Genomic DNA, 144,179 nt, shown 5'->3' on the forward strand with positions numbered 1-144,179 from the left:
TGCTTATGTCTAAGGTCTATGGAAAAATGACTACATTCAGCACAAACTTTGATTTTATTTTTTCTAACATCCTAGAAAGTTCTAAAAGTTTCTTGAAATTTCTAGATAATTCTGGAAACTTCTAGAAAATTCTGGACAGTTCTAGCAGTTAAAGAATATTCTAGAAGACTACTCAGTAGTAGTGAAGGCGAATCGAGAATATTCTTGAAAACAGACAAATTTCAAAATATCACTGTCCTGATCACAGAAGCAAAGTTTCTGTGGAATAACAGCTATTTTCTATTTATTTAAGGCATAACAGGTTAGGAAAACACACTGTGTACCCAGGAACAAAACAAAAATAAAAATTTGTTACATAGTGATGGATGAAATGCACAGATATTTGTCAGCAAAAAACAACCAAACCTGAGTGGAATGGAAAAAACTGCAATTCTAAATAAAGGCATCAGAGGGCACACCAAGATATCTGTTTATATTATGAATTATGAATAGTGATTGTCAGCTATGCATGCAGTGAGCTTTGAGGGACCACATGTAGTTTAGTCAGGGTGTTTTTCCTTTCTTTTCTTTTTTTTATGACTTTATATTATGAGTTCTTTGTGACTTCATCATGCAGTCACGAATAGCAATCCATCACAAATATTTTACTGAGCAATATGAGCTTTTTAATCAAATCTCTAGTCACAGTAGTGGCTGAGATATTAAGGCAAGCATGTTTTGGGGCTGTGGTCATATTCCCAAAAATGTGGTGAAAATCCATTCAGAATTTTTTTTTTCTTCTTCTTCTTTACACTCAGAGACCCAGTGAGAGAGTGTTTTGTTTTTTTGTTTCCCTGCACACTGCTAGAGTGGCGGTACAAAAAAGCTTCTGCATTGCATATATGCTTTTTAACATACGTTTTTATTCAAAGCATTGTCACATGATTTGCTGTTTGTCTGAAGTCCTTGTGCAGCAGAGCGCTTTGCTTTAATGGAATGATGCTGTATAAATTTAAAGTGCAACTGAACTCTGGGCATGTATGTGATTTTGTGATTGTGCAAACAGACAAACACCTAAGAAGTATTCCAGCAAAACAATATTTGAAAGGGGTCAGGTTAGGTGTATTAATCTTTACGTTGCAGCCATGAATGTGTTCATTTATCTATATGTGGCCCTGTGATAGACTGGAGTCCTGTCCAGGGTGTACCCCACCTCATGCCCCATGACTGCTAGGATAGGCTCCAGCTTTACCTGTGACCCTTAATTGGAGTAAGAAAGTATAGAAAACGGATGGATGATTCATTAGGGGCGTGGTCACTTTGAGTGACAGCTAGTGTGCCAGTCTGATGCCTCGCTGGCACATGCTGCTTGCCAGGAGCGATACCAGGGATTTTTGGGCTCCATAAAAAATATCACACCCCACCAACATGGGCCAATTCAACCTTGAAAATATAGCACTTTACATACATGGATGCAGCAGCCCTTGAAAAAGAAAAGTGCTCTATGCCATGTTTTGCAGTTTTAATGGTAAAATTAAATGTCCACAGCAGTTTTTTTGTTGTTGTTGGACACAATCACAGGTCATCTGATGTAGCACAATTCACACTATTTAACAGCTATTGATAGCTTGCTGATGTTCAATTCAATTCAATTCAATTTTATTTATATAGCGCCAAATCACAACAAACAGTTGCCCCAAGGTGCTTTATATTGTAAGGCAAGGCCATACAATAATTACGTAAAAACCCCAAAGGTCAAAACGACCCCCTGTGAGCAAGCACTTGGCGACAGTGGGAAGGAAAAACTCCCTTTTAACAGGAAGAAACCTCCAGCAGAACCAGGCTCAGGGAGGGGCAGTCTTCTGCTGGGACTGGTTGGGGCTGAGGGAAAGAACCAGGAAAAAGACATGCTGTGGAGGGGAGCAGAGATCAATCACTAATGATTAAATGCAGAGTGGTGCATACAGAGCAAAAAGAGAAAGAAACACTCAGTGCATCATGGGAACCCTCCAGCAGTCTAAGTCTATAGCAGCATAACTAAGGGATGGTTCAGGGTCACCTGATCCAGCCCTAACTATAAGCTTTAGCAAAAAGGAAAGTTTTAAGCCTAATCTTAAAAGTAGAGAGGGTGTCTGTGGATGTTGTTTCCACTGATAACATAATTTTTAATACCAGGACCCAAGCCACCCGTTAAGAAAACCAATGGCCAATATGAAAAGTATGTGTTAATTAGCTTGTTACCCCAACCTAGTTTGGGAGCTATGAGATAGCGAGTGGGTTTGTCTTGCATTCATCTCACCCAGATCACAGCAGTCCTGTCCACACGCCACCTCTTTACCAATTTATGAGCTGGCCAGGAGTTAGGTGGAGTCTCATAGGACCAAGTTAGCTTCAAACCCACTCTTCAGAAAACTTGTGGTGGTGTCACGTTAGGTTTGTCCAGTGTATATGCAGTGTTTTCTGAAAAGCTGTATCAAGTTGAGTTCATTGAATGTAAATTTGCACCCACAGGTGTGCATGTGAGTGTTAATACCCTCTGCTAAACTCTGGATCCCTTTTTTTTCAGCCTGGTGGTGCTCATTTGGCTTTTGGCTTTTTTCATTGTGTCATTCTGACTTTGTCAAGGTGCTCAAGAAGCCAGCAGACAGACTCAGGCAGCCATCGGAAAAGCTGCGGACAAAGCCACAGACACCATCAAAGAGTTCGAACACAAACTGGACACCAAATAAACCTCATACTGTGAACAACTGTAGCTGAATCCAGAGACAACTGGTCCAGTTGAATATGGTTCTTTTGAACAACTAGTTAATAGTACCTATGGGCATGAAGACAGTAAGAATCTGGCATTTGACCTCAATGAGCAACACCTTCACCCAAATGATTGACCTGTGTCTGGCCTTGCCAGGGCAATTCTGCAGTCCATCTAATTGTGTTCCAGATTTGGTCCAAATCTGGTTGAAAATCAGATTCCTACCTTGAACTGGCCTCCAATTATTTTTTTAAGGGCAATTTATGGGTCATACATTTATGGGACATACCAAATTAGGCTAAAATCAGCAAAAGGCCCTAGGAGGAGGAATCCAGCAAACAGACAGGCAAGCATGACCTTGATCCCAATGATTGACCTTTGGCCAATTTAACCTTGCCTTGGCAATTCCAGAACTCCAAGTTTGTTGCTTAGTGGAGTGAAATTTAAAATTTTGAGCTCTGATCATCACAACCTTGACCTTTGACAAAAGAAACCTTCCTAGGTTGACCTTCATCCATATACCAAGTTTGGTGTAAATCCAACAAACCTTTTACAGCTTGATGTTGGCATTTACATATATATATATATATATATATATATACACACACACACACGCATACAACTAAGATTCCAGAATGAATCTTTAATTTTTTCCTTATTTTTCTTTGGCGTTAATTTCTTTATTATACATCTAATTATATGTGATTATTTTGTGAAATAAAAACACTACCAACTTGTCTGTTGTGTGTGTGAAATGAGAAGTCCTTCTGCACGCAGTACCCTGAGTACTATCGGTACTGTAAAAGCACTTTGGCCGCACTCATCAATGAATCACCTCACTCATTAGCAGCAGCAAGTCGCTGAGTAGATGGCCTTTGGCAGCCTGACGGCTCACAGTTAGAAGGCGCTCAGAGCCGTCTACCTTGGCCCTCGCCAGCACACCTCCCTACATCACACTACAGGTTGCTAGGCAACTGAACTCTGTGGCGGTCTAGGATTGGTAGAGGCTTTTGAATTAATGGTGAGAATACTTCTGTCAGTACACAGTGTTCTAGCCAAGCTGCAGCCCACTGATATATGGTAAAACAAGAAAGGGAAGTATCAAAATCAGAGGAATATAAACATCCTTAAATAATTACTACAGGCCAGCGGAATCACTGAGGCTTTGGAGAAATGTACACCGCCAAACAGAGAGGTTGGAGGGAGGACTGGGTGTTGGAGAGACATGAAGCTTTATAAGTGTGTGGGAGTAGCAGATTTGCTTCAAGGCTTCTTCACCTCACAGAACTGTCATCGTGCGTGTGCTTGCAACCGAGCAGCACACATGATATTTTACAAATTTAGCCAATAAAACATCACAATTTCACCCACTTTTCCTCTTCTTTGATCAACTGTTGCTGATTCTTCCGTGTCCACAAATAGATAATGGGGTGATTTTTTTGTTTTGTTGTAATTCAGCCATAATTATGCTTTACTATGATTATTTATTGCTTTTTGTGGAAGTACAGAGTGTTCAAATGCAGCGTTCACTGACAGCACTGACAGACACAAGCGTTGTCTAAAAAGATAAAAATAACACAATGCTAAAATACACTCAGCCGTATGAGCATTCTCTTCTTTATAATTAGCAGTTAATTGGTATCCCTGTGCAAAGTACACACACACACACACACACACACATATATATATATATATATATATATATATATATATATAGTTATTTACATTATTAAGATCCTATTGTCTTACATACAATTTGAACATGTTCAATAAAGCCCCTCTATTTATCAAACAATCATAAACAATATTTTATTTATGTTTTGACGGTGTTTGTAGGATGCATGCATGTGCCCATACATGAGCTTTTGACAAGAGCAGAAGTTAGCTTTGAGTTAGCGGAAGTTAGCATTCATGCTGATGTCCACGAAATGTCTTGTAAATCACTCCAGAGATGATATCGGGTTCCTAAAACAGCATTTTCAGTTTTAGAAGTGCTTATTTCTCGCTACCATTTACATAATATATGACAAAGAGGTTATATTTACACACAAACAAAATGAAGTTTGCAGCTAGCTAGACCAGCCACTGACGGTAAGGTGTCACTCTACTCTGATTGGCTGTCACTCCTGCCCCTAAAAAAAAAAGAAAGGAAAAAAACGGAACAGAATGAAACAGAATGTGACTTTTTAACCTTGTCAAATACCTCTTAAAATAGGTCAAGGTTAGCCATCTTTGTGTCCCAAGAATGTTCCCTGTGAATTTGAAGACTCTATATTGATGAGGTGCACATTGAGAGGAATTAACATGTTTTGCAAAGCAAAGCAAGCGGAACTGGAAATGTTTGGGCTTACAAGTGTTGAGGCACCTAAAACCTTCAAGCCACAGCTCCCTGTTGCAGCTTCAGCAATGGAAGATTTGAACATTGCCTATTCTGGTTCAATGCCCCCAACCTCCACAGAGATGCTAGGAAAGCTCCGCTGGAACCACTCTCCTTGGTAGGGATTGGTGAAATAATTAGATTCCACAAAATTTAATTCATGGTAAATGGACTGCATTTATATACTGCTTTTCCATCTGTATCAGACGTTCAAAGTGCTTTACAATAATGCCTCACATTCACCCCGATGTGAGGGTGCTGCCATACAAAGCGCGCACTACACACCAGGAGCAATAGGGGATTAAAGCTCTTAGCGATTTTCCAGTCAGGCTGGGATTTGAACAGAGGTTCTTCTGGTCTCAAGCCCAACGCCTTAACCACGAGACCATCACCTGCCCATTCGTGTAACTTTAAGTGAGCTAACATTAATTTGAATAACACTGAGCAATGAAAATATTTGTAGATCCTAAAATTCATGGATTTCTTACTGTGGGAAGGCACCTTAAAGGGCATATCTCACTCCAGTCAACACTATTTAAAAAAAAATTATACACCAGATTATAAATCTTCAGTTCCAACCCTTTACCTTGTGCAGGCACTGGTAAAGATGATAAAAGTAAAATAATCCAGAGTGCATCTGACAGCCGTATTGATCCATAATCATGATTTACAACAGTACACACAATCAATCTGGGTTGGTTTTTGTCTACAAATGCAATATGGCTTTAATTTCGTTTTCAAGTCTAATTGTTGTATTTTGCGATCAACATACATCCGTCTCTGCCTCATTGAAACCTGTGGTGTATTCAGGAAAAAAAACATTGCGTTCAACTCAATAAGACTGAAAAATAAATCTTACATACCGTGAAAGTAGTGTCGCTGAATTCACTCCTGCGGTGTTCACTCACAGAGCCAAATACCGTATTATTATTTTTCTACTATGTGGCACTGTCCTTTATCCACAGAAAAACAGCATTCCTCTAACAGAAACTGGTGTCAAAGACCGAGCGGTTCCCCCCTAAAAATCAGTCTGCCCTGCCTTCCCTGCGTATGCATCATCAGCCGTGGTTCATGGATTATCACCTCATTTCTGCTTAAAACTGCACTCCATTTATCATCTATCTCAGTGACAGATCTCTGAACCTTTTGTACAACAATCATTTCCACATAAATTCAGTATTATTTCATCATAAAAGATGGAGGAAGAGATCAGAGCGCCGCGACTACATGAGCTGCTAGCTGATGCGTTCACTGTGTCACCAAGTTTTGCCTCGTTTCTGCTTAAAAACGGCCTGGTTTCTGCTTAAAATTGACTTTAGAATGATTTAAGAGGTTTTACCTTGTCATCTGATGGTTAATAATCCCATTAAATGATTTGATCAATTTGGGTGAAGAGAGTGAGCTCTGAAATGACGCATGCGCAGTGGCGGCAGGCAGTCCCGTCGCCAGATCTCAGTCTTAAGGGGGGCTTATGAAATCCACCAGGTGGGCACCACTATTAATATCTTATTTTTACTATTCATGCAGCCCTAATCCCTCACAATAATCATCACATTAACCATGACCTGACCAACGCTCTCTCTCTCTCTCACTCACTCACACACACACACACAAACAAACGCGCGCACAAGTTCGCACACACACACACAAGTACAAATAACGTATTAGATCACACGCAGCATAAATTCTACCCCCCGTTCCTTTTCAAGAAACAGTACATTTTATTTGTTACAGCACTTGCAGTCAGCCAGCTCACTTTGTCATACCAGGACAGCTGAAAAGACCTGTTACTTTTCCCCACCTTTTGCACCAAATTAATCTGAGGAGTTGATCTGCCCTGCTGTTTAACTCTAAGTTTTTCTTCGTAAGGAAGACTATCAAATGGCTTCGCCAAAATCTGGTCCACAACATTCAAATTGTCTGCCATTATGTGCAGCTTGCTACCTAGCTAGCTCGCTAGCTGGGACTGGCGCGAGGCTAGTGTGAAGTTTGTCCGCCTGTGAGAGCTTTGTGACGGTGGAGGAGCTCAGCAGCACCCGCTGCTCGGTAGGGACAGAAACTGTGATAGAAGTCAGAAAGGGTGATAGAAGTCAGTCTCCAAACACAAGCAGCTACAAAAAAAAACCCACCAGAAATAGAAGCTCGATGTCGCTAGTCGTTTTTAACAAAGAAAATTCCGCTAAGAGGATTAGGAAAGTCTCCGCTTCAACTCAGAATGAAAATGCTCCCACGGATGTTTACACCAAAAGATCGCTGATTCGCTCATTTCGCTGTCAATCAAAAAGGGATTCAGCCTCAGACAGATCATCCAATCATCATGCAGAAGCTGAGCGTCCGGGCCAGCCGAGGCCAGCCCACTGACCCATAGACCCCCAGGCACGCTGAGCGTCCGATGGGCGGGACAAAGCCCAGCATTTATCCAATGACTCGTCTCGTTTCGCTGCACTCTTTGCTTCGCTATTGAAGTCTGTGATCAGCGTCCACACTGTTTAAAGCACTGTGAATCTGCGGGTTTGAGTGAGAGGAAAGCCGCGTCGTTACCAGTGATAAGAAGCTGATTCTGAACAAAAGTTGAGCACGTTGTAGCGCATATTTAGTCAATGACGTACACACAACAGTATATATTTGATCACTTATTTTTTGACATTTTAGGGGAAGCTGAGCTTCCCTTGCAGTCTTAGCAATCGCCTCTGACACACACACACAATAAAAATTTGGACCTACTTTGAGTAGAGTGCCAGCGCTGTCCTCTCCTCCACCCTGTGTCAGTACAGGATCCACGGAGGTAGAAATGGGTCCAGGGTTTTCTTTGCCAACGACATCATGTGTTGGTTTATCTGAAGTTACTGATGTTGGGGTTTTAAACCAGTTACGTATATCCATATTTAAGAAAGCACAAAAACTAGCTGCTGTCTGCTGGCAAAAACTCACACTTCATTTCCCCCCATAAACGCGGTAACTGATTGTTGCTGGGCAACACTGACGTGATTACATACAACTTTCCAACAAACTCACACGGTTTTAATATATTTAATGTCTTAGTGATTATGCAACACTGGCCGTTTTAACCCAAAGCAAGTACAATAAAATGAAATTAGGATTTCATTTATCTATTTATTTATTTGAGATCTGTGACTGTGATCTGGCTTGGGTGGGCGGGCCCAAGCATATCAGTGGGCGGGCACTGCCCCCTAGGGCCCGCCCATAACGACGGGTGTGGCGGCAGGGCAGACCAGTTCTTAGGGGCGGACCGTTTGGTCTGCCACACCGGCTCTGGGTATCTTAGATTAGCTATTGGTTTAGCTCATCTTAGCCAGTAGCACAAAACGGCCGGAAGCTGGTCCACCTCATGGCTGTCCTGTTAACAGCGGTCACTCGTCACATTCTCTCTGACTCCCTGATCACAGATGTGGCCTCTTCAGTGACACCTGGCAGTGTCCCACATGTAGCAGCTTAGCTTAGCATTGCGTGACATGGCAGCACAAGCCACAAACAGCCAGTTCCACACTTTTGGGAAAGGAAACACGCTTTGTTAGAGTTCTCCTGGCTTCACGAATGGAAAGGATAAAATTTGTGGTTAGATCTGTTTATTCAAGAGGTCACGCTGTGCTCAGCTTAATTTCTGCAGTCTGTACTACAGAAAAAAAACTTAAGAAATAAAAAACTCCCACTTTCCTCCTCAAAATGTTATCTTTGGAGAAACTGTCCACTGAATGAGCATTACTAGTTGTGTTATTGGTAAAACACACATTAACCATTTTGCCGTATTCATCGTCAATGTCCACCAAAAACATAGATTTGAAACGGCAAAAAATTCAATTTTTCCCAATTTATTTAATAGAGGGCCTTGAGAGGTGTAGCCCTACATGATGTCATCAGTTCAATTTATTTAAATTCATTTCATTTATACAGCACCAAATTACAACAAAGTTGCCGCAAGGCGCTTCACACAAGTGAGGTATAACCTTTCCAACCCCTAGAGCAAGCACACAGGCGACAGTGGTAAGGAAAAACTCCCTCTGATTATTTGAGGAAGAAACCTCAAGCAGACCAGACTCAAAGGGGTGAACCTCTGCTTGGGCCATGCTACCAACACAATTGACAATACAAATATACAGGAATTTTGGGAGTCCATGCTGGTGCACAGGACGGGAGACACCCACTCACATCTCTGGATGGAGCTGCACCTCAAACAGTGAGAAAAAACAGAATCAGGCAACAGAAAGACCACAAATACGGTACAGAAGAAATACTAAGGTGATCGCCACTAAAAGACCCAGACTGTAGATAAAGTTGAGGCCGCCATCATCAAAGTCCACATTCCTCACAGGTTGATGTTTCTATGCATTTATCAGCAGCAAGTGAAATCAGGCAAAATTCCCCATGTTTATGACAATTTTTCAGGGCATATGGCACCAAAAACAAAATGCAATGCATCAATATTTTCAAAATTCTTTATTTAGAATAGTCAGCTCATTTGACATTTCATTTACTAGTGTTAAGCATCACCTCAAGGAGATTGAGGAGCAGCAGGTCAAAACCAGGCAGCCATCCACCATCATCACTTTCTTTCTGATGCTTTGTGGTCACACTTCTCCAAAATTGGATAAACGTGTGAGGCTTTTTCCATGAGACTCGCCAGCTCCCAGTGTAATTGTGCACTGCAAAGAACACCCCTTATAGCGAGAATTTTTATTTTTTTTTTTCATTTTTGAGAGTGTCATATTCCTGAAAATCTTATGCTCCTCCATGACAACAGACATGGAAATGACACCGTGAAATTAATGGTAAACAAACACTAAAATAATTGCAAAATAAAGCACATTAACCAGACTCTAAGTGAAACCGGAGGTGTGTTGATCTGCCAAAGAAAAAAATGGATGCTGACAATGCAATGCATTCTGGATCAAATTTTCCTATATTCAATAGGGAGCGCGGTATTCATTTAGAATGCAAACGCTGTCATGAGCTAAACACACACACAGTGTAGTTGTAATCCTTACAGAGAGAAATGTGTAAATCTTTACCTCATTAAATTAAAAGGCAATTAAAAAGAACTGATTTTACACTTAGCAGTTCAACATATATGGTTTTGTCATCTCCACCAAATCATTACAAGATGATTGTAGTCAAGGGCGCAATTTAGAACTAGAAACTGGGGGGGACAAAGTGCGAGGCCCGCAGGGCTGAAGCCCATAGGCTGGGGCTCTGGGGGCTGCTTTAGGCCTCCAGAAGCCAGCAGTTTCTAGATAAGCTCAGATGCATTCTCAGCATCCAGAACAGTAATTTTAATGTTTTGAGAAGACCATAAAGTGGACACCATTTGACTTATGCAATTTGAAACTGTGGATATAAGTACTTTATTCTGAGAATAGCCAGCATTGATTTTATTAACATCCTGGTGTAAATAAGGTATCACCACATGTGTAGAACTCAAAAAGAATGATAGGTTGAGTTTTCATAAAAAAAAACCAACTGCAATGTGGTAAAATGTATTCATAATATGAAAGAACAGGCTCTTAATAATTATTAACTATCGCATACTGTATTTTTCTCAAAATTTGTTTTTGCATAAGTTTGAAAAACAGCAGATTATAAGTTTAGGATAAATTACTTATCATGAATTTAATTTTCGAAGTGGCACTAATGACAACACTCACACTGAACATAATTTCGCTTGCATAGACTGATTTTGGAGATCAAGCAATAATTGCAGATGGGCTTTCTGAGGTCCCAGATAGCTTTTCTGATTTCCTTTTCTAACTTTCAGAATTTAGTAAATTAGCATATGGTCCATTGATACTTATGTGTAGACACTAGTCCCTAGAGGCAACTGTTTTTGGTTTCAAATCTGGGCAAATGCAATCCCAGAAAATTCTGAATGTGACAAACAAGAAACAGGTGTTGAAAACAAGTCAATGCTGCTAAAAATACAAACTTGCAGAAACAAAGATACTATTCTGACATGGTTTTGCACATAAGACTGACATGGTTTGCACATAAGACTGGCATAGCATGTTTTAAGTACACACATATATGTCAGAAGGTGGGGGGGGACATACCATATTCTGTTCCCCCGGTTGAAAAGGTGGGGGAACATGTCCCCCCTATCCCCCACCAAATTGTGCCCATGATTGTAGTTGAGGTCATCATTTTTCTGCTTATGAGTCCCTCATTGACAATCAACATGTATTTACTCAGTGGACACTGGTGCCACCAAAGGGTAGGATGCTAAGGTAAGCGGCTAACTGCAAAATCAATCTTTTTTTTAAAGAAATCCATATTTAATGAAATAAATGTACTGTTTTACCTCCGTTGGGATTCTTTCTACATTACCAAACATTTCTGACATTTTGCCTGTTCAGTGGTGGCAAGATTATGAATGTTTTTAGCTTGCTGTCTATAATATACTATTAGGTGGGTAGTTCGCCAATATTTGTGTTCTACATCAATACTGGAGCAATTAATGAAAAGATAAATGCGAAAAAGAGAGCCCAGGTTGAAAAATGTCAGACTTCCCCTTTAAGGCATTTGGTAACCTGTATTAGCTTGCTGAAAAGTTATATAATATGTCCCCTTTAACATTTATCTCCATGCTTTATGTGCCGTTTAAAATTTACACTCCACCACTTCACAGGTAAATGTCTTCACTTACAATTATCATTGTGTTCCAATGAGAACAAGAGTTAATTACTATGATTTGCTTATGATTACAGAGCTTAACAGAGATTTTGTCATTACATTACCACTCACTGCCTGAGCCTGGCCGTGGTTTCCAGGGAAACTGGAAATCTGAAGCTTTTCAATAGACACAGCCTCAGTTTAGAGAGCGAGGATTGCCTAAGATAGATTCTTCTAGAGACAAACCTGTAGCAACTGCAATCATTATCAATCAGCAAGGGAGATATACGGAGAGATGTGTGCCTCGATCTGCGCCGAGATTTACAATGTTTGACCTGAATGCCAGGATGTGTTATGGAGAGACTTCAGTCTGACTTGAGGTATGTCTTATGGCTTTCTCTTTTATTGTCTTCTTAGTTACATTTTGAAATCTTAATCCGATGCATGCTTATGGCTTCAAGGGCTGTCACACTTTGTGAGAATTACGGATGCAGATCAATTTATTAGGCAAATCTCCCAAAGGAGGCAACAGCAATCTGGAACGGGAGACGTGCTACTGAACAGCAAATGTCCCCGTGGTCTATAATAAGCAGCGTTTTGCATGCGAGCAAAGTTTTCCACTTCGACGCTGGCATGATTTGATAGGATGTATTTGTGATAAAGACATTTTGCTTTGTTCTCATGCCGGGTCTGTTGTACAGATCCTCATTATATATTGAACAATCAGTGTGTGGGTGCTGTGCTGTGCCCTGCAGGTGCTGCTTTTACACACAGACAGAATGGGAAGCCTGAAGGATGACATGAAGGGTCTCAGAGAGGACTGCCAGCCTTGTGAGAAGACTGCTGATGGAGAGCAAATGCACGGCTCAGACAGCAGAGCAACACCTCAGGGGGTTCAGATGAACACCAGTCAAGTGTCAGAGATTCAAGGGGATCGTCATACCAAACTCCACTCGAGCTGTGTAGAAGAGAGCAATGGGGATCCAGTGTCCAAAGAGTCTGTTTTATCAAGACAGGGTCTCGATATCGATGACCATTCAGGTTCTCAGGAGCGCACGCAGACTGAAAGTGAAGAAGACAAATCGCCAACAGCTACACAGAATGACGTGACAGTTGCATCGCAGTCAGCGAGTAATGAGTTCCTGAGTGAGGTTTCTCCTGGAGACAGAAGAGCTCAGATGGATCAGGACCCAGATAAAAAGCTGGAAACCCACGGCATATCGGTTCCCGTGCCATCTACTCCGGATGTATTTGACCCATACTCCCCAGCTCCATTTGGACAGCACCACATGCGCACACAGGTCAACCTAGATGTGGTGCAGTGTCGCTCGGCGGCGACAAGCCCCATGACTCCTCCAGGAGGTGGCAACTCCTTCTTCTTCCCAAGCTCCTTTGGGAAATCTGGTCCTGTGGGTTCAGGCAGTAAAGATGCTGAGCTGCAGGTGGGCCATCAGGTCGAGTTTTGCTCTGTTGCGACCTCACCCATGACCCCGAAGACTCCCATGACCACTGCTTTCCCAGAGCTTGTAGGAAAAGAGACGCAGCAGAAGATGAAGGGGGAAAGCAGAAGTGGTCAAGAGAAGAGATTCTCTTTAACGGAGAGTGCGACAGAGTGTCAGTCGGAGCGTACCGAAGCTGAGCGTTCTGCATCAAAGGAAGTGACTGCCGGCTCAGATGCATCTGCAGAGAGCTTCCCTGCAGGAGCTACAAATTTACAAGTGACTCTGCAGGATGGAAATCAGCAGTGCCAGCAACAGAGGATGAGAAGCATGGATCAAGATATTACAATCCTGGTCACCCACCATGGCAATGATGATGATGATGATGATGAAGATAAGGAGGAAGGAGGAGAGATGGCTGAACCTATTTATCCCATTGAGACAGAGATGGTCAAGATTGATGTATATGAGGAATTTGATGACAACAGCAAGAAAACCAACAATGTACAGAAGAACGAAGGGAACGATGAAGCCATGAAGATCTCAGCAGGAACGAGCAATGTGGAGGATACCTCAAGCACAAATGTGTCACACCAAGAACAGTCAGATGACTCATCTGATGTCAAAGAAAACAAAGATGCATGTGTCGGTGAGGAGTTGAAAGACCTTACAAAGCCCCCTATCCCAGAATCCCCAGCTCCCTTCGGCTTCCACAACATCCGCACGCAGGTGAGCTTGGAAGTGGTACAGTGTCACTCTGCAGCTACCAGCCCCATGACTCCTCCTGAAGGAGACCAGGTTTTCTCCTTCCCAACTTGTCTTGGAAGATCTGTGGCCATGGCTACAGAGACTAAAGACGCTGAGATGCAGGTGGGCCAGCAGGTGGAGTTTCGATCCATTGCTACAGCACCCATGACCCCTAGAACTCCCACTGCCACAGCTTTTCCAGAGATCCAGAAGGAAGCCAGCATAGAGGAGAAGACAGTGGAGGATGAAGAGGAGAAAAGAGATGTAAAAGAGCAGGTTTCTACAAAGACAGATGGAGAGGCCAAAGAAGAAGAGGAAATGTCTAAATCAGCTGAAGAAAAAAAGAACTGCAAAGAGAGAGGGTGAGGAGAAGTGTGAAGAGCCAGTGCAGGAGGTGAGCTGGGACGAGAAGGGGATGACATGGGAGGTGTACGGGGCGGTGGTGGAGGTCGCTGTGCTGGGAACTGCCATCCAGAAACACCTGGAGAAACAGGTGAAGAAGCAAAAGAGGCAGCCCTCCATGCCTCCGCCTCCGCCACTCAACCCCTCGGCCACGCCCGCCACCTCAGACTCAGCATCAGGAAGTTCAGGTAAGGGCCGAGCAGGAAAGAGAGGAGACGGGAAGGTGAGGCGGCACAGGCGGAATCCTTTCCGCTTACTGCTGCAGAATATGCAGCAGCCGCACTGCTGCACCAGAGCTCACAGCTCAGAGTGACTGAGGCCATGATTTAAAAAACAAAAAACAAAAAAACAAATATGACCTGGAAGATCTGATCATATCAACATCTGACACGCACAGTGACTTCACTGATTTATTTCAGTGCAAAAACAGTGAGAAACCAATCATCATCTCCCACAGGACAAAAAGCACAAAAACATCTCACTTTGAACATTGATCAGTGAGGAGGAGCTGTAAATTTTATTTTCTCTCTCCTGGGATTCATCATTCCGCAGTTTCTCTGATTTTGTCGCTGCAGAGACAATGACGTTTTAATAGATCCCCTATCTGGAAAAATAAGGTCACAGCTTCGTTATCATTAGCTCTTCTCATCTAATACCTTTCTTTTTCACACATCATTGTGAGCCGAGTCATTTGAGCTTTTATAAAACACACCTAAGATCATGTGAAACCATGACAACCAATACAGGCTTCAGTCCAGTTTTATTTATATCACTCCAAAGCACAAGGATGTGTGAGTGGGACTTACACATGGAACATTTTGCTTTCTAACAATAGATACGGCTTAGACATTAATAGCTGAATGATGTAAGGGTTTTTTGTTTGTTTTTGTTGTTGTTGTGTGTGTATGTGTGATTTATGACTGCAATCACTGCAAAAACTGATACCTAAGAAAGTTAAGCAAATTCGTGTTAATTTTTGTCTAAAGAGGAAAATAATCTTGTCAAGCATTTTTTTTTAAATAAGAAAAAAAAAGTCTTATTTTGGGAAAATGTATCTCACTTTTTCTTAATAGGTTTTTCCAGCTGACATCAAACCATATTTAACCAGTAACAAGGAAAGTCAATGGATTTCAAATCATCCATGCAAAGGAACAAGATTGTTTTCTTTATTTTAAGACAGAGGCTAATCTTAAAATAAGAATTCTGTTTAGTTTTAAGGCACATTTTGATTATTTAGTGCCTAGACATTTTGCTAGTTTTGAGAATTCTCACAAAATAAAATTTTCTTACCCCATTGGCAGATTTTTTTGCTTAATACAAGCCATTCTGGCTAGATTTTGGTTTATTTGTCTTATTTTGAGAGGCACAGTTTTTCCAGTGATCTTTGTGAAGCTCATCTTGTTACAATGTGAGCATTTTAAAATGAATGATTGAATGAATAAATGCCACCTCGTTCCGCGTATGAGGAGTCGCAGCAATGAGCACGTTTGGAATGCCATTTTATAATTTCAGTTTTGTCACAATGTTTTTGTATTGTGAAACGTTATAAATTGTACTTATAGCAGGAGCACAATCAAAAAAGCAATGATTCCCAGCGAATTTGTTTAGTTGTTATTGCTGCAAACTGTAATTTAATTCCATGATTACACTTGTGAATCAATTGTAGAATTTAGTGATTTTAAAAAAAGACTTGTTTCCATTCTTAGTATCGCTGATGTTAGTGTTTCTGCATTGATCGCCTTCATGAAAATGAGATCAAAACCACCTTTAAGGAAAGTTGTTTTTTTGTTGTTTTTTATTCACACACTGTGCTTGTACTTGTGACACAGAAATTTGCATATCAGTATACAGTCAAACAATTCTTTCAGTTCCAGTGCATGAAATTTAATTTCACCAACAAATATCTCAAATTCAAAACAACAATTCTTCACCAGGATAAAGCATCACAGTTTAGCAGTGATTTTTTATTTTTATTTTCTGAAACAGTGATATTCTAGGATTTTATTTTGAAGAAGTACCAAAAATTGGTTGTGTGAACACAATTCAAGACATACATTTTAAAGCAAACCTAACCATTTTGAACTAATGTTTCCTGTAACAATAAAATAATTCATGTGCATCAACAACAAATCTTTTGTTTTTCTTCTTTATATCTTGTCAATTTTTTATTTTTAGTTGTTTTAGTTTGTGCAAACAAAACAACCGTAGTAATTAAATTGAATGAGACTGCTACGTATGTGCTACCACTAATAAATGATCAAACAATTTCACTTTGATGTTTGTTTTGTTTGTTACCTCGGCGTTGACCGAGGTCATGTTTTTGCCCTGTTTGTTTGTTTGTATATTTGTCTGTTTGGTTGTTTGTTCGTTTGTTTGTGAACAGCCTGGAGTATTGTTATGAAATTTTTACTCCTGTTAGGCAAGAACTGGTTCAGTTGTCAAGGTCAAAGTTCAAAGTCAGGAAAAATCCCTATCTTTAACATTGAACAATTTTTTTTATAACTCTGTCAAAAAAGATCTCATTTTTTTCATATTTGAGACCCTTATGTAGGATGGTATCCTTTATCAACTGACAAAATTTGATTCAGATCCGATCCAGATTTTGTGGCCATTTAAATTTAACATCGAAAACCCCATCTAATGTATATTTTAAATAATATATTAATCAAACGTGTCCCAATCACTCTCATATTTGACAATGAGGAGCAGACTGGCACTCATTATCGCCTGACAAAGTTTGATCCAGATCTGACTCGGATTGTGGATTTTGTGGACATTTGAATTTAATATTGAAAAGCCAGTTTGGTGTACATTTTGCATTATATCTCAGTCAAAAGTGCCTCAGTCACTCTCATTTTTTCGGTTATGGATTTACCTACACCATGATGGAAGGTTCCAGTTTTATGCCTGTTTGTCTATCTTCCAGATATCAGTCAGAAGTGCCAGAAATCAATAAAAAAAATTGTGCATGGCAGAGATAAAAAAAATTCAGAAACTGAAAAAAACCTGACAGCACCACAAAAAAAATTTTGATTCAAGTGCATGAGCTAAAGACATTCTCCTGACATTTGATCACATCTAATTTAGGGCCCTGTCCCACTGGGGAGAGCATTAATTGCGCATGAATTGAGTATACAAATTACGGGCGTTTGTTGTCGTCTGCAACAAAAATGGCCAAAAATGACAAATGTCCCAGTATGAATCATGGATATATTAATAATATATAGCGAATATATGATGAACAATCACGGTTATATAATGCATGTAGTGAGGAAACTGATCCGATACATTGAGTTTATCACGGCAGTATTACGGGTGTATTATGAATGCATCGCGCACGTGTTGCACGTGCACGGCATCTGCATTGTGGTAATAAAATAAGCGCACTCGAGCCGTCAGCATCACTATTCACACCAACAATACAGCCTCTGGAGCATTGGCTGGACTTGGACAAGTTGATCACAGAGTGTTGTCATGCGAGGGTTAACTGTTCATGAGTTTGGGGAGCGAGACGGGGGAAGCCACTCGGGGTGTGAGATAGGTTTTTTTTTTTTTTGGAGTGAGTTGTGGCTAAAACACCAACTCTTCCTTTTGTTGGTGTTAAATAAAAGTCCTGGATTGCAGCAGCTACGTCTTTGTGGATTTACACAGCCGGACTGGCACTAACTGGCAGGTATGTCGCTTTCTGCCACACTTTGGGTTTACGTGACGTGTTTGTTATGCATTCACAGATTGTCCGCAATCAGCTGCAAAGCAGATGTAATAACAACGCTTTATTTATAGGCATGCAATATATCTGTTTTACACACTGTCCCGGTCCGCTGCCAAGCCGCAAATCCCCGTCAGTTGCGGATATCAGCGGTTAACGGCAGATATACAGCGCATAGAGTGAGTATGTATTGTGTATGAATTGAGTATATATGGAGTATGTAAGGCGGATGTCATCCGCATTCAGATTTTTGAACAGCTCAAAAATCCTGGCTGCGGACATGCGTGCCGCTGTGGATGATCATGGGCGTGTTCAGATGACGGACGACTCATACAGGCATGTTACACGGATATTTGCGGATGTTTGATGAATATGAGCCAATTTTGTGCGCAATCCATACGCAAATCCTTCTAAACGCCAGTGGGACAGGGCCCTTAGTTTATGAAAAGCCCCTTCTAACAGAACTTGACCTTGAAAATTTTTCCAAGGTAAAAGTTTGTGGAATTGGAAACTAGTGTTGGCAGAGGTTTGCACTCTATGACCGTGGTGCTGTAGTTTGTTTGCTTGTTTGTTTAAGATGAATTTACGTTTAGCTAATTCAATCACTTTAGTTGCACACGGTTTGGCCTAGAGTCCATAACCACAGTTGCAAGTGCAAATTTCATCTGAAGAAAATGCGAGTTTATGGCACTGCACCTTTAATCACCTTTTATCACTGGATTTGACTGACAACACATTGTACTAATTACAGTGAAGATGACTTTGTCTATCTGATTGTCCTCGTCTCATCCCCATCACAGGTCTGTAGCACTGAACAGAGGGTTATTAAAGGCCAAGTAGTCACTGTCAGATCCTTTTTTCTGGCCATGGTGAGCCAGCGCTTCATCCAGAGGCTCAATGTATGCTAATTTATGCTTCCTCTCTTTCTCCTGGATGTGCAGCAGACAAGAACAAGACAATGACGAATCAGAAGCGTGCAAATAATGACGATTTCAGTAAAAATGTCATTTTACCTTTTCTGGATTTGTATCCTTATCTGACATGTCTTCGCTGTAGTCCAGAGAATTGAGGCTTAGTTGAAAAAGACAAAAGACAAGAAACCATTAAAGTGATGTCCAACCACAGTATCAACAGTGACTTTAGGCACAAACCGCAACTTTTCAACATCTACCTCAAGGTCAAATATGAAGTCATTACCAGTTTAAACCAAACACTGGATTTTTCAACTCAAATAACATCAACACACAAGAATATAACAACTGTGTTGAATCAACAGCAGCCAGATGGTGCCATTAAAGGGGAACTCTGGGCGTTTTCAATCTGGGCCCTATCTGGACGGGGGAGAGGAGGGGAATCATATTTTCATTTAGAACAAAAGTGCAAAAATGATGCTTATTGGTCGAGTATTGAAATACAGTGCTAACACCATCACGGGTTACCAGCTATACCAGGGGTCTCCAACCCTGCTCTTGGAGAGCACCTGTCCTGCATATTTTCCATGTCTACCTGCTCTACTCACACCTGGTCAATTAACATTGAGGTTTCCCAGCTCTTGATTGGCTGAGTTATTTAGCTGTGGGTGGAGTAGAAAGAGTTGAAAAAATGGCAGGTAGGTACTCTCCATGAGCAGGGTTGGAAATGCCTACCAATCAAAACAAATTTTATGGTAAATGGTAAATGGACTGCATTTATATAGCACTTTTCTATCTGCATCAAACGCCCAAGTGCTTTACAATATTCTCACATTCACAAACCGATGTCGGGGGTGCTGCCATACAAGGCGCTCACTACACACCTGGAGCAAATAAAGGATTAAGGACCTTGCCCAAGGGCCCTTAGTGATTTTCCGGTCAGGCTTTTATAGCAATAGATACAACAGCATTGATACACAGACCGCTGAATTGATCTAAATTCACTATGAATCGGTTTATGGTTCATCGATTATGAATCAACTGAATAAGCCAAATGAGCATTATCAACACACATGTGCCATGGCCATGTCAAATCTTCCAAAGATGCTCAGCACAGGAGTGGAAACAATTTGTGCCCCAATTTTTCCAGCGGAAGTGTAAGATCCAGAAGGATGTCCTGAGTGGACTAAATTTGCAAGTTAGAATTATTAGTTTTACTTTTATCTGTTACATATCCAAATAAGCCCAGCCAAATATTTGATCATGTCTATATTACGGTACTACTGCATAAATCCAATGATTCATAATGTGTCATGGTGTGACGTACTGCTTACCATTATTATATAATACTGGCACAGAGAATATAGACTCTATTAAAAAAAAACTAGAAATGGGCAGGTCTCAGGCTGTGTATCCTTCTAAAATGATGACTCTTCAGTGCTCAAAATCTTCAATATTTACATTGCTGTCGGTGCTTATAGTGTGTTTTCGCTAGTTCTGAACTTTGACCCAGCCTAGCATGCACGGCGCATACTAACATGCTGAACTGGCTTATTCAGGTTATGTTGCTACCGTTGTGTCTTCAAACTCTTGTAAAATTTCAAAGGATAGCGCACGACTCTCACAAGACTGAACACTTTGAGAGCTCAAAAACAAAATCAACATATTCCACAGTGTCACTCCATATCAGAACGGAAAAGATAGGGTATGCTATTTATACTATGCTAACAACAGCGGGTTTCTTCTATGTTGTATGTGGTGCTGCCCCCAGTGGTGCGGAAGCTTCTGCACTGAAACTAAGTGCATTAAACACTTGGCCACACACACATATATATGTCTGGCCCCTTGTCATCCACATATATGTGTGTGTGTGTGTGTGTGTGTCAACTTTAAATAAACTATCCATTTGTTCGCTCTTACAACTTTTACGAATAAAGACAGAATAAGATCATTAAGTCAAATCACAGTTTCGATTTTCCATGGAAATGTAGGTCACAATACATAGCGGAGAGGCAAAAGCCAGGCTCTGTTCACAGAGCAGGAATCATGCTGCAGTGGTGACACCATGACAAAATGTTCAGCTGGAAACAATCCAGGTCTATTAACCAGAGAGACTGTTTGTCGTTGTGAGTTGTAGCCATGTCAAACCGAGGTGACAGTGAGAATAACTGTTATCAACAGATGGCAGATGTGGTCACAGGAAGTTATGATTACCTGACTTTGTCTACATCTGAGCTCTCGGCGTCCATGTCCAGCACTAAGGCCGTATCAATGTTGAGGTTGAGAACAGGATTAGCCCTGTTAGAAAGGAATATACACACAGGTAAGTTCTGTTTCATTCAGGAAGGACCGCATGAGGGGAAATGTTTGGGAAATCTTGACTTTTTTTCCTTTTTTTTTTTTTTTTTTTTTTTTGGTGGCTAAATCCTGATTGGTCTCCTCACCCCTCCATGTTGTACTTATTGGTTCCAGGTACCACAGCGCCACTTGTCTGGTTCTCAGAAGCCAACATGGCTGCATTGTTTATGGCATTAGCTGCTTTCAGCTTCCTCTGGTAGCTTTGAAGGGATTAGAACAAAGCATTGCTGAAACTTTTCTTTTTTGTTTTTTAAGATTGATCGCAGACTTATGTTTGCTGTACTGTGAAAAAGACATTTAATTTCATCCACAATTCCACTTACTTTCTCCGAGTGCACATGAGTGAGGTGATGAGAATGACTAAAACAATGATGAGACCCCCAACTATGCCAACCAGGACGTACTGGACGGTGTCTGGCCCCTTGTCATCCAACGGAGAACTTCCCTGAAACACAGCACAACAGCGCTCAAGGAAAAAACCCCTCAAAAGACAGATTATATTGTATATAAAGTGTATTCATGTTAAACTCTTAGTTGTTTTAGAACTGGAGTTGTGACACGTTACAAACATTCTCCAAAGACTTCATTAAAACACACAAAAAAACATGAAACTAACATGTAGGAAGAAGAAGAAGAATCGTTTGAGCTTTATGTGTAAGAACTGATGTCAAACAAAGATGTAATTGAAATATGGCTGTTCTGTGACAAGTATTTCAGTCATAAGAACTCTTATTGCTATTTTCTTCAATTTTAATTTTTAAGTTATGCTTTTATAGGACAAATTTGAACAACAGATTTTTGGCTGTTGTTCGTTTCATGAATAAAGAATTCTGAAATCCAGGTCAACAGAAAAAGACTTGACTTAATCTACATTGTGTCTTGTGATATTGTGTTTTACAGAACCTGAGGGAAATAAACTTTTTGGGGGTGTAGAAGAGGTCTTAGATATTTAACTGCAATTCATAAAAAAGGAAAGAGGGCAAAAAAATGTTGCATTTGTCATTTTGTTTCGTGTAAAACAATAACAATTAATTGTACTTACAACTTGGGCAAGGCCAAGTTCTCCCAGTATAAGTACATATTCTGGATCTGACAGCAGCTTTGTCACAGAGTTATAATTAAGAGCAGTCCCATTGGGGTAGACAAAATATGCCTCTGCTACTGTTTTAACTTGAGCTCTGAAAAGAAGAAGGAAAAAAAAATTTAGAAAAAGACTCATCAGTTATTATTATTATCAGAAATTATTTTAGCTGTGTCAAATATAAGACTGAGCTGTGTTTAACCAATATATATAATCCTTGACAGTGTTATTGTTCAGAACTAGGAATGGATTAAAGTAGCTTTGGGCCATTGGGCTACACTTGTCTGTGAGCCCATACAGTCCCTTTATAATCACAATATCCTACAATTTGGCTGATAGTATTTGTTTGTTTGGTTGCTGTTTGAAATTTGGCAAATATATATATATATATATATATATATATATATATATATATATATATATATATATATATATATATATATATATATATATATATATATATAGATAGATAGATAGATAGATAGATAGATAGATAGATAGATAGATAGATAGATACTCTTTTCCAAAAATTAAAGGAACACGTTTAGTCAATTAAGTAGCAGAGGGGAGTTGTTAATCCGTTTCAGCTGCTTTGATGTTAATGAAATTAACAAAGGGTGCACTATAGGAGCAAAAATGAGATGTCTCCCAAAACAGGAATGGTTTTTACAGGTGGAGGCCACTGACATTTTATCCCTCCTCATCTTTTCTGACTGTTTTTTCACTAGTTTTGCATTTGGCTAGGGTCAGTGTCACTACTGGTAACATGGTGTGATACCCGTACCTGCGGAGGTTGCACAGGTAGTCCACTGGGATGGCGCGGTACCCGTACCCTGCAGAGGTTGCACAGATAGTCCAACTCCTCCAGGATGGCACATCAATTCGTGCCATTGCCAGAAGGTTTGCTGTGTCTCCCAGCCCAGTCTCAAGGGCATGGTGGAGATTCCAGGAGACAGGCAGTTACTCTAAGAGTGCTGGACAGAGCCATAGAAGGTCCTTAACCCATCAACAGTGTTGTGTGTTGGGGGTGTGGCTGGATGTTTTGGTGTTCTTTTCTTTTCTTTGCTCTCCAGGTGGCATGAGAACTGATTTGTCTGTGGAGAAGGTGCTGGCTGAAGAATCCCCACCCTCATCAACATCATGTGTAGCACCTGTGACTGGTGCTCACATGCAACCTTAAAGACTTTCAGCTGAAGCAGATAATTGGATGGCGTTCTGCATTTAAGGCATGTGTGATTCAAGCAGAACTGCCGGGAACTCGACCTTGTGATGTCCGTTTGTGAGACGCTGAGGACCGCGCCTGGGTTTGACACATCGAGCCCGTGAAGCAAGGAAGGGTGAGGACACTTGCTGTCAGCACACATTAAAGGTGATTAAGTGTTTGACTAATTGTTGATAGTAACTTGGTGTTTTGTTACGCAGTATACTGGAATTGTGATGAGAATTGTGCAGTTTGCTTCTCACTGCTGTGGCGTGCAGGATAAGTGATCCTCCACTTGTTGTGAGAAGCTGCTCATTTGCATAAAGTTAAAAAATACAGACCTGAATGTGTTGCTGATAGCGTGTGTCTTTTGAAAGATATTGTTGTAACTGCTGACTTACCTCACCTCTTCTTTGCTTCACAGAGAGTCAGTTTGTCGTGTCCACCTGGGGGGTGTTTGTCTGGTGGTAGTGGGTCCAGGAACGCCGGGCTTCTATCCTTTTGGGCGCTTAAGAGCGTGCCAACAGTCACTTCACCAGAAGGACGTTCTTTTAGTTTTGTACACATTATTATGCACAGGTGAAAAATAAATTGTTTCTGTTGTTGGAACCGCTTTCTGGTTATTTTTAGCACTGGGTTCTGTCTGACGCAGGTCCGCTCCTCAACCCGCGTCGACACATAACAAACAGGACCAGTATCTGCTCCTTTGTGGAAGGAGGAACAGGATGAGCACTGCCAGAGCCCCATAAAATGACCTTCAGTAGGTCACTGGTGTGATTGTCTGTGGCCAAACAATCAGAAACAGAATTTTTGAGGGTGGAGTGAGGGCCCGATGTTCTGTAGTGGGCCCTGTGCTCACTGGCTGGCACGTGGAACTCAATTAGCTTTTGCCATAGAACATCAATGGACATCATCCATTGTCTCATTAGGAGCATGTCCCAATGTTGTCAGGCATGCATACAAGCAGGTGGGGGCAGTACACTCTACTGTGTACCACTTTAGGGCTTGTCCATTTCGCCAATCTAATTTTGGCAAATTTTTTTTGTTCCCATTGAGATCTGATGTGTTTTCAAGTTTTAGACAGACAAACATACAGATAGATGTCCATCACGTCACATCATGCAGTGGGACAGTGTTCTATAAGGGTTTGTGTTATTAATGTTTATTATTTTGTGTTCTGTGTGTTCTTTGTGTTAGTGTGCATGCTGTCATGTGTTCTCCACTGTATTTTTGTGAAGCAAAATGGAGGGCCAAAAATGATTTAAGGCCCATGGCCTTCAGCTGGGGAAGCCCAGGCAATCATGATATCCATGATTTTCCTTTATAAATCATTGGTTGTTTGGATCAGAAATTTCAGTTAAATATTTCATATAACAGACAAACACAGTGATATTTGAAAAGTGAAATGACATTTTTTTTTTTGGATTTACAGAAAGTGTGCAATAATTCTTTAAACAAAATTAGGCAGGGGCATAAATTTGAGCACCCCAACACAAAAAAATACATCAATATTTAGTAGATCCTCCTTTTGCAGAAACAACAGCTTCTAAACGCTTCCTATAGCTTCCAATGAGAGTCTGGATTCTGGTTGAAGGTATTTTGGACCATTCTTCTTTAAAAAAACATCTCAGGTTGTTGGTTTCTGAGCATGGACAGTCTGCTTAAAATCACACCACAGATTTTCAATAATATTCAGGTCTGGGGACTGAGATGGCCATTCCAGAACATTGTACTTGTTCCTTTGCATGAATGCCTTAGTAGATTTTGAGCAGTGTTTAGGGTTGTTTTCTTGTTGAAAGATCCAGCCCCGGCGCAACTTCAACTTTGTCACTGATTCATGAACATTGTTCTCAAGAATCTGCTGATATTGACTGGAATTCATGTGACCCTCAACTTTAACAACATTCCCAGTACCTGCACTGGCCACACAGCCCCACAGCATGATGGAACCACCTCCAAATTTTACTGCAGGTAGCAAGCATTCTTCTTGGAATGCTGTGTTGTTTTTCAGCCATGCATACCGCCCCTTGTTATTTCCAAATAACTCAATTTTAGTTTCATCAGTCCACAGCACCTTATTTCAAAATGAAGCTGGCTTGTCCAAATGTGCTTTAGCATACCTCAAGTGACTCTGTTTGTGGTGTGTACGCAGAAAAGGCTTCCTCTGCATTACAATATTGTACAGCATCTCCTTGTGCAAAGTGTGCTGTATAGTTGAACAATGAACAGAGACACTATCTGCAGCAAGATCTATTCTCACCAACCCAGTCTCACGGCATGCCATGATTCAGCAGCACGAAATATACATTAATCTATTGGTTTGTGATATTGTGACGAAAAGCGCCACACTGTCGTCATGGCAGCATAAATTCATTCTAATACATTCCGTGATGGCTGCACAAAATTAAAAGTGAAGTGGGGGGGGGGGGGGGGTGGTTGGGGTGGTTATGATTAGGGTTGGAGGAAGGAGTAGGGTTATGTTATGGTTAAGGTTAGGGTTGGGGGTAGGAGTAGGGTTAGTAATAGTGAGTTTAAAAAACTCTGTCACAAAAATTTGAATCATTTCATGACAGGAGCATGAAGAAAAAAAACATGAGACTGGGCTGTTCTCACCATCCTTCACTTCAGCTTATGGGAGATTTTTCTTGGCCTGCCACATCGGGCCTTAACTGGTACTGTGCCTGTGGTCTTCCATTTCCTCACTGTGTTCCTCAGTGAAAACTGACAGCTGAAATCTCTGTGATAGCTTTTTGTATCTTTCCCCTAAACTATGATGTTGAACAATCTTTGTTTTCAGGTCATTTGAGGGTTGTTTAGAGGCTCCCATATTGCCACTCATTAGAAGAGATGCAAAGAGGGGAAACATTTGCAAATGGCCACCTTAAATACCCTTTCTCATGATTGGATTCGCCTGTGTAAGGAGGTCAAGGGTCAATGAGCTTACCAAACCAATTTTGTTTTCCAATAATTAGTGTTAAATGTATTCAAATCAATAAAATGACAAGGGTGTCCAAATTTATGCACCTGCCTAATTTTGTTTAAATAATTATTGCACACTTTCTGTAAATACTAGAAACTTCATTTCACTTCTCAAGTATCAGTATGTTTGTCTGCTATATGATATATTTAACTGAAATTTCTGATCCAGACAACCAATGATTTATAAAGGAAAATCATGAAAATTATCAGGGGTGCCCAAACTTTTGCATACAACTGTAAAATAAGATTCACTGAACTCAAGTGACCCCAAGGTACCTCAAGTGGGTTAATTTTATAACTTAGGAGTGTGTGAAGAACTTGCCGGGTTGTCTGGTCTGCTACAGAACTGAACCCAAGAATGTGAACTTTGGTCTTGGTGGCAGCAGTGAGCACTCTGTGAATGCAAACATCAGAGCAGCGATTAACCAACAAACCAGTATAAAATATTGACTAATATTTATTTTATAGCCCAAAAATAAAAGCAGTACATACAACTCCAATTCCAATGAAGTTGGGACGTTGTGAAAATGTAAATAAAAACAGAATACAATGATTTGCAAATCCTCTTCAACCTATATTCAATTGAATACACCACAAAGACAAGATATTTAATGTTCAAACTGATAAACTTTATTGTTTTTGTGCAAATATTTGCTCATTTTGAAATGGATGCCTGCAACACGTTTCAAAACAGCTGGGACAGTGGAAGGTTTACCACTGTGTTACATCACCTTTCCTTCTAACAACACTCAATAAGCATATGAGAACTGAGGACACTAATTGTTGAAACTTTGTAGGTGGAATTCTTTCCCATTCTTGCTTGATGTACAACTTCAGTTGTTCAACCGTCCGGGGTCTCTGTTTCAAATTTTGCACTTCCTAATGCACCACACATTTTCAATGGGTGGCAGGTCTGGACTGCAGTATGGCCAGTCTAGTACCCGCAATCTTTTACTACGAAGCCACGCTGTTGTAACACGTGCAGAATGTGGCTTGGCACTGTCTTGCTGAAATAAGCAGGGACGTCCCTGAAAAAGGCATTGATTGGATGGCAGCATGTGTTGCTCCAAAACCTGGATGTACCTTTCAGCATTGATGGTGCCATCACAGATGTGCAAGTTGCCCATGCCATGGGCACTAATACACCCCCATACCATCACAGATGCTGGCTTTTGAACTTTGCGCTGGTAACAATCTGGATGTTTGTTTTTCCTCTTTTGTCTGGAGGACACAGCGTCCATGATTTCCAAAAACAATTTAAAATGTGGACTCATCAGATGCCGCACACTTTTCCACTTTGCATTTGTCCATTTCAAATAAGCTCGGGCCCAGAGAAAGCGGCGCCGTTTCTGGATGTTGTTGATGTATGGCTTTTGCATTGCATGGTAGAGTTTTAACTTGCACTTGTAGATGTAGCGACGAACTGTGTTAACTGACAATGTTTTTTTTAAGTGTTCCTGAGCCCATGCGGTAAGATCCTTCACACAATGATGTCAGTTTTTAATGCAGTGCCGCCAGAGGAATCAAAGGTCACCGCCATTCAATGCTGGTTTTCGGCCTTGCCGCTTATGTGTAGAAAGTTCTCCAGATTCTCTGAATCTTCTGATTATATTATGGACTGTAGAAGAATTAATCCCTAAATTTCTTGCAATTGAATGTTGAGAAATATTGTTCTTAAATTGTTGGACTATTTTCTTCACAGAGTTGTTCACAAACTGGTGATCCTCGCCCCATCTTTGCTTGTGAACGGCTGAGCCTTTTGGGGATGCTCCTTTTATATTCAATCATGACACTCATAATTAGTGTCCTCAGTTCTCAAATGCTTATTGAGTGTTGTTAGAAGGAAAGGTGATGTAACACAGTGGTAAACATCCCACAGCTTTTTTGAAATGTGTTGCAGGCGTCCATTTCAAGATGAGCAAATATTTGCACAAAAACAATAAAGCTTATCAGTATGAACATTAAATATCTTGTCTTTGTGGTGTATTCAATTGAATATAGGTTGAAGAGGATTTGCAAATCATTCTATTATGTTTTTAATTACATTTCACACAACGTCCCAACTTAATTGGAATTGGGGTTTGTAATTAAGATGCATTATGGAATATAAAGACATACCTTTCGATCTCATCTTTGTTACTTTCAACTTCTTCAATGGAAGACGTAAACTCCAGTTTTACCTTATAAGATTCGTCAACTGTGAAAAGCTAAAAAAAAAAAGTGCAGAGTTTTGAGTTTTTCTGTAAAATAAAAATGCAGCATTGCATTTTATGGATATTGATGTATGCTCTGCCTCGCTCACTTACCTCCAGTACAGTGCTGTTTGACAGGTCGCCAGTGTCAGTTGCAGACACTGTTACTAAATACTTCCCTTTCAATGAAGTATCGAGATTCTCTGTGGGTCTGTGGAAAGTTTCAAAAAACTGCCATCAACATTTTACAGGAAAGAAAAACTCAACCTTCACGATGCCGGCACACAAGGTCGTACTCACTGAATAATTCCGACATAAATGTTGTTTTGCTGTGTGGTGATAGCCTCGAACAGTGTCCTTATAGGAGTTATTTGATTGTTGGTGTCCTTGAATTCCACAGCCGTTACTTTGAAAACAATTACCTTATTTATTCCAGAATCACGATCTGTAGCCTGAAAGTAGAACGTGAGATACAGAAGCATGTTAAGCAAGTATTTATTGCTGTGTTTAAATTGTATTTGTTTTTTGATTTTCATTCATACTCACAGCAACTGCTGCAACCGATGTGCCCTTACTTGCCATTTCTGACACAACAACTAAAGTAAATACAAACAACATGAATACAAAAACCACATGGATAGCACGCAAACCTAACCAGTATTCTGACCTTAGCATCATTTCTATGTATCTTTTTCCAAGTCCAAGCTACAGTATATAAACCTGAATGCTTATTGAACTTAAATATTCCCAGGGGATATGTGTTTGTGTAATGAGGGATGTTGTGGCTTAAAATTATTAACGCCCTATATCAGCCAATACCAGAACCCATTTACTGTCAGTTGTGTTTCAATGCCTGAGAGACGCCACACATGGAGATAAAAAAAAACATAGATATAACAGTTTTGGTCGTACAGTGTGTTGTGTGGGGCCACACGGTAAAGACAACGCACCACACATGAACAGATTTCACAAGTGAACATTCCCAAGTCAGACGGGAAATCTCGCAAAACCTCTCGTGATCAAATGTGACTTTGAAGTAAACAAACATGGCGGACAAGGAAGAAGCAATGGTGACAATTTGTGGACTATTTCTAACTGAGAGAAAAAAAAACATAAAAAGAAAAAGAAAAGTCGCTGTTTAAATGCGTGGAGACAGTGTGAGCACAGGCTTTTTGGTGCGCCATGACAACTGTTTTGATTTTGGATTCTCTTCGTGTTTCCTTCACCTTGTTTTCTGATTGGCTACATGTCACATTCAACAGGCTGCATGCTTGTTTGTGCTCAAGTCTAAGTAATGTTGGCTTCTAGTCTGCTCGTCCTTCTGAACAGAGACTATGTATCAATCCCCAGATAAACAAGTCAGGGGATGGATACATGAACATTTCCAAGTCAGTGAATAAGTCTTGGATTTTATTTACATCAATTATGAAGAAAGACGAACACTATGGCACTGTATGGTAAATCTGTGTGGAGTAGACAGTTCTCGAAAATTGAGTTACTATGGAAGAAGGAGAAGAATGAAGAAAGACACCAAGACACCCAGACAACCTAGAAAAAGTTACCCAGCTAACACATAATGTTTTGGTATGCATTAGTTATATTTAGGTTATGGTTATCATGAACATTTCCAGAATATTTTCATAATGTTATTAAGTCCTTTTATATATTGACAAGTCACGTTTATAGTTGAGGGCAATTTGACAAATATATTAATTCTAGTCTTTCTTACTCCAAATTTCTTCAGTGACATTATTATGACTAGGGATGCACCGATCCCGATACCAGTATCAGGTATCGGCCCGAACCCGTATTCATTTACTCATACTTGTATTCATAAAACGTCTCAGATACTCTGAGACCTGATTGCAGCAGTCCTCATAGACCTAAATAAATTAGTGATGGACAGTTTCAGTTCAGTTCCTGGTGTGCTATATTTTGTAGTGCTGGAGTCCACGGGTTACTTTAAGTGAGATGTCTGGCAGTGTCACATTTATTAAAAAACACAGGATTAATGTTAAAGGACAATTTGTTGTAGTCAAAAAGTGAAGTTACTTGATTTAAGTGAAATAAAACTGTAATGATATCATTAAGTATTTGTATCGGTACTGGGTATCGACAAGTACCAAAATGTATGTACTCGTACTTGTACTCAGTCTGGAAAAAAGTGGTATCGGTGCATCCCTAATTATGACTTTTGTTCTGGGAATGTTTGGATCTTTTGGTGACTTTATGTAACATTACCAGAATGTTCATGTATCCATCCCCTGACTTGTCTGAAGAAAACTAGCAATAAAACTGATTATTTACAGGTATTATACCAAAGAGGCCCATTACTTATGCAACCCATCATCTTGACTTTTGTTTTTGTACAGATTTTGAAGTTGTAGAGATTTGCTTTGAGTTTGAGGAAGGTAATTTTAGACATTTTTATATTGAGAAGCCTGATTTACAAAATGGTATAAACAAATTAAAATGTGTGAAATAGGGGCCTAATACTTTTGGGCCCCTTGGTTATTGTGGCCAGCCTAAGGCACACCTGTGCAATAATCATGGTGTCTAATCACCATCTTGATATGCCACACCTGTGAGGTGGGATGGATTGTCTCGGCAAAGGAGAAGTGCTCACTAACACAGATTTTGACAGATTTGTGAACAGTATTTGACAAAAATTGCTCTTTTGTGTATATAGAAAATATTTGAGATCTTTGAGCTCAGCTCATGAAAAATGGGAGCAAAAAAAAAAAAATACACACACACATACTAACCCTCTCGCTCAACACTCCGGATGAGTTGATGAGCCAAAAAAGTAAGCAACAATTATTCAATAAGCACTCACCAAATACAGAATTTGAGGTTATGAATTCTGGAGCGTTGTCATTAATGTCTTCAATATTAATCACCATCACTCCTGAAATGATGGAAAGGAAACAGTGAAACCAGTTGTGTCATTATGTGGTAGTGGGTCTTAATTATCGTTAAACAAAGCAGTGCTGACCTGGTGTGGCGCTATTGTTCTCTCCTTTCTCTGTGTTCTTGTCCACCACTTGGGCTTCCATCACGGCCTGGTTACATTTTTCATAATCTATCTCGATGCCTGGGGTGACCCTGATTTCTCCTGAGGGGTCTAGGATAAACCAGTTGCAGTTTTCCAGAGTCCCGCCGCATATGCATTTCAGGGACTCTAACTCATAGACCAGTAAATGGTTCCCATCTTTGTCCACTGCTGTGAAATTCCCAATAGGCTCAGAAATGTTGATGCCCTCCTTCACTGTCAGAGGGCCAGAAGGAATGAATTCCGGCCTCTCATCATTCACATCCAACACATCGACGTCCACCATCACAACATCACTGTCCTGTTCCATATCTGTTGCCTGCACTTGCAATTTGAACTTGTTGCGATCACTCTCATAGTCCAGCTCAATGTCCTGGTCCACTGTGATGTTTCCCCCGTAACCTTGCTGCTTTTGATAAGAGCGAATGATGAAGCTGCCAAAGCTTCCCTCAATGATACTGAAGGAAATGCGGTTAAATTCTGCCGTTTGGTCCAAATCCTCAGCAGAAACAGTCCCGACATATGCACCTTTTTGGTTGAAAAAACAAAACTGTAATCCAAATGCACCATTCCATAAAAGAAGTGAACTATTTAGACTGTAATATACTCACCCTTTACCCCTTCTTTAACAAAGAATTTGTAAGAAGACTTATCAAATTGTGGAGCATTGTCATTGATATCCTATGATACATCAGCAGGAAACAAGACAGTTATGGTTTGCACTCAAATGAATGGCATCAATCAAATCAAATCACAATATCAAAAGTTTTGTCAAAAAAGTGATCAAGGCTTACATCAATGTTGATGGTGACTGTTGCATTAGAGGATAAGGCAGGTACACCCTTGTCAGTGGCAGTTACAATGAGCTCAATCTTCCCATTTAGCTTAGGGTCCAAAGACTCGCGGTCCAGCTCACCATTGTTTTTCAACATACCGGTGTTGGGATCGATAGTGAAGTTATTACTGTAGACACTTGGCACAATTGCGTACACTATCTGGCTGTTTTGTGTCTCTGGATCATCTGCATCATCTGCCTGCAACCATGAAGAAATGGTAAAGAAATATGGTAAATAGACTGCATTTATATAGCGCTTTTCCATCTATATCAGAAGTTCAAAGTGCTTTACAGTGATGCCTCACATTCACCCATTCACACTCACACACCAATGTCAGGGTGCTGCCATGCAAGGTGCTTGGTACACACTGGGAGCAACTTGGAGATTAATGACATTGGCCAAGGGTCTGCAGTGATTGTCCGGCCAGACTGGGATTTGAACCAATGATCCTCTGGTCTGAAGCCCACTGCTTAATGGACTAGTCTGCAGACTAGACCATCACCTCCCCTTGGATTAAGTAATATCCTATTACTTAATGACTAATAATTAATCCCTGGTCAAAAGGTTGTAGAGACAGGCTTGTGACCAGAGGATTCATGGTTTGATACCCCGTAAGACATAAAGATCACTTTGGGTCCTTGGATAAGGTCTTTAATCCTCAAATTGCCGTATTGTGTAGTTAAGTGCTTTGCATGGTAATATGCCAACATCAGCGTAAGAGTGACTGAATCACTAGCCAATACTAGACTAGACACGGTCAGCAATATTCCAATATTAACCCAAATAAGACAATAGTATGAATAAAAGAGGATTTTGCCAGTCGATCATATGTGACTGAAGTCACTGTCCTCAGAAAGCTTCCAGTATTACAAATAAAAATTGTCGATTGAAAATGGTTATTAGAGAGTCAATATTTAGCTTCCCAGAATGCCTGAGAATGCAGGGAAAGGCTACCTCCACACCTGATGTTAGCTCTGCCCCTGGAGATTCATGCTCCTTTTTCTTCTTTTGGGATAAGAAATATGTATGACCCATTTCACAAAAATAAGGTTTCTCAAGCCTGTTAGCCTGCAGTAGACAGTAAGTGTAAGAGTAATTACATAACGGCTGAGTGGATCCTTGTCATTTGATTGGTGCTTTGTATGTCACATGACATGAATTGTTCATACCATTCGTGTTGCGTTGCATTTAGTGTGCAATTTGGTTCCATTTACCGTGCAAATTTGGTTCCATACATTTTGTACCATTGCACAGTGTGAACCCCGACCACGCACACACTATGGGGGTGGCATTTAATGAAACATAGCAGAGCTTGTTTTGCTGATGGATGACAATTTGAACAATCTAATTGACGGTGCTAATTCTTCTAACACACACACACAAACAAATCCATTCCGCCATAAGCCGTCTGGAGGCATGAAGAGCTGTTAGCTGGACTGAGGAAGTACACAGTCTTTTTTTTTGGAAGTATCAGAGACTATATAACTGTTTTTCCAAGTTGAATGAGAACAATTTTGGACTCCTATTTAAAGTTTGTGTTGGACTGTTGATGTCAAAGCACCACACCAAAATGTAAGTCCCTTTTCTGTTGTTTAGAAATTAATATAATATCAAATGACAAACATCTATTTTAGTTGTTATATAAAACAAATTATGAATGTTTTTACATTCTTTCAATGGAATATTTAATTCAACCTCGTTGATTGGAACATTCCAGCTTTCACCTCATGAAATACTCGTACCATTGAACTCATAAACATTCATTATTTGATACTATGTCCCTTTGTGGTGGTACATGGTGGCCTCCTGCACATAGATTCATTGTTGCAGGTAATTTATACATTAATGTGAACAGATGGTTGTGAATACTATATTTCATTTCTGTGAATAAACACCCCTAAATCCTACACACTGTAGTGTTATCATTCTGAAAATTACTACAGACTTTGCATAAACTGGATTTTTTAACACTATTTCTTCTCAGTTTTGCTCTTTGAAATACCAACTATTGCCAATTTGTCATTTCTCGCTGACCTACACACACATAATAAGCCAAAGCACATGTTTACTGTTGATCAACCAGCTCATAACTGCTTAAGCCCACCTGATGTGACTAATTATATCTGGTGGAAGCACAAACTATTCAGGACTCGGGGTCCTGCTCGGGGCCTACTCCAGCCCACAGCTAGAGCTTTCTGTATCTTGTTCAAATACTAGTGGCACCGCATGGTGGAAGGTGGGTGTAACTGCAAGTAGAGAATAAGCCCCAACTGTTTGCTGTATACAAAAATGAGTATAGTAGGACACCTCCAGGTTTTGGGTTTAATGCCACAATCAACACTAACACACACACACACACACACACACACACACACACACACACACACACACACACACACACACACACACACACACACACACACACACACACACACACACACACACACACACACACACACAAATAATAGAATTCTGTTCCTTTAACTGCACTGATCTCTTACTTAAAATTCACCTGTGGGTATTTACCTGAATCTGAAGCTGAAAATTCTGACCCTCTTTAACAAACTCCTGGTAGGAGTTTCTGTTCATGACTGGAGGTTTGTCGTTGATGTCATTCAGAGTGATTTCGAGAACGGTACTGCCTGTCTTGTTGCTCGTGTCTTTAGCTTGCAGAGTGGCTGAATACAGAGATCGAACCTCTCGGTCAATCAAAGTGGAATTTGCAACATAAATTGCGCCTGTATGTGGCTCCACATCAAAATACAGTCGTCTGAAATGCAAAAGACAGACTATTTTAGAAAGGGTAAATAATCATAATGAACAGTTGCGTGCACAAAGTGGGCTCAGTCAAATAACTGGATTAACCACAGCTTGGTTTACATGCAGACAGACGTACATGCTCTCTGGAAGAAGACTGTATACAAGTTTGTCTTTGTCCATCGTGTCAGGATCCTCTGCCTGTGCAAAAAAAATAAAAAAATAATATATATATATATATATATATATATATATATATATATATATATATATATATATATAAAACATTTTACATACATTTATATGTATTGTTTACATTTTATATATGTATATATATATATATATACGAGGGCTGTCAATAAAGTAACGGTCCTTTTTATTTTTTTCAAAAACTATATGGACTTCATTCATATGTTTTTACGTCAGACATGCTTGAACCCTCATGCGCATGCGTGAGTTTTTCCACGCCTGTCGGTGACGTCATTCGCCTGTGAGCACTCCTTGTGGGAGGAGTCGTCCAGCCCCTCGTCGGAATTCCTTTGTCTGAGAAGTTGCTGAGAGACTGGCGCGTTGTTTGATCAAAATTTTTTCTAAACCTGTGAGACACATCAAAGTGGACACGGTTCGAAAAATTAAGCTGGTTTTCAGTGAAAATTTTAACGGCTGATGAGAAATTTTGAGATGATTCTGTCGCTTTAAGGACTTCCCACGGTGCGAGACGTCGCTCAGCGCTCTCAGCCGCCATCGTCAGCCTGTTCAAGCTGAAAACCTCCACATTTCAGGCTCTATTGATCCAGGACGTCGTGAGAGAATAGAGAAGTTTCAGAAGAAGTCGGTTTCAGCATTTTATCCGGATATTCCACTGTTAAAGGAGATTTTTTTAATGAAAGACGTGCGGAAGGGTCCGCGCGTCGGCTGTTAAACAATTTCTCATATACTCACCCCACTGAAAGCCATCAAAAGCCGCCTGGATTTTACAAATGGTTATCAACACGGAGGAGTGAGTATCTGAGAAATTGTTTAACAGCTGGACATGTACCAACTTGTCCTTAAGTCTTCCAACGGAGGTGTTTTTGCTGTGGCGGCGCGCTGCGCCGGCTGCCTGCCGACGCACCAATCCGTCCGCACGTCTTTCATTACAAAATCTCCTTTAACAGTGGAATGTCCGGATAAACTGCTGATCTCGACCTCTTCTGAAAGTTCTCTGTTCTCTCACGACGTCCTGGGTCAACAGAGGCTTAAATTTGAAGGTTTTCAACTCGAAACAGGCTGACGACGGCGCCTCAGAACGCGGCGCGACGTCCCACTCCATGGGAAGTCCTTAAAGCAACAGTAAGACTCCATAATCTCTCATCAGCTGTTAAAATTTTCATAGAAAACCAGCTGAATTTCTCGAATGGTGTCCACTTCAATCTGCCTCACAGGTTCTGAAAAAAGTTTGATAAAGCAAAGCGCCAGTCTCTCAGGAAGAAGTCAGACAAAGGAATTCCGACGAGGGGGGTGGACCACTCCTCACTCAAAGCCTGCTCACAGGCGAATGACGCAACCAACAGGTGTGAAAAAACTCACATTCGCACGAAGGTTCAAGCTTGGCTGATGCAATCACACGTGATTCAAATCCATATGGTTTTTGAAAAAAATAAAAAGGTCCGATACTTTTCTAACAGACCTCGTATATATGCTTATATATATGAGGTCTGTTAGAAAAGTATCCGACCTTTTTATTTTTTTCAAAAACCATATGGATTTGAATCACGTGTGATTGCATCAGCCAAGCTTGAACCTTCGTGCGCATATGTGAGTTTTTTCACGCCTGTTGGTTGCGTCATTCGCCTGTGAGCAGGCTTTGTGTGAGCAGTGGTCTACCCCTCTCGTCGGATTTTTATTGCGAATAAATGTCTGAACGATTTGGAGCTTTGCTGCATCAAATTTTTCCAGAAACTGTGAGAGACCTCCAGGTGGACACCATTCGGAAAATTCATATGGCTTTCAGCGACGATTTTATGGGGATTACACAGATTAAGGAGTGCTCCAGCCGGTTTAAAGACCGCCCACAGCTGCTGAGAGCGCGCCACGCTCCGAGCGCCGATCGACAGGCTGACACCCCGCTGAAACAACCAGATCATTTCCAATGTGAAGGCTTTGTTGATCCGGGACGTCGTCTGACTTCCACAAAAAAAGGCAGAAGGCGTGGACATCAGCACTTTTTCGGCACATTCCACTGTTACAGGAGTTTTTTTCATGGAAAGAGGAGCGGAGGGACCTTCGAAACGGAGGTGTTCCTTTGTCTCACTTCATCAGCGAATCGGTCGTGACGCGCAAAGCCTCAGCGCGGCTTTCTATGACAAAATCTCTTGTTAAAAGTGAAATCTGCCGGAAAATGGCTGATGTCCAGCTCTTGTGATAACCAGAGAAATTGCACACGACGTCCCGGCTCCACACAGCCATCCGTTTAGAAATGATCTGCCTCTCGATGGCGGCTCGGAGCGCGGTGCACCGTGCGCCATTGTGGGCCATCCTTAAAGCTGTAGTAACACTTACCGAAAGCCAGATAAATTTTTCGAATGGTTTCCAGCTGCCTGTCTCTAACAGTTTCTGAAAAAATTCTGATGGAAAAAAGCCCAAATCATTCCACCATTTCCTCGCAATGAAACAACGACAAGAGGGGTGGACCAGTGCTCACTCAAAGCCTGCCCACAGGCGAATGATGCAACCGACAGGTGTGGAAAAAATCACGCATGCGCACGAAGGTTTAAGCTTGGCTGACGTAAAAACATATGAATCAAATCCATATAGTTTTTGAAAAAAATAAAAAGGTACCATACTTTTCTAACAGACCTCGTATATGTATATATATATATATGTATGCCACTCAGTAGCAGTAATACCACTGCTACTTTAATAAATTACAAACTGAGAAAGAACTTACAAATTACAAATCAAGAAAGAACTTACAACAATGGTGTCAAGTACAGTTCCATTTGGAGAATGCTCGGGCACCGTGATCTGATATGTGTCCTTTGGAAACTCTGGGATGTTGTCATTAATGTCCTTGATTTTAATAGTAACTGTAGCAGTGGACTGGAAGGTGGTATTTTCTTGATCTGTGGCAATCACCTGCACCACAAAAGTACAAAAAAAAAAATCATGTCAGACCGGTGAAATGTTCAAAACATCACAGACATGGCAGAGAGTTAAAGGGCACTGGAGATATAGTGGATGAACACACCACTGCCATTTACTCCTCTGTAAAAACCATACTGGAACTTACACAGTTCATTCATCATCACAGAGTTCATATTGTGCAAAATTAGCTTTTAATGTGTTTTTAATGTGCATCGCCAAAGACAGAGCAGGCCTGGGTCAGTCTGTCTGTTTTTTCTGTACATGCATCAATCTGTCTGTGTGGATGCAATATCCTGACCAAAACTTCTTAGGTTAACACAGTCCAGAATGCTACTTCATGAAGACCTCGTACATCTTTAACGTTGAGTGCGTTTCATTTTTAATTGTGACTACCAGGTAGCCGAGTCTCAGAAAAAGTGTATATGCAATATAGAGACAAATACTTTGGGTATCAAGGTGAAACTTAGTCCATAAAGTCATCCCAAATTCATCAAATGAGTTGGATTTTAGGTGCATTTTGATTCTAATTGTGGCCATCAGAGGGACAAGAATCCAAAACACTGTGTATGTGATATTTTAACAAAGATTTCAAGTATCAAGGTGAATGTTGGTACACAAATTCACCCCAGTAAGTTTGAAGTTGAGTGCATTTCAAATTTAATTATGCCACCAGGAGACCAAGAGTCTGAAACCCATGGTGCATTAAGCACCAAAAGGTCTTCATGGACTGTGATAAATCTTACTAATGTTGATTATACTTGCAAAGATTAAAGCAAAGATTTGAGCTGCTTTTAATTTCAATCAAGGACTCTGTTTTTGTTGCTCTTCTGTTTATTCTCTTTCTGTTTCTACTGTGTGTTTAGATGTTCTTCTAAAATTTGTAAAAACCTTGTAACTGTTAGAATGACCTAAGCAGCGAGCCACCCCTCTGAGTCTGGTCTACTTGAGGTTTTTTCCTCATTATCACCAGAGGGAGTTTTTCCTTACCACTGGCGCCTGTGTGCTTGCTCTAGGGGTTGGTAATGTTAGACCAAAGCCCCGTTTACACATAGACGGTTTTGTCGGTGGGTAGTACGTAGACTGAAGTTCGTGGTAGTTCCGGCTGTTTTCGCGGTGGAAAGGGGTGGAGCATTTCAACTGCATTTTGACCGCCGTACTACCTGCTAATAGGCGGATAAAACGCCATAAAATCCGCCGAATAAAGCGGCGTTTTGACACCGTAGCATCCGACACACGTCAGGCAACGGGGGTTAATACCCAGTTCTATCCTTTACAATCACAGGTTAAGAGGCGCGTGAGAACGGCGGTGTTCTGCTGCCGCCGATAATGCCCTGTGTACCGCTGGTTAATACGCAGGTTTTTATCCAGGCAAATCCTGCATTGCTCCAGGATCATTTGCATATAGACACCACCCCCAGAGTATAATAGGCTGAAGCAGCAGAAATACATGCCTCTGTCACTGCAGGGGGAGGGAGATCATCCTCAGCCTTTTCTTCTCCTTCCTTTCCCCCTCCTCAACGTGTTGCTCCGTCTCCACCACAGGCCTCCCCTCTGCTTCTGAACCAGACCTCTTGGTTTCCTGCTTCTTTAAGTCCTTGCCACTGCCAACTTTCTTTTAGGAGGCATACTAGAGCTTCTCTGCAAAAATATCTGGAGCTGGCCGCGAGTGAGAGGCCTGCATGCAGCGCGCTAGCGTTTCTATACTGACCGCCGCCTATCGGCCGTTTGGAACGCCGTTTTAACCGGGAGGTGGGGTTTAGAACGGCGTAATGTCCGCTAGCACCGCCGTTTTGTCTGCCTCTGTCGCCGGTTAAAACACCGTTGAGGACGCCGATGTGGGCTCTATCGCCGTTTTACACTCCGTTGGTTAGGGATACAATGCTGGCCGCCAATTACGGCGGTGTAAACTGCGGCACTACAGGAAGAGGCAGGATGAAACGGCAATTAAAAAGTATCAAATGCCGTTGTTCGCGTTGTCTCCGTCGTCACGCGAATTCTCCGGAAGTGCTCCCGGAATTATTCGACATGTTGAATAATTTTTTCGACGATTCCTGGTGAAGCCAGAACTAAGCCACGCCCCCTTGCACCGGCGTTAACAAAGGAGTTTGATCCTTAAGACGGCCAAAAACTCTTCCGGGACGCTTCCGGGAAAAACACCTCTGTTGAAAGCCTTAAGGACAAGTTGGAACATGTCCTGCCTGTTAAACAATTTCTCATATACTCACTCCACTGAAAGCCATCAAAAGCCGCCTGGATTTTACAAATGGTTATCAACACGGAGGTGTTTTTCCTGTGCCGCCGCACCGCGTCGGCTGCGTCCCGACGCGCGGACCCGTCCGCACGTCTTTCATTAAAAAAATCTCCTTTAACAGTGGAATATCCGGATAAAATGCTGAAACCGACTTCTTCTGAAACTTCTCTGTTCTCTCACGACGTCCTGGATCAATAGAGCCTGAAATGTGGAGGTTTTCAGCTTGAACAGGCTGACGACGGTGGCTGAGAGCGCTGAGCGACGTCTCGCACCGTGGGAAGTCCTTAAAGCGACAGAATCACCTCAAAATCTCTCATCAGCCGTTAAAATTTTCACTAAAAACCAGCTTAATTTTTCGAACCGTGTCCACTTCGATGTGTCTCACAGGTTTAGAAAAAATTTTGATCAAACAACGCGCCAGTCTCTCAGCAACTTCTCAGACAAAGGAATTCCGACGAGGGGCTGGACGACTCCTCCCACAAGGAGTGCTCACAGGCGAATGACGTCACCGACAGGCGTAGAAAAACTCACGCATGCGCACGAGGGTTCAAGCATGTCTGACGTAAAAACATATGAATGAAATCCATATAGTTTTTGAAAAAAATAAAAAGGACCCTTACTTTATTGACAGCCCTCGTATTTGTTCTTGTGCAGGGCTGCAGAGCTGCAGGGCTGCAGGTCTACGCTCTGATTTCTGTTATAGTTTATCTTTCTCCTTTGACTACGAGCTGCGTGCGTGCGCGCGAACAAATGTCTGTGTGTAAATGTGGAGATGTTTGGAGTTATACTTGATGTGGACATGTCCTGTCTCTGGCAATCAGTCTGTGAGCAGGACCTATGCCCTTTTTTGTCCTTTATTTAACACAGTAATAAAAGAGTCTGAGGGGAGAGCGAGGAACTGCCTGCAGCCAGACAGTTTTTTTTTCTTTTAATTGTTCACATGTGCGTGCACGAATGAATCATCCGTGAGTGGGCTGGAGATGTCCGGACTTTTTACTGGATGTGGACATGTCCTGTCTCTGGTAATCAGTCTGTGAGCAGGACTTATGTCCTTTTTTGTCCTTTATTTAACACAGTAATGAAAGAGTTTGAGGGGAGAGCGAGGAACTACCTGCAGCCAGACAGTTTTTTTTTTTCTTTTAATTGTTCACATGTGTGCGCACGAACGAATCGTCCGTGAGTGGACTAGAGATGTCTGGACTTTTTACTGGATGTGGACATGTCCTGCCTCTGGCAATCAGTCTGTGAGCAGGACTTTTATGGACTTTATTTAAACACATTTGTGAGAGAATTTAAGAGCAAGTAGCTGCTGCAGCAGTCAGGCTGCAATCAACTTTTTTTTCTGTGCTCTTTTTGAGCATGTAGTTTCACTGCATTGTCTACACGGTATAAAAACAATCCTGCGTGATTTATACTTTGGGAACAATGGAACACAGCAGGAATCATAAATTGGCGTCGGGTAACACTGTATTGTGAGGGTGTGGCTTCCAGTCACATTGAGTACCGTCGCGTTGCCTTGACTTGCGCTATAACCACTTCCTTTCTGCGTCCTGTACTCAATGAAGAAAAAATTAAACATGTTTAATTTTTGGCGTCCGATTCACTTCGTCCTTTGCATCCCCCATGCTGTTGTGGTGTTGAGCTACATCGTCTCAGCACTGGGTTGCTTCCACGTGGCATCGTCATGACGCTGCACGACGCAACTCGAAGTGGGCCCGATGTGAAAGGGGCTTAAGACCTTGCACAGGTTTAAGATTAATGACAAAGTTTAGAGTAAGTATTGCCCTTGTTTACAATTAAATGTGGTAGGGTTTGATGATTAGCCTGGACAAGGTTGGGACTCTGACGAGGGCGGTCGCATCTCCTCCACTCTCCCTTATCTCTGCGTGTTGTCTGTGAGGCTGCCAGCTTTGCTCTTCTGGAAAACGGCAAAAATGGATCTGATAAAGTGGTCTCTGAACACAATTGACACTATTTTTTCTACAAGACACTCGGGAGCGGAGGCCTCGACCTGTCCTGCCGGGACACATGTGATGGGTTACGTGATGGACGGTTGGAGGAAGTGGGAGGTCATGTGCCTATACACGCTGTCTGTGGAGGACGTTGAAGATGTTTATATTTTCAGCGCTGTGGTGACCGGGTTTCTGCTGTGTGGAGCAGGCATGGTGCTGGTTTACTGGAAAATTAAGAAGGTGGAAGCGGCACTAATTGGCCCGTCCAGGCTGCCCCACATGATTGATTCGATTGGAAGGGCAGTGTCAGCTCAGTCGGCGGGTGTTAACCGCATGTTGGAAACCATCTCAGGGAGAATGGCTTCACTGGAAAACCGCTTTGATCGTCAGTAATGACCACATCTCCTCTCCTCTATTCAGATGTATTGAAAGCCACTCTGTTTCAGACTGTGGAATCTTTCAGGTGTCTGCTAATCTGGATATCTATTCGGCTCCCCAAACACAGCTGCACTTCAAGGCCGCTGTGATAAAAACCTCCTGGAAGAAGAGCAACACTTATGCCTCTCCCTAGTTTTTCACCCGCCCTCTGCTTCTTTCAGCTCTGATGCTGACTGTGGACAGTGGACTGTTCAGAGCTGGGCTCCCCCCCCCCCAGGATGGACGGACAAGGCCGTTGATGGTGCCTAAGGCTGCCTCCGGAGTGTTCTGTCTGAAAACTGGACTCATTCAAATCTCGGTCATCGTCTCTCGTCTTGTTGTTGTTGTGTGCCTCTTATCACTCTCTGCCCCTCCCTCCCTGCGGCAGGCCTCGTCCTCTCTCTCAAGCTCGCCTGGCGGCGCGACTTACAGTTGCAGCAGCCTTCACCCACTTTGCCTCTATTTGGATGACAGACTGCTTCAAGTTTAGTGCACATAAACAATGTCAAATGTATATGTGTTGTCTTTAATTTTGATGCGTGCCATTATTATGCTAAACAAGTAATAATTGTGGATTAATTGCTGTATCTTGTCTGAGGTAATTGGAGTGTAAACATAATTGCCCTTTTTTGGGATCAATAAAGTTGTCTGAAGTCTGAAGTTATCAGACTCTAAGTCCCACAATTATGTATGCAAATGGAAGTATCCTGTTATAAGCAACACTTAGTATGAAACAGCTCCTTTTACAACATATGTTGTAGAAGTCCATATCTGGGCGCCTGCTTGTTGTGTGAGATGCACTGGTTGAGCTGATATGCACAATGTGCAACACACCCAAAGGGTTCCACCTCCACATCCTCTCTGTGAGGGGCGTGGCAAACAGCAGCTCCTTTTCATTTAAAGCAACAGGCTCAGAAGCAGGTGAAAATTAGTGGGTTTGTTGTTGTTGTTAAATTTTATAGGATGCATCATCTCAGTATGATATTTTCCTCACTGTATGTCTGACGTGTGCTGGTGTTTACTCGTTTAACAAAGATTTGTCAAAGACATCAAGCATTTCATTCAGTGATATAAAAATCACCTCACAGTCACATTACAGTCACATTATACATTTCAGATTGTTTTATTTGTGTGTGTGTGTGTGTGTGTGTGTGTGTGTGTGTGTGTGTGTGTGTGTGTGTGTGTGTGTGTGTGTGTGTGTGTGTGTGTTTTACCTGTAGCACCATTTCTTGTTTTTTTTTCAAAGTCCAGTTCTTGGGACTGCCTCACCATGAGTTGAACATCACTTTCTGAAATGGCAAGTGAAGGTTCAACAGAAAATATGTTCTTGTCAGTTCCCTCCAGCGTTAGACTTATTTTGCTATTCTGTGGAGAAAAAAAATATATATAGTAGCCAGTGAGTAAAATCACTTGGAGCTTTTTGTTTATCATATAGTTTGGTCCATACAGACATTTCTACAGCTTTTATTACCTCCACCAACAAAGGTGGGGAAGGTTATGTTTTAGCCCCTGCTCGTTTGTCTGTCTGTCTTTCTGTATGTTTGTTTGTCTGTTTGTGAACAGCCTGGAGCCCTCAATTTTTCATAAATTGTTGTGAAATTTTTTACTGAAGATTCATATCCCAGTAGCAAGAGCTGATTCAATTTTCAAGGTCAAAGTCAGAACAAATCTTGGAAAATTAGAAAAATTCCTACCTTTAACTGAACAATTTTTCAAAAATTCATAACTGTCAGAAAATATCAAATTCCTTTCATATTTGAGAGTGTTATGCAGCATGGTATCCTTTATGGACTGACAAAGTTTGATCTGATCTGATGTAATCAGATCTAATATGATCCAGATTACAGATTTTGTGGCCATTTAAATTAACATTGAAAACCAAGTTTCATGTATATTTTACATTATATCTTAATCAAACATGCCCTAATCACACTCGTATTTGAACGTAAGGTGCAAACTGGCACTCACTATCACCTGACAAAGTTTGATCTGAATCTGACCCAGATTGTGGATTTTGTGGACATTTGAATTCAATATTGAAAAGCCCATTTGGTGTCCTCCTGGCATCTGTCCGTCTGCGGGAGACGATGGTGTAGCATCCAGTTTGTTTGTTTTATCATTTTCATTTTATCTGTTTATTTGTAATTTTTTTACACTTTAAATTTAATTTCAATTCATTTTAAATTTATTTCATTTATATAGCGCAAAATCACAGCAAAGCTGCCTCAAGGCACTTCACACAAGTAAGGGTTAACATTACCAACCCCTAGAGCAAACACACAGGCAACAAGGAAAAACTCCCGCTGATGATTTGAGGAAGAAACCTCAAGCAAACCAGACTCAAATGGGTGACCCTCTGCTTTGGCCATGCTACCGACAAATTTGACAGTACAAATATAGAGGAAATTCTGGGAGTCCATGCTGGTGTCCAGGATGGGAGGCTTGCAGACTTTGTCTTGTCTTTCTATGTGCACCTGTGCAAATGACTTAGAAAGAATTCAGAAACCGAAAAAGTTTAAAATAAAAAACCTGACAACACCACAAAAAATCTTCGATTCAAGTGCATGAACTAAATACATAGTCCTGACATTTGATCACATTTAATTTAGCTCATGAAAAGCCACTTCTAACAGGACTTTGACCTTGAAACTTTTTTCCAAGGTACCTTTGAGAGTAACAACATCCAAGGGGGATAAATAGTACATTGGTATTACAGAACATATTTACATCTCATCAATACCTTTCAGGGACTGAACATAATCAGACAGTTGGCTGCTGAACTCTTTCCGTTTCTTTGTGGTTTGTTCAACTGAACTCCAATTGACATGTAACATAAAATGGAGTCTACACCTTATACTCTAGTGAATTCAAGTCAAAGAAATATCTCCCACTCCACGGAAAAAAGTGAAACTTTGAATCAACTTTTTTAAAAATTACTCCAATTCGTTACACCTAAAAATATTCTCAATACATATTTATAATATGTTTGAAACCTTACATTTTAAATTTACTTTGAGAAAGCAAATTTAGGTGTAACAATCAATTTTTGTTTTTTAACTGTGCCCATGGGGTTGAACTGGCTGAGTGCTGGTTTGAACACTTCAGAAGATAAATGAAGCATATTGTTTGTTGTGATACTGTATTTAGAAATAGAAAGAACCTACAAACAAACTATGTTGCTGACCTAACCATGCCTCTACTTTGGGATTTAGATAAATAAATGCTGGCAGTTCCATTCTCAGAACTTAAATTTGAAAGGTTTTAGACCCTTTAACAAAAACAAGTGCCGGAGAATAATAAATTCCATGAACCAATATCCTGTGAACAGTACTTACCATGTCTTGTTGAAACACACTGGAATGTCTTCTTGGCCAACTGCTTTTTCCCCTCTTCATCCTTTCATAGTTGTTCTCACTTCATCCTTACTAATCTCTTGCACTTCCCGATTTACTCTCTCTACATCATCCAGTCTACTCTCTCCTTAATTTTCGTCATTCGTCGGCTCCTCAAAATACTGCCTCCACCTTCTCAAAACAATCAGCACATTACCATCTACAAGTCCTTTTCTCCTTTTTAGTGTTCAACGACATGTGCAGCTCACTATATGCCCTTTCCTTTTAGTTTTTCCATTTCTCTTTTCACCTTAACACCTTATCATTTGATTGACAGACAGTTACAAAAACAACTTTGCATACACACATACATAGATAGATAGACTGACCTTGTCTCTGTCTTGCACTTTCATTTTGAGGGGAATCAAACCTGGCGAGTGTTCCTCGATCTCTCCTGTGAATTGAGTCTCATTCACACAGGACAGTGCTGTGCCTTCACACTTTAAAAATGTGGGTATGTTGTCATTGATATTGATGATGTTGATCTGCACCTCTGCTGTGGTGCTGGCATATACCCCGTTGATGTCCAGACTGGATTCAGTAGCCTTGAACAGAACAGAACTTGCATTAACATGATGACTAGGTCAAGGGTGTTATCTATTGATTTTATTTCACCTGCTCACTTTCGTAGCCAGGCTGGAGGCACCTGTATTAAATTTGCATTAACCTAAATGCACAATCTCTTCACTGTGATCTGAGAGGTCATCACATATCCTCAGCTAAGACTAATATGGAGGAAGCTTTATAGAAGTGTTTTCGTGAGAGGCAAGGAATTTCACAAGGAAGGTGCACCATAAAAGCCTGCACTGTTGGACTTTGGAGTTATGTTGTAACCCCACCTTTTCCAGTACTTATCAGCTCAAACTTTGTATTGACCTTGCAAACTGTCTTCCCACTATCACTGCCATAAACCCTCAGTTTAGTTCCATGATGTACGACACAAAATTTTGTTTTTCCTTCATCAAATCCGTGAGAAAAAAATTCATGTCCATAAAAGTAGTATGAGCCCCTGACCCAAGCAAGTGCGGCAATATCACCATGGATTAATTTGATAGTAATTTAACATGTTAAATAACCACTAATTTATTGTAAGTCGTATGTTTGCTACACCTTTGTATCTGACTCTTGTTTCTGGTCATTGGACCAAATGTATAAGAATAAACTATACTATAACATCAAAGCACATAAATAAAGATGAGGAAGTAATGAGTCACCTTATGTTGGGCTTAGGTAGTTTAGCTTGGATGTGTGCGAACTGGTCTCAAACACTGGACTGGGCGGTGATATACAGTGCCCTCCAGAAGTATTGGGCCACTTGATATTTCACACATTTTAATTTGTTTATGCCATTTCAAATACAAAAAGTAAATCAGACATCTCAATATAAAAATTTCTAAAATTATTTTCCTTACAGTGAAACTCAAAGCAAATCTCTACAACTTGATATAAATTAATTCAAAATATAAAAGCCAAGATGATGGGTTGCATAAGTAATGGGCCACTTTGGTATAATACCTGAAAATAATCAGTTTTATTGCCAGTTTTCTTCAGACGAGTCAGGGGATGGATACATGAACATTTCCAAGTCACTGAATATGTCTCGGACTTTATTTACATCAATTATGAAGAAATACAAACAGTGTGGCACTCTATGGTAAATCTGTAAGGTGTAGACAGTTCTCAAAAAGTGAGTGACTGTGCAAGAAGGAGAAGATTGAGGAGAGACACCCAGACATCCAGACAACCCAGAAGAAGCTACAGGCTTCTGTGACTGTGATTTGAGAAACTGTGCATCGTGCATGTTTTGCATTTTGCATTTCCAGTTATACAGTTTCATGATGAAGTGGTATAGAGGAGGATTTTCTTTAACTAAAACATCAAATTTAGGTTTGCATCTCAGATGTATCTTCTGGCAAATTGTAGCTGAACTTTCAGGTCTTCTTTTTAAGAAAACTGAAATTGTTTCTATTTCTTCCATAATTAATAAATAATAATAATGAATTCCAAAACATATTCAGTGACTTGGAAATGTCCATGTAGCCGTCCCCTGACTTGTCTGAAGAAAACTGGCAATACAACATATTATTTACAGGTATTATACCAAAGGGTCCCATTACTTATGCAACCCATCACTTTGGCTTTTATATTTTTAATGAATTTATATCAAGTTGTTGAGATTTGCTTTGAGTTTGAGTTTAAGGAAGATAATTTTAGAATTTTTTAAACTGAGAAGCCTGATTTACTTTTTGTATTTGACATGGCATAAACAAATTAAAATGTATGAAATATCAAATGGCCCAATACTTTTGGAGGGCACTGCAGTGCTGGGCCACAACTACTGAAGTCACTCATTGTCACTATTATCTCATCCAAAACATGGACAATGCATTTGTTTTTGTCAGGTTCACAAAATTACTGGTAAGGTAATAAAAGGCCTTACCTTTACAGTCAGAGTAACATCATCACCAACTTCTTCTCTGTCAATGCTTGACATTACAGATATGATGCCTTCATTTTCTGAGATTTTAAACAAGCCTTCTTTACTGGAATCTGTCAATAAGATAAAAATGATATTTCAATAGTGCTTTGCTAATTCAATACCCCCGCCCCATTAAATCATTGAATCAATGAAGCGTACGTTCAATGCTGTACTTGATAATGTCATTGATTCCTGTATCTGGGTCAATGGCAAGCACTTCAAGAATGGACATGTCCTGGAAAAGAACAAAAAAAGTTATTTGAAGGTGTTCTGATTTTTTTTGTTTCTTCAATCACTATCTGAAAAACTAGACTAACTTGAATTGCCTAATGTCCTGCCAAGTTTACAGCAACACAGAATGTTGATTTTGAGATGTTTTGAGCCTGACCCAGAAAAAGTAGGGTGTAGTTCTAATACCCCCGTCACACATAGCCGGAATCACGCAGAGTGGTGTCGGACTTATGAATCGATGCACATCCGAAAGATGTCGGATTTCAGTTCCAAAATGCTCTGACAGCCATCTGAGGAAGTCCACACAGTTGGTCAAATTCGGCCGGCGGCCCCGAGTGTGACACACATGTTCATAATTCTCCAAGTGCCATCAAAATGGGAAACCTATCCGACGGTGGTCCATGTGTTATCTCAGGACCATCTAACCGCAATTTACATATTCCGATGGTGGCAAAACGGGATCCAAAACGATTTGAGCACATACGAGGGAACCTCGAGACAGATCTGGCACAGTATGCCTGCCGGTGCGACCTGCAGTACCAAGTATAATAATGTCCTGAAGTGAGAAAACAAGAAAAAAGAAAGCTCCCTGGAAAGGCTCCATCTGAGGGACGGCATGTCCAACTGCCAGCAAACTTTGAAGCAAAGCTGTGCATTGGCAGGCAGGCGCACATCCACCCCGCACACGCGCATAGTGGCCCATGCAGCTTTATGCACACACACACACACACACACACACACACGCACACACACACACACACACGCACACACATGCCTGAGTGATAATTACAACCCCACGCATATGCGCAGAGCGCATGTGCACCACACACATACGCGCATATGTGGGCGTGAGGAAAACAGCGCTCTGGTCTGCCATCCAGACATTTAGAGATTGGGAGGTCTGCATCGCTTTTTATGGCTGTCTAACAGCAAGTGTCATCCACCTGCTGTCTACATATGCTTTAAATGCCATGGTGCATGTGTGGACGAGGTACTCCGGATGTGTTCTGACAGAGCTGGCCACGCCTCTTTTCCTCCTGACTGCGTCTGTTTATGGCAATATTTGCACATATCGGGCATGCTTCTGTCACATTCTTGCTATGTGTGACGGGGGCCAAAATCTTTTGCATTCTGAGAAACTAAAGCCCCCATCACACATAGTAAGAAGGTGTCAGAAGCATGCCCGATATGGCAAATATTGCCATAAACCGACGCAGTCAGGAGGAAAAGAGGCGTGGTCTGCAGTATCAGAGCACAGACAGACTGCCTCGTCTATACCTGTCAATTCGCATCCAGAGCGTATGTAGATGACACAGACTGCTGTCAGAAGGCCATAAAAGGTGCTACAGACTGCCGATCTCCAAATGTCTGGATGGCAGACCGTAGCGTTGTGTTCCTCACGTGCACATGTGCGTGTGTGTGCGCCACACGTGTGCGCGGAGTGCGGAGGACACACGTGTGGCTGTAATTATCACTCAGCCATGTGTGTGTGTGTGTATGTATGTATTAACGCTGCATGGGCGCACACGGGGCGCATGTGCGTGCCTGCCACTGGACAGCTTCGCTCCAATGTTTTCTGGCAGTTGGCCTTGCTGTCCCTCAGATGGAGCCTTTCCAGGGAACTTTCTTTTTTTTTGTTTGCCCACTTCAGGAGCACAATGCAACTCTGGACACCGCGATGGTTGAATTATGACATGGAATTAATTTTTTGTTCTTTTGGGTGAGAGGATTATAACCGCAGGCTGCTGCCCTGGCTTCATGTCCATGTCAGCGCTGTGAAGCACTCCTGGACAGCTGCCCGTGTTATCCTGAAGAAAATAGTTTACATTATTTATGTCTCCCATGGAAAGGAATGGACAAATATCTGTACTATGAGGTCTACTGTGGATATAACAGCCTGTTCAGATCTGCGGCTGCGTGTGCACATTAGCACATAGAGCTTTCGGTTTGATAGCTGCTGTTCACATTCATTGTGCATGATAATAATTCATAATTATTATTGTGATTTTCATTTCAACAGTTCATTGCGCTCCAGGGGGAGGGGGGTGGACATTAATATACGTGGCATGTGTAGTTTATACCGGCAGGCATACCATGCCAAATCTATCTCGAGGTTCCCTCGTATGTGCTCAAATCGTTTCGGATCCCGTTTTGCCATCATCAGAATATGTAAATTTCGGTTAGATGGTCCTCAGACTGCACATGGATCGCCATCGGATAAGTGAACCATCTCGACCACGCCTGGAGAGTTTGAAAATGTGCGTCATACTCGGGGCCGCCGGCCGATTTTGACCAACTGTGTGGACTTCCGCAGATGTCTGTCAGAACGTTTTGGAACTGAAATCCGACACCTTTTGGATGTGCGCCAGTTCATAAGTCTGATTCCACTCTGTGTGATTCCGGCTATGTGTGACGGGAGTATAACATTTCTCAACCTTGCACCCAGTGAGACAAAACATCACACATTTGAGAAACATTGGTTTCTCATAATTCAAAATATGGAGAACCATGCCCTAATTTTTCTGGGTCAGGCTCAAAACTTTTCAATCGCCCATTGTACATGTCAGTTTCTGAATGAACACATCCATAAATATAATCATGTTAACACAATATGTGTATTTTGAATAGAAAATCCCACAAATCTCAAGTCAAGTCTCTCTAGTTATGTAACATTCGTTCATTCATATATTTATACTTTTTTTATTGCTTATCCAGGTCGGGTCCCAGACTGTGTAACATATTAATGCAAATTATCAATATAAATAGCATATTTACCCAAGGCCAAAATATGGCTATTGGGTATTGTGAAGACTTTGCGTCCATCCATCTGTCCGTCCATCTGTCCATCTGTCTGTACTCAGCATAAGTCCATTCCTATTACTGGCAAGGTCTTCAAATTTACAGGGAGCATTCTTGGGACACAGACCCCTTGGACAAGTTCAAAGATGGCTAATATTGACCTATTTTAAGTTGTCAAAAGGTCACATTCTTTGTACACACTCTTTCATTGATTACATGCTCATACGGCCAAAGGCACATTCCATATTTTTTCATTTATATATGTAATCCGATTATACTCAGAATAATATGCACACACATTTGAATATAATGTCTGCATCATGAAAACATTAGCAATTAATTAGAGAAAAATGTCTTCATCCTCATTAATATGCAAGTATATGCACCAAATAACTTAAAAAAAAATACAATCAGTTTATCTATGGCCCAGGTTGTAGCTGCAGCTTATATATTGTTATTCAGCATTTCAATAAAGAAAATTGCATCATCCTCATTAATATGCAATTATATGTTGCAAACAACTCTAAAATCTAATCATCTCTTTTATTTCTCAAAGGATCGCTTTGGTGTAAGTATCAAGCATTGACTATATTTTGTTATTTAGTTATGGAGTTGACATGAATGTGCCCACATCTACCCAAAAACACTCAGAGACAGACCTGAAATGACATAATGCTCTGGACCCTACAGGAGCTTCCTTTAAACAACCGAGTTCTGCCTGATGTGATCGGAAGCTACTCACTTTCGGAGAATGCTCTTCAACGCTGGCAAAATACGGTAGACGTGTGAACCTGGGGTCTAGATCTGGACGGTCCTCAACGGTAACAACAGAAAAAGTCATGCTGGACAGAGGAGGCACATAATCGCCATTCCCACATTGGCCTCCACCATCCTGTTATGGGATACAGGAAGTGATTGAAATTTAACAAAATGCTGTACCTTCTACATAAAACATTTTGTTTTCTACCTTAAAATTCTACACTAGAAACATGTTATATTATGACTGATGAATTATTAGACCAAGTGAAATACAATTTGTGAGAATAAATTTGACATAACTGGTTTTCCAAAGCTTGCCACTCGTGGCCAATTTGAGCAATAAATCTATAGATTATATTAGAGCTAAAACAACTAATCGAGTTAAATGATTAAAAGCGATTATTAAAATAGTTGTCAACTAATTTAGTCATCAATTGGTTGCTAAATAACTTTGTTTTACCGCTAATGTTTCGTTTCTTCCATATAATCAACCGAGCTTTGCTTTGAATCTTGAACCAACGAAGGAGTGCTTCGAGCTGCTGCTTCGTTGGTTTAATTTGTTATATTTCACTTTATCTTCATTTTTCTCCACTAAAACCCTAAAAAGCTTATGTCTGTGAGGAATATTTACCTTTTTTTATGTTAAACTGACCTGTTATGATCTTCTGAAACAGCTGATAGATGTATTTTATGCTAACACCGATGCTAACGTGTTAGCATGCCTATGGCATTTTCAATGTTAAAGTTAGTATTAAGCTGCTGGCATTTCAGCATGTTTGTGCATTTGTTTTCTGTATAATAATTAATGGCTCAGCGTTTGTTGTCGTAAAAGAGTCAAATGTATTACAAATTATAATATTTTTTTATTTATTTTTATTTATATATTAATAATAATAGCAACAATAATAACAGTAATAATAACTAATAATGCTACAATACAATTTTAGAGAAAGAGACATGAGTCACATGTGTCATTATGACCATATAGTTTACAAGTTATACAGAGAATGTTGCACATATAATGAGTCAGGCTACAGTTTTTGATTTAGGTTTTATGGTTAACTGGTTATGCTAATTGCTCATTTGCAGCAACAAAAATACCTATTTTTTCACCATATATTTTATAACATTTATATGTTTCAATGTTGTTTTATGGCAACTCAGCACTTTGATAGAGCAATGTCATTTGAAATACCGGTAATTATTTTTGTTTTTTATTATAAACTGTTTTATTCTTTATTATTTTATATTTCAACAGCCAAGGGACATTTGAAAATATGTTGATTTTCAAGTATTTTAAGTTTTCAAATGATGTTCTGTTGTTAAAGTGATGGGAGGAGAGAAAAATTGTTTCCCTGGCACATTTTTTAAAAATTCCCTGTTAATCTGATTCATCGATTAATCGTGTCGAAACCCCATCAGATTCATCGATGATCCAAATAATTGTTTGTTGCAGCCCTAGAGTATATCCATAAATGCCAATCACAAGATTGTTTCATATCATCACACTGAGCCTACTGGCCTACACAGCTTGTCTATTAAAGAGCTGTGATTCAGGCATTATGAATCCATCTAGAAAACAGGAACAGAATACAGCACAATTCATGATCATTTGCAAGAACAACAGAAATGGACTTGCAACTTTTCAGAGTGACTTTTGATGTACAGGTACAGACTGTGGATTTTTGAGGTCAAACCATGCAGATGCAGATGTTAAAATTTTTCTAGCTCTTTATTTTGTGTGGATAGAGATTTTGCAGAGAAAACTTCACGGTGAAGAACTTCTCCATCCACAACAAACTTTCCAGACTAGATTCTACACATGTGCCCAAACTCAAAATGGCTCACGCCGAATGCAAGCTGTGTACATATTTAAATGCAGAGAGTCGCCTGGCTTTAAACAGGTAAACCGGAATTTGTGTGATATTTCACAAAGGAAATCATTTATGACCTCGCAGAAAGTTAACTTTTTAAACTCACATCATTAACCTGCAGTCTGTCACTGCAGATGACATAAATTCTGCTGTAACCCTGAACAAGCGTGTGTGTGTGTGTGTGTGTGTGTGTGTGTGTGTGTATTTCGATATGGCATTTCTGAATGGGGTCTGAATGTTTTTCAACACTTTCAAACAAAGCTTGGTTGAGCCACCTTAATGAAATTGACTATTTATTTAGCAATAACATGTATCTATATAATAACATTGATAGAACTATATTTTGTAATGATGAGGTTTCGGAAGAAAGTCTCAGATATAACTCAAAGCACCTGACTTTGAATTTGTCACAGTACTAATGCAGATATGGGCCTCTATAAAAGCAGACATCAAACTCATTTTTGCAATATTTTCATCCACCATCTTGAGTGTTGGTTTGTCATAATAACATCATTGTGCCATAACATCGTTCAATCTCTGTCCCAAAATGGTAGCCTGATCTACTGGTTACTGGCTGCTTCAGTGAATGACAATGTCCACTCCAGTGTTTTAGGATTTTTCTTTCTTTTTTATGATTACACGGCATAGTGCAAGTGGTAATGCGTGTTTATGCACACCACAGTTCATAAACATACCCAGTACCCAGCACCCATGTCCTGCATGGGTGCTGGTGCACTGGTATCATCTGGCACTAGAAAGTGTTGACAACACAGACCAACAAAAACCCTGTCTAAAATCCAGCACTCTGTATTTCTGATACTCAAAGGGTAGTGGTCAGATAGCCTCACAAGGAAGGTTCATGACACATTTACACTACATATAAATAACACAAAGGAGTTTGAAATGCCCCAGAACCATTACCTCTCACTGTGGTATTGTATCACTTCCTGTTCCGGAGCACAGCGGTGTTTTTCTGTATCTGTTAGCTGTTTAATCTGCGCAGTTAGATTGATCTAGTTATCTAGATTATGATTTGTTTCCCAGTGTAATCTTTACGTGCCTTAACTAAAGCACTCCTTCTGCTGAATCACCTCTAAATTATTTGCACATTATTCACTTTGCGTGTTTTTAGGAATCCGCTAGCATAGCGTAGCTACTAGCTCTTAGCCGATTTAGCATGGCGGCTTCTCCTGTCACTCCTGCACTTTTCTGCTCTGGGTGTGAAATGTTTAGTTATTCCTCGGCCTCCTTTAGCAGTAACGGTACGTGTAATAAGTGTAGCTTATTCGTAGCTTTGGAGGCCAGGCTGGGCGAACTGGAGACTCGGCTCCGCACCGTGGAAAATTCTACAGCTAGCCAGGCCCCTGTAGTCGGTGCGGACCAAGGTAGCTTAGCCGCCGTTAGTTACCCCCTGGCAGATCCCGAGCAGCCGGGAAAGCAGGCTGACTGGGTGACTGTGAGGAGGAAGCGTAGCCCTAAACAGAAGCCCCGTGTACACCGCCAACCCGTTCACATCTCTAACCGTTTTTCCCCACTCGACGACACACCTGCTGAGGATCAAACTCTGGTTATTGGCGACTCTGTTTTGCGAAATGTGAAGTTAGCGACACCAGCAACCATAGTCAATTGTCTTCCGGGGGCCAGAGCAGGAGACATTGAAGGAAATTTGAAACTGCTGGCTAAGGCTAAGCGTAAATTTGGTAAGATTGTAATTCACGTCGGCAGTAATGACACCCGGTTACGCCAATCGGAGGTCACTAAAATTAACATTAAATCGGTGTGTAACTTTGCAAAAACAATGTCGGACTCTGTAGTTTTCTCTGGGCCCCTCCCCAATCAGACCGGGAGTGACATGTTTAGCCGCATGTTCTCCTTGAATTGCTGTCTGTCTGAGTGGTGTCCAAAAAATGAGGTGGGCTTCATAGATAATTGGCAAAGCTTCTGGGGAAAACCTGGTCTTGTTAGGAGAGACGGCATCCATCCCACTTTGGATGGAGCAGCTCTCATTTCTAGAAATCTGGCCAATTTTCTTAAATCCTCCAAACCGTGACTATCCAGGGTTGGGACCAGGAAGCAGAGTTGTAGTCTTACACACCTCTCTGCAGCTTCTCTCCCCCTGCCATCCCCTCATTACCCCATCCCCGTAGAGACGGTGCCTGCTCCCAGACTACCAATAACCAGCAAAAATCTATTTAAGCATAAAAATTCAAAAAGAAAAAATAATATAGCACCTTCAACTGCACCACAGACTAAAACAGTTAAATGTGGTCTATTAAACATTAGGTCTCTCTCTTCTAAGTCCCTGTTGGTAAATGATATAATAATTGATTAACATATTGATTTATTCTGCCTTACAGAAACCTGGTTACGGCAGGATGAATATGTTAGTTTAAATGAGTCAACACCCCCGAGTCACACTAACTGTCAGAATGCTCGTAGCACGGGCCGGGGCGGAGGATTAGCAGCAATCTTCCATTCCAGCTTATTAATTAATCAAAAACCCAGACAGAGCTTTAATTCATTTGAAAGCTTGACTCTTAGTCTTGTCCATCCAAATTGGAAGTCCCAAAAACCAGTTTTATTTGTTATTGTCTATCGTCCACCTGGTCGTTACTGTGAGTTTCTCTGTGAATTTTCAGACCTTTTGTCTGACTTAGTGCTTAGCTCAGATAAGATAATTATAGTGGGTGATTTTAACATCCACACAGATGCTGAGAATGACAGCCTCAACACTGCATTTAATCTATTATTTGACTCTATTGGCTTTGCTCAAAAAGTAAATGAGTCCACCCACCACTTTAATCATATCTTAGATCTTGTTCTGACTTATGGTATGGAAATAGAAGACTTAACAGTATTCCCTGAAAACTCCCTTCTGTCTGATCATTTCTTAATAACATTTACATTTACTCTGATGGACTACCCAGCAGTGGGGAATAAGTTTCATTACACTAGAAGTCTTTCAGAAAGCGCTGTAACTAGGTTTAAGGATATGATTCCTTCTTTATGTTCTCTAATGCCATATACCAACACAGTGCAGAGTAGCTACCTAAACTCTGTAAGTGAGATAGAGTATCTTGTCAATAGTTTTACATCCTCATTGAAGACAACTTTGGATGCTGTAGCTCCTCTGAAAAAGAGAGCTTTAAATCAGAAGTGTCTGACTCCGTGGTATAACTCGCAAACTCGTAGCTTAAAGCAGATAACCCGTAAGTTGGAGAGGAAATGGCGTCTCACTAATTTAGAAGATCTTCACTTAGCCTGGAAAAAGAGTCTGTTGCTCTATAAAAAAGCCCTCCGTAAAGCTAGGACATCTTTCTACTCATCACTAATTGAAGAAAATAAGAACAACCCCAGGTTTCTTTTCAGCACTGTAGCCAGGCTGACAAAGAGTCAGAGCTCTATTGAGCTGAGTATTCCATTAACTTTAACTAGTAATGACTTCATGACTTTCTTTGCTAACAACATTTTAACTATTAGAGAAAAAATTACTCATAACCATCCCAAAGACGTATCGTTATCTTTGGCTGCTTTCAGTGATGCCGGTATTTGGTTAGACTCTTTCTCTCCGATTGTTCTGTCTGAGTTATTTTCATTAGTTACTTCATCCAAACCATCAACATGTTTATTAGACCCCATTCCTACCAGGCTGCTCAAGGAAGCCCTACCATTATTTAATGCTTCGATCTTAAATATGATCAATCTATCTTTGTTAGTTGGCTATGTACCACAGGCTTTTAAGGTGGCAGTAATTAAACCATTACTTAAAAAGCCATCACTTGACCCAGCTATCTTAGCTAATTATAGGCCAATCTCCAACCTTCCTTTTCTCTCAAAAATTCTTGAAAGGGTAGTTGTAAAACAGCTAACTGATCATCTGCAGAGGAATGGTCTATTTGAAGAGTTTCAGTCAGGTTTTAGAATTCATCATAGTACAGAAACAGCATTAGTGAAGGTTACAAATGATCTTCTTATGGCCTCGGACAGTGGACTCATCTCTGTGCTTGTTCTGTTAGACCTCAGTGCTGCTTTTGATACTGTTGACCATAAAATTTTATTACAGAGATTAGAGCATGCCATAGGTATTAAAGGCACTGCGCTGCGGTGGTTTGAATCATATTTGTCTAATAGATTACAATTTGTTCATGTAAATGGGGAATCTTCTTCACAGACTAAAGTTAATTATGGAGTTCCACAAGGTTCTGTGCTAGGACCAATTTTATTCACTTTATACATGCTTCCCTTAGGCAGTATTATTACACGACATTGCTTAAATTTTCATTGTTACGCAGATGATACCCAGCTTTATCTATCCATGAAGCCAGAGGACACACACCAATTAGCTAAACTGCAGGATTGTCTTACAGACATAAAGACATGGATGACCTCTAATTTCCTGCTTTTAAACTCAGATAAAACTGAAGTTATTGTACTTGGCCCCACAAATCTTAGAAACATGGTGTCTAACCAGATCCTTACTCTGGATGGCATTACCCTGACCTCTAGTAATACTGTGAGAAATCTTGGAGTCATTTTTGATCAGGATATGTCATTCAAAGCACATATTAAACAAATATGTAGGACTGCTTTTTTGCATTTACGCAATATCTCTAAAATCAGAAAGGTCTTGTCTCAGAGTGATGCTGAAAAACTAATTCATGCATTTATTTCCTCTAGGCTGGACTATTGTAATTCATTATTATCAGGTTGTCCTAAAAGTTCCCTAAAAAGCCTTCAGTTAATTCAAAATGCTGCAGCTAGAGTACTGACGGGGACTAGAAGGAGAGAGCATATCTCACCCATATTGGCCTCTCTTCATTGGCTTCCTGTTAATTCTAGAATAGAATTTAAAATTCTTCTTCTTACTTATAAGGTTTTGAATAATCAGGTCCCATCTTATCTTAGGGACCTCGTAGTACCATATCACCCCAATAGAGCGCTTCGCTCTCAGACTGCAGGCTTACTTGTAGTTCCTAGGGTTTGTAAGAGTAGAATGGGTGGCAGAGCCTTCAGCTTTCAGGCTCCTCTCCTGTGGAACCAGCTCCCAATTCAGATCAGGGAGACAGACACCCTCTCTACTTTTAAGATTAGGCTTAAAACTTTCCTTTTTGCTAAAGCTTATAGTTAGGGCTGGATCAGGTGACCCTGAACCATCCCTTAGTTATGCTGCTATAGACGTAGACTGCTGGGGGGTTCCCATGATGCACTGTTTCTTTCTCTTTTTGCTCTGTATGCACCACTCTGCATTTAATCATTAGTGATCGATCTCTGCTCCCCTCCACAGCATGTCTTTTTCCTGGTTCTCTCCCTCAGCCCCAACCAGTCCCAGCAGAAGACTGCCCCTCCCTGAGCCTGGTTCTGCTGGAGGTTTCTTCCTGTTAAAAGGGAGTTTTTCCTTCCCACTGTAGCCAAGTGCTTGCTCACAGGGGGTCGTTTTGACCGTTGGGGTTTTACATAATTATTGTATGGCCTTGCCTTACAATATAAAGCGCCTTGGGGCAACTGTTTGTTGTGATTTGGCGCTATATAAAAAAATTGATTGATTGAATTGATTGATTTGCAACACCCATGAGACCACACACACTTTAGACCATCAAGATAGGGCTCAGCATTTTCAATGACATCCTTCAAAACCCACCAAAGTTATTGGCATTAATAAAAAAAATATGTTTTCCGTGTTGGATGGGCCTCCTCCAGTCACCATCACTTCTGTCTGAGACAATGCATGTAGTTACTAATCCTAGTAGTCATGTTGGTGGCACGGTCGCTCAGTGGTTAGCACTGTTGCCTTTTCAGGAAGAAAGTCCTGGGATCGTTTCCCACCTGGTCCTTTCTGAGTGGAGTTTGCATGTTCTCCTCGTGTCTGTGCTGGTTTCACAATAAAAAAAAAATGCTTATTTAGAGTCTGCTTCGGAAGAAGACAGTGTCTCTGCGTCTCTGCTGTGGCTGCCCACTGCTACTTGTGGTTGTGTCTAACTATAACTATTATGTCTAACTATAATTAAGATGGTTTAAATGCAGACGATAAATTCCGTTGTATGTATGTACAGTGAAAATAAAGGCCCTTGTTATTGTTATATCTGCAAAAGGCATAAAAGCTGCATATCACAATGACGTATCATTTACTACAACACTCTTCTGTGTAAATGCTACTTTGTTGACCATATTTAGTCAAACAGTATTTGAATCTATGGCAAATCAATGTCAGACATTTGTGGCACCATTAACTTAAACACAACATCCACTACATGTCTTATATACTTACAGATGCATTTATCTTCAACCAATAGAAACTGCTCAGATGTGTATAATTCAGTTGTCCAACTAACGTGACCACACCACTTGTTGATCCGATGTTAAACAGACTGGATCCTTTCTCCGGAGTGACCTAGAAAACATGGTGCAAGTAAAGCTTTAGAAAACCTAAAAGATACCATTCAACCTTCCATTTTTATTTTTTTATCTTTATCCCATTAGGGTTCTGGTGGAGCTGCAGCCTATCACAGCAGATTCAGATTCTGATTCTAATGAAAAACATCATTTTCAAAGGACATGCTTACGTCATCAATGTTGTATGTAACACGACCTGCAGCTCCAATATCATCATCTGTGGCCCGCACTGTAAACAGTGTTGTACCTACAAGGGCAGTCTGGTGCAATAAACAGAAAAAAACTACATGAAAAGAAAACTCACAAATGCATCCCAGTGTTAACACTCACATGACTTTACATACATACAGTAGAGAAACTTGATCATAAAGATGTTAAATGTACCTCTGGAACTGAAGCATCATATGATAGCTGAGTAAATAGGGGTCTGTTGTCATTGGCATCCTTTAATACTATCGTGAAGCGTTTTGTATCCTGAAACACATTGTATGATGCACAAAAGCTCTACTTGTAAAGCTAACGAACAATCCAAATATATGGTTAATTAATTAAAATTTCACTTACCGAGAGTGATTCATCATCACTGACAGTAACATCAGGGAGGAGAACACTTTTAGCCTAAAAATAAAAATTAATGAACTAATGAATAAATAAAACTATGTTAAAATGAAGTGACAATTGAAAGGTTTCTGTTTCTTTAACATCTTACCTCTCTATCTAGATACGATTTTACTGTTACATTTCCCGTGTTTGCGTTAACTAGAAAGAATCTAGCATCCTCGCCACTCATTGAATACGTCAAACGGTCGTTGTCTGCATCAGTTGCCCATATAGTAAATGCATAACCACCTTAAAAAAAAAAAAAAAAAAAAGAAACAGAACAAACAGATTCAGTGTTGGTTGTGAAAGCAACACTAATTATAATAAGACCATCCAATAATCACAGCCACATCCAAAAAAAAACAAAAAAAAAACAGAACACACTGATGTTACCTATAGGGATGTCTTCACACAATTCACGTTTCAGATCACCAATTACAGGAGGATGAATTGCTGCAAAACAAAGAGTATTTCAATCATCATATAAAGGCAGAGTGATAAACTTGAAAAAAAAACAAATCACAGAAATACTCACCGCTAGTGAAGCCGATAAGAAATAACAAGATTATCCCTGTGATCCCATTCATGCTTGGAAATGAAGCTAAAAACAAGGAGGGGGAGGGGGGTGATCCCTATATTAATACATTTTATAGTGACTAGATAGAGAGATAGATAGATAGAGAGATAGATAGATAGAGAGATAGATAGATAGATAGATAGAGCGCCTTGAGGCAACTCTGTTGTGATTTGGCGCTATATAAAAGGAAATAAATTGAAATTGAAAATAGTTTCATATTATGGATAAAGACCAAATGTTAAGGTTCGCAAAAATTAGAATAACACTTTAAAAAAAAAAAATGGAATTTCAAAAGGTTAAAAATCAACTTCTTTGCTGACTTGTTCTATAATGAGCACAAAACGAACACATTTTAATCTATATTTATAAGAAATGTTCAACCACATAAGGGCCCATTTTTCTTATATCAAACCTTTTACCTATACGTATTTAGATTTATGTCATGTAGTAAGTAAAAAAAAAAACTGCAGCTCTCAATAAGGTCTGTTAAACTGACTGAAATAGAGGTAAAAAAAAAAAAATATATATATATATATATATATATACATAGACATAAAATGCATACGTACCAGGTGATGTTCACGCAGGTGCTTCTCCTTTACTGATATGAGTAAGAGACCTTTGCTTCTTGTCCCTCCTGGAAATGATCATCTCCCAGCTGTAAACATAAATGATTAACACATTCACAAAATGCACAACCTATAATTCTGCACTAAGTCTCCACCCTGTTTGTTGGCAGGAGAAGAAGAAGAAAAAAAACAACAACCCAAAACTGTATTGTGATGATTTCAATCTGTACAGCCAGGCAGATGGGAACCATCGTGAACTCAGAAACCTGAGTTTGCCTTTATTTATTTATTTTTAAAGAGCTCTAGGAAAGTGCACAACATTGTGCTATTTTCATTCACCAAGGTCGATGCATTTGGATGTGATACAAACTGTCACCACAGGAACATTTGAAGTTATTACAACAAAATGTCTTGTAAATGACTCTAGAGGTGTTATCAGGTTACAAAAACAGCGTTTTCAGTTTTAGAAGTTTTTATTTCTCGCTAGCTTTTACATAATATACCAGAAATGAAGCTGTTAGCAAGGAGCTACACCAGGAAGTGACGTCGCCATGCTAACCTCGGCAAAATGTCTTGTAAAGTTCAGAGGTGTTATTAGGCTCCAAAAACAGCATTTTCAGTTTTAGAAGTGTTTATTTCTCACTACCTTTTACATAATAAATGAGAAATATGGAAACACACAAAACGAAGTGGTTTTGAAGAGACTAGCGACTGACATCACAGTGCAGCTCTACTCTGATTGGCTCTCACCTGAATCACTCAAAAAAAAATATGGATCAGATTGAAACAGAATGTGACTTTTTAACCTCTTAAAATACCTTGTAAAATACATCAAGGTTAGCCATCTTTGAACTTGTCCAAGGTCTGTGTCCAAAGAATGCTCTCTGTGAATTTCAAGAGTCTGGCAGTAATAGGACTGGACTTATACTGAGCACAGACAGACACAAGGATGGACAAAAAGCCTTTGCAGTACCCGATGGCCATATTTGATGACCTTGGGTAAAAATCATCAGAATATTAACAGTGAGTCATCTCACAAGTCCTGTAATCTTCCAAAGCTTTTTGACATTTGTTCATAACAAAAAAGAATGTAAAAGCCATTCCAAAACTTAGAAGGCAGTGGCCCTTTTTGAAATCTGTAGTAGTAGTAGTAGTAGTGGGTGATCTTAAAGTTTATTATGAAATTGAAAATCAAACACTTTAAAGCATTTTTTATTATCATTATTTATTTATTTTTAGTTTTCTCTAAAATTCTTGTGACCCACCTGCAGTACCATCGCAGCCCTCTAGTGGGCTGTGGCCCACACTTTGGAAATCACTGAACAGTGGCTTCTGCCCTAACATAAATGGGTGGGGACATCATAAAACATTAGAACACTGTTTCGGTAAAGAGAAACAAATCAGGCTGTCATTTCACAAAAACTGCAATGATAAAATCTTTCTTTATGGCGTGACAGACGGGGGCACACTGCTTCAGTATCAGGAACAGATTAGAAAAATGTCATAAAAAATTGAACAACATTATTGCTTGTAAACACACAACATGGAAAAAGGTATTCTAGTCTCACATAAAGGTTACTGGTACCTGCATTATACACGTTTAGTACTGGATGTGTGCGTGACATTATACATAAAAATATGTTCATTTTCATGATAAACCGATCACAACCTCAGAATTTCCAAAAGCTGGCAAAGTATGATAGTATGTGTGAGTGTATATTATAGTGTTAATATTTAGATGTGAATTTATTTGATTTTGGTTTGGAATGCTCAAAAATCGAGGTCAGATGTTAAGGTCAGTTAACAGTCCAATGTAAATATATACAAAAATAGCTAATTTTATACAAAGTTCAGATATTTTATTGTTTGTGAATTTGATCGTTTAAAAGTGTATGTAATATTATGTCACCATGCCTGATATTTTTTAATGTGAGTGTGACAGTGCTCTTCTCTCTCTGCACTTTACAACAAGATGACGTTTTAGTTTTTTCAGTTCAGTTTCAGTTTAATTTAAATTAAACCCTCAACCCTTACTCCACTCTAGTGGACTGCATTTTTGTCAGGATCACTATCTGGATCTGGATCAACTTATGTGTATATTCATTTTTGACAAATGAGTTAAGGCGTCAGAGAAAACACCCTGTGTCACAATATTCATGAAATTGGAGAAAGAAAAAAAAAAAAAAAAACTTCCTTCTTACTGATTTATAGTCCTGATCTTTGAGCCTGCTCACTCATCTGCTATTCTGGTTGCTGATCTTTGAACCTACCAACTGATGTTATGGTTTTGTTGTTGTAGTTGATATGTCATGATGAACTCAGACAGCAATAATATCGCCTCCTCGGCTGAGGTACAAATGTATTTCTTGACCGTAATTCAGTCTCAGATTGATTTACAGTTCCACATTATTGTCTCCAAGGAGATTGCTTTAATCTGTTTGCTTATTAACAGGATTATGCAAAAACGAATTAGTCTTGGTGGGTGGGACATGAAACAAGGAAGAACCCATTGCCTTTTGGTGTGAATGTAGGTTAAGGGGCGGCTCTCAGTTCTTGAATTTAGATCAAAGATCAAAGGTCAGCAATCAGAATCCAAACATAGTGATCAGGATCAAAGGGCTGCAATGAGGATCAATGGTTATTCTCAAGATTGACGATTATAATCAAAGGTTGGTGGTCAGGATCAAAGGTCTGAGGCAACTTCAAGTAGAGCACTGTGCTCGTAGAGCACAAACCTCCGCCAACACTGGTTTCCAATTCCACAAATTTTTACCTTGGACAAAATTTTCAAGGTCAAAGTCCTATTAGAACTGGCTTTTCATAAACTAATTTATGTGTTATCAAATGTCAGGAGTATGTGTTTAGTTCATGTACTTTTTCTGTTTCTGAATTCTTTTTCAGGTTATTTTCAAAGAACATTGGTTATCTCTGCTATGCACAATATGTCATTGCTTTTTGGCACGTGGTTTCTGACTGACAAATGAAAGATAGATAAACAGGCATAAAATTGGAACCTTCATCTAACTTTGGTGGTGTAGGTAAATCCATAAGAGAGAAATGAGAGTGACTGAGGCACTTTAGATTGAGATATAATGCAAAATGTACACCAAATGGGCTTTTCAATATTTAATTCAAATGTCCACTAAATCCACAATCCAGATCAGATCCAGATCAAACTTTATCAGGCGATACCTCACTTTCAAATATGAGAGTGACTGGGCACATTTGATTAAGCTATAATGTAAAATGTTATAGTTATGTTATGCTCAAAGTGATTAATATCACTTTGAGCAGATGGAATCAGTTAATCAGTGAAATCACCTGGTGGAGTCAGTGGCTGCAAAGAAAACCTGCACCCTCATGGCTCTTTCTGGAACAGGTTGCCTACCCCTGGTCTGGAACATCTTGATTGTGATTTGGGGCAGGCATTGACATTAAGCTTTTTCGTGTACTTGTCCATAGGACAAGTAACCCTGGCAAACGACAGCAGGACGGCTCGCTGCCTAAAACCTTGGTTCCCGCTACCTTCTGCTCCCGTGGATTTTTAATCCCGTACCGTCCCAATCACGTGATAAATAGTAAAGACGACTCCCATCCCGTGGGATTCCCAAAAAATGTCAGCCTATACTACGAACACACACTCCATACACATTGTTATCATGTTTTCCGATTGTCCGCAGCGTGGAGAGTGGCGGGAAAAACCGAAGACGCTTTCTCGCGAGATGCGAGACAAGACGTGATGTAAATAAATAAAGAATGTGAACGTTTTAAACCAAAAAAAAAAAATATAAAAAAAATGCCACATGTTCGGTCGGACAACTAGAGCATATTGCTTGTCCGATCACATACTTGTCCCGGACAAGCGTTAATCAACTATGCCAAGCAGTTTTAACATTTATTATTAGCTAGATGGGATATTTGTTGCTGATATCTCCAATGTCACTTTGCCTAGTCAAAGGTGGAATCCAAGATAACTGCAATTAGATCTTGACTAGTCAAAACTCTAATTGCAGATATCTGTAATAAATTTGAACTCGTAAGAGACAAACTTCTTTTGCCATTGGTTCCTCAGAGATATCTGCAGTTCCAATTTCAGATATCAACAATTTAATTTTGAGGAGTCAATACAAGTTTAAGATATCTTTAATTCCCTTCAAGATGTCTACATTGTCCTTTTTAGATATATTAAATTAGATTTAAGATAGTCAGAAAGACTTTGTAGATACCTTGAACTTGATTTATAACTAGTCACAATGATGCTGTAGATGTCTCAACCTGGTATTGTAGTCATAATGTAATTCGATATCTATTGTTCAAGTTATTTATAGCTTGAAATAAATTGAGATTAGAGATCTCACTAATTAATTACGTTAACTGTAGAAAATTTAACTCAAATTCTGCTTAGTCAACATATACTTACAACTATCTTGAATTAGAAATTTTACTAGATGAGGTCACATCATGTATCTGTTAATACGGCAAAGCTCCCCTAACTTTTCACTCCCTACCAACAAAGTAAACACGCTGAACTTTCCGGGACCAATCCTTTCTGGACATTACGGTAAACCGGCAGCATGGCGCGCGCCCTCTGCTCTGGAAATGCGCAGGAAAGCGGATGTAACAAGGAACTGCGGAAAGACCAAAACAACAGAAAAGTGACCGTTACGGAAATCAGTCGGGGCATCTGAAAGCCATGAAGACGTTTAGTAAACAAAAGAGAACGCGCTCTTTGTAATAGGAAGCAGTAGGCGCCTTTTCTTTTTTCAGCGCAGTGGATGGCGCAGTTAGGATGACGAGATGTGAGCATAAAAGGAGAATATCATCTAATGTTCGCATATTAACAATCAGGTAAAAAACTCCCTCCTTTTTTAAGTTGTTAGCCCCCCTTCCCCCTCCCTTAAGTGAATGGTGGAGATTATTGGAGGCGACGAGACGTGCAGCCTCCAGCCCCTCCTTGTTTTGCTGTGATGCTGGAATGTTTACATTCAAGTGGGCCCATTTAACTCCTGCATCATCCTCAGGGCAACATGTGTGACACTGATAATAATGCATTACAGCTGCAAGCATTGCTTTGTGATAACATAGTGTTTGTTTGCAGGCACAGTCGATGCAGACTTGCTCACTTGATCCTGCACAGGAAAAATTTTTATAATTATATATATATAACCAGTCTTTAGAACACTGTGGCCTCCAGTGACAAAACAGTCTGATAAAAAAACGAAAAGCATAGTGTTTGACCCATAGAGTCTATGGTTTGACCTAAGCACGCTGAGTTCCTGGAAAATCATTAAAAAGCAGTTTTGCTTTGGGGAAATACTGATGATTTTTTTTTTCTTCAGTCATTGTTTTTGAGGGAGCATCTCCAAAAAATCCAGATGTTCAAACATTCCTATTTCAGAGAAACAGAGAAATCCCATTTTTGTTTCATTATGAAACAGAAAAAATACCTGAACTGTCAAGTTATTTTTTTATATATGTAAAAATCAAGTTTAAAAACACTTGATTTCATTGTAGGTGCACTGCCTGACACATGACCGCACAGACAGTTGCCAGTCATATAACTGAAGAATGAGACTTGCAACACTCTCCGTAACCTGCAATCAATTCACCCTATTGAGGTTTCAAATTTTGCAAGATCTCAGAGAGGTGGCTTTCACTGTGAGATGTGTGTGTGTGTATATATATATATATATATATATATATATATATATATATATATATATATATATATATATATATATATATATATATATATATATATATATATATATATATATATATAGTTATTATTATTATGGTTTCACAGACGTTTAATGGCTACGGAATTACTTCCATAATTAAATAACTGTAAAAATGTGATTTTTGTAAACAGTGCAGAAGACCACCTAAAAGAATAAACAAAGTGACTATTGGACAGTATTATCACTTTACCGGAGCGTTGCTAGGCTGGTATCGTAGATTTACGTCGACAATACCTGGCTATACCCGCCCGCTGTGCATAAACAAATGACGTCCGCAGTGGGAAAAAAAAAACTGTCTGCAGAGGAAAAGATAAAAAGGCGAGAAGTGTGTTGGTCCCAATATGGATATTCCAGATGATTTTCTTATGGATAGTATGACAATGAACAGCAGCTAAAGCAGCCAGCTTGATGAGGACGCACTGCCGAATTTGGAGAGCAGCGCGCGCCAGCCAACACAACAAAAGTTAAAGTGAGCCAACTTTTTATGTACGCGTTACGTGTTGTGTATCTCAGTAAAAAGTGATAATAATGCAAATAACATGCATTTGTCGTGCGGTGCATTTTCTGAGTCCCTCCGTCCATGCCGTTGCCTGCAATGACAGATATTCGCCCTTGTCTAACTTGGGCCAATGTCTGTCATTTTGGGCGTCAGGCCTCTGAAAATGCATACCGCCCTCCAAAAGCATGTTATTGTATTAGTATTCTTGTTTCCAGTGCGGAAGGCTCCCAGTTCAAAACCCACCCCTGCCCATTCTCCATGTAGTATGGAGTTGCATCAGGAAGAGCATCCAGCATAAAACTTGTACCAAATCAACATGCAGGCCCAACTCGGATCTGCTGAAGCGACCCCGAGTGAAAACAAGGGAGCAGCCGAAGGGACTTACTTTTACTACTGGACAGTATTCTGTCACTTTGTAAGGCATCCCATGACAAACTGCTGTGATTATAGTGAAATAAAAAGGGGCATCAGGGCGTTGAAGCAGCATAGGAGGCAAGTGACTAATTTCAAGCTCAAATGTGAGACCTTTCCAGGTGTCAACTGATTTTGCAGACCTACTATTAAAATGTGTGAACAATCCATTAACAAAATAGAGAATTTCTTGCAGTGATCAAGCTTCTCCGAAAAAAAATGCTTTTCCAAATATTTATAGACTTATATAAACAATCCACAGTGACTTGTGTTGTGATCACACAGAGGATGTGTTTAACACAGATTTACTGTGGTGTTTACTGGCTGAAAGCTTTGGATGTCTGCTGTCTGTGTTTGGAGCTCGCTCATTGGTCAGACTGAAAAAGGGCGTGGCTACCTCAAAACAATGCATTTCAAGAACATACACGCGCCAAGTACTATTTTCTGTTGCTGGAAAGCTACCGGCATCTTTGGGCAAATATAAACGTATGTGTTACTCAGGTAACTCTGCTGTTAAGTGGACGTTTTGCGGTTTCTTGACAGGACGGATGCCCGGTGCAGTTGGAAACGGCTCTTAGCTGGCTAGCGTTAGCAGGCTAATAGCAGCGCTCTCGAGGACATTATCAAAGAGCTACCGATATCGGGAAAAATAGAAGCCGTCTGAGAGTCAGGTAACTGCGTTTTACATCAAGCATGCATGATTATGGACTGCTTCGTGTTAGTGAATACGTTATTGCTACCAGACACTTACCGGGCTCCCTTCTTACCGAGCAAATGTTAGCTAATAACTGCTAGCTTTGGGATGTGTTGTTGGTAACCGATAGCGCACTACGGTTGCATGTTCAGCGCTCGAGTCTGTCTTTTGGGGTTAACTGTAAACTATTAGTTGTGTGCATCGAATAATATTCGATAAGTGGGGCGGTTGTCGCGATCGTGTATTAACTACTTTATTAACGCAGCCGAAACGTTAATTAGCCTTGCTAAAATTAGCTAGCTCTCTCCTTCAAGGGGGACGCTGGGTTTTATCCTGCTAACAAGGAACTACCGGGTGCTGCAGCGAAGAAAAAAAACCATTTATTTATTTAAATGTTCTTTATTTTTTCCGTGCAAATTGCCGTGCTGGTTTTAAAACCGTGTAACGGCGATGAGCGCCTCACTTGTGTTGTCCCGCTTTACCTCCACAGTCTTTTGTTGTTGCTTTGTCTTTTGAGCACATGGCTCACCATGTTTTTGTTCAGGCACAGTACAGCGACAGTACACAGTGGCAGATGCATTCATTTCTGATTTTATTTTTTAAACATGCGGGTGAAATTTCGAACCTAACTGTAACTGCGGCATCGTTGTAATGTCTTACAAATGCGATTTTATTTTGATCTCAATGTCACTGTAAACAGCTTAACACTTGCCCACTATTTAAAGCTGTAAGCCTTTAAAACTTCACAAAACTGAAAATACTTTGAAACACGTTGCAAAATTGCACATCACTTTAATGAAGAGAATATATTTACCTATTTTCCTTTTAACACTGTTTTCTGGAGGAACTGTGTGTGCATGCATGAGGTTTTAAAATGACCAGAAATGACCTTTGACTTTGCGTGATGACTGGGAATGCCTACTAACATCCGTAAAGGCAACTTGATACTTGCACGAATTTGATCCCTGCATTGGCACCCAATCTTGCGTGCCAGTGAGTAAATGCATTGCAAACTGTGCATGAACTGTGTGCGGCTACATGCCAGTGTGCAAAGAAGATTTTGACATGATCAAAATTTCTGGCACTCATTAATTTCGTGCCAATTGTGTGAACTAGTCATGAACATTACACAACCTATTTAGAAACACTGCGTATTGCTGCGTGTCATTGAACACATGGCATCTGAACAGTTATGATGAGATGGTACATTTATAGTAAACATAACTTTACAGATATATTATCTAACTCATAAGACGGGATGAAAATGCAACTGTTTTACAATCCATTACTATATATATATATATATATATATATATATATATATATATAATAATAAATTACTACCTTTGAGACAGTATTCCAAATGCATTCTCCACCTCATGACACACACGAAACAACCTGTAGCTGTAGATAATTCCTCTGTGATTCTGGGAGCGATGAGAAAATGGTTTCATCAGCTAAGTTCTGAAAGCAAATGCATCTGGCTACGAAATTATTATTACGTCCGCCATGAATGTAATAAGATCGTCTGCATTTACTTATTTATTTGTTTGTCTGCCTTTTAGCAGGATTGTGTCAAAACTACTGCACGGATTTTGATGAACGTTTCACCACAGATACATATTAGGCCATGGAAGACTCCATTAAATTTTGGAGGTGATCTGGATCCTGATTCTGATTCAAAGTTTCACTTAATGTAGGCTTTGAAGGAGTGTGTCAAAACTACTTCACGGATTCTCAACAAATTTGCATCATAGATAAGTACTTGGCACTGGAAGACTCCGCTAAATTTTGGAGGTGAGCTGGCTGTGGATTCTGGATCAAGATTTCACTTTATATAGCCTTTGAAGGATTACGTCAAAACTACTTCACAGATTCTCACTAAATTTGCCTCACAGATAGATATTAGGCCACGGAAGACTCCACTGAATTTTGGAGGTGATCCGGATTCTGGATCAAGATTTCACTTTATATAGGCTTTGAAGGATTACGTAAAAAAAAAAAAAACCTGCTTCACGATTCTCACCAAATTTTCACCACAGATATATATTAGGCAGTGGAAAACTCTACTGAATTTTGGAGGTGATCTGGATCAAGATTTCACTTTATATAAGCTTTGAACTAATTTTCATTAGTTACTTCATCCAAACCATCAACATGTTTATTAGACCCCATTCCTACCAGGCTGCTCAAGGAAGCCCTACCATTATTTAATGCTTCGATCTTAAATATGATCAATCTATCTTTGTTAGTTGGCTATGTACCACAGGCTTTTAAGGTGGCAGTAATTAAACCATTACTTAAAAAGCCATCACTTGACCCAGCTATCTTAGCTAATTATAGGCCAATCTCCAACCTTCCTTTTCTCTCAAAAAATCTTGAAAGGGTAGTTGTAAAACAGCTAACTGATCATCTGCAGAGGAATGGTCTATTTGAAGAGTTTCAGTCAGGTTTTAGAATTCATCATAGTACAGAAACAGCATTAGTGAAGGTTACAAATGATCTTCTTATGGCCTCGGACAGTGGACTCATCTCTGTGCTTGTTCTGTTAGACCTCAGTGCTGCTTTTGATACTGTTGACCATAAAATTTTATTACAGAGATTAGAGCATGCCATAGGTATTAAAGGCACTGCGCTGCGGTGGTTTGAATCATATTTGTCTAATAGATTACAATTTGTTCATGTAAATGGGGAATCTTCTTCACAGACTAAAGTTAATTATGGAGTTCCACAAGGTTCTGTGCTAGGACCAATTTTATTCACTTTATACATGCTTCCCTTAGGCAGTATTATTAGACGGTATTGCTTAAATTTTCATTGTTACGCAGGTGATACCCAGCTTTATCTATCCATGAAGCCAGAGGACACACACCAATTAGCTAAACTGCAGGATTGTCTTACAGACATAAAGACATGGATGACCTCTAATTTCCTGCTTTTAAACTCAGATAAAACTGAAGTTATTGTACTTGGCCCCACAAATCTTAGAAACATGGTGTCTAACCAGATCCTTACTCTGGATGGCATTACCCTGACCTCTAGTAATACTGTGAGAAATCTTGGAGTCATTTTTGATCAGGATATGTCATTCAAAGCGCATATTAAACAAATATGTAGGACTGCTTTTTTGCATTTACGCAATATCTCTAAAATCAGAAAGGTCTTGTCTCAGAGTGATGCTGAAAAACTAATTCATGCATTTATTTCCTCTAGGCTGGACTATTGTAATTCATTATCAGGTTGTCCTAAAAGTTCCCTAAAAAGCCTTCAGTTAATTCAAAATGCTGCAGCTAGAGTACTGACGGGGACTAGAAGGAGAGAGCATATCTCACCCATATTGGCCTCTCTTCATTGGCTTCCTGTTAATTCTAGAATAGAATTTAAAATTCTTCTTCTTACTTATAAGGTTTTGAATAATCAGGTCCCATCTTATCTTAGGGACCTCGTAGTACCATATCACCCCAATAGAGCGCTTCGCTCTCAGACTGCAGGCTTACTTGTAGTTCCTAGGGTTTGTAAGAGTAGAATGGGAGGCACAGCCTTCAGCTTTCAGGCTCCTCTCCTGTGGAACCAGCTCCCAATTCAGATCAGGGAGACAGACACCCTCTCTACTTTTAAGATTAGGCTTAAAACTTTCCTTTTTGCTAAAGCTTATAGTTAGGGCTGGATCAGGTGACCCTGAACCATCCCTTAGTTATGCTGCTATAGACGTAGACTGCTGGGGGGTTCCCATGATGCACTGTTTCTTTCTCTTTTTGCTCTGTATGCACCACTCTGCATTTAATCATTAGTGATCGATCTCTGCTCCCCTCCACAGCATGTCTTTTTCCTGGTTCTCTCCCTCAGCCCCAACCAGTCCCAGCAGAAGACTGCCCCTCCCTGAGCCTGGTTCTGCTGGAGGTTTCTTCCTGTTAAAAGGGAGTTTTTCCTTCCCACTGTAGCCAAGTGCTTGCTCACAGGGGGTCGTTTTGACCGTTGGGGTTTTACATAATTATTGTATGGCCTTGCCTTACAATATAAAGCGCCTTGGGGCAACTGTTTGTTGTGATTTGGCGCTATATAAAAAAATTGATTGATTGATTGATTGAAGCATTATGTCCAAACTACTTCACATATTCTCACCAAATTTGCACCACGGATAGATATTAGAGCCTGAAGACTCCACTAAATTTTGGAGGGGATCCGGATTGGTGGACGTCAGAAATCTCTGATTGCTCTTATTTTATATAGCGTGGCGTGAGGCGGGACAAATCGGGACGCATATTGGCGCGATGAATTGCGCTGCAGTGCGGGTGTCAAGGTGCCTTGAGATGTCTTGTAAATCACATCAGATGTGTTACCTGGTTGCAAACAGTGTTTTTAGATTTAGAAATGTTTATTTCTCTGTAACTTACAAAATATGTGAGAAACAGATTTATACAGAACTAAGCTGTTTTGGCACGATTTCTGCCTTCTTGGTTTATTTTGTTTGGATGAGTAGCCAGATGCTGTTGCCATGCCTCCCTTGTCTGATTGGCCTTCAGTGTGTGCTTCTCAGCATCCCTCACACAAGTCAGGGGAGTCCCAACATGATCGATGACATTGCTATGGTCACTATCGTAGACTGTATGGGTCGCTACTGAACATAGTTCAAGGCCATCTTGTTTGTTTGAATTTCTTTCCCTTCACTACAACTATTCATTTTTTACAGACAAGGCAAATTTTGATCATATTGGCAATGTTATATTATGAATCCCCTATTTAAAGGCTAATAAATAAAATAATTGTGGTTCCAAAGAAAATTCTTTTCATTACTTAAATCTTAATAAACCCGAAGGCCATACAACTTTAATTTAAAGCTGTACAGCTTTTCAAATTTCATAAAACTGACAAATTTTATTTTCTACTGAAATCCAAGCATTAGAATATATGTTTATTTTTTAAACGTGTTGCGAAATTACAGCTCATTTTAATGAACAGAATATATTTACTTGGGGGGGGAATTCCATAACAAATACTTTATTTTCCTTTTAAAGCTGCAGGAGGAAGTGTGTGCATGCATGAGGTTTTATAATTACTGGAAATTTCTTTTGACCTCCCGTGATAGATGTACAAATTAACATCTGTAAGATGTCTTATAAATCACTTCAGAGGTGTTATCTGGTTTCAAAAGCATAGTTTTTAGATTTAAAAGTGTTTATTTCTCCGTAACCTTTACAAAATATATGAGAAGTATGGATTTATACAGAAATAAGCTGTTTTGGAGCATTTTGTGCTATGTTGGATTATTTTGTTCGAGAGAGCAGCCAGCAGATGTCACTGTGTGGCTCTGCTTTACTGATTGGCTGTTGCTGTGTGCTTCCCAGCATCCCTCGTGCAACTCGAAGGGGAAGCAGTCAACCTCCAAACCATTGTTACTGTTATATGCAGTTTCCCTCCGTGAATTGCAAATCATTTAAGCGTATTTTTGACTCTGTGTTGTAAAGACTTTTCTGCCAAATGTATTTGATCCTTGATCGAAATGTAATCTGCAGATGCACTGCAAAAACTATTAAAATAGGGGGTGGGTTTGCAACCACGCAGAGGGCTCTGATCTAAAGCAGGTGTCTTTGATTTACCTCACATAGGGATTGTTATAGTGCAGGCAGCAAGCAGCATTTTGTTAATAATCGCTGACCTTGAGTAATGGACTGCCTCGTTTAGGTGCTGGATCTGAGGGCAGTTTGAAAAAATAAAAGCCCTGGCTTTTAATCAAGGAAATACAGTAGCCACTTTCCTCGAATGATTGTCAGTGGTGAATTTCATTTCATGCCTTTGTTGTGGCTGGGCACTTCCAGACTGATCTGTCCGGTACATACAAGGGATTTTTAATGGAAATACATTGCAATGGGGCAGGACGTTTTGTCCGATATGAGCGAAAATCTGTCATACAAAATCTGGTATGTACGGTGTTTAAATATGGAAAACCCATACAAAGGAATTGGTACAAAAGTGCGAGTGTCCAGTTTATACGATGACTGTTTAGGCAAGTTATATTGTAACTACTGTATAAATAACAACTAATGTCAGGCTGCCTTCACTCAGATTGGCAGTCGCCGTATCACATTGCTCAGCATTTGCATATAACAGACATCTCTTCTGTTTTTTCCCCGCCTACCTGGTGGCATAGTAACCACTTATCTCTTGTCACTTTAAAATTCCCACTCTGATTGAAACTGAATGGCAGCTTTTCACTTTGCCTCTGTCTCTTGTATCCCAGCCCTGCTTGACAGTATTTTAAGCAATGTTGTCTGAGAGCTCCCTGTTGGACAAACTAAGTAATGACACAATTTCCAACAGACAAAAATGTTTTCTGCATTGTTTATTTGGTAAAAGTTTTCATATCGGCAAATATAAGGCAGATACTGATCTATTTGTAAAAGGCTCATTTTGGCTGATATTGTTGGCCAACTGATACATCAGTCAGACTATAAAGAAGACATTGGTTATGGACTGTTTGAACAAATAAAAGGTGAACATGCCACACTTTTTCCATGATGTTTGTAACATTTTATTTCCCTCCTGAATTTTCTTTGTTTGAGCATCCTTTAAAATTCCTGTCTTTTTAAAGGTGGGTTTTAATTATTTAGATTTGTTTATGAATGGTGTATGCTAGCTTTTTGCCACTTCTGTGTTTTGAGACTATACATAGTACTTTCTGGCATTTTTTTTTAAACTTGATGTCTGAATCTCTACTAACATAAGCAGTTTTGACAATATATTAATTGTATCTTTCCAGGTTTAAGACAATCAGAGGCAAAAATAATTGCGCCTCCAGTGCACAGTTTCCTTTCCCAGAGTGTGACTCGTCTGCACGACGTCACCAATGCGACCATGGGAAATAGCAGTAAATAGGCTGCCACCAACAGCCCCCTTAAACCCAAGGAGGTTCCTTGGAGAGCCCTGCAACGTTCCAGTGCATCTCAGGAGAAGGTATAAAGACTACACGTTTTCTTATTTAAATTTAATAGATTTTAGTTAGTCAGTGGGGTCTAATCTAAAACTATTAGAATTAGAGATAGAAGGCTTTCAGGCAGTACCAACTAAATTTTGCCTTGTCAGGTAGATTTGTTGTATCAGCAGTAATTAAAATATGAAACACTTGAGTTACAAATATTTTACAAAACCGAATATGGCTGGAAAGACACCAACTTCCTAACATTAACTAAAACAAATTAGAAACATCCAATTTTCTGCATTTGGACAGATGCCTTTGTCTGTTTTGGACAAATACCTACACCTGATGACTTTGGCACTTTACATGCGTACATCCATTCTTAAGGTGGGTTTCTTCCCAAGTAGCTTGAAGTGGAGTTAAGCTGATTGTCTCTTGTGGTTCGTTTTTAGAGCCAAACAGTCACATAGATGTTAACTTACAAAAGTGGCCCAGCACACTGGAAGCATTGCTTGTGATGTTTTAGAATTATTTCTCAGCGAATTATCACACTCCCTTAATTGGAGTAAGACCCTGAAAACTTGAAACCAGTTAATGTTCCTGAAATGTTAAAAGGGTTTTTTTTTTTTTCACTTGTTTCAGAGTAAATGACTCGGTTGTCACGTAATGAGCTTTACTTTTGGGTGTGTAGTTATGTGCTCTAAAACACTCTAAGTCTTAAAGGGTTAAATATTGCAATTAACACCTCATGCAAAAGCAGCCACACGCCCTGATGATCCCTCTCATGAAAGGACAGTTACAGAATGTGTTGAACAATTTGTGGCAATCGATACATTTTTAATGTCCTCTTCCAGCCCACCAGTGAGACGCCAGTGGGGGAGACGAGACAGGCCTGTACTGCACACTTCCCTACTCCAGGATGAGAACTTCCATCATCTGCTTTTCTCACAGCATCAACAACAGGTTCCTTTAGATGAGTCCAGACAATACAGCCACACCAGCACACCGCCACGCATGCTTCACCCAGCTGCTCAGCTGCCTCAGCAGAGCCCAATCATGGTGGATCTACATGACCAGGTAATAAGAACTAGAACAACTCCATGGGTTTAATTCATGATAATTAAATACACAATGGCTTGCTTTCACATCTGAATTTAGTGTAATGTTGTTTTTGAAGATAGAATTCTGTGTTAGGTAATACCTTTTTTTGGAGTCACCCATGTCCCCACCTCTTTTCTCAAAAGATGCACCATGGATCCATTCCAATATCATACACAGTTACGACGGTGACGACCCATGGGTTTCCCATCCACACCGGGCAGCCCCTTCCGGGTTGCAACACTCAGCAGCTCCCAGGATGCTCGGTAATGTTCAGCGGACAGCTCTCTCTGCTCTGCTGCCTTCCTCCTCCTGTGAGTTTGAAAAGGAAGAGCCCAAATGTCAGTGGCATCCATGTTGTGCACGCAGTCTGTCACTGTTCATGACTGTCAAATTAGCTGGTGCAGTTTACGTACAGGATTTGTGTGGACTTGCTGTTAGCTCAGTGCAACGCAAATTTGTTTCATGTTGTTTATGGAAACTCTGCAGGCCAGGGTGTTTGAATTTACTTCAGCATTTCCCACAATAGAGCTTGCAGGGCTGTGAAAACTCCGCGGAGCCGTGGGATTCCGCGGATTTCACCATGGGGGGGTGTTAGTGATGTACTCTTTAATCGTGAACATCGCGAGTTTTTAAAATGCTTATCGCAGAGCGTTCTCTTTTTTTACGACATCTTGTAAGTTTTATAAGTCCGCTGACACTGATCTGTGTGTTACAGATACAAATCAGTTTCCTCGGATCCGCGGAGTTGAAAAATGCCACTCAAAGCATAGCTGTTACGACAGTTGTCGTAAAGCAGGACTGGTTGGTTGCTGCGGCGACGCTGTGTGGCTCCTGTGCGACGCTTAAGCTAAACTTAGCATGGTGACATCCCAAACTTTTAGAGCTTTCAAGTTTTTAAAAGAAGATTTGTGCAGCATGTCTGTGTCACAGAGCGATGTCGCACAGAGAGAATATGGCGAGAAAGACGGTTAGAAAAAGTCTTAGAAGGACAAGAATCCATGGAATCGTCGCTGGCTTCATCAACACACCTGAAAGATAAAAGAAATGGGAAAAGTGAACTGTGCCCTCTCAGAAAACACGGTAAGAATTTTTATCTCCCTGGAAAATAAACATTCTGCTGTTCAAACAGGATTTTAGACAAGATTATGTGACTTTTTTCGGTAATCTAGACTTTCTTTCATTGTAGAAAAGACATTGTGGCTTTGAATGGATTTAGGCTGCATGAATTTACACAACAATATAAGTGACTTTTTACTATAATGTATGTTATTAATATTTTACCATGATTTTCCAAATATTCTCCAAGCTTTGGCTGTGGTTTTTGAAATGCTGTAACAGTCTTTTCAGTCTTAATAAATTTAATGTAGTTTAATTGTTCATACAGTTAATACATAATTTGGTTTACAATGAAAAGGAAAATCATTCCAGGTCCTACTTCCAGGTCATATTCTGTTATTTCAGCATCATCATTGACACGTCAAATAAAAGGTTGAATATAGGATCATTTAAATATCCACCAATTTTGAGATTTGTTCTTCCAGGAGATGCTAAAAAAGTATCATTAGATAAAAATTTAATTCTGGGGCCCCACAGGGCCCTAGACCCCGGCTCCTGGGGAGCTGTACCCCCCCCCCCCCCCCCGCAAATTTTTCTCGGATTTCACAATTTTCATTTCACAGCCCTGAGCACGGGATTGTGATGTCGGCAGCAACGCAATGCATTGTGGCCCTTTAGTGTACTCAGACTATACATTAGCATATAATACCCGAAATAACCCTCACTGTTGGGTTACAAAGTTAAGATTTCAAAATTGAGAACTGTTGTGTTTTGAAATGCTACAACCATTCATGTGATCGCAGTGGAAAACCATGAGGGTATGGACTTAAAAACTTCAACTTTCCTGCTTGGAAACGGCACCAAGCAGCTCAAACTGCCGAGCTAACAAAGAGGAGTAGAAGCATAAGGTCCACTGACACAAGCATGCCTTTGATTCACACAATAGCATGACTTGTGTCGTGCTGGACAGTAAAGTCGTCTTTAACTGGTGCAGACAGGCGCCAGAGGGGCGCCGGTGCATGCTTTGCGCAAAGAATTTTGAAATGTTCAAAAAATCTTTCACGCACAAATGTCGTGCTACAGTGGGGAAAATAAGTATTTGACTCCCTGTTGGTTTTGCAGGTTTTCCCACCTACAAAGAATAGAGAGGTCTGTAATTTTTATCGTAGGTACACTTCAACTGTGAGAGACAGTCTAAAAAAAAAATCCAGTAAATCACATTGTATGATTTTTAAATAATTAATTTGCATTTTATTGCATAAAATAAGTATTTGATCCCCTAGAAAAACAGAGCTTAACAATTGGTACAGAAACATTTGTCTGCCATTACAGAGGTCAGACGTTTCCTGTAGTTCTTGACCAAGTTTTCACACACTGCAGCAGGGATTTTGATCCACTCCTCCATACAGATCTTCTCCAAATCTTTGAGGTTTGGAATTTCAGCTCCCTCCAAAGATTTTCTATTGAGTTCAGGTCTGGAGACTGGCCAGGCCACTCCAGGACCTTGAAATGCTTCTTACGGAGCCCCTCCTTAGTTGCCCTGGGTTTGTGTTTGGGTTCATTGTCATGCTGGAAGACCCAGCCATGACCCATCTTCAATGCTCTTACTGAGGGAAGGAGGTTGTTTGCCAAAGTCTGGCAATAACTGACCCCATCCATCCTCCCTTCAATACGGTGCAGTCGTCCTGTCCCCTTTGCAGAAGAGCGCCCCAGAGTATGATGTTTCCACCCCCATGCTTCACAGTTGGGATGGTTTTCTTGGGATTGTTCTCATCCTCTAAACATGGTAAGTGAAGTTGATTTCAAAAAGCTCTATTTTGGTCTCATCTGGCCACATGACCTTCTCTCATGCCTCCTCTGGATCATCCAGATGGTCACTGGTGAACTTCAAACGGGCCTGGACATGTGCTGGCCTGAGCAGGGGGACCTTGCTGCCCTGCAGGATTTTAAACCGTGACAGCATCATGTGTTACTAATGTAATGTTTGTGACTGTGGTCCCAGCTCTCTTCAGGTCATTGACCAGGTCCTCCTGTGTAGTTCTGAGCTTTCTCAGAATCATCCTTACCCCACAAAGTGAGATCTTGCATGGAATCCCAGACCGAGGGAGATTGACAGTCACCTTGTGTTTCTTCCACTTTCTAATAAATAATCATAACAGTTGTTGTCTTCTACCAAGCTGCTTGCCTGTTGTCCTGTAGTCCACCCTAGCTTTGTGCAGGTCTACAGTTTTGTCCCTGGTGTCCTTTGACAGCTCTTTGGTCTTGGCTGTGGTGGACAGGTTGGAGTGTGATTGATTGAGTGTGTGAACAGGTGTCTTTTATACAGGTAACAAGTTCAAACAGGTGCAGTTAATACAGGTAAAGAGTGCAGAATAAGAGGGCTTCTTAAAGAAAAATTAACAGGTCTGTGAGAGCCAGAATTCTTGCTGGTTGGTAGGTGTTCAAATACTTATTTTATGCAATAAAATGCAGATTAATTATTTAAAAATCATACAATGTGATTTTTCTGGATTTTTAAATTTTTTTTTGATTTTTTAGATTCTGTCTCTCAGTTGAATTGTAGCTATGATAAAAATTACAGACCCCTCCATTCTTTGTAGGTGGGAAAACCTGCAAAACTGACAGGGGTCAAATACTTATGTTCCCCACTGTATGTGGCGCAATTTGATCTCCAACAGTACGTGCAGCTCGTCAAGTGGAGTAAAGAAGAAGTGAACAGTGCGAATGGTGACGTCAGCGGATCACATCAGAGCGCAGCTCGTTTGAAGGATTATAACAAGAAGTTAAATCTGTTATAAACATACTTTAACAGCTGCACACAAGAAGGAAAGAACACAATTGTTTTACCAAGCCACGACAATGTAAACATGACAAATAATTACCTTTTTAGATGGCTCAAAATGCATTCTGCGGGTAGTTAGGCGTGCACGAACGGCTCCAGCTGCAGCCTCCTCTGATTCAAGATGCGATTAGAGCCATTTTCAACGGCCAATTTGCAGAAAGAAATGATTAATCTGCCACAAAATAATTCATTTATATACACAGCGTCCAGCGCAGAGCACGTGACAGCCAGTAGAACAAAGAACGGTGTCCAGCTGTGAACACGGGGTGGGATCGTCACAACGACATTCATGCTATTGCGTGAGTTACAGGCATGTTTGTGTCAGTGCACCTATAGAAACAACAAATAAGTATTTAAATAAGTCACTTTGTTGTTTGAGGTGGTGATAACGACGACCTGTGTGTGACCGTGAGAGGCACAGAACGATTGCTGACCGACATTTGTGTGCACGATGGTCTTCTGGTTGGTGCATTTAAAAATGTGCAGATCTTGCACCCAGCCGCTGGTCAATTCAGTGTGGGCATCAATTGATTTATAATTCCAAAACTGCTCGGGTGTGTCGTTGCTGACACCACAAATAACGTAGAAGAAATGTTAGCATCTCTGTTTTTGCCAAATAATGCTCCTTTACCTTCTGAACTGTAACTTGCTGGGGACTTTTTGCCAAGATTGCATTTTTTTCTGTTTGCAGTTTGTTTGTTCTTTATTGTCACCTGTCGCTGCAGCTGTTTTAGATTTTATAGATATATTTTTTTATTACTATTCAATATTTACCACATGGAAATATGGTACAGTGGTCCCTCGCTATAACGCGGTTCACCTTTCGCAGCCTCGCAGTTTCGCAGATTTTTTTTTTTTTTTTTTTGTGCAATTTTGCATGCTGCTTTTTTTAAATTTTATTTTAGTTTATTTTATTTTTTGACAGCGCATTGTGTTCTGCGTCCTTATCAGGCGGGCCGGTTGCGGCACCGGTTGGCATCATTGCGATTGCTCTCTCTGCCTCCGATGCGCTTACTGAGTCTGTGGGCTCGGCAGTGGGCCACTCACACCGCCCCCGTCTGCTGTGCGGTGCTGCGGACAAGTCTGGCAACAGGTCCAGAGACTACACTCGATGTTTTGATGCGGAGCACTCTGCCAGCCCGCAAGGATAGACTTCTTGCGGAAAAATCTGCAGCACCCGCTGCATGGTCTCGGTAACCGCAGCCGGTCCCGCATCCGTACCCCCGGAGGCAGTGAGTGAAGGGAGAGCACGCGCATTGTGTTCTGCGTATGTCTGTTTATAATCTTCTCGCCCAGAAGAAAAAAGAGTGTTTACACAGGAGAGAAAAGTAAGAAAATGTTAATGCCTGTTGAAAAAAGTGTATAAAGTGTGCAGTGAGGGGTTTTACAGCCTTAAAACATCTATAGTTGTAAAAAAATAACGCTGACTACTTTGTGGATTTCGCCTATTGCGGGTTATTTTTAGAACGTAACTCCCATGATAAACGGGGGACCACTGTACATACAAACATGGAACTAAGAAAGTATGTGAAAAACACAACCAAGCCTCTGCTATTTGTTTTAGTGAGCATGAACATGGCAAAAGCAACATAACATTGTTGCCCCTTTTCTATTATGTTGTTGATTAATTTAGTGTTGTAGTCGCATTTTCAGTGCTGTGGTTTTATGTACCATGCTGTCTGAACTATATGTCACGCTGGAGTATTAGTCGCATGTGTCCAAAAATGTGCCATGAAGAGGGAAAAACTAAAAATAAAAAAATAATATGTCACACCGGTCTGTAAATCATTTGTTTTTTAAATGTGGTGCTGCTGTTTCAGGCAACAAAAACCAACATAAATTTAATTTGCCCTTTTATTCATAACGCAAACATTGCAGAAGCAAATGGGCTGGTGTTTTCACTTTGGGTTGCCACAGCAGAGCCAATGTGGATTTGCTTGTCGAATTGGCACAGGTTTTACACTGGATGTCCTTCTTGATGCAACTCCATATTGTATGGAGAAACCGGCAGGGATGGGGTTTGAACCGGGAACCTTCTGCACTAAATCTAAGCGCACTAGCCACTTGGCCACCACCCCTGCTTTATGCTGAAATATGAGTGCACTGGTGAATTCCAGTCAGTATGCAGCAGATTTGCATTAACGAGAAATGTCAGTCTGAAACATTTCTGCAAAGGAAGGTGTGTGTGTGTGTGTGTGTGTGTGTGTGTGTGTGTGTGTGTGTGTGTGTGTGTGTGTGTGTGTGTGTGTGTGTGTGTGTGTGTGTGTGTGTGTGTGTGTGTGTGTGTGTGTGTGTGTGTGTGCGTGCTTCATGCCTCCTCCAAGAAGCCTCCTGCTTCATCTTAGACTTTTGAGCTCAAATAATACAACATCCTTTGTTATACTCGTTGGAATTGATTTGTCAGTGAAATAAAGAACAAAGAAATGAGAGCTGTGGAAAGGAACTCTTCCATTATTTCAAAGCAAATGGGCTAAATAATGTTATTGTATGATTCACAAAGAACTCACGAGCGAACTGGTTCTTGTTGCTACTGAGCAGATGAAAACATGAAGCTAAATGTGTGTACATTTACTTTATGTGATTTAAACATTTAAAAATATTGTACTTTTTCCCTTTTACATTATAGTTTTACATTAATTGGCCTGCTTTACCTTACCATAGTCTAACTGTCCTCTTTGTTGCTGTTCTGGCTTTTCTACAAAGTGCAAACCAGTGGTGTGCAGAGTAGTATAACTGTTATTCTCTCTCTGTATCCAAGAGTGTGGTAGTTACATTTGACAGTATGATTTATTAATTTCACTAATTCTCTAAAAGACTGAATTTTCTGATTCAGATCTTGTTTTATGGCAGTTTATCTCCAGCTTAATGGTACATTATTGCCTCCCTGTGTTCTGGAGTGTAAGTTGCAGTACCTCTTTAAGATCAGTATAAAGGAAAAGCTTGTGCATTTAGATGGTGCCATCTTGTGGCCATAGATGATAATGCTGTATTTTTCATCTATAAGTTTCTTCAAAGTAAATGTTTCAGTACCAGTTAAACAAGTTAAAAACAAAGAAGAAACTGACTTGTCGTCCGGGTAATACAATAATCCATTGCTTTTGTTTACTACATGCATTTTATTCTGTCTGCCTAACTTTAAATACAAGGATCATTTGATGGATGTAAATTCAAAAAAAAAATATGTTACCAAATTCTAAAAAGTCTTTGTCTTTGCAGCTCATACAGGCATGTGCCATGCAGCACATGCCAGTGTCTTATCAGGCCTTCCCACCCATGATTTCCAGCGACCATTTTGTATTGCACCCAGCCCCATCTGTGCCCTCCCACCAGCCGCCACACCTTACTCCTTTGAGCCAGTTTGTTCCTTTACAGCCTCAGCACCCACGAATGGTGAGCTGTGCACAGCACACACCGGATTATGAATGCAGTCACACTTGGAGTGGATGGAGATTGCGCACACTGGCTTGTCAAATACAATATACGTGTGTGTAAGTAGTATAATGGCGGCTTCTTGTCTGGGGTGCCCCTCTGTCCTTTCAGCCTCTGCAGAGGGTAGAGAACGAAGTTGAACTTAGAGGGGACCAGCACTCATTAGGGACTTTCTCCTACCCTCCATCTCACCATACACCAGCGCTGCCTCCATCTTTGCCCCTGCAGTATCTTCCTCAAGAGCCTCTGCATCAGGAGCTTCCCTTTGGAGTGGTAAGATGGCCGGATATATTTTCATTCTCATATTTTCCCCAAAGCAAGATGAAATAACTTGCCTTTCATTTTCACTTACTATAATTTCAGAAATCAAGTGGGGGCAATGAGATAATCCAAAATAGAAAAGTTTTAAATGTTGAGCTGCTTTTACTTTACTCACAGGTAATGATACAATTAATTAAACTGGGTTCACTTTGGCTAAACAATGGGTTGTCTAATTTTAGCTTGCTGACTGGTGTTTTACATCAATGGCAGACTGGTTGAAAGTGTTTTTAGGCCAAATCAAGCACGTATTAATGGAGACATTGGTGTACTGCTTAGATTGGTCAAAATGAAAGGAAACTCATTTAATTTTGCATGTATTGGGCTTGGCAGTTTTTTTTGTTTTTGTTTTTTGTCAAATACAGGGGGCCAGGGCTGTGAAAACTGCAGAATTCTGTGGATTTTGTCATGGGGAGGAGGGGGAGGAGTGTTAGTGTTGTACTCTGTAATCCTGATTGTCACAGAGTTTGTAAAATGCCTATCGCAAAGCGTTCTTTTTTTTATGCCATTGTGCAAGTTTTATAAATTCGTGGACACTGATCTGTACAACAGATAATTGATATTTTACCATGATTTTCAAAATATTCTACAAGCTTTAGCTATGGTTTTTGCAATGCTTTAACAATCTATTCAGTCTTCATGAATATCATTTAGTTAAATTGTTCTGAGTTAATGCATAATTTGGTTTACAGTTTAAAGGAAAATCGTTACAGTATTCTACTTCCATTTCATATTCTGTTATTTCAGCATTATCACTGACAGTTCAAATGAAAGATTGAATCTAGGATAATTTAAATATGCACTTCTTTTGAGATTTTTTTTTTTCTTCCAGGAGATGCTGAAAATGTATCATTAGATACAAATTTAATTTGGTTAGACCCAAGCTCCAGGGGGCTGCGCCCGCCAGACCCCCTGCATACTTTCCTCAGGTTTCACCATTTTCATTTCACAGCCCTGGGGGCTGTGAAATACAAATACTAACGTCCGAGAGGGTCGCCTCCCTGCGTCTTCGGGTGGTGGGGGGAAAACTTTGACTGTTGTTTATGTGTATACACCAAACAGCAGTTTGGAGTATTCGGCCTTCTTGGAGTCCCTGAATGGAGTTCTGTATGGGGTTCCGGTGAGGGACTCCATTGTTCTGCTGGGGGACTTCAGCGCACACATGGGCAATGACAGAGACACCTGGAGAGGTGTGATTGGGAGGAACGGCCTCCCTAATTTAAACCCAAATGATTGTTTGTTATTGGACGTCTGTGCTAGTCATGGACTGTCCATAACGAACACCATGTTCGAACATAAGGATGCTCATAAGTGTACATGGTACCAGAGCACCCTGGGCCGAAGATCAATGATCGGTTTTGTGATCGTATCATCTGATTTGAGGTCGCATGTTCTGGACACTCGGGTGAAGAGAGGGGCAGAGCTGTCAACCGATCACCATCTGGTGGTGAGTTGGATCAGAAGGTGGGGGGAGGACTTTGGACAGACCTGGTAAGCCCAAACGGATAGTGCAGGTGAACTGGGAACGTCTGGAAGAGCCCACTGTCCAACAGATCTTCAACTCACACCTCCTTCAAAGCTTCTCTAGCACCCCTGTGGAGGTTGGGGGCACTGAACCAGAATGGGCAATGTTTAAAGCTTCCATTGCTGAAGCTGCAGTGGGCAGCTGTGGCCTGAAGGCCTTAGGTGCCTCAAGGGGTGGCAAGCCTTGAACACCATGGTTGACACTTGTGGTCAGGGAAGCCGTCCGACTGAAGGAGTACTTCCGGGACATGTTATCTCGGAGGACTCCAGAGGCAGTGGTAAGGTACCGACAGGCCCGAAGGGCACCAGCTTCTGCTGTGGGGGAGCCAAAGCAGCGGGTGTGGGAGGAGTTCAGAGCAACCAATGAGAAGGACTTTCGGTCTGCACCAAAGTGCTTCTGGCGGACTTGACGCACCTCAGGAGGGGAAAACGGTTAACTATCCAAGCTGTCTACAGCAAAGATGGGACTCTGTTGACCTCAACTGAGGATGTAATCCGGCACTGGAAGGAACACTTTGAGGAACTGCTGCATCAGATTGAAGCGCCTTCTATAGTAGGGGCAGAGCTGGAAGCTGATGGAGGATTTTCATCAATTTCCCTGGTGGAAGTCACTGAGGTAGTCAAACAACTCCGCAGTGGCAAGGCCTCCGGGGTTGATGAGATCCGTCCAGAAATGCTGAAGGCTCTGGGTGTGGAGGGACTGTCTTGGCTGAGACATCTCTTCAACATTGCGTCCCTTCTCAGGGCCATCCAGTCTCTGTACTTGCAAAGTGAGAGCTGTGTTCGGGAGCTCGGCAGTAAGTTGGACTCATTTCCAGTGGAAGTTGGCCTCTGCCAGTGCTGCACCTTGTCACCAATCCTGTTTGTGATATTCATGGACAGGATATCAAGGCGTAGTCGGGAGGACGAGGGTTTCCTGTTTGGTGGACTCAGGGTCTCATCACTACTTTTTGCAGATGATGTGGTCCTGTTGGCTTCATTGGCTGGTGACCTTCAACACTCACTGGTTCGGTTCGCAGCCGACTATGAAGCAGCTAGGATGAGGATAAGCGCCTCTAAATCTGAGGCCATGGTTTTCAGCAGGAAACCAATGGATTGCCTACTCTGGGTAAGGAATACAGCCTTGCCCCAAGTGAAGGAGTTCAAGTACCTCGGGGTCTCGTTCATGAGTGAGGGGACAATGGAGCGTGAGATTGGCCGGAGAATTGGTGCTGCAGGGGCGGTATTGCATTCCCTCTACTGTACTGTTGTGACGAAAAGGGAGCTGAGCCAAAAGGCGAAGCTCTCAATCTACTGGTCAATCTTCATTCCTACTCTCACCTATGGTCATAAGGGTTGGGTCATGATCGAAAGAACTAGATCACGGGTACAAGCGGCCGAAATGGGCTTCCTCAGGAGGGTGGCTGGTGTCTCCTTTAGAGATAAGGTGAGAAGTTCGGTCATCCGTGGGAGGCTCGGAGTAGAGTCGCTGCTCCTTCGTGTTGAAATGAGCCAGCTGAAGTCGTTTGGGCATCTGGTAAGGATGCCCCCTGGGCACCTCCCTAGGGAGGTGTTCCAGGTATGTCCATCTGGGAGGAGACCCCGGGGAAGACCCAGGACTAGGTGGAGAGATTATATCTCCACACTGGCCTGGGAACGCCCCGGGATCCCCCAGGCAGAGGTGGTCAATGTGACATGGGAAAGGGAAGTCTGGTGTCCCCTGCTGGAGCTGTTGCCCCCGAACCCGGAAAAGAAAGCAGTTGAAGATGAGTGAATGAGCCCTGGGGGCAATTGAGAAATTTTGAGCCTGACCCACAAAATTTCAGTCTCAGAATGCAAAAGATGTGGTTCTCCATCTTTTGCATTCTGAGAAAGCAACATTTCTCGAGAATGTTTGACGTATTGACTCACTGGGTGCAATGTTGAGAAATGTCGGCGGTGTTGGAATTGTAGTAATATTTGTGAATTTCTCCTCTGTGAGATCAGTAAAGTTTTGTCTTATCTTATTTCTGTTGTGTCCTTTTGCTATCATTTCTCGTGTATATAATTTGTTTTACATGTTAAAAATAAAGAGACTTCATTCTTCTGTTCATTAATATATGTGTGGAATTGATTTATCTTCCCGTAGCCATATCCCCACATGATGCCCCGGCGAATGAGTGGACAGAGATACCGGTTACAGCAGCCTCTCCCCCCTCCCCCACCTCCTCCGTCATACTACCCCGGTTTCCTCCCGTATTTCCTGTGAGTACCTGCAGCACAGACACTTTTTGCAGTTTCCTGTCACATTACTGCAATTGACAAATTTCACAGTTTCTGGCCTTGCAGTTGGAGCACTGGTTTGCATCCCTGTTTATTTTTGTATTTTTTTATGTTTTCTGTCTCCACCTCACTGCTCAGGTCAATGCTTCCTGTGCCTCCAACAGCAGTGGGTCCAGCCATCAGTCTAGACTTGGACGTAGATGATGTGGAGATGGAGAACTATGAGGTAGCGTCATAAATAAACCCGCTCTGGACCACAGATTTGAAAGCAGTCACCTGTTAATGGCCTCACACCTCCTCCATGAAATATAGTTGTTTTCATCTCTAATAGCTATAATAATAACAATAATAATAAAAACCTCTTGTCTGTGTTGTGCCTCACAGGATGTTGCTGGCTGTAAACCCTCATCAGTATGTTCTGTCTGTGCAGGCATTACTAAATCTGGCGGAGAGGCTTGGCGAAGCAAAACCTCGCGGACTTACTAAGGCAGACATAGAGCAACTTCCATCCTACAGATTCAACTCAGAAAATCATTTGTCCGAACAAACGCTGTGAGTCTCCGTCCTCTCACACGTGTTTTTGTTCCGTCCACATTGAACTCATCAGATGTCTCTTATGTCCTGGACTTTTCTCTTTCCTGCAGGTGTGTCGTGTGCTTTAGTGACTTTGAGTGCCGGCAGCTACTTCGGGTGTTACCTTGTAACCACGAATTCCATGCCAAGTGTGTGGATAAATGGTTAAAGGTGAGTTGGCGCCAGTTCCTGTCGCACACCCAGAGGCATGAGTTGCTTAGTAGACGGCACACTAACTGTCTTTTCTCTTTGACGCCTAGACCAATCGCACTTGTCCTATCTGCCGAGCTGACGCTTCAGATGTGCACAGGGAGGTGGAGTGAGAAGCGTCTCGGGGTGCTGAACTGGAAAGGCGCACACACACACACACACCAGAGTCCGTCCCGATGCTGGGGACACGTCAGTAAATATTGCTTACCAACCCACTACTCCTGCCCATTAACCAATAAGCAATCCAGGATTGTTTGTGGAGCCTGTTGTACCTCTGCTGTGCTTCGTTGTGTGCGTCTCATGAAACCCACTGCCTACTGCAGCGTGTAGCCAGAGTCCTGGGGTCGCCAGCCAGTTCTTTCTCTGCCCCCTCGTTGCAGATTCCAAAGATATTCCCAACAGTACATTGTTCGCTGCTTTTGTTTACAGGGTTTCATCTTTATTTTGAGAGGGTTTTTTTTTTTCGTTGTGTATGACTAGTTTGGGGAGGGGGGGCTTGGAAGATGAAAGGCTGGACAGCATTTTTTATTTTATTTATTTTTTTGCGTTTTGCAGACGTATAATAGGAATACTGCAGAGTGGCTCTATGTTTGGAGGCAGCGTGTCGCCACCACAGATCCCATGTTTGTGTAGGTGCTGGGAAACGTGGCTAATAAGTATGTTCTGCAATAATGTATCAATCATTTCACAAGTTTTTCCCTGTGTTTGTTTGGATTTGCCAATGCTGTTGTGAAAGTGTGACTTGCTGTGGTTAAAGACAGATTCTGTTTAAGCCTGGTGTTACGGGGTACGTGGCTGTGGGGGGGTGAACTTGCGTCCCACATAACACCCCCTCCCCCCGCGTCAGCGGACTCCGTCTGTCCGAGTTTGGCCCAGCATTGACTGCACAAGTGCTACAACCATCCTCCACGTCAGCTGTGTTCATCTGGCAAGTGTGCGTGTGCATATTGTGTACGTCCTGTCCTAAGAACCAATGCATTGTGTAACCACTGGACACAGGGCAGCATGCTAGGATTTGCATGAACTGTTGATTCAGACTAGCAATATTTTAATCAAGCGTTACCACCAAAATTATCCAATTTAAGAAAAAGAGGATACGTGCTAAAAAGAACTGCTTGCTTATTTAGAAAGCACCGGCGAGGGAAGACTAGCATGAGGTTCCACCGCGGCGGCAGCAACGAAAGGATGGAAGTCCCGATCCTCCGGCTGTGCTCACTCCGTGCAGCTCCGGGAGGCTCACTCGGGAAAGCAATATGTGCAGTGGATGGCAAGTTTTAAATGAACTTTTTTCTTCCCCTTTTAGGGAGGCTGGGCTTTTTATTTCTTTGTTTGTGAGCCAAATCATTATACAGATATAGCCTACTGTTCAAGATTTCAAATCTGCCTTCTTATGACCTTGACAAGCACAAATCTTATTACTAATCCTGAGAATACTTTTGTCGTGTCCGCTTGTTTTACAAGTGTGCCGTTTTTACAAGGTTTATTTATTGGTTTTCACTTGTAGAGGAAGTTTTGTTGAAGGAAACAGTCGGAGCACTAACAGTGTTTGTGTACGGTGTGCGTTCTGGTAACTTGGTCAGGTCATTGTCTTAGGCCATAGTAATGGTGTCGTAAAAAGAGCAATTGTTATGTATAGCTTCAGTGTGTATGCAATTTTTTTTTTTGAGATAAAAGTATGAAGACAGAAGAATGTTGAAAACCCTTGTAGAAGTCACTGGTGATGCTCCAAGTTATGCCAACTTCTTGCTTCCTACCGAAAGGAGTTTAAACGACAGGTGGAGCTTTCAGTCGTATAGAAACACTGACTTCGAGGTCCCCATCCCCGCCAAAAAAATAAAAAATAAATACTTGCGTGTAAAGTCTTGGGGAAACGTAACACATGAGCTTTTGCTTTGACTTTTGTGTGTAACTGCCCATTAAGCACTAACTGGCAGTTGTGACTTTTTTGTTTTTATGTGGAAAGAGTTCTTGCCTTTGTTTGTCTTTTCTTTAGTTTTAAGTGAATGTGAGTATCTTTGGCGTGTGTGCCACCTTCAAGAGAAAAAATAAGCCATTTAATGAGTTAAACCCACAGCTTTGAGAATTAACCTACGTGTACATATCTATTCGCTGGCATATATTGTAAGTTTAAAAAAAAAGTATCACTCAGGGCCTCTCGCTATATAAAAATAAATAACAGTCCATTTCAAATGGAAAAGGATGCCATGAAAAGGGTATATCTGAATTTAGTTTTCCTCAGACCATAATTTAATGTAATCAATTATAATATTGTTTTGTCTGATACAGTAGATATTACATCATTTAAAGACAGGCATGCAAGATAAAAAAAAACAGTAAATATTAATGTTCACTAAAAAGAGGCAATGTACACTGCACCTCATTACAAGTGTATTACTCAGATCTGTTTGAATTTTGTTCTTATACTCTGATCATATGTTCAAACACAGCAGTTGTGATCCCAGCTATGAATGTGCCACGGTGCACACTAACTCACTCTCTCTCTGTCTCTCTCTCCTCTCTCTCTCTCTGTCTCTGTCTCAATTCACTCCCAAATCTATTTGAGGTGTTTGCATGATTTAAAAAAAAAAAAAAAAGTTAACCACGTGTGTTTATGGTGGCGGATATCTGAAAAATCTATTGGGGACCGATGTAACAGTGCACAATATGCATGCTTGTCAACCAGATCCAAACAGTTTTTATTTTTTTTTTTTTTTTTTTAATTATTATTATTATTATTATTAAGCTCTAGTTGGCTTTGGGTTCTGGGGGTTTGGATCTTAACTGCTCAGCTGATAACTGCCATGCATTGTACTGCACACATTTGTAATAGAACTGAATGACTACAAGATTTTATTGCGCTAACTTCATTTTATAAGGGTGGGAGAAAAGAGTCTTGAGTCCAGAAATTCTTACATTGTTACTGTTATTGCCCTAACGACTGAAAATGACATGCTCTGAAACTACTGTAGTTTATCAAAAAGCCATAGTGAAAAGGTGCTAGATGTTCTGCTTTTAGGTATGAAAAGTCATTTGCGTGAATGCAATAGTGTGTCATGGATTCCATGTATTCTTACAGCATGTTATACTAACGCCCGTTAATGTCTGGGAAAATCTATCATTTAAGGGATTAAAAAAAAAAAAAGGTTTAAAGTGTTATAATTATTTCAGTGTAGTACTGTATCTGCCTATGGGGCTATTGCTCTCTGTGTATCAGTATCTTAAAATGTATTGTTCAAAATAGATACCTTTATTCATGTTAGTGTTAGCACTGTTAATTTTGGAGTAAATATTTGACAATATCAGCTATCCTTTGAAATTAAAAGAACCTCCAATTAAGGCCTAGGTAATTAGGTAACTTTAATCATATGAGAATAGAGTCTTGTAGTCTTTCCGTTTATTAAAAATAATAATAATAAAAAAAGTTCTTGAATCTCACAGCTTGTGTGGTGCAAAAAATGTGTTCCAATAAGCAGCTTGAGTTCATTTAGAATTTGTGATTAATTGCTCCATAGATGCCATTTGTTTACCTTTTTTGTTTTTTGCTGCAGTGGGGTGGCGTGTTACTGTTCTTACTCTCCCTGGCCTCTAGAGGTCCTCACCTGAACACCAGACTACTCACCCACCAACAGAGCCAGGGGCATGTGTTCTGTGTTAGGCAGATATTTTGCTTTGGTACTTGCACATTTACAGTTACCTCATTTTTTTTCCATGTTTGTATTGGGGGGAAGAAAACAACTAATATATATTATATATAGGAAATGGTTCTTAATGTTATAATTTTTTCATTCCATTGGAATCATTGTTTGTAGCACTTAACTAGTTAGTGTGTGTTTATGTATGTATGTATGTATATGTATGTATATGTATGTATGTATATGTATATGTATGTATGTATATGTATGTATGTATATGTATGTATATATATATATGTATGTATATGTATGTATATATATATATGTATGTATATGTATGTATATATATATATGTATGTATATGTATGTATATATATATATGTATGTATATGTATGTATATATATATATGTATGTATATGTATGTATATATATATATGTATGTATATGTATGTATATATATATATGTATGTATATGTATGTATATATATATATGTATGTATATGTATGTATATATATATGTATGTATATGTATGTATATATATATATATGTATGTATATGTATGTATATATATATATATGTATGTATATGTATGTATATATATGTATGTATATATATATATATATGTATATTATATTTACACACACACACCTGTATACTGTTTAAAATTTTTAAGATTTGTACTTTTTTAAATGAAAGTTGCTAGTTATGCTTTACCAAGTAGTGCAATCATTTTTTTTAATTGTGGCTGATTTGAGAGGGTTGTTCACTAATAAATGTATGATGTATACCAATATTCCAACTATCTTATTTAATGTAAGAGGTTAATGTGTGCGATTTGTCCACTAAAACAAAAGTTAACGCATTGAAAATGCTGCTGCTACTGTTACAGTAATAATCTTAACATTAGATTATGTCTTCAGAGGCAGGACAAATTCAGATTTGTCCTGCTGCTCATGCTATTCCAAATCAAAACATATGAAGGAAAATTTATCAAAATTTAATTTGTCCTGCCATTCCTGAACCAAACGTCAAACTTGTGCAAGGCTTCAAGGTCCAGTCTACAGCAGCAAGCTTCATTACAACCCATGACGTCCTGATGGTGTGATGATGTATACAGAGATTTCAGTGAGGCAACCTTGTATTCCAAGTGTAATTCTGAACTCGTACTATTTCAGAGACAGCCCCCTTGTGACCACAGTTAGATTTAAAATGCACCCAAACGTAGGTAGAACTTCTCTAGGGTCTTAAAGAGACAACTTTATATTCCAATAGAAGACTGTCATCCTTGCTGAGGTACAGGATGCTCTAGTCACCCATCCCAGGCAGCACAGCACAATGGATGACACCTTTAAGGAAGAACAAAAGTTTAAATTTCTCGGGGTAATGGTGCTTTCTGTCTTGCTGCATGGTTGTGAGAGTGGGTGCTAACTGCTGACAATTGGATGTCTTTGGTATCAGGTCTCTTCAGAGGATCCTTGGGTTGAATGCATCGATGTATCAAACGAATGGTGACTTGCATCATCAGGGAGCATACGCTATGACACGCTGACCATGCCGTACATCCAACTGCACGATTAAGTACAGCTGTGTTTAAAAAAGTGAATAAAGCTCAAAATCCTTAAAATAGTTTTTATTTTCATACACACAAATGCATTGGGAACACTGCTCATTCTATTCTAAATAAAAACATGAAGGAAAATTGATCAAATTTGTTACTTTATACAAAGTGAAGAAAAAGGAATATGAGGCTAGTCAAAACAATAGTGTGCATTTTTCTTTGAGAAAAAAAAACAGGTGGCCTTGATTTAAGGACGAACACAGCAACATTTTATACATGCTGGTTGTAGTGCATTTCTCTACGCATGACAACCAGACATTCCAGACATTTTTTTTTAAGAAAGACGATGTACTTTAAAAAGTTGATTGGAGATGGGGAAACATAAAAATGGGCTGCTCAGCTAAAATGACCTCAAATGCTTTAAAATGGCAACCAAAACCAGAAAGCTGTGTAAGAAAATGGAAAACCACTATAGCTCGAAGAATAGCCAGAATGGCAAAGACTCAGCCAATAAGCAGCTACAGGTTGATCAAAGGAGGTCTAAAGTTACCTGTGATTAGAAGATGCCTATGTGAAGCCAAGCTGTGGGCAAGAATCGCCCACAATGTCCCACTGTTGTGGGGGGGACCTTCAAAAGAGCACACTCACGAGTGCCACTAGCTTAGTTTATGACAAGTGAGAGCAGCATTCTGAGCAGGGTGGCTGAAGAGGTTACAGTTTACCAAACACATTGACTGGCCTAAAGATGATGCAACATTTTGTGGACTGATGAAAACATTGTTCTTTTTGGGTTGAGCAGTTGCAAACAGTTTGTCAGATGACCCACAAAAGGTGATGGTCTAGTGGTTAAGGTGTTGGGCTTGAGACCAGAAGATCCTGGGTTCAAATCCCCGCCTGACTGGAAAATCACTAAGGGCCCTTGGGCAAGGTCTTTAATCCCCTATTGCTCCCGGTGTGTAGTGAGCGCCTTGTATGGCAGCACCCTGACATCGGGGTGAATGTGAGGCATTATTATAAAATGCTTTGAGCGTCTGATGCAGATGGAAAAGCTCTATATAAATGCAGTCCATTTTACCATTTACAAAAGTTGATTTCAAACCACAGTACATTGAAGACAGTGAAGCATGGTGGAGCAAGCATCATGATACGGGGGTGTTTCTCGTACTATGGTGTTGGACGGGGCTAATCATCATATACCAGGGGTCACAGATCAATCTGAATACTTCAAACTACTTAAAGAGGTCAAAGAGGAAATGCTGTTGAAAAGGGTGTTTCAACGACTCCAAACACACCAGCAAGTGAGCAGCATCTTGGTTCCAGACCAACAAGATTGTTATGGAATGACCAGTCCAATCCCAGGACCTTAAATCAATAGAAAACCTGTAGAGTGACACCAAAAATGCTGTTTCTGAGGCAAAACCAAGAAATACAGAGGAATTGTGGAATGTCCAGTTATCCTGGGGTGGGTGGGTTACCTATTCACAGGTACCAGAAGTTGGTCCTTCTGGAAGAAACTGGTTCAGTATTCAGTGATTCACAGGAAAGATAAATCTTATACAGTAAATGTTTGAGTGTGTAAAGAGAAATGCAGACACTTTTTTGGAGAACCTAATCTCTTCAGGTTTTGCTTTGGAATAGAATGTGTAGTCTTCCCAATGCATTTGTGTGTTTGTAAATAAAAGCTATTATATAGATTTTGAGCTTTGCTCACTTATCTAAAGACACTTCCACTATTTTGAACACAGTTGTACAGTAGTGTTCAGAATAATAGTGCTTTGTGACTAAAAAGATTAATCCAGGTTTTGAGTATCTTTCTTATTGTTACATGGGAAATAAGGTACCAGTAGATTCAGTAGATTCTCATAAATCCAACAAGACCAAGCATTCATGATATGCACACTCTTAAGGCTATGAAATTGGGCTATTAGTAAAAAAAGAAAAGGGGGTGTTCACAATAATAGTAGTGTGGCATTCAGTCAGTGAGTTTGTCAATTTTGTGGAACAAACAGGTGTGAATCACATGTCCCTATATAACGATGAAGCCAGCACCTGTTGAACATGCTTTTCTCTTTGCAAGCCTGAGGAAAATGGAACATTCAAGACATTGCTCAGAAGAACAGCATAGTTTGATTAAAAAGTTGATTGGAGAGGGGAAAACTCATACGCAGGTGCAAAAAATTATAGGTTGTTCATCTACAATGATCTCCAATGCTTTAAAATGGACAAAAAAAAAAAAAAAAACAGACGTGGAAGAAAACTGAAAACAACCATCAAAATGGATAGAGAATAACCAGATTGGCAAAGGCTCACCCAATGATCAGCTCCAGGATGATCAAAGACAGTCTGGAGTTACCTGTAAGTGCTGTGACAGAAGACGCCTGTGTGAAGCTAATTTATTTGGAAGAATCCCCCACAAAGTCCCTCTGTTAAATAAGACGTGCAGAAGAGGTTACAATTTGCCAAAGAACACATCAACTGGCCTAAAGAGAAATAGAGGAATATTTTGTGGACTGATGAGAGTAAAACTGTTCTTTTTGGGTCCAAGGGCTGCAGACAGTTTGTGAGATGACCCCCACAGTTCACAGTGAAGCATGGTGGTGCAAGCATCACGATATGGGCATGTTTCTCCTACTACGGTGTTGGGCCTATATATCGTATACCAGGTATCATGGATCAGTTTGGATATGTCAAAATACTTGAAGAGGTCATGTTGCCTTATGCTGAAGAGGACATGCCCTTGAAATGGGTGTTTCAACAAGACAATGACCCCAAGCACACTTGTAAACAAAATCTTGGTTCCAAACCAACAAAATTAATGACTCACAGATGTGAAAAAATCATGAAAAACTAGTTTAGTGATTCACAGAATTGCTAAAAAAAAGCAGTTTGAACATAATAGTTTTGCGTTTGTAGCATCAACAGCAGATACTACTATTATTGTGAACACCCCCTTTTCTACTTTTTTTTTCTAATAGCCCAATTTCATAGCCTTAAGAGTGTGCATATCATGAATGCTTGGTCTTGGATTTGTGAGAATCTACTGGTCCCTTGTTTCCCATGTAAAAATAAGAAATATACTCAAAACCTGGATTAATCTTTTTAGTCACATAGTACTATTATTCTGAACACTGCTGTATGTAGGTGCCTCAACGTTGAGGACTCCAGCAGCTGGTCAAGGACACACCATCATATTCCCAGATGTGACTTGTATTCAAAGTTTCACCTTGATTACCACATACTCAAGGTTTCAGATGCTTGGCTGCAACTCAGATCTAAACTTATCCATCATCAGTCTTGCCTGAGGTTATAAGGCGACCTTGTATTCCAAGTTTCAGTGATGCACAAAATCTGTTGTGCGTACTCCTAGCTGAGCAGTTCCTGTATGTACTCTGCCTACAGCAATCCAAATAAACACGATTAGTATGTTAATCATGTTAAAAACTAGTCCATGAGCCTGAAGCCAATTCTGACCTAATTGATACCACTTAAGGGAACTAAACATTTAATAGATGGGATTAATAAATGGAATAGTTTTGACAAGATCACCACTGGATTCGATTACCCAGTAATGTGAGTTAATCATAAACAGATGTATACTTTTTAAAAACCACAGTAGCTCAAACAATTTGCATGACTGATATATATATACACATATACACACACACACATACATACACACACCAAAACTGAGAAAACATACATACAGTCCCTACACATACAGTGCATCCAGCACACCTTTTATGTTACAGCCTTACTCCAAAGTGTTTTTTTTTTCTTCCTCAAAATTCTACCCACAACACCAAATAATGACAATATGAAAGGTTTTTTGTTTTTTTTAGATTGCAAATTTATTATTAATAATAAAACTAAGAAATCACACGTCTGTAAGTATTCACAGCCTTTGCCATGAAGCTTAAAATTGAGCTCAGGTGCATCCTGTTTCGACTGATCATCCTTGAGATGTTTCTACAGCTTACTTGGAGTCCATTTGGGGTAAATTAATTTGATCATACATGATTTGGAAAGACACACACCTGTCTACATATAAGGTCCCACAGTTGACAGTGCATGTCAAGAGCACAAACCAAGCATGAAGTGAAAGGAACTGTCTGTAGACCTCTGAGACAGGATTGTATCGAGGTACAAATCTGGGGAAGGATACAGAAACATTCCTGCCGCTTTGAAGGTCCCAATGAGCACAGTGGCCTCCATCATCCATTAATGGAAATTCCGATCCACCAGGTCCTAGAGCTGGCCAGCTATCTAAATTGAGTGATTGGGGGAGAATGGCCTTAGTCAGGGTGGTGACCAAGAACCTGATGGTCACTGTCAGAGCTCCAGCATTCCTCTCTGGACAGAGGAGAACCTTCCAGGAGGACACCCATCTCTGTAGCAATCCACCAATCAGGTCTGTATGGTAGAGTGGCCAGACGGAAGTCACTCCTTAGTAAAAGACATGGCAGCTTGCCTGGAGTTTGCCAAGAGGCATGTGAAGGACTCTCAGACCATGAGAAACAAAATTCTTTGGTCTGATGAGACAAAGATTGAACTCTTTGGTGTGAATGTCAGGCATCATGTTTGGAAGAAACCAGGCACCATCCCTACAGTGAAGTGTGGTGGCAGCATCATGCTGTGGGGATGTTTTTCAGGGTCAGGAACTGGGAGACTAGTCAGGATTGAGGGGAAGATGAATGCAGCAATGTACACAGACATCCTGGATGAAAACCTGCTCTAGAGTGCTCTTGACCTCAGACTGGGGCGACGGTTCATCTTTAAGCGGGACGATGACCCTAAGCACACAGCCAAGATATCAAAGGAGTGGCTTCAGGACAACTCTGAATGTTTTTGATTGACCAGCCAGAGCCCAGACCTGAATCTGATTGAACATCTCTGGAGAGATCGGAAAATGGCTGTGCACCAACACACCCCATCCAACCCGATGGAGCTTGAGAGGTGCTGTAAAGAGGAATGGGCAAAACTGCCCAGATAGGTGTGCCAAGTTTGTGGCATCATATTCAAGACGACTTGAGGCTGTAATTGCTGCCAAAGGTGCATTAGCAACATATTGACCAAATCCAATCCAATCCAGTTTATTTATAGAGCACATTTAAAAACAAAGTTTACCAAAGGGTGTGAATACTTGTGACCATGTGATTTCTTAGTTATTTTTCATAAATTTGCAAAAATAAAAAAATGTTATCATTATAGGGTGTTGAGTGGAATTTTGAGGGGGAAAATGTGTTTACTCCATTTTGAAATAAGACAAATAAAATGTGGAAAAAGTAAAGCACTGTGAACTTTCTGGAGGCACTATAATGAAATGTGCATTTGTCACCATTGTGGATGCATTTACACAATAACATTCCATTGAAGATAATCCAAACTCTACCCTTTTGCAATATTTATGAGGGGGCAAATCGTGTTGGATACTTTTCCAACATGATTGAGCATGTTTAAATGTTAATCCCTACTTGGCTCTTGCTGCCACCCTGGAATGGCCAACATACATTTAAGATAAGATAATCCTTTATTACTGTTCAAGTCCCTTCAAGTTGCAATGAAAACTTGTTTCATGGACTAATCAAGGTTACTTTTGAGGTTTATGCAGCCATGTGATTGACCTTAGGATGACCCCTAGATGGTCACCTATACATCAACCTCAAAATATCAACCTTAAAAAACCCTGTATACTATTAAAAGGTTGCCATGTTTGGTATTTTTCCATTATGACCATCCATGTAGTCAAAGTTGACTTTGATGCACCTCATCACCACAACCAAGTGCTACACATTGTCAAATGTTTAAAATGTTTAATTTATAGTTTGAAAATTACATCTTTACATGAGCCCATTAAGATGTTACAGGCAGAACAGGCATCTATGAGCAACCACAGGTGCACTATTTACAGACTCGTACTGTAACTAGGTAAAGCCACATAGAAAAGCTGTGGCTTTTTGGAGTTTGAAATGTGTCTGAGCCAGTCTGCTCCACATACTAATCAACCTGCATTTGGTCATTGTATGACAGTCAAAAAAAAAGTTTTGGATTCTTAAACATCTAACTTATGTACAGATGATGGCTCATTTAAAACAGGGTTCCCATAGTTCCTCTATGTCCAAACACACCAACCTGCTCCCTGAAATAACATTTGCTCTCCACAACAGCACTCTGCATTTGTCAGCATGGAGAAAGAATGTGTGGACTTAAGGCCAAAGGGCTATTTAAATAGGACACATGAAGCAAACATCAAGTCTTTAGTTTAAGTATATATATTATTTTAATAAAAAATAACCCTCATACCATGCTGGATCCTGTGTGCTGGCCTCAGTTGTCTTGCTACTTGGGACTGGGCTCTGGTTTTTGCAGAAAGCAAATTTCAGTAAATGATTAACTGCTGTGACAGTTACTATTGGGAAAGGGACAGCTGTGTGGAGTGCAGAAACTGGAAGCAGGATACGGATACGTTTTGACAACTTCATCCACGCGCATACAAAGATGAATTCAAGGAACTTTTAGAAATATTTATTTGATAAAATTCAAGACATCCTGGGCTACTGGGAACCCTGTAAACAACAAAATAAGAACTGGATGCAGGGCGGTTTATATTTTTGTTTGGGGGTGGGGGATGGGTGGGTGTTAGAATTCTATCTGAATGATCCCTTGTGCATATAGCCATTTAGCAAAGTAAGAAAACAAAGGGTGGATGGTACGGTGGAGGAAAATGCGTCTCCATGTAGCTGAGGTATGTCTGTTAATCGTCCGTGAGGTCCTGAACAAAAAGAACCTCGCATCGACTGAGTCCCGCCTCTCTCAGCGTGGGGGGGTTGGGCTGCTCTTCAGTTGGAAGGCAGGGCAACACTCGACAAGGGAAGTTTATAACTATCTGGAACTTCTCTGGAGTTTCTTTCAGAGAGAAGAGGAAGTCATGTATTACCTGTGAAAGACAACAACAGGGATGTCACCGTGTAGCAGAAACATGCTGCTGATATTTGAATCAGGAGAGTAGGACTGGGCAATATGGCAAAAATATATATATAATCAGGATCCTCCCCCTCCCCTCTGACTGATTGATTTCAATATTTTCAGGATATAAAATTTTATAATGCTGACAGTTTGAAGAGTACGGTGGCTGAAGCCTGAAGAATCTGTCACACAGGACTTGGGTAAAATTGTACGACATTCATCAATGAAATTCAGATCCATTTAATTGCAATCCGTGTTCCAGACCATTTAACTGCCCAGATCTACAGGAGAGTGAACAGATTTACACAAAGATGATGCTAAGTATACTCACTGTCAGAGACTGTCCAAAGAGAAACCGTCTCTCTACCCGTGTGTCGTTGGGCAACTTAAAGACTATTTTGACACTTTCTGGATCATCTGCAGGTGGCTCTGGAGGAAGGCACTCTGACTTCCTTTCCTTTTCCTCTTCAAGTGTCTACAGTTAAAGGAAAAGGGAAAAAAAATTAAATAAAAACCAAATAGAGCCCGACAGATGTCACAGTTGGCCAATAATATTGGCAGATATGAACCTTTCATGAACATGTCGGTATCTGCATTATTTTTGCTGATATGAAAACCTATTTTACAGAATATAAACACTAGAGAAAAACACTAGCTGCTAGAAATGGTGTCATTATGTAGTTTGTCCATGAGTGGATGCTCCAATGGCTTGTTTTAAATTATTATTTTTAGAGCACTGTCAAACATGGCTGGACCCCCCCCAATCATCCTTTGCCTGTCTCTTGTAGCTAATGCAACCAAAGGGTGGCTGAAAACCCCATCATCCTTTGATTGCATTAACTACAAGAAACAGAGGCAAAGCGACCAGCTGTGATTTATTTTTAATCAGAGTGGGTGCTCTACAGCAGCAAGGAAAGTGGTCACTCTGCTGCCAGCTAGGCAGACACAAAACAGACAGGAAATCTATTTTACACAAACAGAAAAACGTGATACAGTGACTGCCAAATCTGGTAATGACAGCGTGACGTAATTGTTTGGTTATATTTGTGGTTATTTACAATAAAGTTCATGTTTCAAGTATAAAACATTGAGCTTCAATTACAATTATTTCTCACAAAGGTTTGATAATGAAATGCTCGGAATCACTGCTGTTTTTTATGAACGTATATATTGGCACATATCAGTGTAGTAAACTTTTTACTCCCCATTAACGAAAAAAAAAAAAAATCAGTATCGCTCGGGCGCTCCTAAAATGTGTCCGTGTATATGTTAACATCAATAAAACCCATGTACAGCTCTCACTCTTCGTCGTCGCTCCTCGGCAAGCGCACTCTGTCGGATCATCTCCTCCTCTTGCTTGCGCTGCTCCTGCTCCTCCCTCTTCTTTCGGTCCTTCTCCTGGTCAGCGAGCAGGGAGGCCCGGTAGGCCTCGTCCTGCTGCTGTCTGAGCACCTGCGTCTGGTTTCTCTCCTCCCTGAGACAAAAACAACCACATCGTCTTCTGTGATATTTATCCATGCTGGCACACAAAGCACATCGCAGAAGTGAGCTGATTCTGTATCGTTTTTACATCAAACAGCTGCATGGCCAATGGCACCCATCAATACTATTTTTATACCAAAGCACTAACTACCTGCCCCGTTTTGACAGAAATCAATTTGGAGTCAGAGTTAAAAGCAGAATGAGCAACTCACATCCAGTTTATTAATGTAACAATCACACCAAAAGCCTGTTCCAGTGGGCTGCACCATCACAACACCACCTCTGCTCTGTCAGATAATTTTTGCTTTGGAAGATTATCATCACACTAGCAATTAGATGAACTAACATTTAGTATCTATGCCACAACGATTTCCCATAGCAAACGTGAATCTTCAACAGCAAAGGTGTCCACATATTTAGTGAATACCTCTCAAGGCGCTCTGACATCAGATACGTTTCATTGGCCTCCATGATGAAGGTGAGCTGATTGAGGAGGTCCTCTGGCTGAATGAGACCCTCCAGTCTGCCCACCACAGTCATCTTGCGGTCCTTCAGCATGATCATGGCCAGGAACGGGTATGTGTTCTCTCGCAAAGCCTGAGACACTGAGACACACACACACACACACACTTAAGAGCAGAGAAGACGGAAGTCCTGTATGGACTCTGACATTAGTGCTGTTCCCAAACTTTGTAGTATGAAGAAGAGCAGAGTCTACAACTCCCTCTGGACAGGACACCAGTCCCCAAACAAGGCCAGTAGCCATTTATAGCTGGGTGGACTGGGACAATGCAGATGCAGTGTCTTGTCCAAGGACACAGACAAGAAGAGAATCATGTTGCAGCCAAGCACACCAAGCAGAACCAGAGTGAATTTTTCTACTTCTCTTCCTTGCCCCATACCATGGCCAACTCCATATCACAAGTAGTAATAAATCACCATAGCCAGATTGGACAAAACCTTTTTCAGACACCATCAGTAGTTGGACAAACTAAATATGAGGATTATTGTTAATACAAGTCACCACTTTAGAGTTGGGATGGAAACACGAGCAGTGGTGCACAAATGGCCTTCAACCGGGGAGCATCTGTTTGGGATGCAGGCGTGCATCCCATCTTCCAAATAAAACAGGTGTTTTATGGCCGGTTCAAAGAACGAAAACAAAAAGAAAAAGTGTTTTAAGGTCATCCATAAAGCAACATTTAAGAGCAGCAACCTCCATGTTAACAGACAGAAAACACTCTGCCAAGCCAGAACAACCTAGAGATCAATTCATCATGTAATTTCAGTGTATCCTGATTACAGCAATAGAAGTGTTACAGCTGAAAAATAAAGAAATACATAGTGGTAAACTAGTTACCTCTGTAGCCTTCAGGCTTGCTGGTTGAGCATGCCCAAAAGAGCATCCGTGGCGTGTTGAGGAAGGTTATGACCTCTTCTGTACATAACGTGGAGCTACAAAATTAGAATCACAAAAACTTCTGAGTACATAGTTTAACATTAACAGAAAGTTTATATACTGTAATCTACAGAGTATAAGCCAGTTTTACTTTTGGTTTGTTTTTTGTTTTACTAGTTTGGGAGGTCCTGTGACATATACAGAAAACTCATATTTGTTTTTAGTAACAACAAACATTTGTTTTTTTTTAAAATAACAGCAACTTATATCATTTTTTTCCAGAAATCAAAGCACAAAGCAAAAATAAACTAATAAAAGAATAAATGCCAACAATAAAAAGTACACTACAATGCACAAAAATGCCCGATTAAAGATGTCATAATACAGACAAAAAGTGCGACTTATACTCCGGAAAATAAGTTAAATCATTTGAAACTGGAGCTTATTATGTTGCTTCACAACATGTGACAAACATATCTGACAATTCCTTTGCAAAAATTCAAAAACCTGAGACCAGCTACTCTAAAAATAAAAAATCCCAACAAACAAAAATACGGTACCCTAAATAAATAATGTGGCAGCAACATGAAAGTAAGAAACCTACCGGCAAAACTCATCAGTGTCTTGATGATCATCTCCATGAAGGTATACTAATAAGTAGCATAGTTCCCTTTTGGCATCGTTCAGTGCCTGTGTGTTTCAGGGTAAACAAAAGTCAATCCAAGACATTGTAGTTTCACATTTTCCACTGTTGAAAAATCTAGTCAGAACCTCCACATTCTCAAGTCTATAACCTCACCTGGCTGTATGTTCCCTGGTAAAATACAGGGTGTGACTGACCGTACTTTTCCTTAAAATTATGAATGAAGGACACAACATCCCCAACTGGGTCTGTCACCCGACCACGAGGGTCTGGCCTAATGAACCGCAGGGCAAACCTTATGGAAAAACAAAGACACTCAGTCAATGTCTATACCCGTTAACTCGAGTCGAGGATCACAGGAAGCTGGAGCCCCAAACAAAGGCAGCATAGAATTAATATCTTCATCTCCAGATGTTAACTGAATAAAAAGAATAATAAATAAATAAATAAATACATGTACTACATTTACCTGAATATGTCCAGAATTGTGTAATACGTAAATCTGAAAGGTAGCATTATCAAGTAGTAACTCCATCCTAATAATCCCTGAAAAACAGAACAAATAGACTATTACAGTTTAAACAGTAAAAGCAGGAAGTTTTTAATCATAAAAACTACCTAAATAATGAAATCACTCAGGTTGCAAGATGAGTTAATGTGTTGGGAGGCATGTACACGCGTGACCACATACAGTGTGCAACAAGCAACTAAACCCTGATATATCACCTAAATGTCAAATGACTGATATCTGCATCACCTCTGAATAATTATGTTTAAGTAGACAAATATTGACTAACAAAACAAAATGTGTAGAATGTCTGATTTACCCACACTGCTCCTAGTGGCTGGAGTGTGTCTAACTATTGATGGGTTAAATCTAGAGGACAAATTTAGTTGTATGTATGTATGTATGTGTACAATGACAATGAAGACTATATTATTGCTGATATTATTATTATTATGGGTATCAAGCACCAATAAATTGGAACTAGTTCTTGATTGGTCAAAACTGAAATACTGGCAAGTGTATTGACAAACAGTGCTGCCAACAATACTTGCTAAATCCTGGCAACAGCAGCTTGAGCAGATCGCAACGTAACATACTCATACATTCCAGTAATGTGTATTCTTCTACTGCAGACCAACGACATATCTTGCATATCTACTATGTATGTGACAGCCTTCACAATAAAAGCATATATTTAATACCAAAGCAGGGAGGCTACAGAGTGAGATCTTTATTTTGAATCTCAGCACTCTGCCTAACATTAGCATAAATGGGGCTATGGTAACAAGCATTTTCTTGAAAATACACATAAAAGAGAGTCTGAACATGTTTTGTGATTTATGTTATTTAGTCCGGCCTGAGACATTGTGTGTTAATTAAAGTTGCTGTTGCATCATTATGGCACAGTGAAGGAGGGCTCACAACATCCAGGGGTCACTAATTCTGCACTTAGAGAGTTCTCCATGTTTTCCATGTGTACCTGTTGCAACTAAAGCCGATGAGTCAAATCTGGTGCTTTCTTAGACTTAACTAATCAGCCTCTTCCCCCTTAAATAAAATAAAATTTTAAAAAAAAAATCACAGGTAATCACAGAAAACAAGAGAACACTGGAACATTTAATCAAAGAAAAAAATCATTCTACAGTCTGCATAGGACAAATACATTTGTAAGGAATACAGACATAGGTAAAGCACCCCAAGGACACCGATTATGCTCTCCAAGAATACACCCAATTACACTGTTTTCAATCAAATTTTCAAAGGTTTTATTGCATTCCTGCCTGTCACAGTGGCCCCACGATCTACTGGATTGGTTTTTCCATCTACTCTGTTATTGAAAGGGTGGAGATTAGTATGAATTAAAGTTTCTTTTAATAATTAATGGCACTGAGGAGTACTGGTACAGACCTAGAATATATACAGAGAACACCATGATCACTTGCATCAACTTTGCATAGATACATATAATACATGAACTGACATACAAATTAATCAACAGAGGTCTATCCAGAAGATCCTTGTGTACTGTAGGAATGACTGTGTGTCAAATGAATGGTTATTGAGTGAGGCCTAGATGAGGCTTGCCACTTGCACTGTGAGGAAATGTCACCTACAACATTTTGGCCATTCTTTGGACATGATCCAACACACAGGTGCCTCAGTACTGATCACTCCAGCAAATAGAAGAGAACGAGGGGATGCATAGGTGTCTACTTTTCAAAAGATGCGGATGACTGTTTGTCTGCAATCCAAGACCCAAGACATTTCCATAGTATGATGGTTGCAGCAATGCTCTGCACCAGTGCATACTCCCAGACCTGACTTGACCTACCAGTAGAAAATAGTACAGACATTTAATCCTGGAGACCTACCCTGGGTTGTGGCCGTGAGACGATGTAACTATATACTCTATGGTCTGCTGTATTGACCTGTAATGGTCTTGATGGTGGAGGGTTAAACACGCTGGGCACTCCTTCCTGTTCGTTTAGTCTGTCTTGTACTGCAGCCTGGAAGACAATTGCAAATTTGTCAATTTTGGGTCAAATCTGTCTAAACAGGAGAACACTGGAAAATTTAATAAAACTCATTCCATGCAGTCTGCAAAGGACAAATATGCTTTTAAATCATTGAAGAGTTCCTTTCCATAGCTCTCATTTCTTTCCTCCTTATTTCACTGAGATCAATTCCAACGAGTATAATGAAGGGTATTTCAGCCATTTCATTTGAGCTCAGAAGTCTAAGATGAAGGAGGAGGCTTCTTGGAGGAGACAAAGTGCATACACAAGACCTTACTTTGCAGAAATATTTTAGACTGACATTTCCCTTTAATGCAAACCTGCTGCATGCTGACTGGAATTCACCAGTGCACTCATATGTCAGCATAAAGCAGGGGTGGTGGGCAATTGGTTAGTGCAGAAGGTTCCCAGTTCAAACCCCACCCCTGTCACATTTCTCCATGCAATATGGAATTGCATCACAAAAACTTGTGCCAAATCAATATGCAGATCCACCTTGGATCTGCTGTGGCGGCCCAGAGTGAAAACAAAGGAGCAGCCCAATGGACTTACTCGTATGACCACATAACCTCAAGAAATCACATTTTAATAAACAATATGATGGTATCACTGACTGAACATCCAAAATGATTGGCTCTGTATTAACTACAAATCTGCCAAGAGGTAATACTGATTACATCACATTTTTCATTTCAAACTTCCCCTTTTACAATCTACCAATTTAACCCAAATCTTTGTTCCCAAACACTTTAGAATCCTTTTAGAAAATTTCTCCTGGTCACTGCCGGCTGGGTCTTGTAGCAGTTTACCATGTTTTTGTTATTTATCTGTCATTTATGTATATACAGCCACATATCATTCTGGAATCCATTCCTGTGTCTAGTCCTTAATTTCTGCAACAATTAAAATGAATGCAAAATGTTTGATGCTACCAAAATTTCCATACTTTAAAAATCTACACTACTGAATAATATACCTATTTAATCATTAAAAAAAGTGGCTGAAAATGATTGCAAGGTAAGTGTTTTGCTGAAAGTGAAATGCGTTGCCACCTCATCCATGTTTCAGTACCTGAACAGTAAATTAGAAGCAGTTACCAATCATGCACAGATGCTTGACAAACACTATAAAAGACAATTTGCAGAGACGTCATGTTTCACATATCCTGTTTTAATTAGGCTTTTCTTAGATTCAAATTTCATGACTGGAGGTGGTAAAAACAATGACTGGCTTGTTACTGAAATCTAGGTAATCTATTTTCCATGTAGCGAGGCACTACATCTTCCTCAATAAATGTGGAAAAGGAACTGACACCAACTCCTGCATTGAAGGGTATTTTCCAATCAACATTCTTGAGCTGGTGTGCAGCAATACATTAACAGCAGAGCGTGTAATCTGATTTTTGTCGTTGTTGATGCAGCAAGCAATAAAACAATAATGGTACGTAACATCATAGTGTGTGGCTGCTACACTTGCAAACAGTGAAGGTGATATTTCCTGTTCTTTCACTGAAAATATCCGGTTCACCATCTGCCAACATGCAAATTTGGGCTGGGACAATACGCTTGTCTTGCAGTTCAATGTAAACACAGTACTAGGGTGCCAAATCAATACATAGGCAATCTTTAAAAAAATATGATTACATATTATGATTTATTATAATTTTTGTTTGCTTTTCCCAACAATTGACCATGGGAAAAGGCAGTATAATACACCGTTAGTGATTTCACAAGTCATTAAAAAGAAGTATATCGCTTTTTTCCTTGACTTTTATTTCAAAAGAATCATACCACATATTTGGCAAACAAATGCTTTTTAAAGGATCAATGTGGCAAAACTGTCCTTTCAAAACCCTTTACTTGATTGCACATAAAAGTGGTAAATAAGTAAAATGAATAAAAAAAAGTGTATACTATATATATATATATATATACATATATATACATACATACATACATACACACACACATATGTGTGTGTGTATACATATACACAGTGCATCCAGAAAGTAAATAGAAAATGAGCTGCATTTATACTACGCTTTTCCATCTGCATCAGACGCTCAAAGTCCTTTACAATTATGCCTCACGGTCACCCATTCACACTGACACACTCACATACCTATGTCAGGGTACTACGTCCATTTCTATTACTACCAGGGTCTTCAAACTCACAAGGAGCATTCTTGGGACACAAACCTTGGACAAGTTCAAAGATGGCTAACTTTGATCTATTTTAAGAGGTCAAAAGGTCACATTCTGTTTCCTATTTCTATGCTCATATAGACGAGGGTGTTTTAGCATTGTGTTATATTTTATTTTTAAGAAATTTGCAAAAATCTGAAAAAAAATAAATAAAACCTTTTCACATTGTCATTATGGGATATTGTGTGTAGAATTGGGGGGGGGGGGGGGGGGGGGGGGGAATCATCCATTCTGTAATAAGGCTGTAACATAAAGTAAGTCCCTTTGGCTGCTCCCTTGTTTTGCACTCGGGGTCACCACAGCAAATCCAAGGTGGATCTGCATGTTGAATTTGCACAGGTTTTACACTACATTGCATGCCCTTCCTGACCTAACTCCACATTACACGGAGAAATGTGGAGGGGTGGGGTTTGAACCGGGAGCCTTCCACACTGAAACCAAGTGCACTAACCACTTGGCCACCACCCCTGAAAGGCTTTAACATAAAATGTGGAACAAGTGACACGCTGTGAATATTTTCTGAAGCCACTGCATTTTAAAAAGTTGCATTTACCCATTCCAACTCATCAGCTAATCCCACAGGAAAATAACCCTGAAAACTTTACAGCATGGATGTGAGCCTATTTTCCACCACACTATATGAACGAAGGTCTTTGCAAAAAAAAAAAAAAAAAAAAAAAAAAAAAAAAATGAGAAGGTGACTTTGCTTGGAGTTGTGCCTCAACTGAATCGCCAAGTAGCAATTTTCATTTTCCCAACCAGGGTTCATTAGCTTAGTTATGTTTGGCACTATGATGGGCACCCACATTGGTGCTCTTTCAAAAAACAACATGATACCACTACATGACACAGATGGCATCGAGATTTAGTGATGTCTGATTCTGCATTTCCCGGCAACATGTAAAAGTTAGTGTCTGCAAACTTTGGATATTAAACCATACATTGTGCTGACATGAATTCTAGTTTCTGCCATTTTTTTTCCATATCTGCTTGAAATGGAGATGATGTCACATAATACTTTGATTAGGTCTATAACAAATAAACTACGCCACCTGCTGGATAATAGTGCTAGCTTCTTTTAACCTAAAACCCTAAAATGAAGCCAATTAATTTGAATGATACTGGTTCTAAAATTTTAAAATTGATTTATCATCATAAAAACAACTATAATACTTAGGTGAATAATTTTTTTTCTCTAATGTAGAAACATCAGAAGTACTGTGTTACATTCGTAATTCATAACTAGGGCCACAAATAAGGATTATTTTCATTATTGTTTAAATGATCCTTTTCTCAATTAGTTGGTCGGTAAATTTAAAAAAGTGACAGATATTGTCAATGTTTTCCAGAGCCCAAGATGATGCCCTCAAATGTCTTCTGTCCACAACCAAAGATACACAGAATTGCAATGATCTGGCCATATTTTAGTTTACCATTTAAAATTTGCTCTGATTGCAATTCTTAGTGTAGAATTACTCAGGCATAAAGCAGATAATACAATAAATGAGAAAATATTCATATTTTAAGAAGATTAAAATCAAAGAATTTGGACATAAGACAAAATGATCAACTATCAATTAATTCTTGCAGCTCTATTCCTAAACCATCCATGAGTTCATTTCACACCTGCTCCATGTCCTATTTTAAAATTAAATCTCTATCTGAAGACGCTTGGAGACCCTTAGAAGAGTTTAGTTGTGTGGAAATGCCTTATTAAAATTGATTAGCATTTCACGGTTCTCAAAAGCGATCCAAACTCCAAGGTAAACAAAAGACTCTGCAGTGCAGTTACATCACTTTGAACAAGTGGTTGTCAAACTCATAAAAGAACTAAGATACAAATTTGAGAAATGCAAATACGTAATTAAAATCATTGGATTGCACTTTAGGCCATCCTGCCATTACCTCGATGTTCCAATTATGCTGCTCTAATGTCCGCCGACATTGGTCCATTGAATCCAAACCAGTCAGGTCCTGTTGGGCGTGAAAACAAAGTCAGGCTGAAGGTCTAGAGTTACTCAGAACAGAATATATAAGAAACGTGTTTTTATTTTCTGGAAGTCGGAGCCCGTCGTCAACGTAAGCAAAAGTCATGGGATTCCAGCAAAACCTTTACAACTGTAAGCAAGCTGGAGACAAAGTCGTTTATATGATAACAGATAAACTGATTTTTTTTTTCTTTTTAATGGGTGAACTGCAGTGACAGCTACAGCAGGACTCCTGTGCTAATGTTAGCTCAGCAGGAACGTCTGAGCCAACCTCGTCAACTTGGCATAAAGTCAACAATCACATCAAAACTATAAAATGACTAACGCTAATCTATCACTGCAGGTGTACTACGTGGTTTTTAGCATATCACAGACGGCGTTAACATGTTTTAGACTTTCTGTGGCCCTTGAAGTGCGCTAACTTGTTAGCTTAGCTCAGCGCTAACTCGTTAGCTCTGGAGGGAACGTTCGTGAAGTTGGCTGTCAATACAGCGCTTTTTACACGCACACGGGCCGCGGCTTACAATGATTCGATATCAGCGATGGTGTATTAACACCTGAGCGTTCAGCTAAACACCTGTCTGTTGGTCATTTCAGCTGTCTACCTGAAACTGAAGGAGTTTTTCGGTCTGCGCCTGAGATAATTCTGGCTCCTCTGGCGCCGCCATCTTACCTCGCCAATCATGTAGCAAGGCGGTTACGACGTCAGCGCTCTTTTCCTGCTGTCGGCTGCGCTGACAATTCTCCGTGGGCAGCGCCACCTAGCGGCGTGGATGTAGCAGTCAAGTCCATAAGTATTTGGACGGTAGCGCAGTTTTTGTACAGCTCTGTGGATTCAGGTAAAGCGGTGTAGTTGTGACTCGGGGCAAGCCCCCTCCTCAAGTAAAATTTTAAAAATATACTGCCTTTTTTTCCTTCAACCAAAGGAAATCTGTGAAGTTATTACCCTCCAAACGGCACAAATCTAAGTAGGGAATTGAAAATATACTTAAAACTCTCAAATATTGCAACAGCAGACGTCACAGACACATGACTTTCTAAAATACACGGTATGTGTGGACAAAGTCAGAGATGGAAAGCTTGTTAAATATTCTAAGAGATGACGTTACCGCAATATTGGATTTTTTTTTCTTTTTTTTTAAAGAAATGGTAGTGGGACTTACCGATCCGTCATCATTACTATTGAAATGACAGTTCTTGAGAGAAGACAAAACCCAGCAGACGCATTCAATCATACTCTGGAAAAACTGCCATTTCGCAATTATTATTTTGTAGCATTTTGAAAATATAGTTTAACTTGTGCACAAATCTGCAATGGAAACCCAGCTACTGACTCTAGTCATTGCTTTTATATACAACTTTTTATTTTAAACTCTGGAAATCTTCTGAGGACATTAACTGCAGTTAAAATGAGCTGCAAGACTTTTCTTTCCATATTTTATCACACCTTTTGCCAGCAGCTGGGTGGGGTGGAGATGCACCCCTCCTCAGATACATACACTGACATTACACAATCAAAATTGAGTTGAAATTAAACAAATATTATGTTTGGAGTATCAACTTTCTTCTTTAATTCAAGGGAGTTATCACTTACTGAGGCATTGCTGGGCCGGTAGCATAGATTTACATTTACGCTACCTGTCTATACCTGCCTGCAGTAGCAGGTGGGTATCCCAATACCTGCCCGCTGTGCATAAAGTGATGACATCAAAACATGCGCAACCCAAGAACTGTACGCAGACAATAACATGAAAAGGCGAGAAGTGTGTGTTGGTCCCAATATGGATATTCTGGATGATTTTCTCATGGATAGTACGACAATGAACAGCAGCCAAAGCAGCCAGCTTGATGAAGACGCCCTGCCGAATTTGGAGAGCAGCACGGTACCAACTAACACGACAAAAGTTAAAGTGTGCCAATGTTTTATGTGCGCGTTTGCTGGGTGTCGTGTGTTTTGAACTGACATTAAATATTGTTAATGTGATTCCACGTGTTGTGTATCTCAGTAAGTTGTAATAATGCAAATAACACGCAGTTGTCGTGCGGTATGCATTTTCTGAGTTCCTCCGTCCATGCAGATATGACAGTTAGTCACCCTTATCTAACTTGGGCGAATATCGGTCATTTTGGGCGACTGGGCATGGACGTCAGGCCTCTGAAAATGCAAGTGGATAAACTAAAAATGCAAAATGTAAGGACTCTGCCAGTTTTCTTTTAGACCAGTCAGGATGGACACATGACCATTTTCAAGTCACTCTGTGTTGGATTTCATTGACAATCATTATAGACAGGATGGCACCATGTGGTAAATCGGTCTGCTTTAGGCAGTGCTCAAAAACTGAGTGCAAGAATGAGACTGGTGAAAGAAGCCATCAAGATGCCCAGACAGTGAAGCGTTATAGGCTTCTGTGGGTGTGACTGGAGAAACTGCACAGTGCAACTTTTGTCTGTGGTTTGCAACTGTAAGTTGTGCTCATGAGGTAAAAGTCCATTCTGACAAAAAAATTTAAATTTTCATATATTAATATGGAGAGGTCAAAGATCTCTGTGCAAAAAAAAAAAAAAAAAAATCATCCATTTCTGAATACCTTGTTTGCAGATTTTTCAGTTTCAAGTAGGAAATACCAGAAACCCTGAAATGCTTACATCACCCGTTATATGGCGACAAAAGCTGCTCAAATGTGCAGCAAGGTCTCCACTGTTTTGAGAAGTTAACTTTTGGTGAAAATAAGATTGGCTGACAGCCAAAAATCAACGTACAGTGGTGTCCGTTGCCCTTATGGGCAAGTTGCTTATATTAGCTACTAAAGCAATGTGGTACCTGCATTGATGCTAAATGTCCATCAGGTGGCGATATTTCTCCATTTCAAGAACCTTCCATACAGGGTGCTGTGGGACATGATGACAGCCAACCTGTTGCCTATATTGGTAGATATAGCTTCATGGTGAAGTGCAACAGCAAAAGAATTTCAGGGAAGAAAACAGCAATTCTAGGCTTGACTCTCCCATGTGTCTTCTGGCAAACTGTTGCTGAAATTTCAATCTTTTTAACCACACACATCTCTGCCTGCCATTATGCTGAAACTTAAATTAAAATCTGATCACGCTACTCAAGGATTTAAATTTAGCTCTTGCCAAATTTTAAGTGCACCTGGGGAATTTAAAATCATCTTTTGCATTTCAGCTTCCGAACCTGATTACAAATCAGCTGAAAGTCTTTAATCAGTCTTTACTGTAACATGTAGACCCAACAAACAGAAATGTTTCGAGAAAACTCCACTCAAACTCTAAGCTTGCATAACTGAAAAAAAAAAAAAAAAACAGGTTTTTTTTCAGTTATGCAAGCTTAAGAGTTTGAGTAGAGTTTTCTCAAAACATTATGAGGGGTTTATTTTACAGAATAAAGACTGGTTCCATTCTCCGTTCTGTGTGTTGGAGGTGTGACGTAACTGACTACAGGGAGAGGAGGGGGCAAAGGAGGGGGAGTGAAAGGTAAGTATAAATTGGCATAAATTGTGGCTTTTACAGTAGATTACAAAACATTACAAATCCTGACTTGCCTTAATTTATTCTGCTTCACACAGACCTATTGGTGCCTGAGAAGGGCCCATCATATGGAACAAATGGCCCCTTATTTCAGGCACCGAGAGGTGAGGGGTAGGAACAGCAACGGCATGGCAAGTGACTTCTCAGGTTAAGTGTAGAGCCCTGTAATCAGCAGTGGCCTTTAAATACACTACCTGTAATAACGATCATAATAGTGACTCTCTTTCAAATATTTGCTAACATATCAGATCCTAAGTACATCAAGAAAACAGTACCAGCTTCATAATAACAAACACTATTACAATATATAACTATATAAAACGACCATTCCTTTTGTTAAATAATAGATGTTTATTGGCTGTTGATCTCATGCTTAACATCAAGTTTTAGTATGACTATCAGCTGACTCTGCAATACATAAACTTTACTGTACTTATAAAATATGTACACTGTCTTTATTGTATGTATGCATCATATTATACTTTGTTCACTAAAAACTTTGAAAGAGCATTTTTCCAGGATATTTATTCCTCATAAAATCAACAATTGGATTTTTTATTTTTAGAAGTCTGTCTCTCATACACACTTAAGATGAGTGATAACACATTTCCCCATTCATGTCAAACTAAATAAGTAAATGCATGTAAATCTATCTGTGCCATATAAAACAGTGTACCAGGAGGTGGTGTTGTTATGGTAACATGAACTCAATTTCTTATGTCAAACAGAATTTTTTTAGCACATCACTTAAACCCCATGACAAAAATCATCAGTTCTGTAAGAGGTTTCAGCTACCAAAATGTCACAGCATTCCTGCTCACTTTTTCCCCTCGACCATAATGATGTGGTATCCAAACTTGGTTTTGACAGGAGGATCTGTGTAGACAGGTTTATCCATCGAGCTGACAGGCAAAGCGAATGCTGCATCCTGGAAAGGTCCAACCATAGAACCTCGTGTCATCCACCCAAGATCACCCTGTCACCAAGAAAACAAGTCATGAAACAAGTGGCTCTCCAAGTAAAACATGGAAATCACCAAATATTTGTATAGATTGAAAAAAAATATATATATATGAATGGGGGAACAAATGGACTGCATAACCATGTGACAATATTTATAGATTTGGAACTGGGCAAAGCAAGGAGTTGAAACAAAGGGCTTGACTTACCAGACATAATTAGGTCAAAAATAAGAGCATGAAACTGCAGCTTAATGCTTCCAACAGTCAAATATTTATGAGGTATCCCTGAGTACCTGCATAAATTGGTGGTTAGGGTGCTTGGTTTCAGTGCGGAAAGTTCCTGGTTCAAACCCCACCCCTGCCACATTTCTCTATATAATATGGAGTAGCGTCAGGAAGGGCATAAAGCACCTAGTCATCATAAAGTACACTTTGGTCATCCAATTTCACAATGCAGCCACTATAATGGTTTTTTTTTTAACATTTTAATGCACACTTATATAATTCAATTACTAAGAGACAAAATTTTGTTGATTCAATTTAATTTTGAATAATGACATGACTGAAGAGCACTTCTATGTTGGGTTCTGAGACAGGCTGTCCACATTTGCTTGCAAAAATCATACTAGTTAGTTACATTTAAGCATACAGATTCTATTTGTTTAATTAGATGCACAACTAATTATGGTAACGTTGAGTCAGTATGAACGTAAGTTCTTACTCCTTGTCTCGCTTTGTCTTCACTATACTGTGATGCTACTTCGTTGAAACGGATGCCAGCTTTCAGTTTTTCCATCGCCTCCATGCATCTTCCATGTTTTTCACAAAGAATGTGTCGAACCTGGGGGAAAATCAGATCACAAACACAAAGAGTCATAATACGTAAAAAGCACAAACCTTTCTAAAATAAAGTTCTGAATTCAATATACACAATTTAACAGTTGAACCATGAAATGAATCATTCAAACATGGGTGAAAACTTTGCACCAAATCATCACCACCAGAAACTGTTCTGTGTATGTTTAAAGTATGTTAAAAATGCAACAATATACTGGATGATTCCACAGCAAATCACGCAGTTTGAGAATTTTTTTTAGTACAATAAAAATTGTATGTATTTTTTTTTCTTAAACTATGGCCCTTTAATATTTTACTCTGAAGCATTTTGCCAAATAAGTTCTAATGCCAATGTTGATAGTTCCCTTGATATGGCATCTACAGGCCTGAAACTTTGTGGTTAGGGTGAACTTTAGATTTAAATGATGGATCCATATTGTGTATCTATTTTTTTCCCCATCCTACAAGGCTCCAAAAATGGTTAAAAATTCTAAACTTATCAGGAGCATATGATTGCAAACATAGATAAAGGCCCCTTCCTGTTATTTGTACTATATTAGGCATTGTATGTACAATAAGCATATTTATTACTCACTATTTCCTCAGAATTGTGTATTTTCAGGTCCCGAATTCACGAGTTAACTTTCATTTTGATATTTTTGCAATGTCTTCTTATGCAGGAATGTATTAAAATAAAAAAGAGAAGTAAAGCAACTCTCACACAAAAGGTGTTTCCCACTGTTATGAAAAAAGTAGATGATCTTGAGTAGCCCAAAAAGTTGTACACGACTTTATATTTTTGAGCTACTTTGAAAAGCCAAACGGCTTCTGGTCTTTGGTTCAGGTAGTTATTTCTGTCTCTGAATCTGACTTGATATTTATGTGTTCTATTTTGTGTCAATTGTTTGCATTTATATACTTGTTTATTTTTTGTATCTCGAAATGGTAAACAAAATTTTTTTGGGAACAAAAAAAAAAAAATCTGTAAATCTGATTGCACTGGTTTTAGCATTACCTTGACAGAAGTGCCTCCTTTTGGTGCTTTTTCTTTCTTATCAGCGTCTGCACTCCCTGAAGCAGCGCCTGTAAAGGTTAATCAACATGACAGCGAAAAAGCACGAACGAACTATTATAGAGAATGTGTAAAAATAACAATTTAAACTGTTAGCAAACGACGAAGCTAAAGCTATTCTTAGCACCCGATACATCTTACCAACCTTTAGCAGCCTTACCACCTTTCCCTTTTGGCGGCATTTTATTATAAAGCAACCTGAAGCAATCTTCTTCTTCTATCGAGTTTATTGGCAGTTTGACGGTAACAATGTTTAAGAAAATATTTAAAATATTAAAAGTCAAATGTTGTGGACAGAAAACACAGCACCTTCTTCTTCCTATTGCTGTCTGTTGCCACCCAGATGGAAGGTAGAGCATCGCCACCTACTGCAGCGGAGTGTTAACTGTCGTATCTTCAAGTATCTGTGCTCTGGGATTTACTGAAGCATTTAAATACTTCTTCCATCTGAATAAGCAGTTCCAGCACATACATTCCGAGCCTATTTATAACCATGCACAGAAGTGTTTGGATAGTGGTACCTTTTTGATAGTTTTGCCTCTCCACCCACCACAGACAGACACTATCTTCCCCACCTCAGAGGGATTGCGCAACAACGACACCACCATGATGGATTTGAATTGAAACAGTCAAGATGTTGTTGTTTTGATTCATGGGCTATACTATCTGCTCAGATCTAGGCAAATGCTGCCAAACTGATATCAATGCAAATTCAAAAAATTCAATATTCTTCAGTCTTAGAAGCCTACTCCTTCAGATTTGGTGGCTTCTCTCACTAGTCTCCTTCCAGTATGGTCACTTATTTTTTGAGAACTGCCTACTTGACACAGATTTCCCATAGTGTTCCACACTGTTAGTTTTGATGTAAATGAAGTCCAAGACATATTCAATGACTTGGAAATGTTCATGTATCCATCCCCTGATAGTAGAGAATCTTGAATCTTCGACTGGACTGGGTTGCTTGACGCGAGGACGTTTTACTTCAAATCTTCTCTACACGAGTCAAGACAGAAGTCACAGTACCAGAGCAAGAATTTTAGCTGAGGAAGCTTCTGCAATTTGAAGCGAAACGTCCTCACGTCAAGCAACCCAGTCCAGTCGAAGATTCAAGCTTCTCTACTATGGAAACCACCTGGACAACTGAGAGCCTTCACAGAAAAATCCATCCCCTGAGTTTTATCAAGAAACCTGGCTGTACAAGTGATGATTCAGTCCTTATGTTTAGAATTAATTGTCCCTCTTCCAATGTGTTGCTGGCCTTAAATGCAGGAATAGATGTATATTCATCCATTTTCCATATCCATTTACTTTAAGGGTCATGAGGATGGAAGCATACTAACAATTGAAATAAAGGTGACCACACAAAAGATGAAACAACTTGGGTTCACACTGTCTGCAGTGAAATAGCAGTCAAAGTAAATGTAAAGATCACTAGATTATTTATGACTATTAATTAACTACTTTATTTATTTATCTGTTTATTTATTATTTTTATTTTATTTTATTATTATTTTATTTTTTTATCTATTTTTTGTTTGTTTGATTGTTTTTGCATTTTCCATATTGTCCCAACTTTTCTGATTTGGTATTTTATAAAATAAGGTGCAGGTAGCAGACCTACATTAATATGGAATAATGTCATAACTAGAACCGAAAAGTGACAATACAAGAAATCACTGTGAAAGAAGAGTCATTCTGTCCAGTGGTACTGTGGTCTGCACATTATATCAATATTCCATGATTTATAGGCTATTGCATTGCATTAGGTGACCATATGTGCATTTAATGACAGCAGTGAAAATTTGAGAAATGAAGTATTAAATTTGCCATCAACTGACTGCAAATCATGGTTCCCAAGCATGAACACCTACATTCTTTCCCAGCTGTCGAGGCCCGGAAGTGACGGTTACCTTGGCAACAAGACCAAACATCGCTAGCATGTTGGCTGACTTCTGCTGTGGTGCTCTCTGCCTCGGCACTGCTTGGAAACAAACCAGGCCGCTCAGCTGTAATAGAGCAAAGTATGGAGAAATACGAGAAGGTTTTGTGTTTGGGCCGAGGAGGAGCGGCTGAAGTGTTCCTGATGAGACACACAGAGAGCAAAAGGCTGCACGCAGTGAAGAGGGTAAAGGTCGAGGACTCGGGGAAAACCAAAACACAGAGGGCAATTCTCCAGGAAGCAGAGATCATACGGACGTTGGAGAACCCTCACATCGTGAAATGCAGCGATGTCTTTGTGAACTGCAGCGATGGGTTCATTTACATCGTAATGAACTACTGCGATGGCGGAACGTTAGATGACAAAGTTAAAGAGAGGAGACCAACTGAGTATTTTGCAGAGAAAACCGTAATGGGTTGGTTTGTACAGGTTACCGTAGCTGTGGATTACATACACAGGTCTAAAGTACTTCATAGAGACATAAAACCCTCCAATGTGCTTCTCACAAAGGACGGGGTGGTGAAGTTAGGAGACTTTGGGATATCCAGAGTATTAACCAGCACGACTGACATGGCTTCCACGTGTGTTGGAACACCCAGCTACCTCAGCCCAGAGCTTTGCCAGGACGACCCATACAGCTCGAAATCGGACATTTGGGCTCTCGGCTGTCTGCTCTACGAGATCTGCACACTTCAACCTGCTTTTTCAGCCTCAAACCTTGTGAGTCTGTTCTACAAGATCACCAAAGGGAAGTACAATCCTGTGCCGAGCACTTTCTCAGAGAACATTTCCTCTTTGATCCAGCAAATGCTCTGTTTGGACCCTGAAATCAGGCCAAGTGCCGTTTGTATACTTGACACTGCCTATGTGCAAGATCATCTACTGTGCTTGAAAAACAAAGACTTTGGAGAGAGGTGTGATATGATTATGGAGGGAAAAGACACAGACATCGATGCAGAAGCATGGCTGGGTGGTGACAGTCGCTTGCACTCATGCAGAGAGAGAGAAGACCAAACAGGGACTAGTTCCAGTGAGGAAGATGAAGAAGATGCTTCAAGTGTTGGTGAGCAGAGTGGATGTGACTGCCACTATCCTGAAGACTTTGATGAAAAGGAATCTTTATCTTCTCTCGAGGAGCATGGTGAGACAGGGGAATGCTCCACATCTGCGGGATCACGGAGGAACGTATCTGATGAGCCTATCGGTAATTTCAAGCTGAAAATGTTTACTGAAAATAATCTCTCTCTCTCTTTTTTTTTTTTTTTTGGTAAAAATTCAAAAACAAACAATAATAACACCACCAGATTGCATCAGATCTGATTCATGTCTCCCACTGAACACCTCAAACAACCACTAAGGGTGCATAAGTGTCATAACCTGCACATAACCAGTAGGGGGACAGTGAATGTCCATATCGGTTTTCACACTGTGAGGTTCTAATGTTTGCTGGCAAGGAAAGGTTGACTGACCCTGACACAGTGCTGTGATCTTCACAGAATCAGCAGATGTTGTGAGTGCAGTACCTGAGAAGCTGAATGAGAAACATTTCTGCCATGCATCTCAGTAAATTCTTTCTCTTTTTTTTTTTTTTTTTTTTTTTGCAGACACTCCCGAAGAGCAAGTGGAGTATCCAGATGACTTTGAGGAAGATGATGAGGAAGATTATGAAGATACAGCAGCCTCAGTTCACGTGACTGCTGTTCAACATCCGCAAGAAATAAACGATGATGCACTGGAGGAGGAATTCCAGCTCTGTGATGCTGGAGGAATGACAGTCACACTAAAAGCCTTGAGGAATGATCGAGGGGAAAACAGCGTATCACAATGAACTGAGTGAAATAACAACATGTCAATAATTGGAAGTGTGGAACATCAGTCCCTTTTCTTTTTATAGTGTTTTTATTCACTTGTCAAAAGTTCTTGACCTCACAAAGAAACAAAAGTATATGGAGGATCAAGATGTGACCTTCTTCAGTACAGGAACACTGAACCTTGAACATCTTTTGACCAAGTGCACTGGAGATAAGGCAGGCTGTGTTGAAGAATAACACAAGAACAATCTGTCTTCTGTGATGTTTTCTGGATGAGGCATTTTGAAGCACCCTCATAGATGAATGAGAATGGACACATGGGGGATAGACCAAAAAAAAGCACATCTATGTCGATAACATGATACAGCACAATTAAACATAAAACTTAAAGACAAGAATATATTTAAAACTGAATTAGAAATTTACTGTTGACTTGCTGCTAACATTTTGTGTTCTTAGAAACTTTTTTCCCCGTGTTGTTATTTGAATAAATCAAAAGACAACTACAAAAGCTGTCAAAGTGGCCAAAAGATGGCGCTATGTAACGTGTACAGTTTGACATGGGCTACTGCAACATGGAAATAGACACGAACGTCAGATTTTCATGCTTCTGGGTAATGGATTTGTTTCAAAAGACTGTAGATGGAATCTTTCACATTTTGTTGTTGGTGTCTTTAAATGAAGTTTAACTTTTCAAATATGTCTATTTAACATGTTAGACATCAGTTTGGTATAAAAGGTAATGTAGACCTATAGCTTGATGATTGTAGATGTTAGAATCCCAACATTTCTCAGGCACGGCATATGAAAGGTGCTGCCCATCTCCTCTCCCTTCACTGTCTTACCTTCCCAGACTCTTAACTTTCAAATTTTGGAAAGTGAGATGATGCCTGAGGAGTGGAGAAGATGTGCCTTTGTTCCAGTTTTTAAGAATGAGTGATGTGCAGAGCTCCGGTAACGACAGAGGCATAAAGTTGTTCAGTTATGAACGTATGAGGAAGAGTAGTGGAAGCTACAGTAGGATGACAAAAAGAAGTGAAGATATGCGAGCAGCATTATGGTTTTATATCAAGAAAGAGCACTGTTTGCACTGAGAGTGCTGATTGACAAGTATAGAGAAAGCCAGAAGGAGATCCACTGATTGATTGTGGATTTAGAGAAATGACAGGGTACCATGAAAGAGTTGTATGAACAAAGTCTGGAATGGCAGAGAAGTATATGAGGGTGATGCAGTATATGTACAAGGACAGTGTGACAGTGGTGAGATGTGCAGATGCATTCATGGTGGAAGTGGAATTCCATAAAGGTTTGGCTCTGAGCCCTTTATTGTTTGTAAAGTTGTCAGACAAGATCAGACAAGAGTCTCCATGGACTATGATGTTTGCAGATGACATTGTGATCTGTAGATAGAGTAGAGAGCAGGTTGAGTCTAGCCTGGAGAGGTGGAGATACACTTTGGAGAGAAGGGGAATGAAAGTGCGTAGGAGCAAGAAGAAGTACATGTTTGTGAATGAGAAGGAGCACAGTGGAATAGTGTGTTTACAAGGAGTAAAGGTGGTGAAGATACATGAATTTAAATACTACTACTACTACTACTACTACTACTACTACTACTAATAATAATAATAATGATGATGATGATGAAAGTGTGATTTTCAGTGTAAGTCACACTTAGTGCAGCAGATAACAGAATTTTTTTTTTTTACAGAGGAATCCTTCAAATCTGGAAAGAAGCACCAAAGTTGGCACAAATACTCCTTAGACATTACTCTTTTGAAAAAACTGAGTAGCCACTTGAATTTTCAGTAGACAGTCAGGTAGGGGTCAATTGAAGAATTACACAGGGGTCAAAATTTAAAAATGTTTCAATCATATTGAAAGCTATACCACATTATTTGTCTGATCACGATACCAAAAAGGTATAGTTTGGGCTATCTATGACTGAATGTTATGGAGTTATGTGGTAAAAACAGCAAGAATGGTAACAAAGGTCAGCATTAGTTTGTACAGGGGTCAGATGTTAAAGTTGCTCTAAATATTGTAAAATGTGATGTAAATTATTGGTTAATAGGGTTTTAAAAAGGAATAGTTTGCACTATGTGGAATGCTTAGTTATCATGTTACAGGGTAACATATGTCACATGTCATAGAATCCAGTGGACGTCGACATTGCTCTACCTTTACCTTGCAGACCAAGCATTCAGCACAGTCAAAACTATTGCATTTATTAATCCTATTAGTTCAACCAATAATTTGTACCACTTTTTACCAAAATTGGAGCAACTTTAACTTCTAACCCCTGTACAAACTGAAACTGACCTTTGTCACCATTCTTGTTGTTTTTACCCCATAACAACATAACATTCAGTCATAGATAGTCCAAATTGTACCTTTTTGGTATCGCTGTGATCAGACAAATAATGTGGTATAGCTTTCAATATGATTGGAGCATTTTTAAATTTTGACCCCTGTGTAATTCTTAAATTGACCCCTACCTGGCCACCTACTGAAAATTCAAGTGGCTACTCAGTTTTTTCAAAAGAGTAATGTCTAAGGAGTATTTGTGCCAACTTTGGTGCTTCTTTCCCAAAATGAACAATTGTTACAGTTATCTGCTCCACTAACTGGAGTATAAGTCGAAGGACTACCCAAACTAGTATGAAAAAACTCAACTGACACTCCATAAAATATAGCATGTTGTACAGCTTAGAGATAGCAGTGCTAACAAAAAGACAGGAAACAGAGCTGGTAAAGCTGATGATGCTGTGATTTACTTTGGGAGTGACGAGGACAGATAGGATTAAGAATAAACATATCAGACGGACAGCACAGGTATCACGATTTGAAGACAAAATTAGAGAGGTGAGATTGAAATGATTTGGACACATGCAAAGGAGGGACCCAGGAGAGAGAAACAGTATTCTCCAGGTTCCAGGTGCTGTATAATGCATAAAAAAGTCAGGATTTTCATCAAAAATTAAAACAGTAAAGAAAACCTACAGGAAACATTAACGATATTTCATGGATATTTATGGTACTGGTAACAGCAGTACGAGCAGGTAACTAAGCAAAACATGAGTTTTTTATGTCATAAGTTTTGTGATGCAATTTGTGAGACTATAAGGGCCCCTTCACACATAGTACGAATGTGGTCGAATTGTGCATGAAGCAGGAATCATATGCAATACGTGTAAAATTGTAGCTGCCTCCAACGCCTCGTACACCTGTTGCTACAACTATTTGCGCACACCAGCGGCTGAAAGACAGAGTGTGCGCTGTGAGAGCCCATCGAAAGCTCTCGCGGCAGGTGTCGGCCAAAGTCCAGGTGACACACATGAACATCTAACACTGCTCGTTTGGCACTTTGAAAATGTGTGGCCATTTCTACTGTTAACACGACAACGGTCAGCAGATGATCACTGTCGAGCTGGATGTGAAATTTGTCTAAGTGCCCCCACGAGTGTGGCTTTGCAAACAGACACAGTGACACATTGGTGTGTGCGCTGAACTGACAGGGGGTGTGTGTCCGCAGCTGTGGAGATCTGTGGTTCTGCTTTCCCAGCTGGAAAACATGTACCGTGTTTGGACGGACATGAACTAACAACTGTCCACTGTGACACCCGTGTGCCTGCTTGCTGTCCTCATGTGGACATACATAAAAACATATATCGCTGTTTCACTGGGCTGCAGTGAGCGAGTGCACACTGACAGGTTACCCCAGGTGCAACAGACCGTCAGACCATAACATGCAGCAGGCGATCTGAATGTCATGTCACCTACGTGAGCTCTGTCCCACATGACACTGTGTCTGTCCTGTGGCGTGCCATCCACAAGACACACATATCGGGCAGGACATGCTCGCAGGGCCAGCTGGACATGCCACCAGCAGATGTGGACATGATAACAGCTCCCTGCTTCTCATTCATGTCATTTCATGACTGTACGTCTGTGACCATGGGCCATCTACAGAGGAACAGACGGATCATACTTGTATTGCCCGCTTGATAAGAGGGATTCAATAAAATGTGGTGTTTATGGTGTGTGGTTTTATTTTTTCTTAAATACGTCCATGTCCTTCTTGATATCAGGCATTTTCCTGAACTTTTTACAGGACAGCGATGGTAGCTCAGTGGTAACATTTCTGGCTGGCAATCAGAGCTTTTGGAAATTGCAGGTTTGAATCCCGTGGGTGGCATGTATTTTTTTATTTTCGCACTTTATTCCCGCGTGCACAAAACCATTGCAGTGGCATCATTCATACCTGCCCGTTGGCTCAATGTTTTTGTGATTCGCTCATACGAGCTGTTCTGCCATGATTCGCTCTGAGTTGTATTGATTCATACTAAGTGTGAAGGGGCCCTAAATAAGGTACATTTGAGCTACACAAGGAATTTTAAAAGTGTTTTAAAGTGTATGTGTCTTACATTAATGCCATCATTGCATGAAGAGGATACAGTATTCATTATGCATTCAGCAGTCTGATTTCTTGGGGGGACTCTATTGTACAGTTTGGCTGTGCTGGCCAGGGGCCCCATGAAAAGAAATCTTACTGGGCCACCCCACATATTACAGTTGTATGCAAAAGTTTGAGCACCCCTGATAATTTTCATGATTTTCCTTTATAAATCATTGGTTGTCTGGATCAGAAATTTCAGTAAAATATATCATATAGCAGACGAACACACTGATATTTGAGAAGTGAAATGAAGTTTCTAGTATTTACAGAAAGTGTGCAATAATTACTTAAACAAAATTGGGCAGGTGCATAAATTTGGGCACCCTTGTCATTTTATTGATATGAATACATTTAGCACTAATTACTGGAACACAAAATTGGTGTGGTAAGCTTATTGACTGATGTTTGGATTCACCTCCTTACACAAGTGAATCTAATCATGAGAAAGGGTATTTAAGGTGGCCATTTGCAAATGTTTCCCCTCTTTGTATCTCTTCTAATGAGTGGCAACATGGGAGCCTCCAAACAACTCTCAAATGGCCTGAAAACAAAGACTGTTCATCATCATGGTTTAGGGGAAGGATACAAAAAGCTATGTCAGAGATTTCAGCTGTCACTTTCCACTGTGAGTTAAGGCCCAAAGTGACAGACCAAGAAAAATCTCAGATAAGCTGAAGCGAAGGATGGTAAGAACAGTCATAGTCAACCCACAGACCTGCTCCAAAGACTTACAACATAATATTGCTGCAGATAGTGTCTGTGTGCATCGTTTAACTATACAGTGCACTTTGCACAAAGAGATGCTGTATGATGCTGTAATGCAGAGGAAGCCTTTCTGCATATACACCACAAACAGAGTCGCTTGAGGTATGCTAAAGCACATTTGGCCAAGCCAGCTTCATTTTGGAATAAGGTGCTGTGGAATGATGAAACTAAAATTGAGTTATTTGGACATAACAAGGGGCGGTATGCATGGCTGAAAACACAGCATTCCAAGAAAAACACTTGCTACCTACAGTAAAATTTGGAGGCAGTTCCATCATGCTGTGGGGCTGTGTGGCCAGTGCAGGTACTGGGAATCTTGTTAAAGTTGACGGTCACATGGATTCCAGTCAATGTCAGCAGAATCTTGATAACAATATTCATGAATTAGTGACAAAGTTGAAGTTGCGCCAGGGCTGGATCTTTCAACAAGACAACGACCCTGAACACTGCTCAAAATCTACTAAGGCATTCATGCAGAGGAACAAGTACAACGTTCTGGAATGGCCATCTCAGTCCCCAGACCTGAATATTATTGAAAATCTGTGGTGTGATTTTAAGCGGGCTGTCCATGCTTGGAAACCAACAAACCTGAGATGTTTTGTAAACAAGAATGATCCAAAATACCTTCAACCAGAATCCAGACTCTCATTGGAAGCTATAGGAAGCATTTAGGGGCTGTTATTTTTGGAAGAGGAGGATCTAATAAATATTGATAATTTTTTTTCTGTTGGGGTGCCCAAATTTATGCACCTGCCTAATTTTGTTTAAAGAATTATTGCACACTTTCTGTAAATCCTATAATCTTCATTTCATTTCTCAAATTTCACTGTGTGTTTGTCTGCTATATGATATATTTAACTGAAATTGTTGATCCACACAACCAATGATTTATAAAGGAAAATCATGGAAATCATCAGGGGTGCCCAAACATTTGCATACAACTGTATTTTGTCAGTATTATAATGGTATTAGGGGCGTCTCTGGGCCCTTTTCAATCATGGGCCCCTGGAATCCTTCTCCTTATTCTCCCCTTTTTGAACCCCTGGTGCTGGCCACAGTGTTTTGGTACCTTTTGCTACATGGAATTGGGGTGAACTGTGTATCAGGGCTGTAGGATTTCAGTCAGAATGTTCCTGGCTCACCTGATACAGCGTGGGTGGTAAAGTGATGGTTGGAAGAAAGGACACAGTGGAGGGACCTGTGGTCTCTTCACAAACTGATGCAGCTCCTGAGGATGCTCCCAGTAGCCCGTCTGTAGAAGGTGGTTAAGATGGGTGGTGGGAAATTGATCTTTTTTAGCCTGTGTAAGAAGTATAGATGGTGCTGGAGCAGTTGTTGACGGACCAGATGAGATCTTCTGCCAGGTGAATGCCAAAGAATGTGGTGTTCTTCTCAATCCATATAGAGGAGCCATCAATGTTCAGGAACTGGTAGACATTTCTAATCTCTAAGATTCAACTATCATCTCTTTAGTTTTTGTCCACATTCGGGGACAGTTTGTTGGCTCCACATCAGTTAGACAGTTGTCCCACCACCTCTCTCTCTCCCACCACTGTTGTAATATCAGCAAATTTGATGATGTAGTTTGTGCTGTGCATTGCAGTGCAACTATAAGTCAGCAGGATACGTAGCATGAGGCTGAGCACACAGCCCTGAGGAGCTCCATTGTTCAGTGTGAAGGTGCTGAAGATGCGATTTCCAAATGGTAAATGGAATGCATTTATATAGTGCTTTTCCATCTGCATCGGATGCTCAAAGCACTTTACAAATAATAATAATAATTATTTGTAAATAAATAATAATTCAGATTCAGACTGACTGCAGCCTCCTTGTCAGAAAGTCTAGGATCCAGTTGCAGAGGGAAGTGTTCAGACTCAGCAAGCGTTCCTGTCAATTGCTAGGGGATTATTGTTTTGAATAATCCCAGAGTGTGTTATGAGAGTTCATATGTAAGAAATTACATGGTATTCAGTTTTTTTTACTGCAGCTGAGCAATATGAGTCCCTACCATTATGAGCATGTAATATTGTGTCTCATGAGCATAACAGTGAAAGGTAAATGCCACTCTTCATATAATGGGAGCCAAAGGTGTGACATAAAGTGCCTTCTACAGGGGGCCCATAACATACCCGTGGGGTGCACCATGTATTCCACTGAATAAAAATTAGACTTAATGCCATGAAGAGACACTTTAAGCATTTGTGTTATCTCAGCCACAACAGTGTGTGACCAGAAATTCATAAATAAATAAAATGCAAGTCTCTCCAACAACGCACAATCATCACCAGTGAAATCTTCATTCACACTGAACAGAACATCATTCACATTAGCAAATGTATTTTTTTATTTATTTTTTTTTTGTGGAATGATGAGACATGAACAAAGAAACACAGACTGCAATAGGTCAAAGAGAGTATAATTGAGCAAATATATATTGCTCAAAACCAATTTTTCAAGAACTTTTGACAACTTTGAACACGCTCTGCTACTTTCCTCCTTTCCTCTACTTTTGCTTCATGCATTTCTTCTGAAACTCTTGACTAAATAAAACAGTTAAACATTTACTGGAATGAGGTTTTGCTATAAGGACATGACTTTGAGATTCGTGTATCTTTTTGAATCATATGCACTATATATTGAGCATCAAATGTGACAAGTGCAAAAGTGGAAGTGCACAATTCAACTTTTATCAGCACACGATCTCTGAGGAGACTGCAGTGTGCTGCATTCAGCATGTTTCACCAACACCCACTTACATTTATAAGCAGTAATGTGGACTGCAGGTCACACACACTGACATCATGGACACTTTTCTGTGAGTTCTTTTCCATTGCAGAGGGACACTTCTCAAACTTGGGTGACTCTGATATGCGTGGTGAATGTGTGAGACGACCAGTTCCATCTAAAATGCTACAGATGTACCATAAATGGTTCTACCAGGTAGTTATGTTGGGTAATGATTCCACTGATGGGAAAAGTTGAAAAATTTCCATCCTCCGTAAGTTAGCACCTGTAGAGTCATCTCTGTATCTACTGATTGTGTTGAGACAAAAGTCACCACATGACAACTTCCTGAAGGCACTATCGGAAACTGACTCATGAATTTGACCTGAAAGTTATTCCAGAAAACATTTAGGAAGATACACTTAAAATATGTGGTACCTTACTCCAACTTTTCAGTACAAAATCAGTTTTATTTCAAACAGCTTGTTGTAACACCAACAAAAGCCCAATTTGCTGAATACATCCACTTTTTAAGCATTCTATTTAAATATAGGACCTTTTAGTGCGTGACCCAAACAACACAATCCCGCTTCGGTACACTGTAGCCTACACAAAAATGCATGTTGGCCATCCCAGGTAGGGGGGAACCATGTTGAGTGCTTGGTCTGAAACAACAATGCTCAAACAACATCAACATCTATCGGATTTTATGACAGTATATGGTAATATGGCATACTTCTCAATATGACTGGGGCATTTTTAAATGTTGTCTACTGTATAATCCTTCATTGACCCCCTACCTGAGAATAGCTATTGCCCTTTGATGGCTAGCATACATTTTTGTTTAAGCCAAGGTACACCAAAGCTGGATTGTAAGTGTTGTTTGGGCAACTGAAATGGGACAGACTGTCAAAACTGGCTTTGGGCTCATGGACTTTTTGAAGAATTTTTGGTGTTACTCAAGGTAATTCTCAAAATTGCACAATGGAATTAAACTTGCTTTTATTTATATCCTTCATGTGATTCATGCTGCTATATATATAGCAGCATAAGTCATATGAAGGATATAAATAAAAGCAAGTTCTTGGCCAAGTGGTTAATGCGCTTGGTTTCAGTGCAGAAGGTTCCGGGTTAAAATCCCACCCCTGCCACATTTCTCCATGTAATGTGGAGTTGCGTCAGGAAGGTCATCCGGCATAAAACCTGTGCCAATTCAACATGCAGATCTACCTTGGATTTGCTGTGGCGACCCCGCGTGCAAACAAGGCAGCAGCCGAAGGGACTTACTATATATATATATATATATATATATACACACACAAAATAATCCTCAGTTAAGTGTTATTGAAAAATAAAATTCTAAATATCCAAGCAGTTAATTTTTAGTTATAAAAATTGTATTATCATAATTTTTAAAAAATTATAATTAAAAATTTAAATATAGCTTTAAAGCTGTTACATTTACAGTTTTGCAGACTGATTCTCACAATCTCACCATCTCCCACGTATGCAAAGGTGTAAAATGCGTACACAAGCAGGTCTGCAGATAGCAGGCACATTTTTTATGCATTGTCAATGGATGTGTCAAAATGTCTTGTATTAAGGAGTATGATATATTTTATATGTAGTTTTACAGTTGAGCTGCAGGTTGGATGTGCTGTTCATCTGGTCACTGTTTATGGGGAAAAACCTCACACTGACACCACCACCCACTCTTTTGAAATTACCGCTTGGGCATTTGTTGAGTCATCAGTGTTAATCATCTGCTGGACAAGATGTGATCACAGAAACTATGACATCACACTTCAACCTGTAGTCTAAATAATTCTCAGTGCAGATGCGTGGGGAGGCTTGAGTGTGACAACGGCTAAATAAAACAATAATAGAAAGAAAAAAGGAAGCAGAAGTAATTATCAGGTTGTTTCCTTTTGCTCTTAAAGGAAATTCTCTTTTCATTTGCCCCATGAATGTGGTGCATGTGAATGTCAGCTCAAGCTGCAACTGGTGAATCAAGAGGCAATGTCTCAATCACAGCCAATGAAGCTGCAATCCTTCGGCATTTTCACGGTTTCCCCGTATTTGTCTTTATTATGCGCAGCCTGTTTTTAAGGAGAGTGTGCTCTAGATAGATTTACCATAAACTACCTTATTCTTTTTGTGTGTGAGACAGTCAGTATTGGCTTGAGACCTTGTGACTTGATCTTTGTTTTTTGATCAGCGCTCTCTGCACAGCCTGGTTGTGAATATTGATTCTTCCCAATATTCACATGCAGTTTGCAGTGTTTCAGATCCGTAACAGCAGCTGTAATTTTTTACACTGTAAAAGGAATTTCACTCAACTTTTGAAAACTGCCTACCTCAGACAGATTTACCGTAAGTTGTATTTCATAATGACTCATGTAAATCAAGTGTGAGAAATTTTCACAGATTTGGAAATGTTCATATATCCATCAAAATGACTTGTCTAAAGAAACCTGGCTGTAAAAGCGATGATTTGTATTTCTTAAAAATTCTTTAATTTAGTTTGTCCAGTTAGCTATGAGGTCTGACAATGGAAGGACTCTGTATATATTTGTAATTGCTATGTGGTTAATATACTATTGTTTGTGAACCTTCTAGATGTTACATGTGTGAATTTTGTAATGATGTCAAACTTGAAAGAAAAATTAACCTTCCTCAAATTCAAATTTCTAAAATGATGCCTTTTAAACTCAGTGAAAAATAATCTCTACAGCATGACAAACAAAATAAAAATATAAAAGCCAAAGCAATGGCTTCTTCTGTGTTGGTCCGCTGTGCAGCTGTAGAACTGGAATGCTGCAGTTAAAATTTGCACAGTGCAGTTTCTCCAACCACAACCGCAGACACCGATAACGTCTCCAGAGTTGTCATGGGTATCCTGATGGGTTTCGTCACTCATTTCCTTTTTGCACAATCATTCAGTTTTTGAGAACCATCTAATCCAGACAGATTTGCCATGCAGTACCATACTGGGTGTGTTTTTTAAAGACTGATTTAAACAAAGTCCGAGACATATTCACTGACTTGAAAATGTTGACGTACCCACCCCCTGGCCTGTCTAAAGAAAACTGGATGTAAACGCAATGATTTCGTTTTATAGTTAAGGGTGTGTATACACACTTATGCACGTCACTGATTTGAGCTATATGTTTATTACGTCCGCCAAGGACGTTTATTTATTTATTTATCTGTCTGTTTGTTAGCAGATTTACGTCAAAAGTACTGCACGGATTTTGGCAAAATTTTCACCACAGATAGATATTAGGCCATGGAAGACTCTATTAAATTTTGGAGGTGATCCAGATCTGGATCTCGATTCTGGATCAAGATTTCAATTTATATAGCCTTTGAAGGATTATGTAAAAAAAAAAAAAAAACGACTTCACGGATTCTCACCAAATTTACACACCATATAGATGTTAGGGCATGGAAGATTCCACTGAATTTTGGAGGTGATCCAGATCCAAATCCTGGAACAGGATTTTAATTTGTACGCTTCACTTTGTTGGATTTTGAGGATTACATCAAAACTACTTAACATATTTTCACCAAATTTAAACCACACATTGGTCTTAGGCCTTGGAAGACTCCATTAAATTCTGTAGGTGATCTGAATCCGGATCCGGATTCTGGATCAGGATTTCACTTTGTAGACTTTTAAGCATTATGTCAAAACTACTTCACGGATACGACGTCATGATGTAAAACCAAGATCAGGAAGACACTATTTTGTTTCAGCTTGTGAATTAAATATCACATTGCAACATCTTGATCATTTGGACCATTCTGGATCAGTATGCAATTATTGCATTGTGTTGTACAATCTGGATCCAGGTAAAGTCCGGGTCACAATGTGAATCACATATCTTTTATTTTGAGTCCTCGTCAACCCTTGGCTAACGTCAGAAATCTCAGCTTGCTCTTTTTTATTTATGTCATGTTGCAGAGCTCAGTTTTCACTGTGGCTTCATTTTAGAAGTTTTAATATAAAGAAGCTTAAATTATGTATTTTAAATTTGATGTCATTACAAAATTCAGTCATGTAAAAGGTCAAGGGTTCACAAACTTTCAAGCGCCACTGTATCTTGATTGTATACTTTGAACTCTATTGCGATGATGTATAGAGGGAAAATGATAAAAACTGTACATAAGGCTTATGGACCTGATTGTACAGCCATCATTCTCAGATGTAGCAGAAGCCAATAAAACAGAACAGTTATTGAATTAATACGATCAAATGTCTTTATGTTGGATATAATTCTAGCAGCAGCTGCTATGATTTGAACCCAAAATGCAGACAGTGAGCACACAGGATGTAAGGAAAGAGTGAAACATCAACCGACAGGAAAACCCAGGATGAGTATAACTTAAACTCTAAATATAATCCTCAAAACCTGTGCATGAACAAGAGGACAACTCAACCAAACATCACTGTCAGAAAACTAAAGCAGAACTCAAAAATGGCAAAAGCCTAAATCAAAGGTAAAGTGACCAAAATCAACTACATCTAACCAACAGCACATCAGATAGGGACAAGGAGTGGAACACAACAGTAGCATTTTGAAGAGTTTAAAGACTACTTCTCGCAAACTCAGCCACATTGTGCAGTCACTGCACTCTGAGTGCCATCTCAAGACCAAATAAATAAATAGAGTTGTGTCAGGAAGGCCATCCAGCATAAAATAAGCCAACACAATCATGCAGAGTACAAATCGAATTTCCATACTGGATCAGTTGAGGCCCAGATGAACAAAAACTGTGTTTCTATGGCCCAAAAGGGTGCCAGTGAAAATTAGGCTACTGCTGGGCAAAGAAGAAGAAGAGGAGGATAATATTTCCAGAGACAACCGGAGAAGAGGAAAACTAGAAGGGTAGAAATGAAAGTCAGGATTTTGAAGGTTGGCAGTATGACTGGTAAAGGGAGAGACCTGGCTGACATGATGGAGAGGAGAAAGGTAGACATATTGTGTGTGCAAGAGACCAAGTGAAAGGGAAGTGAGGCCAGGAGCATAGGCGATGGGCTCAAGTTGCTGTATCATGGTGTAGATAGGAAGAGAAACGGTGTTGGGGTCACTTTAAAGGAAGAATATTTTAAGGGTGTGTCAGAGGTTAAGCAAGTGTGACAGGGTAAGGAGTGTGAAATTGGAAATTAAAGGATTGATGATCAATGTCATCAGTGCATATGACCCACAGGTAGGTTGTGAGATGAAGGAGAAAGATTATTTGCTGTGAGCGTCTTGATGGAGAAGTATAGAGAAGGCCAGAAGGAGGTGCATTGTGTGTTAGTGGATTTAGAAAAAGATTATGACAGGGTGCCAAGAGAAGAGCTGTTGGAATTGTGCAATCCAATCTTACACCATTTCGTGATGGCATCACAAAAAAGTAAATTAATCTACAGTTCATGATACCGTCATGAAAAGTGGCACATTTTCATGATGGATGCATGAAATGTGGGGTGACAAGGGGGGGTTGTGGGAAGGGAGAGGGTTAGGATATGGTTAGGGTTAGGGGTAGGTGAAGGTGTAATAAAAACACATCACGACAATGTGACTCATTTCGTGACGGGAGCATGAACAAATGTGAGACTGGGCTCTATTGTATGAGAACATCTGGAGTGGCAGAGAAGTATGTGAGGATAGTGCAGATGTACAAGATAATGTACATGTACAAGAACAGTGTGACAGCAGTGAGATGCATATTAGGAATGGCAGATTCATTCAAGGTGGAGATGGTACTACAGCAAGGATCAGCTCTGAGTCCTTTCTTGTTCATAATAGTGATGGACAGGTTGATGAATGAGACCAAACAGGAGTCTCCATGGACTATGATGTTTGCAGGTGATGTTGTGGTCTGTAGTGAGAATAGAGAGCAGGTTGAGACCATTAGAAATAAGACTGAGTACATGTGTGTGAATGAGAGGGAGCTCGGTGGAATAGTGTGGTTACAAGAAGTAGAACTGGTGAAAGTAGATGAGATTAAATTCTTGGGGTCAATTGTCCAAAGTAATGGAGAGTGTGAGGTGAAGAAGAGAGTGCAGGCAGGGTGGAGTGTGTGGAGAAACGTGGCAGGAGTGACTTGTAACAGAAGGTTATCTGCCAGACTGAAGGCAAAAGCCTGAAAAACAGTAGTCAGACCAGCAATGTTGTATGACTTAGAGACAATGGTGCTAACAAAAAGACAGGAGGCAAAGCTGGAGGTAGCAGAGCTGAAGATGTTGCGATTCTCTTTGGTTACAATGAGGAAGAACAGGATTGGGAATGAACATATCAGAGGGACAGCTCAGGTGGGATAGTTTGGAGACAAAGTCAGAGAGGTGAGACTGAGATGGTTTGGACATGTGTAGAGGAGGAACCTAGGTTATACAGGGAGAAGGATGCTAAGGATGGAGCCACCAGGCAGGAGGAGAAGAGGGAGGCCAAAGAGGAGGTTTATAGATGTGGTGAGGGAGGACATGCAGGTGGTTGGTGTGACAGGGGAAGGTACAGAGGACAGGGTGAGATGGAAATGACTGATCTGCTGTGGCGACCCCCTAACTGGAGCAGCTGAAAGAAGAAGAAGAAGAAGAAGAAGAAGAAGAAGAAGAAGACTACTTCTAGTTGTAGTGTGTTGCAAACCACCGTGTAAAACAAGGTACCTGAGGGATTTTCTGGGCTGATGGGGATTTGAACCAAGGATCATCTGGCTACAAGCCCACTAGGCCATCACCTCCACATAATCCTGTAGATGTCCAGAAAATGTTTTTTTTTTTTTTTTTTTTTTTTTGGATTATAGTGACATCATTTCATAATGTATTTTAGTAAAGTCTTTAAAATGTCACTTTTACTACATAATGGGAAATTATTAGTTGATTGATATAAGCTTTGGATTACTTCTCTAGCCTTATTGGTTGTGGAAATATAAGAAAATGTGATATTTAAGGTGCACTATACAAAAATAAAACAAACAAACAAAAAATCCATTGTTTTAAAAAGATCGATAGTAAAAGATACATTAGAAATTTCTGAATTCCTTTACAGAAAATACTGTAAATTGCAACAGCTTTACTAAAACGTTTGCAGGCTGTTCTGGAAAGGTATTTACTGTATTGTTTATAGAATTATTCTGTCAATCACAGCTGCCAGTTTTTATTGCTAAAAACAACATTTTTAACAGTGTGTCACGTCATTATGTCATCATAATGTCTAGTCCTACTGAAAGCAGAAATATCTTGGAAAACATGTTTTGGGGCTGTATTTATGGCACATTTTACTTTAATCTTATCTGAGTCTCTTCCAAATGTTAATCACTGAGAGATAATCACCCATAGACCAAGTTTGGTGAAATTCTTATTACATATTTCTGAGTTAATTTGTATACAGACAGACACACACACACACACACACACACACACACACACACACACACACACACACACACACACACACACACACACACACACACACACACACACACACACACACACACAACATTACATTTCAACAGGTGAAGATATTATTATTATCATTGTTCATTTTTATCCTAGGATTATAAAGTCTACTGATATGATTGGAAATAGATGGAATATTCTACTGCTAACATCCTGTATTATAATAAAACGTTAATTGTATTTTTAACATATATGAAGTGTACATTTTTGTTGATCAAACACAATGACTCAGGTTTGACAAGGACAGCTATGTGGTCTCTTCATGGTCCTCAATCCCCCAAACATTTGTGACATAACTAAAACAGATCACAGGTTATATAAATAAAGACAGAGACCAAAGTCCACAGGCAAAGCTAAAACGTAAAAAAACAAAAAAACAAAAACCAAAGGCCTAAAGAAAAGAGACAAAGTCAAGCACAAAACAAAAAGATCCCCTCCTGGAAACAACATGTTCGTTTTATACCCCCCCCCCCCCCCCCCCCTACAAAAAAAGACCAATTATGGTCAAATATACCCTTGAATTCCAAAGTCGCACAGTCCTGTCTTAAAACACCTGAAAAAAAAAACAACAACAAAAAAACAGAAACAACAACAAAAATAGGTTCACACAGTTTCAGGCAGAGAAAAAAAGTGCTGTGTTTAGTTATGCCAAAAATCAAGAAATGATCAACCAAACAAAATTAATAAACTGAACAAAATTAAGGTACTGTAATATAGTATACTGTAAATCTAGTAAATAGTAGTATAAATAAATGCAGCAGCAGATTGAAATCTTTCAGTGCAGATGTGGGTGTGTGCATATGACATCACCGACTTCCTCCACCACTGACTTCTCTCTATAAAAGAGCACGTATTTCTTCAGACGTGTTACTTTACTACTACAACTTAAGAAAAAGAGAAGCTGCTAAAGAGTTGACGCACAATGAAGTCCGTGCTCGTGCTGGCTGTCCTGTTGCATCTGTGCTATAGCAGAGGCAACAATTTAACTGAGGAGCTCATCAGAAATCTGGACAGAGTCAACAAAAGTAACGCCCAGTTTGTGAGTACACTATAGTGGTACCATGTTTTGGTTACTCTGACATGCCATGTTACAAACGGTTTCTCGAACCTTTTTTCTCTTGTTGAGTGCAAAAATTAAATAGCGTGCTTTCACCCCTGTGGTTACGGTACATTAACTGTTTTGTGAATGTGTGTTTTTTAACTACAGCCACATAATATGCAAGTGCCATCAGATGAAATGCTGATCAACTCTGTGAGTGTTGCATCTTGCACAGCTTGCACGCTTATTGAACCTACTGTGTAATAACCTGCATTTTGTAAAGTGATATACGTTGAGCAGGTTGCGTTATTTTGGCACTGCAGGTCAACTGCATGGGGGTCTTTACCGCGAGATTACGTGGCCTTCTTAAAAATATTACAGCAAAGAATGCTGAAGGTGTGCGTCTTCTCCAACAACTCCAGGAAAACATTAAATGTTTGCCAGAACTACCTGCAGAGGTAAGCTTGTTAAAAAAAGTATCTTTACACAGTGTGATGTTGTGTTAGTGTTGATGCTGATATTAGGTGTTTAGGTGTATCCACAAAAACGTTTCTAGCGTATCGGTGTTTCGTCCACATGGACCAGGCATTTTCGGAGTCTAAAAATGGTACTTTTTCAAAAAGGGGTCTCAGATTGGACATACGAGGTCTGTCCGTAAAGTATAGGTCCTTTTTATTTTTTTCAAAAAGTATATGGATTTCATTCATATGTTTTTACGTCAGACATGCTTGAACCCTCGTGCGCATGCGTGAGTTTTTCCATGCCTGTCGGTGACGTCATTCGCCTGTGAGCACTCCTTGTGGGAGGAGTCGTCCAGCCCCTCGTCGGAATTCCTTTGTCTGAGAAGTTGCTGAGAGACTGGCGCTTTGTTTGATCAAAATTTTTTCTAAACCTGTGAGACACATCGAAGTGGACATGGCTCGAAAAATTAAGCTGGTCTTCAGTGAAAATTTTAACAGCTGATGAGAGATTTTGAGGTGATTCTGTCGCTTTAAGGACTTTTCACGGTGCGAGACGTCGCGCAGCGCTCTCAGGCGGCGTCATCAGCCTGTTTCAAGCTTAAAACCTCCACATTTCAGGCTCTGTTGATCCAGGACATCGTGAGAGAACAGAGAAGTTTCAGAAGAAGTCGGTTTCAGCATTTTATCCGGATATTCCACTGTTAAAGGAGATTTTTTTAATGAAAGACGTGCGGGCAGATTGCAGGAAAAACACCTCTGTTGGAAGCCTTGAGGACAAGTTAGAACATCTCCAGCTGATAAACATTTTCTCATATACTCACTCCACTGAAAGCCATCAAAAGCCAACTGGATTTTAACAAATGGTTATCAACACGGAGGTGTTTTTCCTGTGCCGCCGCGCCGCGTCGGCTGCGTCCCGACGCGCGGACCCGTCCGCCCGTCTTTCATTAAAAAAATCTCCTTTAACAGTGGAATATCCGGATAAAATGCTGAAACCGACTTCTTCTGAAACTTCTCTGTTCTCTCACGATGTCCTGGATCAACAGAGCCTGACATGTGGAGGTTTTAAGCTTGAAACAGGCTGATGACGCCGCCTGAGAGCGCTGAGCGACGTCTCGCACCGTGAAAAGTCCTTAAAGCGACAGAATCACCTCAAAATCTCTCATCAGCTGTTAAAATTTTCACTGAAAACCAGCTTAATTTTTCGAACCGTGTCCACTTCGATGTGTCTCACAGGTTTAGAAAAAATTTTGATCAAACAAAGCGCCAGTCTCTCAGCAACTTCTCAGACAAAGGAATTCTGACGAGGGGCTGGACGACTCCTCCCACAAGGAGTGCTCACAGGCGAATGACGTCACCGACAGGCGTGGAAAAACTCACGCATGCGCACGAGGGTGCAAGCATGTCTGACGTAAAAACATATGAATGAAATCCATATAGTTTTTGAAAAAAATAAAAAGGACCTATACTTTACGGACAGCCCTCGTATATCGAAACGCTGCCTTTATGTTTTCCTGTGTATAACCACTATGCAACTTTTGTGAAATGATGATGTCATCTTCTTTAGTGTTTGTACCCGCCTCCTCTGTCAGGCACACACCTGCAAAACCTATAAACGTCACAACAGGGCATAAATCTGCCTGGTTGTGACGACATCTGTGGGTTTTGCCAGTAATTGGGGACATTTATTGCTTTATTTATTTGCTGTTATTTATTTACTGTTCTGCTTTAATTTTGCATGTTAGTGAAAAAACCCCACTTGGGCTAAAAATTCTGAATAGAATTTTATGTGGTGAAAATAAACATGCATAAAAATGAGCATGGCAGCAAAGGAGGAGGAGGAGGGAACCAGCCAGACAGCACGCAAGCTTTGCGCGCATACGCCACATCGTCTTCTCCGTTTTTTTTGGGGGGGGGGGGGGGGGGGGGGGCGTTACAGCATCACATACAGGCCTGGCACATATACTACAGCCTTTTCAGTCATTTTCAGTGGCTTTATGTGTACAGATATTTCTTGATACGGTGCTGTGTTTACGCAACACTTTTTTGAAAACTACTAAGAAAACGATCACATCGGAAAAGTTCTGTTTCCATGTGGACAAGACGAGAAGATGTCATTAGTTTTCACCATAAATTAGTCATCCGCATTGTCAGTTTTATTATTAGATCAAATATAACCTACAGGAGATGACTAAATCATGACGAAATCTGTAACTAAATATGCAGTCAAAATTAACACTGTTGTATGAGGCTTTTGTTGATGTGGTGGTGACTTCTGTGTTCCTCTGCCAGAATGACTCCACATGCACAATGATGTCAGGACGAAGCAAGAGGAAGTCTTTGAAGCCGTACGCTACTTTCCTCAGGAAACAACACAGCCATTCACAAATGTATGAAATAAAACAAGAGTGCAAAGAATAAGAGATTTATTTTTGAGCAATGTTTGAAAATTGAATGACAGGCAACCAGTGAATGTAGAGCGGTACAATATTACAATGTTACAATTCAATCATGGATTCTAGTTACCAGTATTATTTATGCATATTTATTCATCAGTTTATTTATTTATTTATTTATTCATGTATTTGTGAACAATTGTGGATTTATTCAGATAATGCATTCAGCTGCCTGGATGATGAACAGTATTTTTCACAATGTGAAAAAAAATTGCTTCATTTTATAAATGTTGTGCCTTCGAAGAAACAATGTACTTTGATGATTTGTTCTTACTGAGCATTTTGAAGCTATTGTTGAAATGCTGACCTTAAAAAAGGTGACGCTGAATGTCCAGACACCAGAGGAAAAAAAAAAGACAGGTTTTGGCTTTGTGTCATCAACGATCGCCAACATTTGTGACAAATGCACGATTGTATTTGAAATGCTAAATTATACATACATATATACATATTGAGTAAATTGTCTTATTTATGTAAATTATTTTTGGTTCTGAGTTTACAACTGGTACTGTTTTTTAAATAATGAAAATATTTTGCTGTGATCAGTCTGAATAAAAAGTGAACAACTGTAACTGTTTTTTTGTGTCATTATTGCAACATGAGATACTGAGATGAGAACATATTACATACTATACTTATGTTCATATGTTAAAATACAAAAATGCAGTGTTTTATTTTAATACATTTCATGGTGCAGATATTTTGTTGTTGAATTTGATATACTTTTTTGTATTTAAGGTATATATATATATATATATATGTGTGTGTGTGTGTCATTACATTTTGATGTACCTCTGCCCATCACTGCATCACTGTGTGTAAAGTGTTGTAGTAATGTTAATAGTAATGCTACATAAGACTGTTGTTATGCTATTTGGCAAACGTAATGTTGCAAAAGAGACAGTCTGCCACTGAATTAAATCGTTTGAGGGAATTATCACAATCCAAAGTTTAGCCAAGACCCCTGGCATCTGTTTGATTGATAGAGGAATATCTCAAAATTTTATGAATGGATTTCAGTTAAATAGGAGTGACTTTTGAGTCAAGGAACAGCTGATTTGGTTTTGAGGCATATCTAGCTCTGAGAAATTTGTTTTTTGTTATCGCCTACCAGCCATAAGGTCTGATAGGGCTAAAGAAATGTATCATCTGTTGCAAGAAGACCAGGAACTGAAACAGACTCAAATGCAATGAGGCAAAAAATTATGAATGCTTTATTGTAATCGTGCTGATGCTATGATGTGGTGGAGACCAGGAGGCGAAGACACTGGAGGAAGTGTTGCAGGTGCAGAAAGCCAAAAGGGCCAGTGGAGCTGGTGGTGGCTGTGGACTGCACAATAAGACAAAAACACAAAAATTAGAATAACCAAATAAATCCAAACAGGAAAAACACAGACAAGGAGCAAGAGGATTAAATATAACTAATCTCGAGGCCAGTTTTGGGCAGTGTAGTCTCGTTTGAAGGTGGGGGCTAAAGGATTAAAATATGACACAATCCTACATCTGGGGACAGCCCTCGTCAGTCCCCATCAGAACACGGCCCTTTCTCTGAGTTTCTGGGCAAATTACACTGCAAACAAAGTGAAAATGCAAAGAAAAAGTGACGAGAAAACACAGGAAGGAGGAGGAAACAAACAAACCAATTCTTCAGATCCCAACACCGTCAGTGTGCATGTGTGTGTGTGTGTGTCCACGGGTCAGCCACACTTTCTTATGCCCATGATGCCCATGTACCTGGAGTACATCCGGACCGCCAAGCGGCTGAACCCCAGGCAAGCCCGCTGGTCACTGTTCTTTGGGTGCTTTGACTTCCAGATCACATACCGCCCCGGGACCAAGAACCAACGATCGGATGCCCTGTCCCGGGTGCACGAAGAGGAAGCCAAAGCTGAGTTGTCGGACCCAACAGAGA

At 40.1% G+C, this 144,179-nt stretch overlaps 6 protein-coding genes across 13 annotated transcripts; 3 read left to right on the forward strand and 3 right to left on the reverse strand.

The window, feature by feature from the left end:
• The first annotated feature begins 11,818 nt into the window (after positions 1-11,818).
• Positions 11,819-14,645, forward strand: LOC117520231 (G protein-regulated inducer of neurite outgrowth 1). The gene is made up of 2 exons (XM_034181541.1): positions 11,819-12,106; positions 12,482-14,645. The coding sequence occupies exon 2, from the start codon at positions 12,506-12,508 to the stop codon at positions 14,276-14,278; it is 1,773 nt and encodes a 590-aa protein (XP_034037432.1). The 5' UTR covers positions 11,819-12,106; positions 12,482-12,505; the 3' UTR covers positions 14,279-14,645.
• A 4,147-nt stretch (positions 14,646-18,792) lies between these two features.
• cdhr2 (cadherin related family member 2) lies at positions 18,793-62,247 on the reverse strand. Its single transcript, XM_034180941.1, has 29 exons — positions 62,196-62,247; positions 62,054-62,113; positions 61,770-61,909; positions 61,625-61,678; positions 61,231-61,320; positions 60,936-61,058; positions 52,780-52,929; positions 49,167-49,242; positions 48,969-49,078; positions 46,858-47,073; positions 44,372-44,501; positions 38,346-38,527; positions 35,530-35,591; positions 35,160-35,403; positions 32,592-32,831; positions 32,409-32,478; positions 31,741-32,325; positions 31,582-31,653; positions 29,292-29,341; positions 29,046-29,197; positions 28,860-28,956; positions 28,672-28,760; positions 26,876-26,947; positions 22,335-22,470; positions 21,616-21,737; positions 21,379-21,492; positions 21,149-21,232; positions 19,037-19,094; positions 18,793-18,952 (listed from the first exon to the last, which is right to left on the reverse strand). The coding sequence occupies exons 1-29, from the start codon at positions 62,245-62,247 to the stop codon at positions 18,818-18,820; spliced, it is 3,765 nt and encodes a 1,254-aa protein (XP_034036832.1). The 3' UTR covers positions 18,793-18,817.
• A 5,155-nt stretch (positions 62,248-67,402) lies between these two features.
• On the forward strand, positions 67,403-92,569 carry rnf44 (ring finger protein 44). 7 transcript variants are annotated; one of them, XM_034181546.1, is made up of 11 exons: positions 67,403-67,654; positions 76,909-77,102; positions 77,919-78,141; positions 78,309-78,476; positions 85,280-85,453; positions 85,604-85,765; positions 89,442-89,557; positions 89,714-89,801; positions 90,006-90,127; positions 90,220-90,319; positions 90,409-92,569. In XM_034181546.1, exons 2-11 carry the CDS (start codon positions 76,996-76,998, stop codon positions 90,469-90,471), a joined length of 1,323 nt encoding a protein of 440 aa, XP_034037437.1. In that variant the 5' UTR covers positions 67,403-67,654; positions 76,909-76,995; the 3' UTR covers positions 90,472-92,569. The 7 variants fall into 7 exon arrangements, with proteins under 7 accessions (XP_034037437.1, XP_034037438.1, XP_034037435.1 ...); XM_034181547.1 differs by having other exon boundaries at positions 67,403-67,634; XM_034181544.1 differs by lacking the exon at positions 67,403-67,654 and adding an exon at positions 69,818-69,943.
• An 8,774-nt stretch (positions 92,570-101,343) lies between these two features.
• Positions 101,344-113,508, reverse strand: faf2 (Fas associated factor family member 2). 2 transcript variants are annotated; one of them, XM_034181551.1, is made up of 11 exons: positions 113,358-113,508; positions 112,670-112,738; positions 108,474-108,551; positions 106,507-106,583; positions 106,194-106,332; positions 105,999-106,084; positions 105,356-105,450; positions 104,423-104,600; positions 103,816-103,987; positions 102,845-102,988; positions 101,344-102,484 (listed from the first exon to the last, which is right to left on the reverse strand). In XM_034181551.1, the coding sequence occupies exons 1-11, from the start codon at positions 113,418-113,420 to the stop codon at positions 102,302-102,304; spliced, it is 1,284 nt and encodes a 427-aa protein (XP_034037442.1). In that variant the 5' UTR covers positions 113,421-113,508; the 3' UTR covers positions 101,344-102,301. The 2 variants fall into 2 exon arrangements, with proteins under 2 accessions (XP_034037442.1, XP_034037441.1); XM_034181550.1 differs by having other exon boundaries at positions 108,417-108,551.
• A 3,506-nt stretch (positions 113,509-117,014) lies between these two features.
• Positions 117,015-119,499, reverse strand: pin4 (protein (peptidylprolyl cis/trans isomerase) NIMA-interacting, 4 (parvulin)). The gene is made up of 4 exons (XM_034182149.1): positions 119,315-119,499; positions 119,113-119,180; positions 117,982-118,101; positions 117,015-117,274 (listed from the first exon to the last, which is right to left on the reverse strand). The coding sequence occupies exons 1-4, from the start codon at positions 119,349-119,351 to the stop codon at positions 117,116-117,118; spliced, it is 384 nt and encodes a 127-aa protein (XP_034038040.1). The 5' UTR covers positions 119,352-119,499; the 3' UTR covers positions 117,015-117,115.
• A 1,654-nt stretch (positions 119,500-121,153) lies between these two features.
• Positions 121,154-123,258, forward strand: nek12 (NIMA-related kinase 12). Its single transcript, XM_034182169.1, has 2 exons — positions 121,154-122,312; positions 122,713-123,258. The coding sequence occupies exons 1-2, from the start codon at positions 121,193-121,195 to the stop codon at positions 122,934-122,936; spliced, it is 1,344 nt and encodes a 447-aa protein (XP_034038060.1). The 5' UTR covers positions 121,154-121,192; the 3' UTR covers positions 122,937-123,258.
• Positions 123,259-144,179: the final 20,921 nt, after the last annotated feature.

This window comes from Thalassophryne amazonica, chromosome 11 (assembly GCF_902500255.1).
Source record: "Thalassophryne amazonica chromosome 11, fThaAma1.1, whole genome shotgun sequence".
In the NCBI taxonomy this organism is placed as follows: Eukaryota; Metazoa; Chordata; class Actinopteri; order Batrachoidiformes; family Batrachoididae; genus Thalassophryne; species Thalassophryne amazonica.

Excerpts from the sequence above, each read along its gene's own strand:
- nek12 (XM_034182169.1), top strand. The coding sequence starts at position 121,193 with ATGGAGAAATACGAGAAGGTTTTGTGTTTGGGCCGAGGAGGAGCGGCT. Across the intron at positions 122,313-122,712 it reads CGTATCTGATGAGCCTATCG|ACACTCCCGAAGAGCAAGTG; the intron begins GTAATTTCAAGC and ends TTTTTTTTGCAG.
- rnf44 (XM_034181546.1), top strand. The coding sequence starts at position 76,996 with ATGCGACCATGGGAAATAGCAGTAAATAGGCTGCCACCAACAGCCCCC. Across the intron at positions 78,142-78,308 it reads TGGTGGATCTACATGACCAG|ATGCACCATGGATCCATTCC; the intron begins GTAATAAGAACT and ends TTTTCTCAAAAG. Across the intron at positions 89,802-90,005 it reads TGGAGATGGAGAACTATGAG|GCATTACTAAATCTGGCGGA; the intron begins GTAGCGTCATAA and ends CTGTCTGTGCAG.
- LOC117520231 (XM_034181541.1), top strand. The coding sequence starts at position 12,506 with ATGGGAAGCCTGAAGGATGACATGAAGGGTCTCAGAGAGGACTGCCAG.
- pin4 (XM_034182149.1), bottom strand. The coding sequence starts at position 119,351 with ATGCCGCCAAAAGGGAAAGGTGGTAAGGCTGCTAAAG. Across the intron at positions 118,102-119,112 it reads AAGGAGGCACTTCTGTCAAG|GTTCGACACATTCTTTGTGA; the intron begins GTAATGCTAAAA and ends ATTTTCCCCCAG. Across the intron at positions 117,275-117,981 it reads AAGACAAAGCGAGACAAGGA|GGTGATCTTGGGTGGATGAC; the intron begins GTAAGAACTTAC and ends TCTTGGTGACAG.
- cdhr2 (XM_034180941.1), bottom strand. The coding sequence starts at position 62,247 with ATGAATGGGATCACAGGGATAATCTTGTTATTTCTTATCGGCTTCACT. Across the intron at positions 61,910-62,053 it reads GTGTGAAGACATCCCTATAG|GTGGTTATGCATTTACTATA; the intron begins GTAACATCAGTG and ends TTTTTTTTTAAG. Across the intron at positions 61,679-61,769 it reads AATCGTATCTAGATAGAGAG|GCTAAAAGTGTTCTCCTCCC; the intron begins GTAAGATGTTAA and ends TTTTATTTTTAG.
- faf2 (XM_034181550.1), bottom strand. The coding sequence starts at position 113,420 with ATGGCGGCGCCAGAGGAGCCAGAATTATCTCAGGCGCAGACCGAAAAA. Across the intron at positions 105,451-105,998 it reads GACACTGATGAGTTTTGCCG|CTCCACGTTATGTACAGAAG; the intron begins GTAGGTTTCTTA and ends CTAATTTTGTAG. Across the intron at positions 103,988-104,422 it reads ATGTCAGAGCGCCTTGAGAG|GGAGGAGAGAAACCAGACGC; the intron begins GTATTCACTAAA and ends TTTTTGTCTCAG.